Source organism: Pinus tabuliformis, chromosome 2_1 (assembly GCF_031772625.1).
Source record: "Pinus tabuliformis cultivar Carrire ecotype Pingquan chromosome 2_1, CPIR1, whole genome shotgun sequence".
Taxonomy (NCBI): Eukaryota; Viridiplantae; Streptophyta; class Pinopsida; order Pinales; family Pinaceae; genus Pinus; species Pinus tabuliformis.
This window is the reverse complement of record NC_142299.1, coordinates 361,992,918-362,137,096: the sequence shown is the minus strand read 5'-3', so window position 1 is coordinate 362,137,096 and position 144,179 is coordinate 361,992,918. Positions and strand designations below refer to the sequence as shown.

Here is a 144,179-nt window from a genome sequence, read left to right as displayed (position 1 = left end):
TATCAGGACCATCGATGAAGAAGCCATCCCCATGCTCATCAATGGGCACCGATTGAAAATCTACAGGAAGCCACTTTCCAAGCAGGAGTTCATTGAAACTTTGGATAAATCAATGCTGGTAGTGGAGCAGGGCCTTGTCTCTACTCCACCCACACCTTGATCATAAAAAAAAAAAAGAGAAGAAAAAATAAAAAAGAAAAAACAGAAAAGAATAAAAAGATCCTTGGGTGAAAACCTCTTAGAGGCGCCCGGGGCAAATAGTGAGAGTGAAAACCTCCTGGAGGTGCCCCAGCTGTCTCACCAAATAAAAAAAATATAGACCTAATTTCTGTTGAATAATTGAAGGTTGCAGGGAAGACATTGCATGATAGGGGGGCACGCAAAACAAGTACAATGGTCAGCACCAGGCTACAACCATCCCTCACACACACTTCCTCCATGACCACTCCCCTTTCCTAGGATTTGATCACATTCAGGCTACGATTTCACCTTCTACAGGAAGTTCTATATCTTCTACAGGAAGATCCTGTAGAACCTCCAGGCAGGCAAAAATTGATCGTGGAAGGGAATCCGAAGGTTGGAATCTACCTGCTAGGCCTACAACTACCCCTGTTTATGTCCATCGCTATATATCACCCTGTTTCATCTCCTTACACCTCCATTGCACCCATTCTGTTATTTATTCCTGCACAGTCAAAAAAAAAAAACCTTGTTTTCCTCATACTGCCAGCAAGAACTTTGAGTGACAAATCTAGCAGCATTGTTTCACTCTCCCTACCTGTCAATCTCCATCTGGACTCCTCATCAGCTGAATCCCTCGTCAGCAGTATAGCCCTACTCGTTTAGTTTGCATCCCAGGAGGAGAATCAGCTACAGGACATCCTGTAGGAATCCTGTAGCAGCTGATCCCTCTGGAAGACATACTCTGGAGACAAGGACAGCCGAAAAATAGCAAAGGAGACATGCAAAGAGCTCATCTTGAATGCGAAAACATCATCAACATCCGAAACCAAGCAAGACCTAAGCACGCAGCGGCAACAACTAATGGCATGGACTTCGAAACGCATGCATGCAGCGTCAACGAATGAAGGAATGGGTTCCAAAACCCGTGCAGGAAACAACAGCAAACGAAGGAATGGTTCCAAGACCCGAAGTCTGCACAACGCGATCGTGACCATGCAAGTAAGTGCCTAAACTCATTCTTCAATTGCGTAAACTATATTTTAAAAGCTGCATGCCTATGGAAATGGTTCGAATAGAATGGGATCGATGGACAGTGAACTAGCCACCCTTGGCTAGTTACATAGCCTCGTGGGATCCGAACAAGCTTAGTGACATTCAAAATTTCCGACGAGACGTGCAGCCAACACGTGTGGAGTGTCCATTCAGGGAGAAATCGTCTGGATTGGCAGTGGTGGTGGCGGTTAACGGCAGAGGGAAGATGATGGCGGTCGGAAACATGCAACGAAATTATGGCCGTGATGTTGGATCAACGGTTCAGTCCGGCCACCTCATCCCCTCACCACGAATTACGCCATAGTTAAGATATTCTCATATGAAAGTCACACCACCCTCTGTTCATTTGCACTTGCAACGTCCTCGACTGTAGTATGCGTCCTCCACTTCCAAAAACTGTTAACCAGTCGTCCACCACCAGTTTTTCTACCTGTTTTCGAGAATCTCCCGCGTATCGGGCTCGCTCAGAGGCACAAAGATATTCTACAGGAACTAGGGAAGTCTTCTACAAGAAGGGTTCTACAGGAAAGCCTACACAACTTTCCGGAGCAGAGAAGCCTGGAATTTCTCTTCATCGAATTTGGAGCTCCAATCGAGGTAGGCTCGAAAAAACTCTTCTATGCATGGTATGATTTGAAAAGGTGGTGAATTGAACGGTATCAGACTGGGGAACCAGAGAAAAATCTGCCTGGGGATTGGAAGTAAAACATTTGCCTGTGTGTTGCACTGGGTTTCTCAGTTGTTTCTGCATCCAAATTCTCCTCCACGTTCCTATTTTTTTTTAAATTCTCTTGTAGGAAGATATGCAACTGTGGGGGCCAGCCTGTGTATGAAAATTTTCAATTTGTATATCTGTATATGTGCTGGGAAGAAAAATTGAGCTCTGTACTCTGTCTGTAGAAACGAAACTCTCCCTTTCATAAACAGGCAGCTGAGTTCTGGGCAACAGCAGTCTTGAAAACTAGGGAATAGCTGCTAATTAATATTGATACCTGAGAAATCCCTTCTTGAGTTCAGGGGGAAAACCATAAACAACATTCCTTTTTTTTATCAAAGAAAAAAGAAAAAAACACTCTCACCATGCCAGGGGGATTCATAAGGAAAGAACCCTCGGACCCCAGCAAACTACACGAGCATCCTAAGGTGGTGGACCTTTTCACCCGAGCCAATTGGATGTCATTTTTTGACAAAATTCGGGGTCATGACGAGGAGATAACAGAGGAATTTTTGATGTCCCTGAGACCTCAATCAAAGACACAGGCCACAATAAGTTTTAGGGGTTTGACCCTAGAACTTACCCCTGAGCTCATCAGTCGTGTTACTGGTCTGCCATTAGGGCTCCCTTGGAGCAAAGAAGAGAGGTCATTGGGCCAAGTCACCAAGAAAACTTTCTTCCTACCTGAGGAACATCCTATAGAAGACAAAAACGGGGTTAGGAGAACCATCTTGCCTCCTCTCTGGAGTGAGGTCAGTTTCCAAATTATGAAGTACATTACATGTGAGGGGAGGTTTAGCATTGTCTATGGATACCATTTCATGTTGCTGTGTGAACTAAGGCATGGGATTGATTCACCTCCAGCCCAGAAGCTGAGCATTCCCTATTTTCTTCTTCAGTCACTAATTGAATGTGGTACAAAATTGAATGGAGGGATCCCAAATCAGCTGGCCCATCATGAGCTCATCAAGCTATTAGTGGAAGATGCCCTGCACACCTACACTGTCCCCATATCTTGGGAAATCTTCCGAAACATGTCCCCGGATGACGATATTAGAATCCTGGCCGAAGACATCACCTCATCCTGCAGTGAGGGAGAACACACTGAAGAAGGTAAGAAAACCAATGGTGAAGGAACACAGGACCTTCAAGCACAACAAAGACAAAAAGAAAAAAGGGGGAGAGGGCCAAATTGCTGAGCCTAAAACAGAGGAAGAAACAACAACACAAACACCAAGGGAAAAGAGAATGCAGAGGAGAGCAGAGAAGGTAGAAAAACCCCAAATGAAGGCTGTCACAGCCAAAGCAGACACACATAAACAAAAGGGAAAGACAGATCCTGAAATGGCCGCAATATAGACAGAAACAGTTGACACAGGGACTTCTATAGGAAGCATGGAAAAAGAACAGCAAAGGGGGAAATCACCTGAAATATTGGCAAGGGAGGTAGCAACTGTGCTTGCCACCTTAAGAACACCTCCAAAACAAAAAGGGAAGAGAAAGAGGCAAACCTCCATGTACTTTAAAGCAAGAAGGATCACACAGATCAAAGTGGGCAGACCCCAGCCACAGTCAAAGGAGCCAATTGTCATAGAGGACACAACACCTAAACCAAAAGAAGGGTCTCCTTCAAAGATATATGTCACCTATGAATGAGGAAGCCCAAAAACCTCCACCTGGAGAGAGAGAATGAAGACAATGGACTCAAAGACAGCTCTACAGGAAGCTGAGAAATCCCTATAGGAAACTCGGGCTAAGCTAAAAGAGACCGAGAAATTGGAGGAAAAGCGGCCAAATAATCACAGAAAAAGAAAAGACAGAGGAAATATTGGAACCAAGCCCTCAACCCAGCTTGGACTCATACTATAACATGTTAGAAGCTGGGAAAATAATTCCCCAGAAATTTGTGGTGCCACTCTTCTTTGCACTGGAAGAAGAAAGAATTAGGACTCACACTTGGATGAGGATTGCCAAGTCCAAGGGTGTGGCAGACATAGGCCACCTGGAAGAACAACTCAAGGAGTTAAGGAGAGAACTGGCCATGGTGAAGCATGTGGAAAGTAGTCAGAGGGCCAAACTACAGGAAGAGAATGAGTTGCTGAAGCAGTAGCTACAGCTACAGGGAATTCATAAGGAAGACAGACCCTCCATTTTAGGAGAACAGTTGCAACAGGAAAAGCCTCTAGCAGACAAAGAAACCTCTGATGAACAGCAAAGAGTGGACGGGCTACAGGCCGAGGTTGAGGCGCTAACAAAACAGCTACAGGAGAAGGAGTCACAGGCAGCAGAGGAAATACAGTCTCTAAAGCAACAGGTACAAGAAAAGGAAGCCCAACTGGCCTGCATGGCCAGCTGGGTAGTAGAGGCCTTGTAGTGTAGGCAACCTGCCAAGTCATATGCCCTATATCTTAGAGATCAATGGTTGCAGTTCCAAATTAACACCTTGGCCCAAAGGAGCACTATTCCATTTCAAAACTACCATCAATTCATGACCTTGTGTGACAGCATCTCAGCAGAAGATAAGGCTAAGTTATCCGAATTTTATTTACACAACTTGGCCCTTCCAAACATGACTCTTTGGGACCCCAATGCTACATTGGGAGATGTGCAACTTATGGCCATGGCCTCTTGGTTAAATCATGAGGAAAAGTGGGCAGCAGAGATTTGGGATATTATGAACAGGGAGCTAAGTGAACCACTCCTGATTAGGGCATAACCAAAGGATACCTCAGCTTTAATATATGCCCATCAGCACCTGGCCAACAACCCTCAAGTTTTACCAAATTACATTGAATGACAAGCTCAAGCCATTTCTCACTTTAAGGACATGGAACGACTGTTGGGGGATAAATGCATTCATGCTTGCACAAGGAGGTGGAACACACTGCCCAACAGTTTGAAAATAAAAGAATACCACTCCCCAACCAGGATGAGGGAGGCCTTGGCAAGGGTACCCCTCTATAAACAGTCAATGCAAAATCTGCAGGCCAACTGGATCGGCCTAAAGTTTAGTCCTCCCTTGCTTTTAGGATTGCTGGAAGGAGTCAAAGAAGAAGAAGAACACAGGCAGTGGGAGGAAGTGGAAAGAAAAGCAGGATTTCATGACCGAGAAGAAGACATCACCTCGGAGGCCTAGGACGTGAGGGAGGCAGTCAAAGCTATCAAGGATGATGAGCTAGATTAGTTGCTCAGAGGATGAGCAACCCATTTAGTAGGGGGGTGATGATGAGCCCCAAAAATGGGTAACTTATTGGGCTCATTTTGCCTATTGTTCTCCATTAATCCACCATTCTTCATAGTTTATGTATGTTTTTGAAGTATGTTTATGTTAATTGAATGAATGAGAATAATCACTTGACCATGAAGGCTAATACGTGTTTGTTGCTGATTTTTGGACAACTTTTAGACCAAGGTCAGGCATATATGGGCCATTTGACAACCAAATACGAGGGGACAAGGCTGAGGATTCATAGGAAGGGTGTCTCCTACACTAAATGGCCCCTTCTTCGAGTTCTCCACCATCAGCTCGGAGTTCAGCAGCCCACCAAAGTTGATTTCCAAAGGTAGCCGAGCAGCTTTTATGAAGTGTCTGAGTACTTGCAGTTTTGAGCAGCCAAGCCCCTTGAATTAAGGAGGACTGCTGGAGGTCCTCGTAATGCATAAGTAGGAAGAATTCCAGCCTGCGTAGTTTAGTTGTTGAACATTTGTATTTTGCACTATAGTGTTGCTCTGTTTCTCAGCCCATTTTGGAGCTTTTGCTGTAACACATTTTGGACATGGTTGTTTTTTGAGTAATGGAAACCAGTTTCATGTTGCATTAGTTCTAAGCTTCTTTTTAGGAGCCTGTAGCTCTTGGGGTTAGGCCCAACCCAAGCGCCAGGGCCTCTTCTGTGTATTGTTATATGTTTTCTACTATCTTCGTAAAATAGTTTCTGCTAGTAGATTAGAATCTTGCTTGGTTATCTAGGTCATTTTTTATGATTGAAAAAGCTTTCCGTGGTTCAGAGTGATTTGATAGGTTGAAAACAGAAAATATCTTCTAAAAAGGCCATCAAGCAACCTTGGATCTCACCTCTCTCTCCTCGGGACCATGAGCTGAGACCCAAGTGTCCTTGCTGCCACAAAAACACTATTTTTTGCTTCTTCATGCAATTGCTAGTGTTAGTTTCTCAGTTGCAAAAGTTGATACCAGATGTGATTACATGCTTAGATCCATTCTTGCTTGCTTTTCATAAGTTATTTTACATAATTTTCTATCAATGATTTTCTGTTCATCATGGGTGCTGGTTCGTAGGTCAAATTAGGTTAGAATAGCTAGATACTTGGTTTGCATGGTCTTTGTTTGGTCAATTTCAAGAAGTAATGTGCAGAACACCTGTGATACCTCCCTGTCTACCCTTCTGCCACCAATGCAACCTGTGCCACCCCCTAACTCAGATTCTTGCCATTCATCTGCCACATTTTCTCACTTTGACCTAATTTCCATATTTTTTTGCAACATTTCTCTATCCATCCTTGAACAAATCCAGCCATCCTCATCACTTCTCGGCTTCATTTACCAGGTTCTAAACCTCTTCACACCGTCATCCAACCTCCATCTCCACTTCTCCACCTTTCTTCCACCTTCAACCCTCCAAAATCTCCTTTTGGAACATCCTGTAGAACATCCTGTAGAACCCCTGCAGACTTCCTGTAGAAGATCACGAGAGCGGTTTGTCGAGATCCGATCATGGTGAAACTCTCTGGAAGGGTGTTAGGGACCCCTTAGGCCCTCTTCTCACCTTCCCAACCTCTTGCAAGCGCCCTCACCATTTCCTTCCATCAATCAACCTCTTCACAGTCAAAACAGTCAATGGCATCCATTTCCACTGCTTTCATCTCTTTTCTTGCATCGTTAGGGTTAGTATATAAAACTAGGGTTTGCTAGGGTTTGCATTCCTTTTCCACTTTCAGCTTCTTTCTGCAAGTAGACTAGCTTCCTGTGAGTTAGCTTCCGTCCATCACCATTAAAAACTTCTTCTAAGAGCTCATAGAAGTTGGCTTAAGCTCCTAGCGGACTTGTGCCAGCTGATCCAGTGACAGCCTGCGGTAAGAGCTAGTACTTGTGCATATAGCACTGTCGCTTCCAAGTTTGTTATGAACTACCGGGTTGATAAAAGTAAAGAAGGGAGTCCTAGGAGTTGCAGCATTATTGCTACAATACTAGAGCCCAGCAACCGCTGGACAGCATGGACATCTACCAAAGCCAACTTCTCAATAGGAGAATAGCAAAGTTTAGGACCTATCAAGCCTCGGCTCAAATAATAAATCACATGCTCCATGAGAGCATCGTCTTCTTGAATGAGAACCATATGTATGGTTGATTCTGCAGTAGCGAGATATAAAAGGAAATCCCTACCATAATCTGGTGGACTCAAAAGCGGGGCAAAGACTAATGCCTTTTTCAAAGCATTGAACGACCGTTGAGCAAAGTCGTCCCATATATATGGAACTCCTTTCCATAACAAATGCATAAACCCTTTAGTGATCTTGGCATAATTCGCTATAAATCTTCTTAAGAAATTAGCCTTCCCTTGAAGACTTTGAAGTTGCCAAATTGAGGACCAGGGAGGCAACTGAATTATTGCCTCTACCTTGAAGGGATCAACTCGAATCCCTTCATTTGACACAATAAACCCTAATAACCGACTAGATGTAACCGTGAAAATGCACTTATTGGGATTCAACCAGATTTTGTAAAATCGACATCGCTCAAAAACTAATCAAAGGTGACTAGGATGATCAGTTCTCTTTTGAGAACGAGCAGCTAGATCGTCCAAATATGCTTCAATGATATGTTTAATGTCATGGAAATTGTATGACATGGCCCGCTGGAAGGTAGCTCCAGCATTTTTGAGACCAAAAGGCATCTTTGTATATGCAAAGGTACCCTAGGGACATATAAAAGTTATCTTATGCTAATCTTCAGGATAGATAGAGATCTGATTATAACCGGAAAAATTGTTCATGAAGGAGAAAATCTCATTACCTGCACACTCATCAATAATCTGATCAATAAATGGCATGGCGTAATTATCTTTGGGACAAGCTTTGTTTAGGTCCCTAAAGTCAATGCATACTCAGATTGTTCCTTGATTTTTATCCACAGGGACTGGATCAGAAACCCAATCCGTAAGAGGAACTTGATATATAAGACCCACCTTAAGCAGCTTCTCTACTTCTGCTTTAATGGCTGCTGCTTTCCTAGGATTAACCGGCTGAAGCTTCTGACAAATCGGCTTCACATTTTCATATGTTTTGATCTCATGTTGAACTATGGACGGATCAATGCCACACATTTCTTCATAAGACCAAGCGAATACATCTCGAAACTCCTTAAAAAGGTCGGGGTAAATTTGAATTTCTTCAGGGGAACATTTGGCTCCGATGAAGAGATTCTCAATCATGTTAGGGTTCCTAGAGATGTTTATGGATATCATTTTTGAAATCACCGACATATTACCTTCGGCACGAAAGTGTGTTGGAGCCAAAGGGTTTGATATCGTACAAACATCATTAATAAAGAGCTCGAAGATTCTACTTCCTGCAATGGAGGAAGAAAGTATGAATGATGGTGTAAGTCTTCCCAAGGTCAATCTACACCCATCATTACTTCTAGGATTGCTTCCTTGGATGGTAAAACCATGTCTAACCAGACCATAGCAGAGGTAGAATCAAGGGTCCAAGCCGGGGCCACATCACCATCTAGCTCCTCTTCAGAGAAAGGAGTAGAATGGTTGTCTGCAGAGTTGAAAATACATTGATATCTAAGCTCTACTGCAGACATAGGAAATGCCATTCCACCAACTTGTCCTTCAGTTAATGTGGTTGTAGGTGAAGGCAAGGTCCAAGGGCCTAAAAAATAATGAGTTCAGAAGAAATCTTCCCATGAAGACTCCTTGGATGATGAAACGACATTAATTCTAGCGATAGGAGAGGGAAAATCAAATGTACCCATCAATGAAGAATACATCCCAACTCGTAGATTCTTAGTAGGTGGACGAGGGTTATCCACTAAAGGAATAGTAGAATCTGAAGTTGCTTGAGGATCAACTAGAGAATAATCCAATTGATCAACCTTGATGATTTTCCCCTCATGAGGAAAGCAAATGACATGAAACAGAGTCGAAACAACGGCATCCATTTCGTATACCCAGTTCCTTCCTAAGAGGAGATTGTAATCTAGGTTAGCATCAATGACTTCTACTTCGATATTGACGACTTCCCCCCAACACATATGGGAAAGGCCAGGATAATTCCATGCGGCTTATGAGAATGCCCATCAAATGCAGTCAGGAGGGTAGGTGAAGGAACTGCCGAAGGCGATCCAATGGCCTTCCAGCATGACATCGACATGACGCACGTGGAAGCTCCTTCATCAATAAAAATATGAAAATGTTAATTTTTCGGTATGTAGACTTTATTTGAAAAGCCATGTGATGAGGTAGTTGCTTTTTGACATTAAGCATGTCGAAAGTGAGCACTAAAGAGTTGTTTGGATCAACTGCCTCTATCGCCGAAATCAAAGCACTTCGTTGAGATGGACATGATTGGAGAACCTCTAAAGCAGACATAGCGCATGAACTCTGAGCCAGATCCTCAACAATGGAGTAATTATGGGTGGCCTTAGCATTAGGATTGATAGTCGCGCATTTAGTGGAACCTTTCGGTATCCATGGTATAGTCTCAACAGGGGGTCGCTCAGTATGAAGGTCGGTATTTCCAGGAGCAGTTTTGTCCTTGGATGTTTTAGTTTCACCATAATCATGTGACCGAGTGGCCACATGAACATTAGAACCCATCATGAAAACAATTGATAATTTCTCCCCTTCCTGGTTGCCCCCTACAGAGGTACCAGGATTTGAACTCGCACCAGCAAGCATTTTTTGCCCTTGGAGAAAAGGGTTGGTTAACACAACTTGAGAGTTAGAAATCCCTTGCTGCCCTAACAAGCACTGAGAGTCTTGAATCTTTGGGCAGAGATGAGTTAAATGGTCTCCACTGCATAGCTTTCATGGAAACTTGACTTTCTTTTTAGACTCATTTCCACCACCACCAGCATTATTGCCAGGGTTATTTGTGTCAGTCTTCCCATCCTGACTCTTTTTCTTACCTCGTCCTTTATTTTTCCCATTGGAATTTTGATTTCCTTTGGGGTTGGAAGATTGGACGGCATTAACAGAAGAGGGTTGAGAAGACGAAGGGTTAGACAATGTGACCTGATTATTAGGAGCAGTTTGTAAAGACAACTGTTGCAATTAGCTCAACAGGTTCACTGCATTTGTGTCTACGGATCCAATGATACCATCCGCATGGGGACCTGGCTTCGACTTAGCTATATCAATCTTAGTCCCAGGAGCATCTGGAAATTTTTTTTGTAGAATCCCAGACTGAGAATAAGTTAGTTTTAACTGTTGGGCTCTAAAAATAGCTTGCTCCTCAGAATATACTCCGGACAGAGAGATATCCTTAGAGATTTCAGGTTGTAAGGAATTAAAAAACCATTCGAGACGGTATTCTGAAGGAATTTTAGCTTTAATGAGCCTCTTTCTCCGTCTCCATTCCTGAATATGATCAGAAATGTGAGTTGTCGTATCTTGATGAAAATTGGCCAAAAGTTCAGTTCTGGCATCATAACGGACAGGCAACTGGAAATGATTTAGGAAAATATTAGCCAAGTCGGCAAAGGATGTAAAGCTGCCCCCTGGCAACTCTATATACCACTTGGCCCCATTACCAGTTAAGGTGCGTTGAAAAAGTCTCAACCTAATCGAGTCATCAATAAGGGAGTTTGATGAGCACCACAAATGGAATGTGGTTACATGGTCGCCTGGGTCTTCACCGCCATTCCCCTCAAACTTTGGAATGTCCGAAGGGAGTTTGGTTGGGACCAGAGGCTGGGCCAGATTGTATTTGATTGGATCATTCATTAATTTCATGAGATCTGGCAAACTCAAAGTTTCCAAGAAAGGAAGCCTAGGAGGACCCTAGGGATTCCACCTAGACTAGGCGGGGTTCCCAAAGTTCTAAAAAGATTGGCCTGGATTTTGAAAGGCACTCGGCTGCTCGAAGTAACCAGCAAAACCAGCTGAACCAAAAGGTGAACCTTGTGATCCAGTAAAACTCAAAGTTTGACCAACTCCGGCTGAAAAACATCCATAACCAGTGAAGCTCCCTCCCAAAGAATTATAAGGAGTTGATAACCCCTAATAAGGATTCTAAGTAGAAGCTAAGGAAGGAATACTTCAAAATGAACTAACTGTGGAGTATGACCTATTCCGTTGTTGGTCGGAAAACGTATTCCTAGTTCTTATGCTACTAACCGCAGAGTTAGTCCAACCTTGAAAGGGATTGCTGCCTTGTCATGTAGAAGAAAAAGGCATAGATCCTATCATTGGGTTGGAATGTGGTATATGACCACCTCCAAAAGGAAAACCTTGAAATGAAGTCAAACCACCCATCATGGATGTGGAGGCACTAAATAGAACTGACGGAATACGCTGTGAATGGGTGCCAAACGGGAAGAATCCAGAACTAAATGCATTGGCTTGGGAATTTCCACTCGTAGAAGGAATGGAGGTATATCCAACTAAGGATGTGCTAGAAAAAGACCCAAATAAGGATGCAGAGGGTATGGAAATAGTTTCTCCCCCTTGTACTAATGTTGGAGTCTGCATGGTTGTAGCACTTGTGGTAGAAGCCATGCTTCCAGTGGTGGTCAGCGAAGGTAAGTGCGTAATGTGACATGGACTTGACGATCTATGCGTCGGAGTCCCAACGTATTGTAATACGTCTGGATGGTTAGAAGGCGGAGGAGAATTCGGAGCCGCTAACGACTCTGGGAGTTCTTCTACCTCTATGTTATCTTCCGATTGAAAGAGAACTCGAGAAAGAACTAGAGTGTTCCTCTCTAGTTCTGCGGAAGTACTCGGCCTATCCTGAACACTAATGCCCCCGAGGGGAGGATCAATCCCCAATTCGTTAGCTGCCACGGGATGAAACCCACCAACAGTATTACCTCTGCACCTTCTAGGAGAAGGCTCTAAACTTGGTGGTGAAAGACCACGAAGTCTTCAAGACTGTCTAGGTGATCGGTTAGCCACTTCGAATTTTTTATTAAGATCTAATTAAATACTCAAGAAAAAAATGAAAGCTAGGCCAACTAAGAGCACAGAGCACACACTAAAAAGTCCCTAAAATATGTCAGCCAGTCAAACAACTTTCAAGTATTTCAGCTCCGAGTGATGAGGACCGGACACCAAAATACAAGAAAGTGAAGTAAGGGGCCTTCCAAAGATAGTCTGGGATAATGACAACCCAGTCCTACCAGCGAAGGTAACAGAGGAAGTTATGATGACCTCCTAACAACAGCCTGCGCCGGTGCAAGCCCCCAAGCTTCACAAGGGTGCCCTCCAGTAGTATTGTTGAGAGTGATACAACGTCAACCTTAGGTGCCATGAGATTACCCTCCACAGCCACCTATGTAGATCCCTAGGAGAAGCAACTAAGGTTACCAACTTGTAGGTTTTAACCCCGTACAGAAATTACCTGCATACGAATTCTAAAACATATAAAAATAAACAATGCGAGAGCATAACACATAAAACACATATACACAGAGATTTTCCCACTGGATCCCAAAACAGGGACTACTAGCTTGATTTTTCATTATGTTCCTTTCAATGTTATAATACATATTTATACATGCCAAAGCATCTAATACCATGGACCGAAAACCATCACGTCCAATACCATGGACCGAAATCCATCGCGTCCAATACCATGGACCGAAAAACCACCGCGTCCAAAAACCATGTGCGAAAATCATGCACAAAACCATAGGTGGGTTTGCCCAACCTAACATAGGGTCCAAAACCAAAGTTTTCTGGGGCGCTACCCCGGACCCCATAAAGTGGGGTTATGGGTGCCCTTCAAACCCCCTGTTAACTATGTGGAAAGAATATAACACAACCCAACATTCTCCCACTTGTTTTTTTCTTTCCACAAGGGGGCCACAAGAGAGCTTAGTCATTTTCCTAGCCTTGAAATGCCCATTGTCTCTCTACACCAAGAGAACTTCTCAGAGCTCACAGATTTTGTCAATGCATCTGCAGTATTATTCAAAGTGTTCACCTTTACCAGCAACACCTTTTTGTCTTCTATCATATCCGTCACAAAGTGATACTGAACATCAATGTGCTTTGTCTTTGAATGATATGCAGGGTTCTTTGCCAAGAAAATTGCACTTTGGCTGTCACAGTATATCCTTATAGCTTCCTGTACTAACCCCATACTTGAACACAATCTCTGCAACCAAACTGCTTCCTTGCTTGCATGAGTGACTACCATGTATTCTACCTCTGTAATTGATAGTGCCACTACAGACTGTTTCTTACTCGTCCAACTGACTGCACCTCCAAATAGGTTAAACACATACCCACTTGTAGATCTTCTCTAATCCATATCTCCAGCCCAATCTGCATCAACAAAGCCATGAATATCCAATACTCTATCCAATCCTGGTCTTCCTTAGTAGCACAAACCATAATCACTAGTGCCACGCAAATACCTGAAAACCCGCTTCACTGTTGTCCAATGCTCCTTTCCTGGTTTTGACATAAACCTGCTCAATACAACTCGTGTCAGAAGCCAAGCGGAAGAATCTTGAGATAAGATGCGACAAGTAGGAGAGGGGGTATCTCTCTTCCTTATCTTCAAAAACCATCGTGCATAACTCCCAGATCCAGAGCTTTCCTGGTCTTCCTAATGATATTGGATTTGCACTCACTATTCAGACTCCTCTGTTTGATAGTTTAAATGGCCTTGGAGAGTTTTCTCTCCACACGCCTAATCCAAGGCCCAAAAATATCCTAAAACTTGTTGGTGTGTCTAAATCGACAATTATAAAAAAGTTCTAGTGTATTTTAATTAGTGCTTATTTTTAAATGGGTTGTTCTTAAGTCAAGAGATAAGCGGAAATGAAACTTGTGGTGTTTTTGACACAAAAGAAATCAATAAAAACCAAACTATATGCAAATGCACTCATTTTGTTCTTCGATGAAATTTCTACTAGGTTCTGAGGGACTTCTAATAAAGCAATAAATTTTTCTTTTCTTTTCTTTTACTCAAGCTTCACACTCACAAAAATTAACAAAACTATGGATGTCCTAAAAGATGCACAAATTTATCCTAATGCGATGAGTATATGCTGATGCAAAACTTAAGACTACTCTAAATAAAATAAATGAAAGTAACTTGTTTATCAATTCTAATTAGCCACTTAAGATGTTTAGATAGAATATAAGTTACTAATGCTCATTTTCGTCCAAACACTAAAAGCAAATTTCAAGACAAACAAAAACTCACTTTCATTCGCAAAAAGGAAACTAAATCAAAACAAGGCCAAAGAAAGCAAAAACCAAGTTTCAAGAAGTTTTCTTCAAAAGCAAAAAAAAACCAACCTTTCAAAAGTGCTCTAAATAAGACTGAAACTTTATGATCGAAGAATAGGCAACAAAACACTTTGCAAGTTAACAACACAAAACGGTTGAAAACTCAACAAAAAGTGTGTTTCAAGATTCTCTTAACAATCAAAAAGCAGCAAAAGAGCTTGGTGACAATGATCGCAAGATCAAGAAAGACAATTCTCAAAATCGTCTCACAACAACTTTCAAAAAACAAGAAAAGTAAATGGCCACAAAGATGCATTTTTGACACGCAAACAAAAAGATCACCAAAACAAGGTTTGCCACAAATATTGAGACCAATCTTTCTACCTTGGAAGACCAGAACAGCCAAGATTCCCAGAAAGAAATCTTATGTGATTTAACAAAAATGATGATGCTTGCAATAAAACAAAACAAGAGCAACACTTTCCACAACCAGATAGAGTTTGAAATCATGAAATTGCTATAAAAATAAAGACTGACACAGAAAAGTAACTATTCAGGAAAGACTCAAACCAGCAGACAGATCTCCAGAAACAAAAATATTTGAAAAATTTTGAAAATTTTAGGGTATACGTGACTGTGTCAATACACAGTTGCGTGTATACGCTATTTAGTCCACAGAAACCTGCATATACGTGGGTTCATATGGTGAAACTTGCGTACATACACGACTGTAACTTGACCAATATGCATATATAAAAGATCACAAGAAAAAATTAAAAAAAAAATTTGAAGAAACTGATCAAACTTATAGTTCAAGTTCCTACAAGAACAGACTACTCAGTCACAAAAAGTAAATAAACAACTAAGCCCTAATTGGCTTGAATAAACCCAAACTAGGAACAACAATATTGTTGTCCCTAGTGGAGTCGCCAATTTTGTTTAGGGACAAAGGTCCCCTAGGTTCTTGGGTCAATACCCTAACAGAGCGGGGGTTATCTATAAAGAAAAACAAGCATTCCATACAACCATGATACTAATATAAACAAACTACACGAAGAGAGGTGCACCTAGGGGTCCTTCATTTAGGTAGATCCAGCCAGGGTCCAAACCCTCTCGGAGTTCCTTTCGATCCTTCAACCTGCAAGGTAATCAATTCAAGGAAGCATAACAGTACATGGACCAAGTATCATAATAAAATCAACTTCATAGCATATTAAAAGGTAGTTAGTTATACAATTGAGACAACCATTCATATATAAATCATAACATTGATCTCATAAGCATGAAGAAGATTAATATCAGGAACAAGACAAGTGTTTCTTTTATTATAGATAACTAAAATACAGTAAGGAATGATTTCACTTGAGTCTTCCTTTCGCAGGCTCCAAGCAGAACTATCCTCTAGATTCGTCCAATCTCAAGCCTTCAACAAACTCCTTCCATGGCTCATTCAAGGATATCTCAACTAATGGAGAGACATCATAACTCAAGAAGACAAGGGTTTCCTGTAATGGGGGAAGTGCTGGAAGCACAAGGATCTTTAGACTTGATCAAGGATAATCTCAGCAAAGTGATTTTTCTCTCTATCCTCTCCCCCTCTAGGCCTTCCCATTGAAGCCTTTTTATACTTCTCCTAAAGTAGTTTTTTAGTTGGGAGTTCATTGGGAATAGTTGGGCCACAGGCACTAATAGGTAATCAACAGGTAAAACCCGTGATCTCCACCCAAAATTAAGGATATTTAATTTTTTTAAGTGTTTTATGACATATACGCAGGTTGGGTATACACAGAGTCGCGTACACACACGTTTAGCTAAGGGAAATGTCGCGTATAGGGTGTAAAACACTATTTCTAAGTATTTGGACCAGGTCTGGGAGGAGGGGTTGCCCTAGGCCATGACTGCAGCATCACAAACATCAAAAGTGAGATTTGGAGCTATAACACAACCCAAAGTCTCCCTTTGTCTGAAACTGATTTGACCAACCCCTTATAATTGTAACCATAGGCTTGTCTCCTACGATTCCTATTCTAACGTTCTCCTAACGCACTCTGTCCTTGAGACACCTGGAATTCATTGACACTCTTTGGCACACACTCTTATTTGTTCTGTTAGCGTAAGGAGTTATTCCTAGATTGCAAACGGAGTAAGCCTTACACATCATGATTTCATTTCGAAATTTAAAAGGGTTTTTTGAGTGGTGGAATGGCTTCTGAAGGAGTTTTGAAATGATTGTGTTCCTCTTTAACTTTCATGCATTTGGCAAGCTGTGGAAAGCATAAATTGCGTGGTTAAGTGAGTAATATAGGGGAGTAGAGGAAAGAGAACAGGTAGCTGATAAATATCCTAAGAAATTGAGTATCTTAAGACAATCACTTCAACTACATAAACAACCTTGTAACAAAATATGTTTCTTGGCAAGGAAAATAACAGTTAGAAGTAAGAAATCATATAAAGTATTTCAAAAATCCTTTATGAAACCTTCACTAACAATTTCTACTTGAAATGATATTATGATTTACAGAAAACTGGATAGTAGATAAGTCATCATTAGATCCTCTTAATGATTTCTCACTCATACTATACTAGCTGCTGTAATTTATCATTTAAAAGATTAAAACAGGCTTGACAAGGAAAACAACAACTAGAAAGTAAAAACATGTATAAAGTATCCCACAAACCCTTTGTGAAACCTTCACTAACAAGTTCTACTTGAACATATATTATAATTTACAGAAAACTGGATAGTAGATAAGTCATCATCAGATCCTCTTAATGATTCTCACTCATACTATACTAGCTACTGCAAATTTATAATTCAGAAAATTGAAACAAGGAAATAGACAAACCACACATTAGATATAACTTGAATCACAAAATCCTCCAGCATGAAGTGTAGAAAAAGCTATTTTATTAAGCTGAGTCTTTAGGTGAACCAACATCCCCTGAAATGATATTTACAAAAGATATATATAGAGAGAGAGGCACCAACTCCAACTCTCCTAAATTGGTGGTTCCACTATTTACTTGATACATAGGTGTCTTTTAGATATTAAAAACATCTCCCATCGAAATGCACACTTTGCTGCTGGAAAAACTGACTAGCTGCACCTTTTGCTGCTGATTTTTCTATTTATGGACTTGACTATTAAATGAACACATGTCTTCATTAACTACAACCTTCAACAACCTCATAACTATCTCATATCCATCATCTTCCTTATTCATACTATTATGGGTTGTTGTCTTTCTAAAACTGGCCCGGAGGTTTCTGCTAACAGCTGTATATTTCTATTAAAACAAGTGCTACCGGAAATTCCAGTAATACCTGTAATAGTGAAAAAACTAGAAATGCTTATGGAATTTCTGGTAGGATAACGTTTTCACTTCAAATTTTTGGTAGAAAATACTTCGAAACGCCTGTATATGTTTGGATATTCTGATTTATAATCTTCACATTCAAAACTTTGACTTAATATGCAAAAATGTATTTTTTAAGGAAAATTACTCTTTCATTTCATGTGAGATGCAACCTCTGCAAGTTTATCCAAGTTTGTTTTATTTTTGGCAGCAGATTTTGACCTTGTGATTCTAGCTGTTTCTTCTTTGATGATGGTCTCTTTATTTTCTGCTTCTTTTTGGACCTTTCTTATTTTGGAAGGCTCTGATGGCTGGTCCATGGGAGCTTTACCTCTTTGCTTCCTCAAAGATCTTCTGATTTCTGCAATTGAAGGATCCTCAGTCTGCAACTCTACATGTTATTCTTCTATGACTATTACTTTAGTCAATAAACTAGGATTATTTAGGGTTTTTGATTTCAGTCTATATTTGTTTCTTTCTCTAGTATGTATCTTCCTAGCTCCAACAACTAGTTTTATTTCTTCTTTCTTGTTTTTACTAGTCACTTTATACCCTACGTCTTTCAGCAATTCCTCATCAGAATCAATAGGTTGGTTTTCTTGTTGTTGTTTATGTGCTTCCAGAATTTCAGGAAGCACCTGTGCTTTAGATTTCTCTTCAGCTGCAAGTTTTCCTCTCTGAGTTCTTGTGTAAACCTTAGGAAAAGGTCTAACAGGAGGAACCATTTTTATGCTTTTTGTTTTCTGGGCATATTTTTATTTTCAGATTCAATAGCTAAAGGCTTCTCTTTGCTTCTTTTGGTACCTCTACTTACACTTTCCTTCTTTGCCTTTCTTTTGGAACTTCCTTCAGCTGATGTAGTTGATGTCCTTTTTGTCTGAACCTGTGTTGAAGAAGATTTAGCAGTTTCTTGGGGTTTTGGTGCAGGTTGGCCTGCCCTATAAAACAAGAAATGTTCCCAAGTTTGGTTTCTCTTTTTCAGTTCTTCTTCAACCAGAACCTTGATAATTTCTTGATGATATAGGCTGTATTCTGATGCTTCCTGGTGTGCTTGAATTCTGGCTACCATTTTGGTGAGGCTCTTCAATATGAAATAGGGAATATTAAGAGTCCTCATACCTGCAAAATGAAAAATAAACCTCATATGGTAAAGAAATACTACTGTGTACATTCTCTCACAAGTGAGAAAAATCTTAACCAGTTTGACTGTTTCTTCCCATTCCTTCTTAAGATAATTATTAGGAATTCCTTTGGCCCAGTTAGGATCTTTGTATTCGTCTATAATAAAAATATTGAGATCTCCACCTGTAACGAGTTGTCCTTAAACCTATTTTCTCCTTCCTGGGGAAGGTTAAAAGCTTCTACAAATGACTGTTCTGAAACCTGCAATTTGAACCAAAGATGGTAGCTTCCTGTCCATTGAAAGTTTAAGAAAACTCTTGGGATACATCTTGATGTGAGCCTCCTAACCTAATGCAAAGTGGATACTAGCCTACCTAAATAAATAATCTTCTAACATTTGTATTAGCATCAACTAGTTCAGCTCCTTGAGGTTTGATTCTCTTAAGCTTTCCACCTTTCCTAGACTTTGATGCCATGGATATCTGCTTGCTTGTTATGAAGAATAGGTGTCAAAGTATGGAAGCTTACCCAACAGATGTTGCAATTAGCTTGAATTAGGCTGCCTAAAAAACTGGGATGTGTTCTTAACCACCTCAATCACTGTCTCCTTTGCTGCACTTCAGAAATTCAAAATGGTGAAATTTCCTCCATTTTCGAATATTTGAGATAAAGTTTTGGTTCAATCTCCTATGCATATGATCCTTCATGATTAAATGAGATTTCATGTCATAATAGATAGCATGTAATAGTAATGATGAAGTCGAGTTTCTTTGGAGAGTCCAGCTAATCTGCTACAGGTGGTTGTACGAGATTTTTTTCAAATCTGGCAATTTTTCTGCTTTAATTCGGACTGGCCAGAAATTCCAGTAGCGCATTACGTAGAATAGAAAGAACGGTCGTCGAAATTTAAACATATAGCTAATACTGATGCTGCAGACACGTTTTAACTTTGGAAACACAGCTTTATTTAAGATCAGTAGAGTAAGAAACGGTTGGCTATGGCTATGACTGACACCTAGCTAATTCGATCAACCAAATCAATTAACCACTACCACTTGACTAGACTTAAATTTTGTGGCCTATCTAATCACAGAATCTCATGATTTGGATTAATTATTTCGCCATTATGACATGGGGACAATCGAAAATGGTTGTGTTTGCGACGTTATTTTTTTAAAATGGGAGACGCTACCAAAAATTCCAATAGCATCGAAAAAAATAGGAAAAAACAGGAACGAAAAGACTTTCCGAAAAATAGGGGACACTGTCTGAACAAGAAAATCAGGTGCTACTAGAAATTCCGGTAGCATTTTAATGAAATTTACAAAATTAATCCTAAAAAAACAAAATTTTAAAATCTACTCATGACTTAGCCTAGAATTGTGCTAACATGTTCATTTCCATGTATTTTTACCTAGTTCTCCCTTGTGATGCCCTAATACTCCCTAACATTCCTCAACATGCATTAGCAATGTCCGACATGTGTTAGCATTACTTTTCATTCCTAGGCATGCCATGACACTTCTTAGCTATAATGCCCTCACAACTACCCTTACTTTTTTTTGGACTTGGGAACACAACCAAGTCTTGCCTCGATTACAACATATAGACCACATATAATCCATCAAAATGCTCATATAAATATAAGGGGAAATAACCTTTCATTAATGATGCAAAATACAAACCTGGGATGGGACTTCCACGTTCCAGCTAGCCGTAGAATGGCTAAGCCAGATCTCTCTTCAGCATTCACCCTTGTGCCATATTCCAAGAATGAATGTGGGATCTCATAGAACACATCAATGAAAAACCATCTAAGGCTTCTAGAGCCCATCCACCTCAACCCATAAAAAATTGATTCCACCTCACAGTCGGACAACACAAAACCATTATCACATCGGTCTCTATGCCAGCCATCGAGGGCACTAGAGCATTTGTCCAACCAAGGCTATAGGACTAGTAACTCAACCCACCAAGGGCTCTAGAGCATTTTCCAACTAAGGCTACGTGACTAGTAACTCAACCCAATCTGAGAAGGGGGCTTAAGACTTAATTTCATAATATCTAGGGGACATAGAGAGAAGGTAGCGAGAGAAATTGATAGGGGAAACCCCAATAGTGCTGATAAGGGGATTAGGAGTCCAAATATCACAAACCATAAGCCTTTAACCCATAACCACTAAATTCCCTATCCCTTTAACCCCTAATTCATAATCCCTTAACCCCTACACTCACAACTCATAACCCATAAACCCCTTGACTCATTAAATCTTAATACACTAACCCCTTGCCTAGTATATGGAAGTCTCGAACCTAGTTGGATTTGCCTATGTTTAATAAAAGCTAAGTTCTCTTTCTTTTGTACTTGTTAATATGTGGCTTTAATGGTTATTATCTGATTGTTATTTTCATGGTATAATGTTGGTTATAAGCATGGTTATATGACTGGTTATTATCATGGTTATTTCATGTATTTACTTGTAACTGAAAGGATAATGGATGGAAGAACTAATTGATGTCAGGGTAGTTAAGGGAAGAGGGTCATGATCCTTCTTGTTAAGTCTCATATGAGTTATCAATCATTTATGCTCAGTCTTGTATTCATTTCTTGTAGATTGCATTGATGCCAAGTATTTGAAAAAATGTTAGTCCCATTTGGGGATGGTCAGGCCTAGTCCTGGAGTCAGTTTTTGAGTTGTAAGACTTATTGTTATGTAAATCATGAATTCTGAAAGTGTCATTGAGTTCTGGGCAATGACTTGGGTTCTGGGCCTCAAAAGTGGTTCAAATCCCAGGGACGCTGGTACAACACTGAGTAGGAAAGTCCCTAGATGTTAGCACACCATGTTGTGGGAGGGTCCAGAGCCTTTTGGACGCTGGCATACCCATATCATGTGTTATGAAACCAGCTCACAAAAGGATAGAAAAGATAGATCAACGCCTTAGAATTCAGCCTCTTTGAGGGGGCAACCTCCTTTACATTACACAAATGAATGATTCCTTCATGATTCAAATGACAAAACCTCCTTTCTATATATAGGAGTCTAAGGAGTCACAATATAACCCAGTTGACCTAACAATAATAATATAAAGGCACAAAAATAACAATAGAGGGATTATATGGGGCACAATAATAACAATATGGGGACAATAGGGGCACACCAATATTAATAAGGGATACAACTACAATAGTAATGGGGTAATCACTAGTATTGTAGGGACCTAACATGCCCCTCTCCTTCAAAAAAGTGTTGTCCTCAACGCTTGAGTAGTTATGGATGCTTCTATATAAAATTCTCATCCTCCCATGTGGAATCTTCAGCGGATAAGTTCTTCCACTTGATGAGATACTCCGAAATTGATCGATTTCGTAGCTTTCGAGTTCTTGTTTCTGTGACTGCTTCTGGTTCCAATATAATTTTTCCTTCCTTGTCAAGTTCTGGAAATATTGTTTGAACTAGGAGCTTGTTGCCTATAACCTTCTTTAAACATGAAACATGGAAAACTGGGTACACTCAAGAAGCTGCAGGAAGCTCCAATTTGTATGCCATAGTACCAATCTTTTGCAACACCTTGTACGGACCATAATACTTTGGTGATAATTTATTATCCTTCTTAGCTTGCTTGAGGGACATTTGTTTATATGGTTGTAGACGTAGGAATACCCAATCACCTACATCAAAACTTCTTTCACTGCGATGTTGATCTGCCTGTTGTTTCATTCTATTCTGCGCCAACATGAGGTTATCCTTTAAGAGTTGGAGGACTTGTTGTTGATGCTCGATGTGATGTTCCACTGCTTGAACCTTAGAATTTTCTCTTAAATATGATGTGATGGATGGTGGCTGATATCCATAAAGTGCCATAAATGGGGTCATTTTTGTTGTTGTATGGATGGAAGTGTTATACCACCATTTAGCCAGAGGCAACAATTTCACCCATTGTGTTTGTTTATCATATACAAAGCAACGAAGATATCCTTCCAAACATTTTTTTACTATCTCAGTTTTCCCATGAGATTGAGGATGATAAGATGAGCTATGAGCTAACTGAGTACAGAGACAAGAAAATAATTCTGTCCAAAAATTTCCAGTGAAAATGGGGTCTCTGTCACTTACAATAATCTTTGGATTTCCATGTAGCTTCTGAATTGTTTCCATAAATGCAGTAGAAACTGTACTGGCTTTAAATGGATGTGATAATGCACAAAAGTGTGCATACTTGGTAAGTCTGTCAACTACCACCATGATGACACTCTTTCCCTCAGACTTGGGTAAACCTGTGATAAAATCCATTGAAACCTCCTCCCAACGTTGGCTTTGAATGTGTTAGTGTCGGTCTTGAAAGCCCTCCATCACTGATCAAAGCTCTTTGCATTTGCATTAGTAGGTGTCTCATCAGTGTCAAAGCTTGCATCCCATTAGGCATGCCATAACCCTGATGGAGGAGCTGGTCTATTCATACCCCTCTTGGCTTTGCTGTATCAGGTCATATCAGTCATTGAGTTTTTCAAGCTTGTCTTGATGTGTCTTAATGTCAAAATTCTAGGTCTAGGGTTTTGGTCATTTGTCTCTGCAAGGTCATGTCTCTGAAAATCCTTGAGTCCCCAGCAAGCCAGAGGGAGGATGGTAAACATGTTCCTTTGATTTTTTCATCATATACAGTTCATTTCTAACCTTGGATTTAAAAACTCTGTTTTTAAAGCCAAGGTCATGATAAATTTTGTACAAAGAATAAATTTCCAAAAAGTCTTCAAAAAGGCAGCAACAACCCTGGTCCCCTTGCCACAGTCCTTCAGATGATCTACCTGCAAAAAGAATCAAGTCAAAGCACTCAAAAAGTCAACTTCAGGATAAAGGAAACCAAAAAATCAGTGTTTTAAAAAAGTGTCAAAATAGACTTTATAAAGTGGGTTTATGGATGAAATTTTTTCAAATGAAGATTATAAAAGGTCATATTCCCTCCTTTCACTCTCATTGTGCATTTCAAAGCTTGCAAGAGAGGTTGTGAGAGAGTGATAGGCGAAAGAGGCAAAAACACAGTGATTTCGGGCAGTTAGCAGGTGCGCGACCCGTTCAAGCCGGTGCGCGACCTGTTGGGCGGTGCGCGACCCGTCCAGGGCACTCCAGCAGTTCAAAATTTCAACGGGCGCGACCCGTTGGGCGGTGCGCGACCCGTTGGGGAGCCTGCGCGACCCGTTCATCTGTTTGCAATCAAACTTCAAACAAACTTCTTCATCTCCCTTTAAATCTTCTCAATCGGTCGAGGTAGGCTCTTATGCATGGTTTTCAAGATTGTGTGGTGAATGTAAGGTTATATGCTATGATTTTAACCTCACATTATGCGAATGAAAGTACATAAATGGCTGCTTGTTAATGTTTGTAAAATGCTAGGGTTTTGTGACTGTTTCAAGTGATTTTGTCCCATTTGGTTCCTTCCCTCTTTTTCCCTTTCATTCACAGTCATGCTTTCATCTCTGTCCCATATTATTTGTACATAAAATGTAAACTTTTTCCCCCATCCCTAATCTATAAAACCCTACCCCTCTCCCAAGCACACAAAACCCTAATCCCCTCTACCATATACATGCAAAAATAAAAGCAAAAAGAAAAGATACATTTGCAAATAAAAAAAGAGTCATGTGAAAATAAATGTTGCTGTATATCTAAAGTCATGTACATAACCCCTACATGCCCTTGACATCCCCTTGTACATGAAAACCTTCCCTCTATGTTAAAACAATGTACATGTACTCCTTATCAAAAAATTTGCCTTATGATACACATGAACTCCTATAAGTAAATTTGGTGTATGGTTTCCCTATGTCCCTATTGATACATGTATGCTCCTTCCATGTTTACTATCACACATGTTTTTTGTCCCATATACAAACATCTTTGCAAATGATTTCCTAAATTCAAATACATGTTCCTATAAGCATGATCATTTGTAAAATTTCCCTTGAAATTCCCTGTTTTTTTCATGTATTCCCATTCCTTGTTAAGAAGTTCCCTCCCCTAACATTTCCCTCATGTTTGGTTCCCCTTGAAACAGCATAGATTTCAGCACTTTTGCAGGCAGAGACAGCAGTTCATTTTGTCCATTTTGCTCCAAAACCATGTCAGAAACCGAAACTTATGAGCAAAGTGATGATCGTTCATCATCTACAGAGGTTGAGGAACAGAGGAGGCCTCGTAGAGGAGGTAAGGGAGGACATCATAAGCAGGAAGAGCCTACTTCTTTGGCAGAATTACAGGCTTGTCCTTTGGCAGTGAATTGCTTCCGGTACATGTCTTGCTATCAGTTTTGTGAGAGGATCTCTCAGATTCAGCATCATAGAGAGTTGGCCCGCTTGTTTGTCTTACACCTCCATGATGGACATGTCACTCTTGCAGGGGTGAACTTCATATTGACACCTGAGGTGATCTCAGAGGCTACAGGGATACCAAATGTGGGTGAGGTGTGGCCTAAGCGCAGATTACTTGATTTTGTTCACTTTGAGCCCTATGTCCGGCCATCATTTGAGAGACTGTTGACGGGTGTTTTCCCATTTAGATTTCTCCGGAGTGAGTATGCTCCCCTCATGAGACTTATCATGCATTACTTTACCTGTGAGGGCAGATTTTCACAGGTGTATTCATATCACATTCGCCTGTTGATGCATTTCACCCGGGTGAGGATGATGAACCTCCCGGTCTTCTTGTTTCATAACATTCAGAGGATGGTGCCCATGTTGCAGAGGAAGACCCCGGCTCAGCAGTACAGGAGACTTTGCCATTATGGTTTGATTCAGCTCATAGTCTCACATCAGTTGACTCAGCAGGGCATCCCATGGGAGGAGTTCATCTCCCGTGAGTTTTTCACAGTGCCACCTATGCCACATCAGGAGGCCATTCATGAGGAGGGAGGACCATCTCAACAGCCTGATGCTCCCATCACCCGACATGTCAGCTTCACTCCTTTGGTCACCTATCAGAAAGGCCCAAGGGCCTTATTTGCAGCAGCTAGGCGAGTACTATCTCCACAGCAGGTGGAAGGGGTCTCGCCTTCATCTTCAGATCAGCGAGTGTTATCTCCACAGTAGGTGGAAGGGGCCTCGCTTTCTTCACCAGCACAGGTATTGCAGAGGGGCAAAGAGCCCATGATTCATGAGGATCCGGTGATTGATCTCGAGGCCAGCTCTCCTAGCCAAGAGGCAAAGGAGATCATTCAGCATCTCAGGGCCGAGAATGATGTTTTGCAGCGGAGACTCAAGGGTGCCCAATGGACCATCACTTATCTAGAGCAGCGGAACACACAGCTAGAGGAGGAGAAGGCACTTGATGAGCTTTGGAGGATTCGTAGTGACCGAGTCCTAAACCGTAGGAGGCCCAGTGATCCATTGCCTGCTGACCGGGAGTCATTGCTCATTCAAGAGAATGCCCACTTGGAGAGGCTGTTGGCTAAGGCCAACCAAGAGAAAAAGCTGCTAAGGAACATGAAGAATCACTATTGGGCGAGGATGCATGTTTGCAAGGCAAAAATGAAAATGTTCCAAAGAAGGTTGTCCGAGGCTCTTAGGCGGAAGAAGAAGACCAACCCCCTCCGTATCTTGGCCGAGGCATCCCTCAAGGATCATGGCACTCATTAGCATCATCTATAGCACAAATCCCAAAAATTTTGAAGAATTTTGGGTAATTTTGGTATTTTTGGGAAATTTACAGGTTTTGGCTTCTCAACGAGTCTCACCCCCGGTGAGACCCTTTGTCATCGTAGCTCCGTTTTGCAAAAACTCAACATTTTTGGATTTTTCATGCAAAGTTACACATTCCTATGGATGGACTTGAGTTTTCATGGAGTTTTGGGCCTCCAAAAGGTCAAAATACAACCAAATTTTGACTTTCTGCCCCTTTTTTGAGCTGCAGAAGTAGTCTTGGGAGAATTGATTTTTGACTGGGCAAATGACCTCCAAATCCAAAAATTCCAATTGGGTTGGAAATTAGACTCAGAGACCTTTCCAACGAGCTATCCTACACCTCATTCTGACACCAGGATGGCCTCCAAACAGGGCTCCAAAGTGCGCGACCCGTTGAGGAAGATGTGCGCGACCCGTTGAGGGAACTTTGCCAGATTTGACCAGTTCAGCTCAGAAATTGCAGTTTCGCTCCAGTTTGACTTTCAGAGGTCGATGGTGGTCCTCTTGACTGTAATTATGACACTTTTTGGATACTTTTACTCTTGTTTACCTCTTCTAGAAGTTTCTCTCATGTAAAGGGTAAAAATTGACTGTATGAACTGGTTTCCAAGTTTATAGAGGCAAGTTGTTTTGACTGCCTATTTTGTAGTGCTTAGTTTAGAAGTTGTTCAAACAGCTCCTAGGATAGTGAGCTCGACCCATGGAGGCAGGGAAAGAGGTTAGATCATCTATATTATGTACTTTCTTGCTCATTTTCATGGTTGGACTCTTGAGGGAGGAGCTATCATTGTATATTTCACTTGTATCCCTACAATTTTTGGCTAAGGAAGACCAGGGTTTTGCAGTCCTCTTTGGGATTCTTGTGGACTCATGTGTTGATGGTGTGTTTCTCAATGTTCTTGTAAGCTTTGTTATGTGATTCATTTCCTTTCTTTACTGCTGCACATTAAACAAATGAAGTGTTAAAGTATGAATTCATGCTAGCCATGCTCTGCTTTTAAATTTGTTTAATTTCAATGTTTTCTTCTGTCTAAAGAGAATTCAAAGTGATTGTTTGCTCTCTTTAGCTCCTCATCTTTCATTCCTAATCATCCACTTCAGCTAAAGACATCAACGATGTCTCCTACCTCGCCCCAAGGATCCCCCTGCAAAAACTGTGTCCAATCCCCGCACCCAAAATTGCCCTCTCCTCAATTTGCCACCAAAAACCCCAAAAACCCCCAAATCAACCTTCAAATCATTTTACTAGCCTAATATCAGTGTTACCATGTTGGTCATCTCATCCCATTGAAGATCTACTGAGATTGACCGGAGAGAGCCTTCTCCTGCCCCGTAGGGCTAGCTACGAGGCTGAATGGTTTGATGTAGCTTTGAGATTTGCCTTTTCAGCCTGAGGTGAAATTTCAAGCGCTAACATACTGGCGACCATACTGGGGAGAACAAACTTGTTTGTGGATTGATGTGTTTGTTTCATAAGTCTTAGATGGAGCCTGAAGTTATGCCAGGTAGCCTTCGAAAACGCTCTTGTTTTACATCAGCGTTAGTAGATAAACGCTGCTTCAGTCAATCTCCGTGAGCTTGTGAATACATCACTTCATTTGCATTTTACCCCAGTACATGTATCAAGTTCAGATCTGATTGTTGATAGTGGACAACGATCAGACACTGACAAGGCTGAAATCATTCACTGGCGACTCCTTCACTGAAAATTCCAGAGATCAATGCTTCATGGTGACTTCACTGCAGAGAGATCAGTAGCTTTGAGCTTTTCAAGATGGATCAGATCGCAAGAAGATATGCTCCCTTGAGCCGGGATCACATCCCTGGTATTCCAAATAAAATTCCAAAGGTAGATTGGTCAAGGAATCTGCCTATATTTAATGATGATGGTAAGAAGGATGCTGCTTTACATCTGGTTAGATTTCATATGCATATTCGCAAGTTAAAGATCAATTTTCCTGAAGATTGCTTGATGAAGATATTCTTGGCCACTCTGGAAGGTAAAGCTCAATCATGGTATGAAAGTTTGTTGCCTGCTTGTATCTACTGTTTAAAGGATTTTCATGCTATGTTCATTGAAAGATATAAGGACTCTTATCCATCATTAAATTTAGTTCAAGACTGCTGCAAGCATGCCTATAGTTTTATTGAAAGCCTTGAGAAGTTTTATGAAGATGATAATTTCATGGATGAAGAGATCATGGAAGCCTTGTATGAAAAGCCGTTTCAGCAGCACATAGAAATCTTAGAAGATACTTGTCAAGATCAGCAGGTTGAAGATGGCCATATGGCTGTAATTGATGAAAGAGAAGAGCTTGTTTTAGATCTTCCCACAGAAGAAGACAGCGTGCAAGGTAGCCAAGATTCAATTTTAGAATGTAATGCAGTCAACTCAGCTATTTCAGATCAAAATTCAGATCATGGTGACCAAGAATACCTTGTGTTGAATCCTATAAAGAAGAACTCGACTGTTGAGATCAGCTGGCATGAAGAAAACAAAGTTACAAATCTAAGTGCTCTCACCTCACCGGAACTAGATCTTCATGAGGAGGTCATTCAGTCAGCTCATGAACAGCAAGGTGAGATCTTTGTGCAAGTAAGTGATGAATCTCCTTTCAATAACTCAGTAATAAATGATAATCCGGCTGTCATATCATATGAAGATGACCTACCATATTGTCAGACTACAGAAGATCATAGCATACAGGATTACCTTTCAGATTCTTCATATGTCTCATGTGTTGAAATATTATTTCAAGAGGAGATTTGCTCACCTACTTGTTCAGAATTTTTTGAAGCCCATGAGCATACTTTTATTGAAGCACATGATGAAGGTAGATCAGAATTTGAAGCAAAGGAAACCTTGTTCTTTCAGCAGGAGGTGGCAATGGCAAATCCTCATGTTTTTCAAGATCCTCTAGCAAGTTTGTTGCAGCCAGCAGTGATAGTGTTTATTGCAGTGTTCAGTGATGAAGGAGATCATGGTCAGCTATGTTTTTGGATGCTCAGTTATAGGTTTGAACTGTTGACCAGAAGATCTGATAAGAAGAAACAATCAAGAAGGCATCTGCTTGATTGGTTGCATTGGCATTTTGATATAGTTTGATGTATATTGTCTTGTAAGAAACACAGGTGGTTGTCATCATGATTTCAAATCTTGATGGACTGCTGCCCTTCCATAAGCTTTGTAAGTTCTTGTTTTAGTTAAGTCAGTCATGAGTCATTTGTGTTTGGTCTATTGAGTGAGTTTTTTCAAGTTATTTCAGTTTGCCATCGAGTCGGTTTGAGTCAAGCTTCAGTTAAGTTTCAGTCAGTTTTCAGTCAAGTTTTCATTCAATAAATGTGTCAAATTTTTGTGTCAAAGGTGTAAATAATGACTCCATCGCCCAATGGTTGAAAACACTGGTCTGCTCTCCCAGAGGTCTACGGTTCTTGGCACCTCCAAGGAGCTACCATCCCCATTGGAGCCAATGTTAGTGTCGGTCTTGAAAGCCCTCCATCAGTGATCAAAGCTCTTTGCATTTGCATTAGTAGGTGTCTCATCAGTGTCAAAGCTTGCATCCCGTTAGGCATGCCATAACCCTGATGGAGGAGCTGGTCTATTCATACCCCTCTTGGCTTTGTTGTATCAGGTCATATGAGTCATTGAGTTTTTCAAGCTTGTCTTGATGTGTCTTAATGTCAAAATTCTAGGTCTAGGGTTTTGGTCATTTGTCTCTGCAAGGTCATGTCTCTGAAAATCCTTAAGTCCCCAGCAAGCCAGAGGGAGGATGGTAAACATGTTCCTTTGATTTTTTCATCATATACAGTTCATTTCTAACCTTGGATTTAAAAACTCTGTTTTTAAAGCCAAGGTCATGATAAATTTTGTACAAAGAATAAATTTCCAAAAAGTCTTCAAAAAGGCAGCAACAACCCTGGTCCCCTTGCCACAGTCCTTCAGATGATCTACCTGCAAAAAGAATCAAGTCAAAGCACTCAAAAAGTCAACTTCAGGATAAAGGAAACCAAAAAATCAGTGTTTTAAAAAAGTGTCAAAATAGACTTTGTAAAGTGGGTTTATGGATGAAATTTTTTCAAATGAAGATTATAAAAGGTCATATTCCCTCCTTTCACTCTCATTGTGCATTTCAAAGCTTGCAAGAGAGGTTGTGAGAGAGTGATAGGCGAAAGAGGCAAAAACACAGTGATTTCGGGCAGTTAGCAGGTGCGCGACCCGTTCAAGCCGGTGCGCGACCTGTTGGGCGGTGCGTGACCCGTCCAGGGTACTCCAGCAGTTCAAAATTTCAACGGGCGCGACCCGTTGGGGAGCCTGCGCGACCCGTTCATCTATTTGCAATCAAACTTCAAACAAACTTCTTCATCTCCCTTTAAATCTTCTCAATTGGTCGAGGTAGGCTCTTATGCATGGTTTTCAAGATTGTGTGGTGAATGTAAGGTTATATGCTATGATTTTAACCTCACATTATGCGAATGAAAGGACATAAATGGCTGCTTGTTAATGTTTGTAAAATGCTAGGGTTTTGTGACTGTTTCAAGTGATTTTGTCCCATTTGGTTCCTTCCCTCTTTTTCCCTTTCATTCACAGTCATGCTTTCATCTCTGTCCCATATTATTTGTACATAAAATGTAAACTTTTTCCCCCATCCCTAATCTATAAAACCCTACCCCTCTCCCAAGCACACAAAACCCTAATCCCCTCTACCATATACATGCAAAAATAAAAGCAAAAAGAAAAGATACATTTGCAAATAAAAAAAGAGTCATGTGAAAATAAATGTTGTTGTATATCTAAAGTCATGTACATAACCCCTACATGCCCTTGACATCCCCTTGTACATGAAAACCTTCCCTCTATGTTAAAACAATGTACATGTACTCCTTATCAAAAAATTTGCCTTATGATACACATGAACTCCTATAAGTAAATTTGGTGTATGGTTTCCCTATGTCCCTATTGATACATGTATGCTCCTTCCATGTTTACTATCACACATGTTTTTTGTCCCATATACAAACATCTTTGCAAATGATTTCCTAAATTCAAATACATGTTCCTATAAGCATGATCATTTGTAAAATTTCCCTTGAAATTCCCTGTTTTTTTCATGTATTCCCATTCCTTGTTAAGAAGTTCCCTCCCCTAACATTTCCCTCATGTTTGGTTCCCCTTGAAACAGCATAGATTTCAGCACTTTTGCAGGCAGAGACAACAGTTCATTTTGTCCACTTTGCTCCAAAACCATGTCAGAAACCGAAACTTATGAGCAAAGTGATGACCGTTCATCATCTACAGAGGTTGAGGAACAGAGGAGGCCTCGTAGAGGAGGTAAGGGAGGACATCATAAGCAGGAAGAGCCTACTTCTTTGGCAGAATTACAGGCTTGTCCTTTGGCAGTGAATTGCTTCCGGTACATGTCTTGCTATCAGTTTTGTGAGAGGATCTCTCAGATTCAGCATCATAGAGAGTTGGCCCGCTTGTTTGTCTTACACCTCCATGATGGACATGTCACTCTTGCAGGGATGAACTTCATATTGACACCTGAGGTGATCTCAGAGGCTACAGGGATACCAAATGTGGGTGAGGTGTGGCCTAAGCGCAGATTACTTGATTTTGTTCACTTTGAGCCCTATGTCCGGCCATCATTTGTGAGACTGTTGACGGGTGTTTTCCCATTCAGATTTCTCCGGAGCGAGTATGCTCCCCTCATGAGACTTATCATGCATTACTTTACCTGTGAGGGCATATTTTCACAGGTGTATTCATATCACATTCGCCTGTTGATGCATTTCACCCGGGTGAGGATGATGAACCTCCCGGTCTTCTTGTTTCATAACATTCAGAGGATGGTGCCCATGTTGCAGAGGAAGACCTCGGCTCAGCAGTACAGGAGCCTTTGCCATTATGGTTTAATTCAGCTCATAGTCTCACATCAGTTGACTCAGCAGGGCATCCCATGGGAGGAGTTCATCTCCTGTGAGTTTTTCACAGTGCCACCTCAGCCACATCAGGAGGCCATTCATGAGGAGGGAGGACCATCTCAGCAGCCTGATGCTCCCATGACCCGACATGTCAGCTTCACTCCTTTGGTCACCTATCAGAAAGGCCCAAGGGCCTTATTTGCAGCAGCTAGGCGAGTACTATCTCCACAGCAGGTGGAAGGGGTCTCGCCTTCATCTTCAGATCAGCGAGTGTTATCTCCACAGCAGGTGGAAGGGGCCTCGCTTTCTTCACCAGCACAGGTATTGCAGAGGGGCAAAGAGCCCATGATTCATGAGGATCCGGTGATTGATCTCGAGGCCAGCTCTCCTAGCCAAGAGGCAAAGGAGATCATTCAGCATCTCAGGGCCGAGAATGATGTTTTGCAGCGGAGACTCGAGGATGCCCAATGGACCATCACTTATCTAGAGCAGCGGAACACACAGCTAGAGGAGGAGAAGGCACTTGATGAGCTTTGGAGGATTCGTAGTGACCGAGTCCTAAACCGTAGGAGGCCCGGTGATCCATTGCCTGCTGACCGGGAGTCATTGCTCATTCAGGAGAATGCCCACTTGGAGAGGCTATTGGCTAAGGCCAACCAAGAGAAAAAGCTGCTAAGGAACATGAAGAATCACTATTGGGCGAGGATGCATGTTTGCAAGGCAAAAATGAAAATGTTCCAAAGAAGGTTGTCCGAGGCTCTTAGGCGGAAGAAGAAGACCAACCCCCTCCGTATCTTGGCCGAGGCATCCCTCAAGGATCATGGCACTCATTAGCATCATCTATAGCACAAATCCCAAAAATTTTGAAGAATTTTGGGTAATTTTGGTATTTTTGGGAAATTTACAGGTTTTGGCTTCTCAACGGGTCTCACCCCCGGTGAGACCCTTTGTCATCGTAGCTCTGTTTTGCAAAAACTCAACATTTTTGGATTTTTCATGCAAAGTTACACATTCCTATGGATGGACTTGAGTTTTCATGGAGTTTTGGGCCTCCAAAAGGTCAAAATACAGCCAAATTTTGACTTTCTGCCCCTTTTTTGAGCTGCAGAAGTAGTCTTGGAAGAATTAATTTTTGTCTAGGCAAATGACCTCCAAATCCAAAAATTCTAGTTGGGTTGGAAATTAGACTCATAGACCTTTCCAACGAGCTATCCTACACCTCATTCTGACACCGGGAAGGCCTCCAAACAGGGCTCCAAAGTGCGCGACCCGTTGAGGAAGATGTGCGCGAGCCGTTGAGGGAACTTTGCCAGATTTGACCAGTTCAGCTCAGAAATTGCAGTTTCGCTCCAGTTTGACTTTCTGAGGTCGATGGTGGTCCTCTTGACTGTAATTATGACACTTTTTGGATACTTTTACTCTTGTTTACCTCTTCTAGAAGTTTCTCTCATGTAAAGGGTAAAAATTGACTGTATGAACTGGTTTCCAAGTTTATAGAGGCAAGTTGTTTTGACTGCCTATTTTGTAGTGCTTAGTTTAGAAGTTGTTCAAATAGCTCCTAGGATAGTGAGCTCGACCCATGGAGGCAGGGAAAGAGGTTAGATCATCTATATTATGTACTTTCTTGCTCATTTTCATGGTTGGACTCTTGAGGGAGGAGCTATCATTGTATATTTCACTTGTATCCCTACAATTTTTGGCTAAGGAAGACCAGGGTTTTGCAGTCATCTTTGGGATTCTTGTGGACTCATGTGTTGATGGTGTGTTTCTCAATGTTCTTGTAAGCTTTGTTATGTGATTCATTTCCTTTCTTTACTGCTGCACATTAAACAAATGAAGTGTTAAAGTATGAATTCATGCTAGCCATGCTCTGCTTTTAAATTTGTTTAATTTCAATGTTTTCTTCTGTCTAAAGAGAATTCAAAGTGATTGTTTGCTCTCTTTATCTCCTCATCTTTCATTCCTAATCATCCACTTCAGCTAAAGACATCAACGATGTCTCCTACCTCGCCCCAAGGAACCCCCTGCAAAAACTGTGTCCAATCCCCGCACCCAAAATTGCCCTCTCCTCAATTTGCCACCAAAAACCCCAAAAACCCCCAAATCAACCTTCAAATCAGTTTACTAGCCTAATATCAGTGTTACCATGTTGGTCATCTCATCCCATTGAAGATCTACTGAGATTGACCGGAGAGAGCCTTCTCCTGCCCCGTAGGGCTAGCTACGAGGCTGAATGGTTTGATGTAGCTTTGAGATTTGCCTTTTCAGCCTGAGGTGAAATTTCAAGCGCTAACATACTGGCGACCATACTGGGGAGAACAAACTTGTTTGTGGATTGATGTGTTTGTTTCATAAGTCTTAGATGGAGCCTGAAGTTATGCCAGGTAGCCTTCGAAAATGCTCTTGTTTTACATCAGCGTTAGTAGATAAACGCTGCTTCAGTCAATCTCCGTGAGCTTGTGAATACATCACTTCATTTGCATTTTACCCCAGTACATGTATCAAGTTCAGATCTGATTGTTGATAGTGGACAACGATCAGACACTGACAAGGCTGAAATCATTCACTGGCGACTCCTTCACTGAAAATTCCAGAGATCAATGCTTCATGGTTACTTCACTGCAGAGAGATCAGTAGCTTTGAGCTTTTCAAGATGGATCAGATCGCAAGAAGATATGCTCCCTTGAGCCGGGATCACATCCCTGGTTTTCCAAATAAAATTCCAAAGGTAGATTGGTCAAGGAATCTGCCTATATTTAATGATGATGGTAAGAAGGATGCTGCTTTACATCTAGTTAGATTTCATATGCATATTCGCAAGTTAAAGATCAATTTTCCTGAAGATTGCTTGATGAAGATATTCTTGGCCACTCTGGAAGGTAAAGCTCAATCATGGTATGAAAGTTTGTTGCCTGCTTGTATCTACTATTTAAAGGATTTTCATGCTATGTTCATTGAAAGATATAAGGACTCTTATCCATCATTAAATTTAGTTCAAGACTGCTGCAAGCATGCCTATAGTTTTATTGAAAGCCTTGAGAAGTTTTATGAAGATGATAATTTCATGGATGAAGAGATCATGGAAGCCCTGTATGAAAAGTCGTTTCAGCAACACATAGAAATCTTAGAAGATACTTGTCAAGATCAGCAGGTTGAAGATGGCCATATGGCTGTAATTGATGAAAGAGAAGAGCTTGTTTCAGATCTGCCCACAGAAGAAGACAGCATGCAAGGTAGCCAAGATTCAATTTTAGAATGTAATGCAGTCAACTCAGTTATTTCAGATCAAAATTCAGATCATGGTGACCAAGAATACCTTGTGTTGAATCCTATAAAGAAGAACTCGACTGTTGAGATCAGCTGGCATGAAGAAAACGAAGTTACAAATCTAAGTGCTCTCACCTCACCGGAACTAGATCTTCATGAGGAGGTCATTCAGTCAGCTCATGAACAGCAAGGTGAGATCTTTGTGCAAGTAAGTGATGAATCTCCTTTCAATAACTCAGTAATAAATGATAATCCGGCTGTCATATCATATGAAGATGACCTACCATATTGTCAGACTACAGAAGATCATAGCATACAGAATTACCTTTCAGATTCTTCATATGTCTCATGTGTTGAAATATTATTTCAAGAGGAGATTTGCTCACCTACTTGTTCAGAATTTTTTGAAGCCCATGAGCATACTTTTATTGAAGCACATGATGAAGGTAGATCAGAATTTGAAGCAAAGGAAACCTTGTTCTTTCAGCAGGAGGTGGCAATGACAAATCCTCATGTTTTTCAAGATCCTCTAGCAAGTTTGTTGCAGCCAGCAGTGATAGTGTTTATTGCAGTGTTCAGTGATGAAGGAGATCATGGTCAGCTATGTTTTTGGATGCTCAGTTATAGGTTTGAACTGTTGACCAGAAGATCTGATAAGAAGAAACAATCAAGAAGGCATCTGCTTGATTGGTTGCATTGGCATTTTGATATAGTTTGATGTATATTGTCTTGTAAGAAACACAGGTGGTTGTCATCATGATTTCAAATCTTGATGGACTGCTGCCCTTCCATAAGCTTTGTAAGTTCTTCTTTTAGTTAAGTCAGTCATGAGTCATTTGTGTTTGGTCTATTGAGTGAGTTTTTTCAAGTTATTTCAGTTTGCCATCGAGTCGGTTTGAGTCAAGCTTCAGTTAAGTTTCAGTCAGTTTTCAGTCAAGTTTTCATTCAATAAATGTGTCAAATTTTTGTGTCAAATGTGTAAATAATGACTCCATCGCCCAATGGTTGAAAACACTGGTCTGCTCTCCCAGAGGTCTACGGTTCTTGGCACCTCCAAGGAGCTACCATCCCCATTGGAGCCAATGTTAGTGTCGGTCTTGAAAGCCCTCCATCAGTGATCAAAGCTCTTTGCATTTGCATTAGTAGGTGTCTCATCAGTGTCAAAGCTTGCATCCCGTTAGGCATGCCATAACCCTGATGGAGGAGCTGGTCTATTCATACCCCTCTTGGCTTTGTTGTATCAGGTCATATCAGTCATTGAGTTTTTCAAGCTTGTCTTGATGTGTCTTAATGTCAAAATTCTAGGTCTAGGGTTTTGGTCATTTGTCTCTGCAAGGTCATGTCTCTGAAAATCCTTGAGTCCCCAGCAAGCCAGAGGGAGGATGGTAAACATGTTCCTTTGATTTTTTCATCATATACAGTTCATTTCTAACCTTGGATTTAAAAACTCTGTTTTTAAAGCCAAGGTCATGATAAATTTTGTACAAAGAATAAATTTCCAAAAAGTCTTCAAAAAGGCAGCAACAACCCTGGTCCCCTTGCCACAGTCCTTCAGATGATCTACCTGCAAAAAGAATCAAGTCAAAGCACTCAAAAAGTCAACTTCAGGATAAAGGAAACCAAAAAATCAGTGTTTTAAAAAAGTGTCAAAATAGACTTTGTAAAGTGGGTTTATGGATGAAATTTTTTCAAATGAAGATTATAAAAGGTCATATTCCCTCCTTTCACTCTCATTGTGCATTTCAAAGCTTGCAAGAGAGGTTGTGAGAGAGTGATAGGCGAAAGAGGCAAAAACACAGTGATTTCGGGCAGTTAGCAGGTGCGCGACCCGTTCAAGCCGATGCGCGACCTGTTGGGTGGTGCGCGACCCGTCCAGGGTACTCCAGCAGTTCAAAATTTCAATGGGCGCGACCCGTTGGGGAGCCTGCGCGACCCGTTCATTGTTGGCATTATGATTCAAGTGTTGTCCTTGATGGCAACTCACTCAGAGGATGGTACAGGTGCTCAGAGGTTGGTACAGGTGATGGCAACTTAATCAGAAGACAGATCTCAGTACAGCATGCCAAGGAAGCTCATACACGCCGTTTCGTTAAGCCCAAGTCGCGTGTACACGCTAGTTCGATTCAGAAAAAGCGCGTGTATGTGGAAAGGTTCCTTTGGTTCATGGTGGTTAGTCCTTGGAAGTTGTGCCTATGATTTCGGACCATTATGTCTCGACGGGCGTGTCGATCCCTAGTTTTAAAGTTGATGGTATTGTGTTACTATGGTTTTGGCTCTTGGTATTGAGAAAGGCCTAAGGCTATATAAGGAAAAGAAGATCATTAGGCAAAATCATCTTTCGACAAGGCTTGAATATCTAAGAGAGAAAGAGATCTGATATGCAGGTTCTAAATTGCTTGATCTAAGCCAAGGAGAGATCACATCGGTTGATGGAAGACTAGATCTAAGGATAGATCGGGATCTAATGGTTTGAAATGCACTATCATGATATGGTTGATTATGTGTATTTCTAGATCTGCATATTGTCGCAATGTTACGTTCTGGGTCTAACTAATGTCTGGTACAGCTGCAAATTGAGAAAGTTTATTTTTAGATCTGTACGCAGGTTGGCTTCAGTAAAAGAGCGTGTATACGCGGGTTCTGCTCATTAAAGTAGCGTATATCTTTTGAAGCTTAATTTTGGGTTTACAGTGGGGTCTGACTGTTATTGCAGAGTTCTGTAGTCTGCTCTGTGTTCTGGTAACTGGTGATTGACAGGGTTCAGTGGTTCAGTGATTCAAAGTTTGGTTGTTTTATGCTTCAATGATCTGTTGTGGAAATTGAATGAATTGTGGTCTTCAGATTGTAATGTTGTGCTTCAGGAATATCCAAGTCTGAAAATGTATGAAAAGTGATACCTGAAAGAAGGAAGATTGTAGGTCAGCACCTACGTACTAGTATCTTGGCTAGTACAAGAGCAAAGGGGGTTGGAGCTCCCTTCCAAGGAAGTTTGGAGAACGAGAGAAGGTTGAAGCCTTCTGCAGGTTGTAGCCTGCGTACTGGTATAAGGCTGCACCAGTACAAAAGATTGTAAACTGAAGTTTCATATTAAAGAAAGATAGAGACAACTTGCAGCAGGTGGTTTTCACCCACATTGGGTTTCCACCTTATATCTTGGTGTTCATGTGTGTGGCTTTTTATCTGTTCTGTTATACTGCACATGTTTACTGTTAATGTGATGAATAATGTCCTGATGCACTTAATTGAAGAATAAGCTAACTAAATTGTGAGTTTTCTTCTTATACGCTGTTTTACTTCGTCACAGTAGCGTGTACACGCTGGTTCACTTAACTGAAGTAGCGTATATGTTTTTGGACATTTAAAAAGTTTGATTAATCTGATAATACTGATTCACCCCCCCTCTCAGTATTATTTCCAACAATTGGTATCAGAGCAGGTCCTTCAGAGAAGCTTGATCGCTTGAAGGAAGATCATTCATCATGAGAAACTACGAGAAAGAAGCATCAATCAGGCCACCGGTTTTTGATGGAACAAATTTCAATTATTGGAAGGTAAGAGTTACTGCATATCTTCAATCTCTTGGTACAGAAGTTTGGGACATTGTAGAAACAGGCTATGCTTTTCCTTCAGCTACTCCTACAGATCCAGCTGAGAAAAAGGCATATGAAACAAATGCAAAAGCAGTCAGTACTCTATTAGGAAGTATATCTCAAACAGAATTCATGAAGGTCATGCACTTCAAATCAGCAAAAGAAATATGGGACAAAATGATCACTAGCTATGAAGGAGATGAACAGGTAAAGCAAGCTAAACTTCAAACACTCAGGATTCAATATGAGACTCTCAAGATGTATAATGATGAAAGTGTGGCTAATTATTTTCTTCGGGTAGATGAGATTGTTAATTGTATGAAAAATTTGGGTGAAGAAATAAGAGAAACTATAGTAGTTCAAAAGGTTCTAAGATCATTATCCCCCAAGTTTGAATCTAAAGTATCTGCAATAGAAGAAAAAGAAAATCTCCGTGTTCTCACTATGTCTCAGCTACATGGAATTCTAACCGCTTATGAAATGAGAAAGGGAGGTCCATCTGACAGAAGGGAAGCTGCTTTTAAGGCATCAGGAAAAGAAGATTACTATGAAGCAAGCCATGTTCCAGAAGAAGAGGAAGAAGAATCAAATTTTGTCAGAAATCTTCAAAGGGGTTCTGGAAGGTTCAGAGGTAAGCTACCTTTCAAATGCTTTGCTTGTGGGAAAGTAGGTCATTATGCTGCAAAATGTCCTTATAAGGATAAAGGAAAAGAACCTGCTAGATGGAACAAGAAACAAAGTGCAAATAAGAAAAGCTACTACACCCATGAAGATAGTGATGGCTTATCAAACAGTGATGAAGATGAACAAGGTAATAAATATAAGCTGTTAATGGCATTTGAAGATGATGATTATGAGGATGCTGTAGATGTGGATAATCTCTATAATGAAATCACTAGACTCAAGAGAGGCATAGAAGAAAAGAATGTGATCATTGATACTTTGCAATTTCAGATTGATGAAAAGGAAAAACATCTTGAAAAACTAGAAGGTGAAATTGTTGGTCTCAGAAAAGAAATTGAGAAAACAAAAGCTATTAATCTTAAATTTGTCAAAGGATCTGAAACTTTGGATGAGATTATCAGTGTGCAGCGGTCTCCTCTAAACAAGACAGGTTTGGGCTATAATGGAGAAACCTCTCAAGCATCCACCTCAAAAAGTTATCTTGATGCAGCAAGAAGAAATGAGCGGAAGAACAATGAAGATAATCAGGTAAAGCAGGGACGAATTACAAACAGAAACTATCAGGGACAATCCTCCTTAAGGATGAACAAAAGCTACAACCAACCACAGGTAAAATCTTCTCAGTTTGGCTCAAGAATAGATGAAAATAGAAATTACAATCAGTTGGCTGGTAGATTCAATAACCGCAGAAGCTTCTTCAATGGACAATGCTTTTCTTGCCACAACTTTGGTCACAGAGCAGCTCAATGTGTTGCATATAAAACAATCATGACTAGGGAAGCTCAAAAACAAAGAAGTATGACAGGGATTACAAAAAGGACCTATAACAACTTTTCGGTGCTTGAAAATGAAGTTGAATGTTCTATTTGCAATAATTTTGGTCATAAAGACTCTGAATGCAGGAGCAGGTTTCAGGAGAAAAAGGAACAAGCCACAAGCACCAAAACATGGAGAATAAAGGAACCTCAAACAGAAAGATGTGGGATAGCATTTTATGCAGAAGGACAGGAAAATCTATGGTACATTGACAGTGGATGTTCGAAACATATGACAGGTGATAAAGAAAAACTTGAATCTTATTCTACTTTAGAAAAGGGAAAGAAAGTTTCTTTTGGAAATGATACTCCTGCAACTATAAAAGGAAAAGGTATTGCTCCTTTGAAAGAAAAGGTCAAGGCTGGAAATGTTTTGTATGTTGATGGATTGAAGCATAATCTTCTAAGTGTCAGCCAGATGTGTGATCAAAAAACAGAGGTTATTTTCAGATCGAATGGATGTCTTGTTCGTGATCTTGATACAGGTAAAACAGTTCTCAAAGGCAAAAGAACTCCAAATAATCTGTACATATTTGAAGAAGGACAACAACAATGCTATCTTAGCAAGGATGAAGAGCACTGGTTATGGCATCGAAGGTTGGGACATCTAAGCTTCTCACAAATAAGGAAAGCATGCAAATATCAGGCAGTTCGCGATCTTCCAGATATCAAAATTCCAGACAACACCATATGCAAATCTTGTCAGTTTGGAAAGCAAACCAGAACTAACTTTCCAGAGAAGGAAGGATCAGCTAGCTTGCCTCTTGAGCTAGTCCATACAGATGTATGTGGTCCATTTAGGAAAAGGACACCTCGAGGAGAAGAATATCTGATATTATTCATTGATGATTTCTCAAGGTTTGTTTGGTTAGGGCTTATGAAGCACAAAGATGAAGCATTCGAAAAATTCAAATCCTTCAAAGCATTGGCTGAAAATGAATCAGGACACAAAATCAAGTGCCTCAGATCTGACAGAGGTGGGGAGTTCACATCAAATGAATTTTTCGATTTCTGCGATGAACATGGGATAAGAAGAGAATTCTCTACAGCTAGAACTCCTCAGCAAAATGGGGTTGTGGAAAGAATGAACAGAACTATCCAACAAATGGCTCGTGCTATGCTCGATGAATCAGGTACTCCTGCAACCTTCTGGGGTGAAGCTGCACATGCTGCTGTTATCATTCTTAACAAAACAAATGTCCGAGTAAACAGCACTCAAACACCTCATGAGCTTTGGAGTGGTAAAACTCCTTCCGTGAAGCATTTCAAAATCTTTGGGAGCAAATGTTATATTAAGAATACTGATGAGCAACTTGGCAAACTTGAACCTAGAGCAGATGAGGGCATTCTTCTTGGTTATTCTCCACATAGCAAAGCATACAAGTGCTACAATAAAAGACTTGGCAGAATTGTTGACAGTATTGATATAGTGGTTGATGAGAAGGGATATATTCCTAGGCAAGTTCATCATGAAGAAGATGAAGGTTACTCTCAAAGGCGAAATGATGAAGAAGAAGAACCTCAAGAAGAAGAAGAATCTCAAGAAGAACCAGAGGAGCAGACAAGAATAGAAGAGAAGACTCCATCCAGATATGTCCAAAAGAATCATCCAGAAACTCAGATTGTGGGGCAGAAAGAAGCAGGAGTACAAACAAGAAGGACACTTGCAGAAGCTTCAAGCTACTTGGCTCTACTCTCCTCCATTGAACCACAAAATGTGAAAGAAGCATGCAAAGATGAATGTTGGGTCAAAGCAATGGATGAAGAACTTGAGCAAATCGAAAGGAACAACACTTGGGAATTAGTTCCTAGACCAAAAGATAAGAATGTAATAGGAACAAAATGGGTCTTCAAGAATAAGTTAAATGAAAATGGAGAAGTAATTAGAAACAAGGCCAGACTTGTTTGTAAAGGGTATGCACAGCAAGAAGGAATAGATTTTGAAGAGACCTTTGCTCCTGTGGCAAGACTAGAGGCCATCCGAATGTTCCTTGCTCTCTCAAGCTTTCAAAACTTCAAGGTATTTCAAATGGACGTGAAATCAGCCTTCCTGAATGGAGACTTAGAAGAAGAAGTATATATTGAGCAGCCAGATGGGTTCATTCTTGGGAATGATCCAAACCTTGTATGCAGATTGAAAAAGGCTCTCTATGGGCTCAAACAAGCTCCAAGGGCTTGGTACTATCGGTTGGACAAATATCTTCACCAACAAGGCTTTTCAAAAGGATCAGCAGATAGCAATCTCTATATAAAAGTTGAAAATAACAAATTGCTAATTCTTGTTGTTTATGTAGATGATATTATTTTTGGCAGCAATGAAGAGACTATGAGTCAAAACTTTGCCTTGGTTATGCAGAAAGAATTCGAAATGTCACTTCTTGGAGAATTGACATATTTTCTTGGATTGCAAATCCAACAAAATGAAGGAGGTATCTTCTTGTCTCAAACCAAATACCTCAAGCAGATCTTGAAGAAGTATGGCATGGAAGAGTCAAAGCCAGTATGTACACCCATGGTTACAGGATGCAGCCTCAGTGCAAATGATGAATCAGCAGCAGTCCACCAACCCACTTATAGATCCATGATTGGGAGTTTGCTTTATTTGACAGGTACTCGACCAGATATTACACATGCAGTAGGAATGGTTGGAGATTTCAAGCCAACCCAAAGGAAACTCATCTTCAGGCAGTCAAAAGAATCTTCAAATATCTTCAAGGGACCCAAAACTATGGCTTATGGTATCCTAGAAATACAGATCTCACTCTTCATGCTTACACAGATGCAGATTGGGCTGGAAGTGTGGATGATAGGAAAAGCACAAGTGGAGGTGCTTTCTTCATGGGTTCCAGATTAGTATCTTGGTTCAGCAAGAAACAAAGTTCGATTGCCTTATCTACAGCTGAAGCAGAATATGTGGCTGCAGCATCTTGTTGCACACAACTTCTTTGGATGATGCAGACCTTGCAGGACTTTCAAATCACTTGCACTCCACCTGTCTCTATCTTATGTGATAATACAAGTGCAATCAGCATTTCAAAGAATCCAGTCATGCACTCAAAGACCAAGCACATACCAATCAAGTACCATTTTCTTCGGGAACAAGTGCTTGAGCAGAAGGTCAAGTTGGAGTATGTTCCTTCTAAGGAGCAAGTTGCTGATATTCTCACAAAACCACTGCCCAGGGAAACTTTTGAATATCTCAGACAAAAGCTGGGAGTAGTTGATGCTTCATCCTGTTGTTGAAGTTTGTTTGTTCTACAGAAAAGTTGGTATACGCAGGTTACGGAAGGGATATGAGCGTATACACGCGGATTCATGCTGGGTAAGTCGCGTGTATGCTGGACGCTTGTTGCAGAAAGAATATCCGCGTACATACGCTGTTTTATACAGGATAAAACGCGTATATGAAGTTCTGAACAGCAAGGGAAAACTCTGAAGTTCTGAACAGCAATAGGAATGTCAGAATTATTCAGGCACAGTTTCAGGGAGTGCAACAGGCACAGGTTCAGGGGGAGCAGCTCAAAAGTCTCATAAAGCATTGTTGGCATTCAGATGTTTTGGTTGTTGGTTTCAGGAGAAGGAGCTCAGAAAGAAATTCTAGTTGCTGATCTAACAAGATGTTTATCAGATGCTGCTGGTGTCTTTCCTAAGTCTTGGTCTAGATCTGTTGTCTCTATGTCATGTATCTCTTTGTCTCTTTTATGGTGTCAAGGTCATGTAACAGCCTTTGTTGGTTTCCCCACTATGCCTGGGATGAATGCTGTAATATAATTGGTTGTTTCTGATATGTTATGGTTGTATGTATTGAGTCCTTTGGTGATAGAAAGGTCCCTTATGGTGTATAAGTCTTGGTTCTTGTTGAAGAACATCTTTTGCAGATCTGGCCTACTGTCAGGGGGAGCACGAGTCAGCACAGCCAAGCAGAGGTATCAGCATGTCCTCAGGGGGAGCATAGCCCTTTGCCCTTGATGTCAAAGGGGGAGAGTGACTTGGTGTGGTGGTTGCCATCAAGTCCAAAGGGGGAGATTGTTGGCATTATGATTCAAGTGTTGTCCTTGATGGCAACTCACTCAGAGGATGGTACAGGTGCTCAGAGGTTGGTACAGGTGATGGCAACTTAATCAGAAGACAGATCTCAGTACAGCATGCCAAGGAAGCTCATACACGCCGTTTTGTTAAGCCCAAGTCGCGTGTACACGCTAGTTCGATTCAGAAAAAGCGCGTGTATGTGGAAAGGTTCCTTTGGTTCATGGTGGTTAGTCCTTGGAAGTTGTGCCTATGATTTCGGACCATTATGTCTCGACGGGCGTGTCGATCCCTAGTTTTAAAGTTGATGGTATTGTGTTACTATGGTTTTGGCTCTTGGTATTGAGAAAGGCCTAAGGCTATATAAGGAGAAGAAGATCATTAGGCAAAATCATCTTTCGACAAGGCTTGAATATCTAAGAGAGAAAGAGATCTGATATGCAGGTTCTGAATTGCTTGATCTAAGCCAAGGAGAGATCACATCGGTTGATGGAAGACTAGATCTAAGGATAGATCGGGATCTAATGGTTTGAAATGCACTATCATGATATGGTTGATTATGCGTATTTCTAGATCTGCATATTGTCGCAATGTTACGTTCTGGGTCTAACTAATGTCTGGTACAGCTGCAAATTGAGAAAGTTTATTTTTAGATCTGTACGCAGGTTGGCTTCAGTAAAAGAGCGTGTATACGCGGGTTCTGCTCATTAAAGTAGCGTATATCTTTTGAAGCTTGATTTTGGGTTTACAGTGGGGTCTGACTGTTATTGCAGAGTTCTGTAGTCTGCTCTGTGTTCTGGTAACTGGTGATTGACAGGGTTCAGTGGTTCAGTGATTCAAAGTTTGGTTGTTTTATGCTTCAATGATCTGTTGTGGAAATTGAATGAATTGTGGTCTTCAGATTGTAATGTTGTGCTTCAGGAATATCCAAGTCTGAAAATGTATGAAAAGTGATACCTGAAAGAAGGAAGATTGTAGGTCAGCACCTACGTACTAGTATCTTGGCTAGTACAAGAGCAAAGGGGGTTGGAGCTCCCTTCCAAGGAAGTTTGGAGAACGAGAGAAGGTTGAAGCCTTCTGCAGGTTGTAGCCTGCGTACTGGTATAAGGCTGCACCAGTACAAAAGATTGTAAACTGAAGTTTCATATTAAAGAAAGATAGAGACAACTTGCAGCAGGTGGTTTTCACCCACATTGGGTTTCCACCTTATATCTTGGTGTTCATGTGTGTGGCTTTTTATCTGTTCTGTTATACTGCACATGTTTACTGTTAATGTGATGAATAATGTCCTGATGCACTTAATTGAAGAATAAGCTAACTAAATTGTGAGTTTTCTTCTTATACGCTGTTTTACTTCGTCACAGTAGCGTGTACACGCTGGTTCACTTAACTGAAGTAGCGTATATGTTTTTGGACATTTAAAAAGTTTGATTAATCTGATAATACTGATTCACCCCCCCTCTCAGTATTATTTCCAACATTCATCTGTTTGCAATCAAACTTCAAACAAACTTCTTCATCTCCCTTTAAATCTTCTCAATCGGTCGAGGTAGGCTCTTATGCATGGTTTTCAAGATTGTGTGGTGAATGTAAGGTTATATGCTATGATTTTAACCTCACATTATGCGAATGAAAGGACATAAATGGCTGCTTGTTAATGTTTGTAAAATGCTAGGGTTTTGTGACTATTTCAAGTGATTTTGTCCCATTTGGTTCCTTCCCTCTTTTTCCCTTTCATTCACAGTCATGCTTTCATCTCTGTCCCATATTATTTGTACATAAAATGTAAACTTTTTCCCCCATCCCTAATCTATAAAACCCTACCCCTCTCCCAAGCACACAAAACCCTAATCCCTCTACCATATACATGCAAAAATAAAAGCAAAAAGAAAAGATACATTTGCAAATAAAAAAGAGTCATGTGAAAATAAATGTTGCTGTATATCTAAAGTCATGTACATAACCCCTACATGCCCTTGACATCCCCTTGTACATGAAAACCTTCCCTCTATGTTAAAACAATGTACATGTACTCCTTATCAAAAAATTTGCCTTATGATACACATGAACTCCTATAAGTAAATTTGGTGTATGGTTTCCCTATGTCCCTATTGATACATGTATGCTCCTTCCATGTTTACTATCACACATGTTTTTTGTCCCATATACAAACATCTTTGCAAATGATTTCCTAAATTCAAATACATGTTCCTATAAGCATGATCATTTGTAAAATTTCCCTTGAAATTCCCTGTTTTTTTCATGTATTCCCATTCCTTGTTAAGAAGTTCCCTCCCCTAACATTTCCCTCATGTTTGGTTCCCCTTGAAACATCATAGATTTCAGCACTTTTGCAGGCAGAGACAACAATTCATTTTGTCCACTTTGCTCCAAAACCATGTCAGAAACCGAAACTTATGAGCAAAGTGATGACCGTTCATCATCTACAGAGGTTGAGGAACAGAGGAGGCCTCGTAGAGGAGGTAAGGGAGGACATCATAAGCAGGAAGAGCCTACTTCTTTGGCAGAATTACAGGCTTGTCCTTTGGCAGTGAATTGCTTCCGGTACATGTCTTGCTATCAGTTTTGTGAGAGGATCTCTCAGATTCAGCATCATAGAGAGTTGGCCCGCTTGTTTGTCTTACACCTCCATGATGGACATGTCACTCTTGCAGGGATGAACTTCATATTGACACCTGAGGTGATCTCAGAGGCTACAGGGATACCAAATGTGGGTGAGGTGTGGCCTAAGCGCAGATTACTTGATTTTGTTCACTTTGAGCCCTATGTCCGGCCATCATTTGTGAGACTGTTGACGGGTGTTTTCCCATTCAGATTTCTCCGGAGCGAGTATGCTCCCCTCATGAGACTTATCATGCATTACTTTACCTGTGAGGGCATATTTTCACAGGTGTATTCATATCACATTCGCCTGTTGATGCATTTCACCCGGGTGAGGATGATGAACCTCCCGGTCTTCTTGTTTCATAACATTCAGAGGATGGTGCCCATGTTGCAGAGGAAGACCCCGGCTCAGCAGTACAGGAGCCTTTGCCATTATGGTTTGATTCAGCTCATAGTCTCACATCAATTGACTCAGCAGGGCATCCCATGGGAGGAGTTCATCTCCCGTGAGTTTTTCACAGTGCCACCTCAGCCACATCAGGAGGCCATTCATGAGGAGGGAGGACCATCTCAGCAGCCTGATGCTCCCATCACCCGACATGTCAGCTTCACTCCTTTGGTCACCTATCAGAAAGGCCCAAGGGCCTTATTTGCAGCAGCTAGGCGAGTACTATCTCCACAGCAGGTGGAAGGGGTCTCGCCTTCATCTTCAGATCAGCGAGTGTTATCTCCACAGCAGGTGGAAGGGGCCTCGCTTTCTTCACCAGCACAGGTATTGCAGAGGGGCAAAGAGCCCATGATTCATGAGGATCCGGTGATTGATCTCGAGGCCAGCTCTCCTAGCCAAGAGGCAAAGGAGATCATTCAGCATCTCAGGGCCGAGAATGATGTTTTGCAGCGGAGACTCAAGGGTGCCCAATGGACCATCACTTATCTAGAGCAGCGGAACACACAGCTAGAGGAGGAGAAGGCACTTGATGAGCTTTGGAGGATTCGTAGTGACCGAGTCCTAAACCGTAGGAGGCCCGGTGATCCATTGCCTGCTGACCGGGAGTCATTGCTCATTCAGGAGAATGCCCACTTGGAGAGGCTGTTGGCTAAGGCCAACCAAGAGAAAAAGCTGCTAAGGAACATGAAGAATCACTATTGGGCGAGGATGCATGTTTGCAAGGCAAAAATGAAAATGTTCCAAAGAAGGTTGTCCGAGGCTCTTAGGCGGAAGAAGAAGACCAACCCCCTCTGTATCTTGGCCGAGGCATCCCTCAAGGATCATGGCACTCATTAGCATCATCTACAGCACAAATCCCAAAAATTTTGAAGAATTTTGGGTAATTTTGGTATTTTTGGGAAATTTACAGGTTTTGGCTTCTCAACGGGTCTCACCCCGGTGAGACCCTTTGTCATCGTAGCTCCGTTTTGCAAAAACTCAACATTTTTGGATTTTTCATGCAAAGTTACACATGCCTATGGATGGACTTGAGTTTTCATGGAGTTTTGGGCCTCCAAAAGGTCAAAATACAGCCAAATTTTGACTTTCTGCCCCTTTTTTGAGCTGCAGAAGTAGTCTTGGCAGAATTGATTTTTGACTGGGAAAATGACCTTCAAATCCAAAAATTCTGGTTGGGTTGGAAAGTAGACTCAGAGACCTTTCCAACGAGCTATCCTACACCTCATTCTGACACCGGGAAGGCCTCCAAAAAGGGCTCCAAAGTGCGCGACCCGTTGAGGGAACTTTGCCAGATTTGACCAGTTCAGCTCAGAAATTGCAGTTTAGCTCCAGTTTGACTTTCTGAGGTCGATGGTGGTCCTCTTGACTGTAATTACGACACTTTTTGGATACTTTTACTCTTGTTTACCTCTTCTAGAATTTTCTCTCATGTAAAGGGTAAAAATTGACTGTATGAACTGGTTTCCAAGTTTATAGAGGCAAGTTGTTTTGATTGCCTATTTTGTAGTGCTTAGTTTAGAAGTTGTTCAAACAGCTCCTAGGATAGTGAGCTCGACCCATGGGGGCAGGGAAAGAGGTTAGATGATCTATATTATGTACTTTCTTGCTTATTTTCATGGTTGGACTCTTGAGGGAGGAGCTATCATTGTATATTTCACTTGTATCCCTGCAATTTTTGGCTAAGGAAGACCAGGGTTTTGCAGTCATCTTTGGGATTCCTGGACTCATGTTTTGATGGTGTGTTTCTCAATGTTCTTGTAAGCTTTGTTATGTGATTCATTTCCTTTCTTTACTGCTGCACATTAAACAAATGAAGTGTTAAAGTATGAATTCATGCTAGCCATGCTCTGCTTTTAAATTTGTTTAATTTCAATGTTTTCTTCTGTCTAAAGAGAATTCAAAGTGATTGTTTGCTCTCTTTAGCTCCTCATCTTTCATTCCTAATCATCTACTTCAGCTAAAGACATCAAAGCTGTCTCCTACCTCGCCCCAAGGAACCCCCTGCAAAAACTGTGTCCAATCCCCGCACCCAAAATTGCCCTCTCCTCAATTTGCCACCAAAAACCCCAAAAACCCCCAAATCAACCTTCAAATCAGTTTACTAGCCTAATATCAGTGTTACCATGTTGGTCATCTCATCCCATTGAAGATCTACTGAGATTGACCGGAGAGAGCCTTCTCCTGCCCCGTAGGGCTAGCTACGAGGCTGAATGGTTTGATGTAGCTTTGAGATTTGCCTTTTCAGCCTGAGGTGAAATTTCAAGTGCTAATAGAATGGATAAAGGTTGTAATAGACCTGGGGTCTTAATTGTTTCAACTTTATTTTGTTGGCAAACCAAACATTCTGCCACAAACTTTTGAATATCCGATTTAAGGCCATCCCAAAAAAATTCCTTCTTAACCCTATGGTAAGTTTTTAAAAATCCTGAGTTCCCTCCTAAGGGAGAAGTGTGCAATTCCATAAGAATCTTTTGTTTGAGTTGGGAATTCTTACAGAGGTATAAGTGATCTTTGTACCATAACGAATCATTTTGCCAGCTAAATGTATCAGATGTACTGGAATCTTGTTGTAACTTTCGAATAAGTGCCCACACTTCTTCATCATTCTTCCATTCTTCCCTTGCTTCATTTATCCAATCTAATTGAATAATAGAAATGGTGCACAACAATGCTTCCACATCCTCATCCTTTCTTGAGAGTGCATTTGCCACCACATTTTGCTTTCCTTTTTTGTAGATGATTTCAAAGTCATAACCCAACATCTTTGTGACCCACTTTTGTTGCTCTTCAGAGGATCATCTTTGTTATAAAAAGCATTTAAGGCTATCATGATCTGTTTTTACCTTGAAGTGTCTTTCCATTAGGTAGGGTCGCCATTTCTTAAGTGCATGTAGTATTGCCAACGTTTCCTTCTCATAAATAGCTTTATGTAAAAACTTTCCCTTGATTGGAGGACTTTCAAAATCATTGGGTCTTTCATCTTGCATTAAAACATCACCAATTCCATTTCATGAAGCATCACATTCCACAATAAAGGTTTTTGTGAAGTTCGGTGTAGCTAAGACCGGTGCTTGGCACATTGCCTCTTTAAGATGTTCGAAGGCCTTTGTTGCTTCTGGAGTCCATGAAAATGCATCTTTCTTCAATAATGTTGTTAGAGGTGCTGCTATTCTCCCATAATTCTTAACAAACTTGCGATAATACCCTGTCAAGCCGAGAAATCTTCGCAGATGTTTTATGGATGTGGGGATTTTTCATTCCTTAATGGCTTTAATTTTTCTAGGGTCTACCTTGACTCCTTCATGAGATACAATATGACCCAGATATTCCACCTCTTGTACTCCAAAGAAACATTTGGATCTTTTTGCATATAATTGTTTCTCCTCCAATAGTTGTAGCACCCTGTCAACATGATCCTTCCAAGACTTGTTGTAGATTAGTATATCATCAAAAAATACTAACACAAATTTTCAAAGGAAGGGTTTGAAAATGGAATTCATCAAACCTTGAAATGTAGAAGGTGCATTGGTAAGGCCAAAAGGCATGACCAAAAATTCATAATGACCCTCATGAGTTCTAAATGCTATTTTCAGAATGTCTCCAATCTTCATTCTGATTTGATGATATCCTGAACAAAGATCCAACTTGATGAAGTAAATTGATCCATGCAATTCATCCAGTAATTCATCAATGACAGGAATGGGAAACTTATCTTTAATAGTGAGCTTGTTGAGCTCCCTATAATATGGACACATGCACCATGATCCATCCTTCTTGTGCACCAATACTACTGGAGCAGAGAAAGAATTTTGACTAGGTTGAATTATACCAGCCTCTAGCATTTCTGCAACCATACGTTCAATTTCACTCTTTTGGGCATAGGAATATCTGTACGGCATGATGTTTGGAGGAACACTTCCTGGAATCAGATGAATAGCATGATCATGATCATGAATAGGTGGGAGACCTTTGGAGTCTCAAATACCTTGGAATGATTGTCCAAGACCTTTTGGAGATCTGGAGAAATAGATGATTTCGATGTGGAAACATCTAGTGAACATAATTGTGCAATTAAACCTCTTTGTTCCTTTTTTAGAAGCTTTGTCATACCGTTAGAGCTTATTATCTTTCCCGGTTTCCCTGTAATACCCCTTAATTCAACTTCCTTTCCTTTGGCAGAAAATTTCATGAAAAGTTCTTGAAAATTAAAAGCTATTGTACCAAGGATTGTATCCATTGGACTACTAGTACAACATCAACACCTCCCATTGGAATGGAAAGCATTGGGCTAGTCAATACATATTCTCCCATGGATAGTTTGATATTATGGCACTTTCCAGAGCAATTTATTGTTCCTCCATTTGCAACCATCACTTGACACTTTGGTGCTGGATATAGGAAGCAATCCAATTCTTTTGATACCTTACAATGAATAAAATTGTGGGTACTTCCTGAATCAATCAACATTATTACCTTTTTCTTCTTGATTTGGCCTTCTATATTGATGGTTTGAGGAGTGGTAATTCCTGCCAATGCATTACAAGATATGGTTGGATTCATTTCTTCTTTATCTAGGTTTTGTTCCTGGAGTATATCCTCTTCTTTTGACCTTTCTTGCTCCTTTTCTTCTTCCTCTTCACAATCTATGTAGAATAATTTCTTCTTAGCACATTGATGACCTTCTGTGTATTTGCTATCACAACTGTAACAAAGCCCTTTTGCTCTTTTTTCTTCCAATTGTTGTGGTGTCGACCTTATAGGTTGTGGAAAACTAGGGGCAACAACACTTCCATCTTTATAGTTGTGAGTGGTATGCTTCTTGGTTGCCATAATTTTGCTTTCCATTTTTCTTGCTAACTTGAATGCCTTCTCTAATGAATCAAGTTCCCAAAGGCGAACATCATGTTGGATATTATCCTTTAAAGTCCCTATGAACACATCAATCCTATGCTCTTACGGAATATTTTTTACCCTTATGTTCAATTTTTGGAACTCCTCAATGTGCTCCATTATTGAACCCTTTTGTTTGAGACTTATCAATCGGCTAAAAAAAGTGTTGCTTTTTGTATCCTCATAATGTGTTGTCAATTCTTCCATAAAAATTGCCCAAGTGATGATTTGTTTATAAGAGAAAATCCATTTATACCATACAAACTGATTTGGTTCCAAATATAAAGTTGCAATACGTACCTTTTGTGTGTTTTGCACATTATTGAGATCAAAAAATTGCTCCATCTGTAATATCCATGTTGTGGGATCCTTGCCATCAAACTTCCTCATATTGATTTTTGGAATATGGTGGGTCTTCAATCCAACATTAGAGTCTATGAAATCATGATTAACATTTTTTTTGTTCGCATCATGAGTTTCCTTTACTACCCTTTCACCATTAGTAAGTATTTCTTGTAGAAAATTTCTCAAATCTGTCTTCAAATCAGCCATGTCTGTCTTCAAATCTGTCTTCAAATCTGCCATGACTATCTTCAAATATTTCTTCAAATCTATCTTCAAATCATCCATCTTAGCTTCCACGCCCTTTATCTTAGATTCCATGCCATTTATCTTAGCTTCTGTTAGCTTTTGTGAGAGTGACATTTGTTGTACTTGGTCTTGTAATTTTGATATATCATGTAGTATTTCTTCCTCTTCTTCATGAGTCATGCTAGAGCTTTCAGGTTGCTTACTAGTTGTTTGCATTTTCTTTCCTCAGGGCATCAGTTACTAATAATAATGCTCTACTATGCCCTTTGAATTCCTTCAAAATAATTTTTCAAACCAAGCTTAAGAAAAAATTTTAAAAAAATCTACACACCTTTTTTCACTTTGTAAGAGCTCAATATTGCCTCTGATGTATCTCTGTAATTTCAGATCATCCAGTTTTGAAATTGTGACCTACAGTATCCCTTCGTGTCCTATTTCCAATGCCACCAGTCTAGTCCAAATTGGATTCTCCAAGGAAGAGTTATATCAAATCTCCCACAGTGACCTGATTATAGACTAGTTCAGTAGAGAAACTGTACGACATGCCACGTGTCCCTGTTTCGACCTCTGGCTCTGAAAAATTTATACAAGAAACTACAGTCGATCATCTTTCTGTACCTTCTTATGAAATTTCAATCCGATGCTCAGAGAGAAAGTTATGACAATTTTCCCCAGGTCACGTGTTTGGAATGTAATTCAGGAGTCTGCAAAAGGACCAACTTCCTCAAATCATATCTCCGCAAATATAGCGTGAAAAGCTCTGAAATTTAGACCCAAGGTTCAGTGCAATTTCGTCTCAAATATGTTTTTCTTTTCGCTTCTGAAACGTCGCAGAAAAAAAGTTATAGCGAAAATGCCACGATGACCTATTTGGAGCAGCGAAACCCTAGAATCCAAAGCTCTGATACCAAATGTTATGAAACCAGCTCACAAAAAGATAGAAAAGATAGATCAACCCCTTAGAATTCAGCCTCTTCGAGGGGGAAACCTCCTTTACATTACACAAATGAATGATTCCTTCATGATTCAAAGGACAAAACCTCCTTTCTATATATAGGAGTCTAAGGAGTCACAATATAACATAGCCGACCTAACAATAATAATATAAAGGCACAAAAATAACAATAGAGGGATTCTATGGGGCACAGTAATAACAATATGGGGACAATAGGGGCACAACACTATTAATAAGGGTACAACTAAAATAGTAATGGGGTAATCACTAGTATTGTAAGGACCTAACATCATGGGAGTGTACGAGGGTTAATTGGTTTAAAAATTCAGTGGGACTGAGGGGTTGGTTACCTGAAAGGTTGGGATGGTTCTTGAGAGTCCTGTTGTTGATGTGGAAGATCTGTATGGTGTGTTTCTGTCGATTCCACTTCCTTAAGGTGACTTAGGAGGTCGAATCATATCACAATAACTTCTCCTCACATGTTTACCCCAGTTGGCTCGTTGCTTGGGTAGATGTGGGAGGAGGGTGTTACACTAGAATTGAGTTGCACTACTATCTTAAAAGAGATGGTAAGATAAATTGGAACAATGTCTTAGTTGCTTATGTTATTGAAATTCATTATACTTTCACATTAATAAAAAACAAAACGATACATACATTTGAAAACTTTAACTTTATTTAGTGATTAAAGATACATACATTTGAAAATTTCAACTTTATTCAATGAATAATGATACATACAATTGAAAACTTTAACTTTATTCAGTGAATTTTTGTTTCATCTTATATATCTTTCTCCAAGTTCAAGTTAACATTCTATATTGAAGGGTTTATAGATGAAGTGGTTGGGAGGTAAGTTTCACACTCTCGCTACTTATGTTCAAGTCCCTAATAAAACATTTGGCCCATTTTGTTGAGGCTATAAAAGTAGGTATCCCTTAGAGTGAGATCCTTGTTGGAAAATTCAAAGTGGCAGCTTATTATATCAATTTTTTTGTACCATAATATTTGCTTGTGAACATAGTTAATCCTTTTCAGTTCTTTAGTTAGATCTTTTCATTAAACAAATATCAAGAACAAACAATTACAATAGAGGACACACAAATTAGGCTCTCAATCAGGGAAAAACCACTCCAAAGGGAAAACAACTCTTATCTTCTTATAGAATCTGCTTCAAATGAGACACAACCCTAAGTCTTAGACCAAGTCCTTCTCCAAGTACCAAGTTAGCCCTTTCAACAAGTATTTCTTTGATCCCACACCAACCAACTTCAAACTGCAACTTCAACCCTTAAGACTACTTTAGAAACCCTAACGTAACCTCCTTTGGAGATGTTCCTTGAGCAAGATAGCTCCAACCAAGGTCAATGAGGCAAATTTAGGGTAATTATTCCTTCTTGCAATAGGATATTTCACTTCGTCTTACTGCAACTCGAATCGGCAATTTCAACCTCTTTTGTAGCTGCAAAAACCCTAGACTTTCACACTTGTGGGAGAGAGATATCCCAAAAACAAGTTTTTCATCCTTCCTTCCTCTTTTAGACCTTCACTCTTCTTGTCTTCTAGCCATATATCTAACTTTTTCTTGAGATCTAACTTCTTGAGTGAGTGAGTGCTAAATGAGGTCGAACTGCTTCTTTATATAGCCTTTCCAAGGGGTGGAATATCCTCCTTTAGGCGTGCTTTAGGCTGACTTGAAGCTACTAGGGCCGACTTGTACTTTTGGAGTTTCCAGGACTTTCTAGACTCAAAATAAATTATTTTTCCAAGTACATTTTGCCGAGAAGGGTCTTATAAACATGATGTTGACTCCTTTGACTCGTGACAATAAATCCTAAGACCTAACAAGCCCTAGAAGCATGAAGGACATGCTTTTACCTAGAATACCATCAATAATGAGCATGGAACCCATGTTTTAAAAATAATAACTTTTTCTTTTCTTCTTTTGTTCATTACATAGGATACATATTGAAATGAGTACAAAAATTACGAATACTGAAACTAGTTACATTTTTAGCACTCCCTCTTAACTAGGGAGGTACTCATAATTTTACAACCAATACAACATCATTGTCAAACTGGAGAGTTGTCATAAGAGGAGTCAGATTAATATGTGAAACTGTAAGCATCATGATTATGACCAGCATTGTCATTGAGGCCTAACTTGACAAGCTCTATTTCATTCAAGAGCATTATGTTGGGAGGCTTTATGTGTGATACCGCACTAACTCTACAAGGCACATACCCCATCGAGATGTTCACAAAGTATGACCTTTTAGGACTATTCTTACCTTGGATTATTGGCCTTGAATCCTAAAAGAATATTAGTCCTCTTCGCCCACTCTTATCTTGGATACCGGTTAGATCCTCAAAGAGTGTTGGTCCCTTTCCTTTCTTGGGTTTCTATCCCCAAGGAAATCACAGATGCTTATTCAATCCTCCACCATTCTCTCTCCAACGCCTTCACTTAGACTTACTGTTGCACTGAAAATTGTCACTTTGACATTTTTCTATCTCTGTGAGTTCATTACCACTCATACTTTCCTCCTCTGCAAGTCTAAAACATCAGTTCCTCATATCAAGCCTTGAAAATAAGAGAAAATCTCTCAAAAGTTTTTAAAACTCTGGTTCCGCACTTTCTCTTTGTCTTACCTGCGGTCCTGCACCTAATGGTCATGTCTCCAACGCACCTGACAACACTATCTCTGTGTTAAAGGTGCGAACCCCTGTAAAAGTTAAAAAGGCGTAAGTATATTCTGAAAAGCTCACTTTCAGTTATTTCTAGAAGCTTCTGGAAGGAATCTTGAGGAGGCAAGTTCGCTCTTTTAAGGTTCATGTATCCCATACCTTAAGGAGCTAACCCTTGATGTGAGGAGCTTATTCCTTTGAAGGAGGATTCTATCCCTTCATAGGTGGAACTATAGCCTCCTCCTTTGCACTATAAAAAGAAGCATTGAGTTTGTTAATAGGACAATTGATAGTTTTAAGCTTAGGATGGATAATAGTTTTAATATCAATCCATTTATCTTTGGGGTCTGCTTGATCATCGCAAAACTCTAATTGGAGACTAGCGACAGAGTGGCCACCTGGCCTAGTCCCAAAAAGAGATAATTGTTCGCCCCTCTTAGACAAACTAGTGAAAAAGTATATGTCCTCAAGCTCGATTTCGAGCCAGTGGCCACCAATCACAAAGCACTGGTCCTATGTGTTCCATCTGTCTACCAACCATGTCAAGAGGTCTACTTGGGCCCTCATGCCCGGTATGGCTCAGAACTTATATAGTCTGCATGCTCTCAATTCTTGCAATGTGGGCATATGATTTATTGCGGCTTATCTACATCCTCGTGCTCGCGTTCTTGCCAAATAAGCATTTTGAATGTCCTACAATGCATAAAAAGACATATTAGAATAAGCTTGTTCGAAAAATTTTGGGCAAAAATGAAGAAATTTAAGTTTTAAAATTCATTGCACTGAAAATTGTCACTTTGACATTCTGCTATCTATGTGAGTTCATTACCACTCATAATTTCCTCCTCTGTAAGTCTAAAACATCAGTTCCTCATATCAAGCCTTGAAAATAAGAGAAAAGCTCTCAAAAGTTTTTAAAACTCTGGTTCTGCACTTTCTCTTTGTCTTACCTGTGGTCCCGCACCTAATGGTCATGTCTCCAGCGCACCTGACCACACTGTCTCTGTGTTAAAGGTGTGAACCCCTGTAAAAGTTAAAAAGGCACAAGTATATTCTAAAAAACTCACTTTCAGTTATTTCTAGAAGCGTTTGGAAGGAATCTTGAGGTGGAAAGTTCGCTCTTTTAAGGTTCATGTATCCCATACCTTAAAGAGCTAACCCCTTGATGTGAGGAGCTTATTCCTTTGAAGGAGGATGCTATCCCTTCATAGGTGGAACTGTAACCTCCTCCTCTGCACTATAAAAAGAAGCATTGAGCTAGTTAACAGGAGGTTAGAAGCTTAGTATTTTTTGAGGTAAAACGTTGTTGGAACTTAGTCTTCTTTAGTTGATTTTTTATGAGGAGAGATTACATACCTCTATGAATCTCATTTAGAAGAGTGCAAGACTTGTCAAAGTAAAGGAAATTCATGTTTCGGACCCCAGGAAGAACTTTTTCAACATCAAGGCTGAAAGGGTTGTAAGGTTATTCTACTATTCAAAGTTAATACAAATATATTTGTTTTTCTCAATAAGCTATTAATTCATTGTTTATTTTATGGATTCCTTGATCACCATAATAGGCATGATTTATAATATTTTCTATGCAGGTGCTATTTAATGTTTGCTTGTTTATGATCATAGGTCTTCAAAGATAACTCTTTCGAATGACCGGAGAATGACTACTACAAAGAAGCATTGGATCTAAGGTAGGGTCTTAACACCTTTGTAGTATTTACTTATAAATCACATATGTCTAGAGAAAGACAGGTTTGTTTGTCTGTTTGTTGCTAGACTATCTTCTGATACTAGGGAGATCGATCTTGTCTGCAAGATCGATTTATCCGGCCAACAAATTGGCGACTCCAAAGGGGACGGAATTTGATTTTTGGTTTTCCTTTGTTTTGACTTGAGAAAATTGTTTTTTTCTGGTTTTTGATTGAAGTATACTGGCTTGGGTAGTTTTCAAAAATCTTGAAGTATTTTTGTTTTTTTGAAGTTTTCTGGGGACCGCACTTTGTCTTCATAGACAGTGCGGGTATCTCCGCATTTTCCTTGAGTAAACAGTGCTGGACCGCACTTGTTGCTTTTGGAGCCTGCGGACCCTGTTAATTTTTTTTTAAAAACTCAAGATATCTTCTTCCAGTTAAGTTTAGGTTTGATTTAGCATTCTTAGTGTCAACCCAGATCTGTATTTTTCCTGTCAAAAATCTCTTGTGAGTGAGTTCCGATGGTATTTTTGTTTTGAAAGATTTTTTGGAAGTTTTGCATGCTTGAAGTGGTTTTCACTTTGTCTCTGTAGTGACTTAAAGATCAAAAGCGTGAGAAACCTTAGATCACCTTGGTGTCTTTTTGTCTTCTTGATGAGTCTGACTTGGTTGTGAAATCGATCCTTTGTGAGAAACACATTTAGTTTTCTTGTTGCAAATCTTTGAACAAACTTTGTTATAAGTTCTGAATTTCATTTTTACAAAAGAAAACATATCTGGATGTTTTTTGATTGATTTTTTATTCTGTACAAATGAATCATTAGTTTACTGAACAACTAAGTAAAATGTCCTCAAAAAAGAATTGAAGCTTTTATTCAATTAGATTTTTAAAGTTTTTAGATCTCAAAATTAGTGTTTTGTAGTTTTGAGTGTTTTTTCTAAAACTTGTAGATCTCTTTTGAAGCAAATTGTTTTTTGTAGTTTCGAGTTTTGAAAAGTGAAAGGGTTTTATTGTGAGCATTAATTATTTGTCTCGTTTTGAGTTATTATTTAAAAAAAAAAAAAAAACAAAACAAAAACAAAAAGATTTTCTTTCCATTTCCATGTTGAAAGAAAGAATTGTTTCTTAAAGAATTGCATTCTCGAACTCTTTCTTTTAGCTAGAATTTCATTGAAAGAAAAACGAATTGCTTATCATTTTAGGCGCATGCTCTTATCACCAATATAGCTTAGGCTAGTATCTTAGAGTAGGAAGTAGTTAAATCTCCAAGATAGTTAAAACAAACAAGTAGATACATCTTGCGGTAGGAAATAAATCCAATTGTAATTGATACATTCTGGGAAGCTTCTCTTAAAGGAGTCAATCACGAGATCATGTCTGAACCTTTGAGACAATCAATTCTATTTCATTGGGAAAGATAGAAGATCTGCGCGTATTATAAACGATAAACCTCGGATTAACCATTGTCGAGGAGCCTGGGGTCACTTGTTGGTAAACCTCGGATTGACCATGTCGAGGAGCCTTCAAGGGGATTGAGCTTTGTTACTCTGCCCTTGCACGTGGAATCGGATCATAGACTGTTCCCCCAGTTGTATTTTTTGTTGTTGGTAACCTTAGTGTCCATAAACTTAAGATTATTTCCTAAGGTGACGGTGAAGGAAAGATCTCACTGTACCTGGAGCAGACGTCGACTAGACTCACTTGGACTCTCTGGGGGGTTCTCTTCACTCGAGATGGTTTTGTGAAGAAACTTGTGCCAGTCTGTTTCATTAAGCAAGTTTTCAGGGTAACTGTTCCAACCGCCCTTTCTGTATTAAACTTCGACTAAGTTGGATTTCATCACCAACTAGTGTTTTTAGTACGAGAAGTTACTGTTTGTGCGTGGTTTGAACTCTTAGGATTTTTACGCGTGTGATTCAACTATTTGTTTCTTTAGAGACTTCAGGTGTTTTTATTGAAATTTTCTTTGTTTATGTGTGATTAATTAATATTTAATCGTGGCCGAATTACCGAGACAATCTCGTAGACTTCAGGGGAAACCTCCTGAGTATACACCAAGCCAACTTGAAGGGCTATGAGCTCTCGTATCACCTAGTGATAGTAGAGTTGGATCACCAGAAGCCAGAGAGTCATCTCTAATTGTTCATCCTGATTATCAAATACAAACAACAGAGTATATTCAAGAGCCAATTTCATTTTTCGAAGTTACTGGTAGTATTTCTCCTTCCAGTGAATTAGCTGAAGAACCTAAAATTTCTAAGCCTAACACTGAACCTGCTGTTTTGGAACCATCTTCAGGATTTGTTACTCCCACTTCTAGTGATCCTGGTTCATCGAGGGTAAGAAATATCATTACTCAAAATCTTCCTTCTAGCCTCATTAAGAACTTGTCAGTCCAGACGAAGACGTAACTCTTCCCGAAAGCCAACAAACTTTAAATCTTAGGGAGCGTGAATCAATATTCTACAGTCCTTTTAGGAGTGACGCTTGGTATTTATCATTGATTTTTTTTTTAGAAAACCCAGGTGTTAGTTTTTCACCACCTCGAATTCCTTTTCATCCTACACCAAGAGGTTATTATCCTTCATCGATCATGTCAAGACAGTCATCTATGTTTTCCCAATCACCGGAAACATTTTTATACGGTAGTCCTTCTGTTCCTTCAAGGTACCGGTCACTCTCTGGTACTTTGTCAGGAGCAACTCCTCGATCAACTGAACGAGAATCATCATCTGGTAGTAATGAAACTCAAACGTTGAACACTGAGGAAATCCTTATGATGTTTGGTAGTATTCCAAATCCTCAACCTCAAGGTAGTCAGTTACTGCCTAGGGGACAACCTCAAGATAGCCAGTTACCACCTGGGGGACAACCCCAAGGTAGTCAGTTACCACCTGGGGGGCAACCCCAAGGTAGTAAATTATCGCTTGGGGCGTAACCCCAAGGTAGTTACCACCTGGAGGGCTACCTCAAGGTTTTCAACCTTCAGGACAATACATACCCCAAGGTCAACCCCAGACTCAGTATATTCCTCAAGATGCTTATCAACCCCAGATTCAGTACGTGCCTCAGGGTTATCAACTTCAAGGTTAGTACCCAACTTAAGGTTTCCAACTGCCTTCTGGTCAATCGTTTTTACAAGGAGCTGAAAATGTACCACTTAATTATCAGGCCTACATTTAACCAGGTTATGGTCCTCCATATGCACAACCTTTTATGGGTCCATACCCCGGAATGAACATGGTGTGGAATCCGTCTCAAACACAACAGACTATGCAACCTAATGTGCAGTTACCTAATCAACCTGGATAGCCTTTGGTTTCTGGTCCAACCCAGCAGCCTGTCCAATCTACTGTTCAAATCTCTGCACCTGGTTTAGTTCAGCAGCCTGGGCCTGCACCTGGTTTAGTTCAGCAGCCTCGGCCTAGCACACCTCATACTCCGCCTCAAACTACTGCGACTACTGCAACTTCTGTTCAACCTAGCACACCTATTTTTGGAGTATCTGTAGCTCCGGTTTCTACTATCCTTGCATTAGTGCAAATTCCTCAAGTCTTTGTGCCACAATCAAGACCTACAGTTCAGACTTCGGTTCAGATGCCTACAGGACAAGCTGGTCCAAGTACGATTGCCACAAGTCAACCGCAATTCACCTATAAACCATACCAAGGACAGTATCAATTCGGTCCTACTATACAAAACCTAGTTTATCAGTATCAACCGTATCCTGGCTATACTTATCAACATCCTCAACAACCCTAGTTTGGTCTAATTAATCCTGGTTTTCCAGGGGGTTATAACATTCCTAATGCAAATCCGATTCCAGGTTATCCTAGATATCCTCCTCCTGGAACTGGTCTCATTACTCAAGGTTTTCATGATCCTAACCATCAGTTACCATTTATTGCAAATTTGGATTTACCTGATTTGTCGCGCCTTACGAATGATCCGATTTTCTATCTTCCATATTGGCCGCCAATGCCTAGTAAGTTGCACAGTGATATCTCGAAATTCGAGGGTAATTCTGGTGAGGATCTGTCAAATCACGTTATGACTTATCACCTCTGGTGTGCATCTAATTCAATCATTGATGATTCAATTCGATTGCGTCTTTTTCAACGAACTCTTATTGGTCTTGCCGCAAAATGGTACATTGAGTTACCATGAGGCTCTTTTAATAATTTCAATCAGTTAGCCACTGCTTTCTTAACTCATTTTCAGTTGCCTGTCAGATATGACAATGGCACAGAACTGTTAACTTCACTGAAACAATCCACGTCCACATATATTTATGATCATATTCATGAATGCCGACATAGAAGGCATTTAGTGAAAGTTTTCATTCCGGATCAAATTTTAGAAGAATGGTTCATTAAATCATTGTTACTCAAAATCACTGAATATGTAGCTAAAGGAGGAGTTGTCACTGAAGAGCAAGTCATTGCTCAGGCTCAGTACCTTGACCTCGTCTATACGCAGTCAGGTACTTTACATGAAAAAATCCTCGATCTTCCAAAACACGGTCAAATAACTGCAGCTACTTCAGGGTCTCATGCCGCTGATGGTATGATTGGTTCAGTTAGTACTAAAAGTAAGAAGAAATATTCAAAGAATTATTCTCCTATAATAACTTTATCTGATTCCACGAAAGGAGATTCTTCCGTTGAATTTTCTGCCGACATCCATGTCGTAGAATCATCTACGGCCAAATCAAAATCCGGTAGTAAAAATAAGGGGAAGAAGAAAAACAAACAAAATGCAAAAGATAAAATGAATAAAAATGAATCTACTGACGAAAAATGGAAACCTCGCTCTCCTTGTTTCATTTGTAACGAGGTTCATTTTACCAAAGAATGCCCACATCAAGCAGAGGTTTCGAAATTTGTTAAAGGTTCTCAAATGCCTACTGTCTTGAAGGATCCTTTTCCTACTCAATATAGTAAGATGATTGGTTCTTCCTCGAATGCCTCAGAAGAACCCATTATGATGATGTCTCATGTCAGGATTACGATGAAATTGCAAGATTATGGTAGTAAAAATCTTGTTAGTGGTAAAGAAGTAGAATCTTCTAATTCAAACACATCAACTACACCTCCTCCTGGTTCTAGTCCACTACAGATCGAGAAACCAAACCCTGACTTAGTAATCAAACTGCCTGCTAAAGGCATACTTCATAAATTATCTTTCAATCCACATGCGAGAGCTGCTCAAAATTACAACATTGTTGAAGACTTAGCTATATCCCCTTCAGCAATGTTGGCTTTGGAAGTGCTGCAATCATGCCCAGCACAGCGTAAATTACTATTGTCTGCTATAGGAGCTGTCGATATTCAGGATTTGAACCTAATAATCTTCGATTTAGAGAATAGTACACCCTGCCTACCTCATCAAATGGCTTTCTAGATTCCAGTTTTAGTCAAAAACAGACCTTGCTTTCAGACTGTGATTGATGAAGGGGCTTCTACGTGTATTATGTCAATCTAGTGTTGGAAATTGCTTGGTTCTCCCACACTCAATCAGTCTCCGACAATTCTAAAGGCTTTTCATGACCGAGGGTTCCATCCTTTTGGTATTTTGTAGGATTTACCTATAGGGGTTGAAGGAAAAACCCTAAATCTAGATGTGGAAGTGGTTGATGCCCCTCTAGATTACAACCTTCTCCTGGGTAGCAGTTGGTCTTATGCTATGACTGCTATTGTTTCATCGGTCTTTCGACTTATCAAGTTTCCTCATAACGGAATGATTGTTACGATAGACCAGCTGCCTTATTTCTCATCCGACCCAGCCTCTACAAATAGTATTCAACACATCGGTAAAATGACTATCCCTTACAAGGATGTTGGCGTAGGTTTGATTAAAGATTCTAGTTCACTAGGAACTTTTTCCTTCCCTCCTCCTAACATATCGCCTTCTATTGCAAATATTCATATGATTTCATCGAATATTGTTACTTTTGATGATCCTTGGGTCATACCTTCCGATTCTGAGGTGGATTCATTTGATGGCACGATGCCTTTGAGTCCCCTTGAAATTGCATATCAGGTTGTACTTTTTTTTATTCTTGTTCAACCGAAACTGATCCAATGAATGTGGTCCATGGGGAATCACTTTCGATATCAACCTCAGCTACAACAACACTTTCTGATCCTGTTCATACTGATGAGCAGATTCGTGAACTTTTGTCTGTTGATGATTTACCATGGGAAGATCTTCATCACCAATCTTTGTTTTTACCTGAGCTTGATCATTTTGAAAATGATTTTTCTTCTATTTTTACTACTGACTATGTCAAAGAACCACAGAATCCATTGCAACATTTTGATTCTGAGTTAAATTTGGGAAATATCTCTTGAACGGTTCCTATTGACATTTCAGTTAAGCCAGGAATTATTGAAAACATTCATATAGGTGCTTCCTGTACGGACGATGAAATCCAAACTTATAAAGCCCTATTTCAAGAATTCTGTGACGTGTTTTCCTGGTCATATGAAGAAATGCCAGGAATCGATCCATCAATTATTGTCCATGAAATTAAAACATACCTGGATGCTAAACCTGTCCGGCAACGCTTACGTCAGATACATCCGAGAAAAGCTGTTGCTATCAAAGCCGAAGTTGAGAAATTACTTTGCGCAAGTTTCATTTATCCAATTCCTTTAACCGATTGGGTATCAAATATTGTTCCTGTCAACAAAAAACAAGGAACGATAAGAATATGTATCGACTATAGGGATATTAATTGAGCTTGTCCTAAAGACAATTATCCAACCCCCTATATCAATCAAATTATTGATGATTGTGCCGACAGTGAAATGTTCTCCTTTATGGATGGTTTTTTCGGTTACAATCAAATCAACATACTCCCTGCTGATCAACCTAAAACAACTTTCATTTGTCCATGGGGGACATTTGCTTATTGCAAATTACCCTTTGGATTGAAGAACGCTGGAGAAACTTTTCAAAGGGCTATGTCTTACGCATTTCATGACATCAAGCACATTGTGTAGCCTTATCTCGATGATTTACCTGCCCATTCATCACGTAGAGCTGATCATCTCACTCATTTACGAGTTATCTTTATGAGATGTAGGCATTATCGAATTAGGCTGAATCCACACAAATGTATATTCTGTGTAGAAACGGGTCGCTTACTGGGATTTGTTATTTCAAAGACTGGCATTCATGTTGATCCCTCGAAGGTTGAAGCTATCGTCAATCTACCTCCTCCTTCGACTCTTCGCCAACTCTAAAGTTTGCAAGGAAAATAAAACATTTTACGTTGTTTCATTCCTAACTATGCCGAGATAACGAAAGGTTTTACCAGGTTGTTAAAACAAAATATTCCATTCTTTTGGGATGAGATCACTGGTAAATCTTTTGATGCACTTAAACACGCGTTAACCCATGCGTCGTTACTGCATCCTCCCAATTACAACTTTTTGTATCTCACCGCTTCTCATTCCACCATTGGCATGGTTTTAGTTCAGGAAGATGAATTCAACAATGAACATGTGATTTACTATCTTAGTCAAAATCTACATCTGACTGAGCTTAAATATTCGCATGTGGAGAAATTGGCCTTGGCAGCTGTCCAAGCTGTCCAAAGATTTCGTCACTACATCTTATTACGCAAAACCACAGTAATTTCTGACTGTAACCCTATGATGTATATCTTGACTAAACAATTACTAGGGGGCAAGTATTCCAAATGGATAGTTATCCTGCAGGAATTTGACTTGGAATTTGAAAAATCCAAGGCAAAGAAATCTTTGGTTTTTGCCGAACTGATGTGTGATTTCCCGCGTACTGATACTAAAACTGTGGTGAAGCAGCCCATTGTGGATGAATCCTTGTTTCTTATCAGTACTCTTGATCCTTGGTATGGATATATTATTGTTTATCTCCAAACCCAATCTTTTCAGCCTGAAATCTCACGATCTCAGCGACGGAAAATACGTTTCCAATCCCAACAATACAATATTATTGGTGATACACTTTATCGTTGTGGAGCAGATTCTGTTTTCCGATGTTGTCTAACTCATGAAGAAGCTGAAAAGGTTCTGAATGACTAAAATTCTAGAGCATGTGGCAGTCATATGTCTGGGTATGCCACAGCGCAAAAGCTATTGCGTGCTGGTTATTTCTGGCCATCCTTATTCAAAGATTGTATTTATGCAATCCGGAAATGCCATAATTGTCAAATCTTTGATCGTAAAATGCGTGCTCCACCTGCTCCTCTTCACCCTATAATTGCAGTTGGTCCTTTCGCAAAGTGGGGTATTGACTTTATTACATGTAACCCTCACTCGGTCGGGGGGCATGCATATATTATCCTAGCGGTATATTATTTTACTAAGTGGGCCGAGGTGATGCCTACATTTTCGGCAAATGGCAAGACTGCCGCAACTTTCGTATTCAATCATATAATTGCTATATTCGGTGTTCCTCAAGCTATTATTACTGATCATGGAAGTCACTTTCAAAATATCATGATGAATGAACTGACAAATCAACTTGGCCTGTGCCAAGATAGTTTTACTCTGTATTACCCACAGGCTAATGGTCTAGTTGAAGCTATCAATAAAGTTTTAGTTACTATGATCCAATGAATCATTGGTATTCATAAGTCAAATTGGCATACCATGCTATTTTCAGCACTTTGGGCATATCGGACCTCAGTAAAAACATCGACTGGTTTCACTCCTTTTCAACTGGTCTACGGTTTGGAAGTAGTGTTACCTATTGAATGAAAAATTTCGTCATTACAATTAGCCATAGAATTGAGCTTAGGACGGCTGATAGTTTTAATATCAATCCGTTTATCCTTGGGGTCTACTTGATCATCGCAAAACTCCAATTGGAGACTAGCGACAGAGTGGCCACCTGGCCTAGTCCCGAAAAGAGATAATTGTTCACCCCTCTTGGAAAAACCAGTCAAAAAGTATATGTCTTCCAACTCGATTTCGAGCGGTGGCCACCAATCACAAAGCACTGGTCCTGTGTGTTCCATCTATCTACTAGCAATGTCAAGAGGTCTACTTGAGCCCTCATGCCTGGTATGGCCCAGAACTTATACAGTCTGCATGCTCTCAATGCCTGCAATGTGGGCATATGATTTATTGCAGCATTATCTACATCCTCGTGCTCGCGTTCTCGCCAAATAAGCATTTTGAATGTCCTACAATGCATAAAAAGACATATTAGAACAAGCTTGTTCGAAAAAATTTGGGCAAAAATGGAGAAATTTAAGTTTTAAAATTCATTGCACGGGGTTTGCACCCGCTGCTTACAAATAGTGCGTAGGTCCGCATGGGTTGTGAGCAATAGGTGCAGACCCATGAATTTTTTCTTTATAGAAAAAAGTCAGGGTCTGCAGGGCCCGCATGTTGCACCTGCGGACCCCCACGAGCAATTTTTAAACCTATTTTTCCTTTTAGAAATCAAATTTAAAGCCTAAAAACAAAATGTAAACGGATGAAATGCAAGTTAAGGAGGATATGGATTACTTGGAGCTAACGGTTTCATTTCTGATAGACGGATTTTATAGAATCTTCACAGGAACTTTTTTACCCAAAAGCTCTCACTTCTCACTCTGAACTCAAATGGTAAAAATGAAGTTAGAAAATCCCTTTTTATAAGTTTTTCCGAATAAATGAATTTATAATTTATTTATTTTTCACTTTAAAAGGGTAAATTTTTAAAAACATTTTTATTTATCTTCAACATGTATGTGTAATGTTTCCAGTTTTTGTGCAAAATATTGGATTTTTCGAGAAAATTGATCATTTTTCAACAAAGAGCATACTTTTATCACTTTTTCGAACTCTTTCAAAAATTTACAAAAAAGCGAAACATTGGAGTCCTCTTTAAGCCCTTTTTAGACTCTCGAAAATTGAAAAGATTGCCGAGTACTTGATTGTTCGAACTCGTTAAAATAAATGAATAATTGTCCCTTCAGTATAAGTTTACCCCTTTTACGGGCTGAAATGGACTATTTACGAAAAAGGTATACGTTGACTAATTACGGTCAATAGAGTCCTCTTTAAACTCTTTTCAGACTCGATAAACATGAAAAGATTGTCGAGCGCTTGTCCTTTCCAGCTTGTTAAAGTATTGGAAATGTCATCCCTCCTGTATTATTTTATCCTTTTTCGGACCTGAGGGATTATTTTACGAAAAAGTACCCCCATGGAGTTTTCTTAAGTTTTTCTTCTGACTCCCTAAAATTGAAAAACACCGAGTTTTTCCTATACTGGACTCGTTAAAATTTAATAGTAAAGGACTTGTTCAATTTTAAATAGGAACGAACCACTCCTTCTTAGGGTTCGAATTTTAAACTAAGTTGGACTCATCCGAAGGATGAGCTTATAAACAAGCAAATGTTATCCTCCTCAAGCTTGTCAAAAATAAAGAGGTACTTGCCAGAAATGGTGGGGGAAAAGAGAGAAAAATGAACCTGTTTGTTACACTTTGTTTTTTAGAAAAGTCGTTAACCACTCTTGAACACGACACTTTTTGTTCACCTGGGTTGGGAAAATCCTTTGCCTAACAGTTAATCAAACCACATTGAAAGTCTTCAGCCGGTTTCTGGGTATTAGCTTTGGGTCAATTGTCACCAAGCCATCTGCAGTGTCGTTATGTGTTCAAGAGAACAATTCAAACAAACCATTCATCTGCAAGATATCTGTCATCCATTTTGACCATCCTTGAGTCAGTCCTTACCAATATATTTCTTCAAAAATTGATCTATGATTTCGTGTTGTGGGCTTGCCTACGACGGATTACTTTCTATCGACTTTAGCTCATTATCTAGGAAGTTGATCTAGAAATCGTTAGTACCTTGAAATCTGCATGCCCTAATGGCAGGTTTCTCGCCTTCGATGATAGGTTGCATCATTGACCTTTGATCGAATGATTCTATGACATTTTCGACTTCAGCTCATTTATTCACATTCCATGGATTGCACTGAGTACTTTGAGAGCCATTGACATTACTGGTGGTTTCTCTCACACTTGTTAATAGTCCACATCATTGACTGGTAATCAAGTGGTTTCTACCATGTTCAATTTCGACACATTCATTCACATGGATAGAATTGTACTAGTTTGGGAAGCAGAAATCAAGACCTTGGATCTAGTTTCTACCATCCAGGATGCGGAATTTTATTATTCATTATACAGTGGACTATTCATAGACAAATGGCTGCATCCATACTGTGTCTACACATGTCTATACTCTTGATGTATTACAAAATCATTCCTGTATCAGAACAGTTTAGTCAGTTTTCTAGTCAGTTTTGATCTGAGTATGGGAATGCCTACCTCAGCGATGATATGTCTACACACACACACACACACACACACACACATATATATATATATAGATATATATATATTGCATTGAATGTTTTTACAGGTTCTGACTGGGGTGTCCACAAGATGATCCTTGAAATGATAAAGTACTTCACTCTTCATACATGATAGACTCTATCTTCATCTATTACAGACTTCGCACTTTAGGGGGCAATTTGTTGCACTGAAAATTGTCACTTTGACATTCTGCTATCTGTGTGAGTTCATTACCACTCATATGTTCCTCCTCTGCAAGTCTAAAACAGTTCCTCATATCAAGCCTTGAAAATAAGAGAAAAGCTCTCAAAAGTTTTTAAGACTCTGGTTCCGCACTTTCTCTTTGTCTTACCTGCAGTCCCACACCTAATGGTCATGTCTCCAGTGCACCTGACCGCACTATCTTTGTGTTAAAGGTGCAGACCCCTGTAAAAGTTAAAATGGCGCAAGTATATTCTGAAAAACTCACTTTCAGTTATTTCTAGAAGCTTCTGGAAGGAATCTTACGGTAGCAAGTTTGCTCTTTTAAGGTTCATGTATCCCATACCTTAAGGAGCTAACCCTTTGATGTGAGGAGCTTATTCCTTTGGAGGAAGATGCTATCCCTTCATAGGTGGAACTGTAACCTCCTCCTCTGCACTATAAAAAGAAGCATTGAGCTGGTTAACAGGAGGTTAGAAGCTTAGTATTTTTTGAGGTAAAATGTTGTTGGAACTTAGTCTTCTTTAGTTGAGTTTTTATGAGGAGAGATTACATACCTCTATGAACCTCATTTGGAAGAGTGCAATACTTGTCAAAGTAAATGAAATTCCTGCTTCGGACCCCAGGAAGAACTTGTTCAACATCAAGGCTGAAAAGGTTGTAAGGTTCTTCTACTATTCAAAGTTAATACAAATATATTTGTTTTTCTCAATAAGCTATTAATTCATTGTTTATTTTATGGATTCCTTGATCACCATAATAGGCATGATTTATAATATTTGCTATGCAGGTGTTATTTAATGTTTACTTGTTTGTGATCATAGGTCTTCAAAGATAACTCTTTCGAATGACCGGAGAATGACTACTACGAACAAGCATTGGATCTAAGGTAGGGTCTTAACACCTTTGTAGTATTTACTTATAAATCGCATATGTCTAGAGAAAGATAGGTTTGTTTGTTTGTTTGTCGCTAGACTATCTTCTGATACTAGGGAGATCGGTCTTGTTCGCAAGATCGATTTATCTGGCCAACACTTATGGTTGTTAGCCTTGGTCAATTGTTTGAAATATGAAGTAGAGAATGCACATGTGATGTCCAACATTACTCCTTCTCAACCTGGAGAGGACATACCTATTCTTCTTTTAACTTGAGAATAGATCTTTGCTCCTATACAAAGAGACTCCTTCACTCCCTCTCAAACCTAGAGGAGATACTTGACTTCCATTCTAATTGGGAAGTAATATCCATAAGCTCTCTAGCTTGTCTTCATAAGAGTATCAACTGCCAATTCTCCATAGTTTCCTAGCTCCCTCTTTTCTCCACATCTCATTGTATCGACCTTTCTTCCTTTCAAGGTATCATGGAGCCATATTCACTCTTTAATATTGTGACAAGATCCATGTCATCGTTCTTGGTCATCACTTTCATCTTGAAATCATGAAGGCTTTACATTGAGGCTTTCCTAAATTCACGTTGATCATATCTTCCTCATTAAAGTGATCTCGTTTTACCTTCACGTTATCTTCTTACACTACTACCTTTCAATCCCAAGATGGACACATCTTGACTTCACAGTTACCAAGTACTAGATATTGAGCTTCCCTCAACATTATTCATACATTTCTATATAGTTGAACTTGCCTCAAATGCCATCATGTATTCCTGCAACATTCTTCCAGGTAGCAAAATAATATGTTAGCCAGATAACCAACAATAATTAAAATTAGACTTACCTCATTCAGATGACCTTCTTGTCCAATCAACATTCTCATGGTCCATCTCCATATGAATATTCCTATTGGAAAATGGATAGTGGCAACTATTAATCTTATTTTCCTTTAACCTTGATATTTGCTTGTGAATCTTAGTTATCTTTTTTAGTTATCTGGTTATATATTTTCATCAAACAATATCACGAACAATAACAACAGCAATAGAGGACATGGATATTAAGCTCTTATCTAAGGCAAAACCCCCCCAAGGGGAAAACCTGAAAACTCTTCTCTTCTTAGAATCTGCGTCAAATGAGATACAAAGACCAAACCCTAGACCAAGTGCTTCTCCTAGTACGAAGTCGTCCCTTCCTCAAGTCCTTCCTTTGATTTGCACCAACTAGCTTCAATACTTGAACTTCAACCTGTTAGCTTCAATACTGCACTTTGGCATGCAACTTCGATCCTGTAATTTTCGCCTTGCAACTTCCTAAGAAACCCTAATCCAATATCTTCTTGATACCTTCCTAGAGAAAGACAACTCTTCCTAAGGTCAATGAGGTCTAGACATAGTATTCTCTCTTCCAACTACAAGTTATTGCACTTCGTCCTCCTACAAATTAGACCTACAACTTCAACCTCTTCCTGCAACCCATAAACCCTAAAATTTTGCATGTGTGAGAGAGATAAAGCCCAAAAACAAGATATTTTCATCCTTCCTTTCCTCCCAGACCTCCTCTCTCCTTTTTTGCTCCTCCTAGTTATAGATTGAACTTCTTATTGAGATATGAAACTTTTGGAGTGAGTGAGTCCCAAATGAGGTTGAACTGCTTCTTTATATAACCTTCTCAAGGGGTTGAATTCCCTCCTTTAGACTGACTTGTAACTAATAGGGCCGACTTGTACTTTTGGAGTTTCTAAGACTTTCTAGGCTCTAAATAATTCTTTTTACAATTACATTTTTCTCAGAAGGGTCTTATAAACATGATGTTGACTCGTTTGACTCATGACAATAAATCCTAAGACCTAACAAACCCTAGAAGCACGAAGAACATGCTTTTACCTAGAATACCATCAATAATGAGCATGAAAGCCATGCTTTAATTATAATGACTTCTTCTTCCTTTTTATTTTTCTTTTTTGTTACATATGATACATATTGAAATGAGTACAACAATTATGAAGATCAAAACTAGTTACATTTCTCAACACTTCATGCATAAGAGTGCCCAAGGATCAAACTTGGTTACCAAGTTACAAATTTTTCTTCTGGATATTACACTAGATGTTAATCATTATTTGACATATTCTAGAGAAAGTCTCAATCTCTTATACATCCTTAAGTAAGTCAAATTCTTCCTTTTAAACATCATACAATCATACTTGAGCATGTTACAAGATTCTACATCAATCTTATCCAAGAGTCACTTCTATTGGGAATTATTATGCTTCTTATTTCATCATCTAGCTATTTGTCTCATAATCAGCCTACATCCTGACCCATTGCATTCCTTCTTCCTTTTACTAGTATTATTTCCACATTACATGGAATGTATACTAACTTTGTCATAGTGCTTATCCTAAGAACCTTCCATAATGATGGTTCTTTCAGGATCATAATGACCCACCTTATCAAGATGACTAATTCTAACACAATGTTAGATAATGCCCAGATGAACAATATGAAAAATGGCCTATCTATCTATTCTTGGAGACTAGATGACTTCTATAAATCAAGTTGATCAAGTAGACTCTACATATGCTATTATCACATGCTTCTCTCAATGATGTTATGCAAAATCAAGACTCTTATAAAGTTAACAACAATGCACACCATTCTAAAGGAAGACCAATTTTACCAAGAACTTAAAAAACAAGATGTCTTCTTTAATAGTAGAGATCTTTCACTTCTTCTTTCTTCAACTTCTTCTTAGGTTCACCTGTTTCCTCAACTATGTGAGGCTCACTTCTTTCATTTCTCTTGTTTTTTTGTAGGCTAGGACAATCCCTCTTATAATGTCCATATTCATTGCACTTGAAGCATTGAACATTAGATATATCTTTCTTCTTGGACTTCCGAAACTTCCCCTTCTTCATCTTCTTGATTTGAGTTGGATAAGCTTGAGATTGTTCATCTGATCCAATCCCATCTTTCACCTTGATCCTGGATTCTTCCAAAATGCATTGTGCCCACAACCCATCAAATGGATTTGAATCTTTCTTCGAGTAGATGCTAGTTGCAAAATTGCTCCATTCGATGGAAATGCATTTAGTACACAGATGGTCATTTATGAGTCATAAATAGTTTCTCCTAGACCTTGCAAGTGATATCTTTATTGAGATATCTTCATCAGAAAGGATGACATGTCCTCATCCTTTGATTTCTTCATTTTGTATAGTTTATTCCGTAAAGACATATTTTGTCTGGATGTACTTACATAGTACAAGTTCACTAGCTTGTCATACATCCCCTTGGAAGTTTTCAAATTTGTAACAAATGGAGCAAGAAGATCCTTGATTGATTCAACTATGATCCTTTATGCCCTTAATTCTCCTTTCATGTACTTTTCTAGTTCTTGAGTCTTTCCTTTGCTAGGTTCAATGATTTCCCTAGTTACATATTCCATTACCTCATGCTCTATCAGTGCCAGGTTAGTCCTTTTCTTCCATGCTAGGTAATTTGATGCTCCAATGAGCTTATTGCTCTCCTTGCAAAAAGAACCCACATGACCAATAGATTCAGACATAGAGTAATAATATGATACTTGATAACTGAGATTTTCCTCTTCCTTGATGATGTCTTCAACCTTTCTTGATGCCTTCAAGACCTTTGAAGAAACTTCAACAATGTCCTTGAAAGATGCCTCCTAGGATTCTTCCAACCACAACTTTCTTCAAAGATCATACCAAGATTCCTTTTGATGCTTCAAAGATGCCTTTCAATGAGCCTTTGTATACATCTTCTTCTTTCAAGAGACAACCTTCCTTGTAGTCTCCCTTTCAAGCCTTCATTTGATGAGAGCTTAATGTAACCTTGATCTTCTTTAATGTAGAGATCCTCCTTCTAGATTAATAGGTCTTCTACTTCTTTCCACATATGATTCCCCTTGACAAGAAAGCCTTTCTTTGTGTCCATAAGATAATCCTTCCAATTTCCTTCTTGTTCACATTAGCTCTAATCCCATGTTGGAAAATTCAAAGTGGCAACTTATTATATCAATTTTCCTTTACCTTAATATTTGCTTATGAACTTGGTTAATCTTATTCAGTTCTTTAGTTAGATATTTTCATCAATTTTTTTTTTAGAACGAAACAGTAGCAATAGAGGACATAAAAATTAGGCTCTGAGCTAAGGCAAAACCCCTCCAAGGGGAAAACCTTGAAAACTCTTATCTTCTTATAGAATTTGCTTCAAATGAGACACAAAGACCCAAGTCCTAGACCAAGTCCTTTTCCAAGTACCAAGTCAACCCTTCTAACAAGTCTTTCTTTGATCCATCACCTACCAACTTCAAACTGCAACTTCGACCTCCCAGCTTCAATATTGCTTCTTCAACTTGCAACTTCAGCCCTTGAAACTGCTTTAGAAACCCTAAGCCAACCTCCTTTGGAGACCTTTCCTGAGCAAAATAGCTCCAACCAAGGTCAATGAGGCAGCTTTAGGGTAATTCTTCCTTCCTGCAAGAGGACACTGCATTTCGTCCTATCGCAACTCAAATATGAAATTTTAGCTTCTTATGTAGCTGCATAAACCCTAGACTTTCCCACACGTGGGAGAGACATAGCCCAAAAACAAGTTTTTCGTCCTCCTTTCCTCTTTTGGACCTTCGATTTTCTTGTCTTCATGTCTTCTAATTATAGATCAAACTTTTTGTTGATATCAAACTTCCTAAGTTAGTGAGTGGTAAATGAGGTTGAATTGCTTCTTTATATAGCCTTTCGAAGGGGCTGAATTCCCTCTTTTAGACCGACTTTTACTTTTGGAGTTTCCAGGAATTTTTAGACTCAAAATAAATTATTTTTCCAAGTAAATTTTACCCCAAAAGGTCTAATAAACATGATGTTGACTCATGACAATAAATCCTAATACCTAACAAACCCTAGAAGCATGAAGAACATGCTTTTACCTAAAAGACCATCAATAATGAGCATGAAACCCATGCTTTAAGAATACTAACTTTTTATTTTCTTCTTTTGTTTGTTACATAGGATACATATTGAAATGAGTACAACAATTATGAAGACAAAAACTAGTTACATTTTCAACAACCCTACTAGTGTATATTTAGAAATCTCAACTATTATTAAATTACAAGTTTCTTAATTAATAATAATTAGTCAAGTTTTATAATGAAATCCATAAACTTTAGTGACTCTCATTCTAAAAATCTCTTCAAAACTAAGAAGGAAAAAAGAAGAAGATAAATATTAGAAAAAAAGAGATTAGCCTCATAGCAAAATTTACAACCTAGTAATACTTTACATATACACATGGATGCTAAAACCCATGCTTTAAGAATACTAACTTTCTTCTTTTGTTTGTTACATAGGATATATATTGAAATGAGTACAACAATTATGAAGACAAAAACTAGTTACATTTTCAACAACCCTACTAGTGTATATTTAGAAATCTCAACCATTATTAAATTACAAGTTTCTTAATTAATAATAATTAGTCAAGTTTTATAATGAAATCCATCCACTTTAGTGACTCTCATTCTAAAAATCTCTTCAAAACTAAGAAGGAAAAAAGAAGAAGATAAATATTAGAAAAAAGAGATGAGCCTCATAGCAAAATTTACAACCTAGTAATACTTTACACATACACATGGATGCTAATAACATCTAAATACAAGATTAACATTTATCCCTTAACTATAATAATAAACATGCATTAAATAATAATTTAGGAAACATAAAGGAATAACCTTTTGTGGATTTAGTAATACTTTACACATACACATAGATGCTAATAACATCTAAATACAAGCTTAGCATTTATCCCTTAACTATAATGGTAAACCTGCATGGAATAATAATTTAGGGAACATAAAGGGAATAACCTTTTGTGGATTAAGAGGTTTTTGTTTGTTTTTTTTTGGGAGAGATAAAAATAGCGTATTAGGGTAAATTATTATTAATATTTTACTTCTTATTCTGCCAAGGGTGAATTGTTCCAAGGGTTTTCTGCCAGGGTCGAGGGTTTTACAGATTTATGAGAATGGCGGAAAGGGGAGGTCGATTCGGACTCGGAGGTGTCAGGGGAGGTGGATTCGGACGTGGATTTGGTGGAGGTCGAAGTGATGGAGACCACGGGGACCCGTCGTGAAGCATGGCCGTCTGGTAAGAGAAGGGAAAATCCGTTCCCTTTAGCAAATCTAAAGAGAAGGAGCACCAGATCGTGGAGGCCATGCTGGGTCCTCAACTGAACGACAAGGTCATGAAGACCATGCCTGTGCAGAAGCAGATGAGGGTCAGATTACGGCTTGATTCAAAACATTCGTTGTTGTGGGTGACTGAAATGCTCACGCAGGGCTTGGGATCAATTGCAGCAAAGAGGTGGCCGCGCTTGTGACCAAGAAGATTCTACAGTTTGCTGGGATCGAAGATGTGTTCACCTTCGCTCGAAGATCCACCAAGTCTTTAAGAAATTTCATGAAGATATTTATTTATTTTAATTTTAATTTTTTGAGCTTTGGTTTGCTCTTTATTTTATTGCTGATAAGGGTTTGAAACTTTTTTTTAGTATCGGTTTGTTCTTTAGAAAAAAAAATGTATTTTGCTATAAGTTTGATATTTATAAACATGTTTGAATTTGTTCTACACTTGCAATATTTGGAATCTGAAAATAAAAAATACCAGATTTGTTTTGTTCTTGATCGCGATCAAATATCCTTTTGGCCATAAAATCTCGTGGTCTGTCATTTATAGTGTAAATAACATGACCACTTTTTCTGTTATACCAAAATTGCCCGTGTCCTGCACTTGGCATCTCTGCCCGTACCTATGACAAATCGTCTAAGCACAGTCAACAATGAGATATCTTTAAATATCTTTCTTACATACACATACCTTAAAGTTATTCTCCTTTCTGTGAGTAATCAAATGCTGTAGCAAAAGTAGTCTCTCTGACAACAAACTTGATAAGAATCTCATAGAAATTTCAGGATGATCCAAGGTCAATAGTCTCTCCGACAACAAACTTGATAAGAATCTCATAGAAATTTCTTATCATAGAAATTTCAGGATGATCCAAGGTCAATACATAGTGGAATGATGCCCCAGGGGTTTTTCTTCATTTTGTAGTTGGAGGCAAGTTTGATACAAGATTAGCAGGCTACTAATAACAAAAATTGGAAGCAAAGAATGCCATTTAGATAGAAACCCCCAAACACTATATTAATCTTTTTTAATATGGATAATTTTGAATTTTTTAGAAAGTTGATTGCAATGTGTATTTTTCAAGTAATTGTGAAAAACAACTTGTAACACACTTACGTCTTGCTGCATGTACTCAGTGGGACTGAAAGTAGTTTTGACTGACTTTTGAAATGTACCTTCCTTTGCATATCAATATTGTAAAGTTATTTCTCCGGTTGCGAGTTGTGGGACTGAAAGTAGAATATTGTAAAGTTATTTCTGCGGTTGCGAGTTGTGGGACTGAAAGTAGATTTGACTGACTTTTGAAATGTACCCTCCTTCGCATATCAATATTGTAAAGTTATTTCTCTTGTTGTGAGTTAGTTAATTCTGTAACAAAGGACTCTCTTCCTGGATGCAAATATTATAAAAAATTGGTAGAAATTTTAGGATGAACGATCCAATATGATCCAAGTTCCATACATGGGAATGATGTTCAAGGGTTTTGCTTAATTTCTATAATCTGAGGCAAGTTGGCTATCGGATTTTAGAGAGCTTCATGATGCTGTTAACTAAAAAACTGGAAAGAAAGAATGCTATTTGGATTGGTTACCAGATCTTAGAGAGCTTTCTAAAGCTGTTAATTAAAAAAAATGGAAAGAAATTATGCTATTTGAATAGAAAATGCTCAAAAACTGTTTTAACTTTTTGTTCTAACATGGATAATTTTGAAATTTTTTAGGAAGTTGACTGCAATATTTTTTTTCTTTCAAGTAATTGTGATAAAATAGCTTCTACCATACTTATCTCTCACTATTACACCCTGTGCATTTTGCACATGTATAACTTTCTAACTACCTATATTTTTTTCGTAATTGTGATAAAATAACTTCTACCATACTTATCTCTCACTATGACACCCTGTGCATTTTGCACATGTACAACTTTTTAACTACCTTCGGAATATGACAAAGCTTCCTGATGCTGCTAACTAAAAAAACGAAAGAAAAAATGCTATTTGAATAGAAAATGCCCAAACACTGTTTTAACCTTTTGTTTTAACATGGATAATTTTGAATTTTCTTAGGAAGTTGACTGCAATATTTTTTTTTCAAGTAATTGCGATAAAATAGCTTCTAACATACTTATCTCTCACTATTACATTGTGTGCATTTTGCACATGTACAACTTTTTAACTACCTTTGGAATATGACAAAGCTTCCTCATGCTGCTTACTAAAAACACTGGAAAGAAAGGATACTATTTTGATAGAAAATGCCCAAAAACTATTTTAACATTTTGTTTTAACATGGATAATTTTGAAATTTCGTAGGAAGTTACTACAATATTTTTCCCTTTCAAGTAATTGTGATAAATAGCTTCTACCATACTTATCTCTTACAATTACACGGTGTGCATTTTGCACATGTACAACTTTCTAACTACCTTCCGAATATGACAAAGCTTGCTGATGCTCCTAACTAACAAAACTGGAAAGAAAGAATGCTATTTGGATAGAAAATGCCCAAAAATTGTTTTAACCTTTTGCTTTAACATGGATAATTTTGAAATTTCTTAAGAAATTCGCTGCAATATTTTTTTTCGTTCAAGTAATTATGATAAAATAACTTCTACCATACTTATCTCTCATTATTACACTGTGTGTGTGCATTTTGCGCATGTACAACTTTCTAACTATCTTCAGAATATGACGGACAAATCTTTTAGGCACAATTAACAGTGATATATCACAAAATAGCATCATTTGTATGAATTTCCGGGCTGTAGGTACTTAGTGGGATTGAAAACATATTTGATTAACATCTTGAAGAGTAAATTCCTTGGTGAATAAATATTTTAAAGTTACTCCTCTAATTTTGTGACAACTGCAAATAAGAATTTGGTAGACTTTCAGCATGATCAGTGTTCCAGTATGATCAAAATTCCATGCATGGTGGAATGATGCCCCCAATGACTTAATGTTTGTGTTTTTGTCTGTGTTAGTAATCCCAAAATATCTTTAAAGATTTTTTAAGCTTAGCATATCAATTTTTGTAGAGATTTAGAAACCACATGACATTATTTGAATGGAAAATCCCCAAAAAATTTTCATAACTAGTGGATTTAATATTGAAAAATTTGAGTTTTTAGGAAGTTGGTTTTAATGTCTTTTTATTTTATTTTTTTCTAATATTTGTAATGGAACTTATCACACAAATTACAATTTTTTATTCACAATCATACCATGTGCAGAATCTAATATTGAGAAATTTGAGTTTTTAGGAAGTTGGTCCTAATGTATTTTTATTTTATTTTTTTCTAATATTTGTAATGGAACTTATCACACAAATTACAAATTTTCATTCACAATCACACCATTTGCATTATGCACAAGCACACCTTATAAATTTCTTTAGGATATGTCAATTTGAGGATATGTTTGAGAAATTTGAGTTTTTAGGAAGTTGGTTGTACTGCCTTTTTATCTTTTATTTTTTAATATTTGTAGTGGAACTTATCACACAAATTAAAAAATTTCATTCACAATCACACCATTTGCATTCTGCACAGGCACACCTTATAAAGAAACACTATGTGCAGAATTAGCATGGAGGCGGACAGCTTTTCCATTATAGGCATACAGGAGCTTATGGACGGTCTTCATGGATGATATATTTGCTCTTATGATTTTGTAACTCTGCATATATGCTGTTTCTATTTCACTCTTCCTCTATCTTTTTGTATTGATGCGGATGCTACAGGTTTGATGAGGATAGGACTCTGGGCAAACCTGTTCTGTTAGATTTGGATACTACATTGTAGATGTTCCTTGCGCTACAATCTGGTTTAGATGTTTTCTTATGATATATTCATATGAATGAAAATACTGTTTTTTTCTTCTGAAAAAAAAAAAGAAACACCTTATAAATTTCTTTAGGATATGTAGGATATGTCAATTAGAGGATATGTTTTTAAAGGATCTCATGTAAATGTAAAAGTAAAAGTAAAAGTAAAGTAAACTAAATGTAAATGTAAATGTAAACATCTAACATGTAATGTTTAACATTTAATATTTTTAATCTAATGTCCACCCTATTTAAAAATCAATCTAATTATTATTATGTATAAACACAATATAAATTTAAAATATAAAGAGGTTTATGAACACTCAAAAAATATGTATAGTAAATAAATAAAAATTTACATAAACTAGAGGTATGGTAAATAAATATAAATATAAATAAACTAGAAGTATGGTAAATAAATAAAACCTATTTTTATATTTACTCCATAAACCTCTTTATATTTATAAAAACTCAAAAAAGAGATTTTATTTAAGTGAAGCCTATGGGCCAAATACCATTTTAATACCATGGACTAAATACCATGTGTCAAATACTATATTTATAAAAAATGTATGGTAAATAAATAATATGTATATATATTTTTTATATTTACTCCATAATCCACTTTATATACCCCTAAAAAGAAGGTTTTATTTAGGTGAAGCCTATCGGCCAAATTTTTATTAATACCATGCAAAAAGAACATTATTAACCCTAAAATTAATATTAATAAAAATAAAGATGGCACATGGTATTGAGAACCAATGGTATTGACCCATGGTATTCACGTGGAATGTAATTTAAAAGGGGAAATTAAACTAGCATAGATCTATCTTTACTATGAATCTACTAAACCATCTTTACTATGGATCTACTAAGCCCGAAGAGGGATCAAATATCTTGATTTGCAAACTAGCATAGAGTGAAAAAATTTGATCCCTCTCAGTGCTTGGTAGATTGGAGAAAAGATGGATCTATGCTGGTTTTTAATGTTTGTGTTTCTTTCTTCGTTTGGAATCCCAAATTTTTCTTTGAGCACTTTTATGCATATAAGATCAATCTTGGTAGAGATTTTGAGAGGGAATCAAAGTTTGCTTTCCCGAGTACTTTTTAATTTCCTTCACATTTTTGTGTATTTAGAGAGCTTCAAGAAACACACCCAAAGGGGTTGCACCTCAAAAGTGTAGACTTCCCTTGGCTTAGGAGCTGATTTTGAAGGGTGTCTAGTTGCCAAATTTGCATGATACTTGCACCTAGTTGCATACCTTTGAGAGTTGTGCTATATGTGTTTGGCCAAATTACTAGATTTGGCTTGGAGAAATCTCTAGGAAAAAACATTGTGACAACCCTTTGGGCAAATTCCCCCCTCTTAGACTTCTTAGCGAAGTTATAATTATATTTCGGTAGGGAATTTTGTGTACGCTGATATTGTGTTGTCCCTTTGGTTTCTGCCAGGTAACAATGGTTAATAAGGAATGTGTTCTTAAGCAGCACACACACTTCTTATTTTACTATCGACAGGGATCTCCATGGTTTTCAGGGATGGCAACAAAAAAGAAGATGTCAGTGGGATCTCCAAAGTCCGTTTTTAATGAATTTAATACTAGTGATGATTTTGATTCCTTGTCAGAGAAAGAATGTCAAAAGTCAAATTCAAATAAACGGATGCAGCTCAAGAATGAAGGTGAAGCTATTGTTTTTTGTCCAAGTGAAGTCACTAGAGAACCTCACCAGGATAAGATGTTTAAGTCTAGCAATATGTCCTCTCCTACAATAGATATGCATAGTATTCTCGTGTCTCCATGTTTCTCAGCTGAAAAAATTTGTGTTTGGCCAAATTACTAGATTTGGCTTGGAGAAATCTTTAGGAAAAAACATTGTGACAACCCTTTGGGCAAATTCCCCCCTCTTAGACTTCTTAGCGAAGTTATAACTATATTTCGGTAGGGAATTTTGTGTACGCTGATATTGTGTTGTCCCTTTGGTTTCTGCCAGGTAACAATGGTTAATAAGGAATGTGTTCTTAAGCAGCACACACACTTCTTATTTTACTATTGACAGGGATCTCCATGGTTTTCAGGCATGGCAACAAAAAAGAAGATGTCAGTGGGATCTCCAAAGTCCGTTTTGAATGAATTTAATACTAGTGATGATTTTGATTCCTTGTCAGAGAAAGAATGTCAAAAGTCAAATTCAAATAAACGGATGCAGCTCAAGAATGAAGGTGAAGCTATTGTTTTTTGTCCAAGTGAAGTCACTAGAGAACCTCACCAGGATAAGATGTTTAAGTCTAGCAATATGTCCTCTCCTACAATAGATATGCATAGTATTCTCGTGTCTCCATGTTTCTCAGCTGAAAAAATTTGTGTTTTAAAATGAGTTTTCTCTTCAAGTTCACCAATAGTTGGCAAAAGTACTGCAAAAAATTATTTTGTGAGTGAGAAAAGGGCCTCGGTAGAATTAGATTTAGGTATTTGCAAAACATAGACAGATGATAAAACACCAACACACTTAGATAAATTGATGACTGATGGAGATGAAGACATGCCAAAGTCTTCAAGGAAACTTAAACATTGGGGGATAAAAGAAAGCCAAGGAAAAGTGATTCTCTCAATCTGCTAAATTCAAATATGATATGTTCACAAGGTACCCCCAGTTCTATTAATAAAGTATTGATTAATATGCCTAGTAGTCATTGTGCCTATCTTATGTAGTATGTTCAACCTAATCATAATAGTTTCCAAACTCCAGTGAAAGAAAGCACTCCACGTAGAAGAAAGAAAAAGAATTCACCAAGCAAGGAGCATGTTGTGGGTAAATGGGAAAAGAAGGTTATGGGGATTAAGACCCCTACAACAGGGGCAAAAGGTGGTCCTAAAGCCAGAGATGACACAACTGTTGGCTCATTTGAGTATTTTGGTTCATCCACACTAAGGAGCAATTAAACTGTCTACCCTAGATGTTGATCCATACGCCTTTGAACTAAAAATTAAACAAACACCCCAATATACATGCAAGGCAAGTGAAGAAAGACTAAACAAACAAATTAGATTTGTCATCTTTTTATTCTCCAACACAGTGAGAAAAGCACCATCCCCTGGATGCGAACATGCAGAGATCAAAATGAGTCAAGGGTTAGTTTTTAGCTCCACGTTTTCAACTCCATCTTTGAAATTCATCAACTCCATGTTTTATGGATTTTCGAGTTCAAACTTATGAAATCTATTCACTCGATTTTCTGCAAAAGAGGTTGTTAAACACTGCAAAATATAGACGTCTAGACATCGAAGGTAGTGGTGAAGTGTGTTGTTGAAATAAAATTACATTGTTGTTGGTCATTTTTATTTGTGATTTAGTATTGACTCTTCTGCTTCATTAGAATTAAGTCCATTTTGTATTGGCAGATAATTGAAAACATTGTTTTTTTCCAATGTTTTGTGGTCTTAAAGTGAACTAATTACTGACTTATTGTTTGGTGTCCATTGCTGAAAAGAGATACTCTTACTGTGATAAGTTTCATTTTTTTAATTTGTTGGTTGGTGTCATGTTTTGACTGCGGACTTCTGAAATTCCAAATTGCATGTTGGTTTATGTGAAGGGGATATATATATATATATATATATATATATATATATATCTTATGTATTTCATGGTTTCTGGAGATCCGTGTTACATTTGTACATAAGTTTAGATATCATTCAAATATCTAAAATTTGAAAATTTTTATTTGAATTTTTATGTGATAAAAGAAAAACAAAGGTCTAAATTATTAAAAAACACCCAACAACAACAACATTGAGATATTTCTTTCACTCAACCTATAACATATTGCATCTGTCTTCATCAATGCTCTTCTTCCATATTCTATCCACTTATGACATTTCCTTTGCAATATTTGGTGCATTTGCTAGTTATAGGTCATTTATAGGTTATAAATGTCTTCAAAGTTTCAATTGTAATTGAGTATTCAACTGAACATATTGAGTCTCTTATATGTAACTATTTTTCCTTCCACCCACTTTTCATAACTTCCATAACCATTAAGTAGGGACCTGCAACTTCGATACTGCTTTGCTTGTTTAGTAAAAGATCGTTGAGACTTTAATTTATTGAAAGTTGTATAATTTACAATTTATGAAGTTTCAAGGTTTTTAAAAGTCTAATTATTTAAAGGGTTCTAGCTCAACGGAAGAGCACTTGCTTTACAAGCAGGAGGGTGGTGGTTCGATTCCATCGTGCCTTGATATCCATATGGAATGGTGACGATTAGTTTTTGGTGACAGAACCTCTTTTGACTATTAGTAATGAGCTTATGGTGATATTTTTCGACCTTCATTAAAATATGAAATGGTGACAGTCAATGAACATCACCATATATACGCATCAATAATGACGACTATGAAAGATCTGTAATCATAAATCATTGTTGTTGATATGAAATGGTGACGGTTATTGTTCGTCATTATAGTCATTATTCGTGATAGACCTTGAATGTCACTACAACACCTATACTTTTGACAATGTGGCTTTTGGTGATGGTCAACGAACGTTGCCATATATATGCACCAATAACGATGACTATGAAAGATACATCACAATAAATAATTTTTGTTCATATGAAATGGTGACGGTCATTATCAGTCATTATAATCAATATTCGTGACAAACCTTGAATGTCACCATAACACCTATACTTTTGGTAACGTTCAGTTTTTTGGTGACTGAAGCTATGGTCAGTCACCATTACTTATATGAAATGGTGGCGGTCATTATCCGTCATTATAAATAATTATTGGTGACGGACCATGAATGTCACCACAACACCTATACTTTTGGCGACGCCACCTTTGGTGACGTTCAGTTTTTGGTGTCAAATGCTCTTTTGACCGTCACTAATGTGCTTATGGTGACATTTTTTGCCCCTCACCAATATCATTTTTTATTGTAGTGGATCTGTTCCTTCCTGGTTGAATTATACAAGTGGATCGCGAAGTTGGCAGATGACTAAGGGAGGTGGAGGCTTGACGGTCCGATTGTCTGGACCCCAGAGTTAGTGCAGAGATTGGAAGCCTCTGAAGAAAAGATCGCACGCGCTATGATCATTGGCTCGATCGTATAATAGGAGGATTTATGACAGAGTTTGCGATTGATACTTCGGTCAGTTATAGCGAAGTAGAGCGCCGCTTCTTCAAAGGGCCGTGAGGTAAGTATTTAAAATCGTTAAATACTTGGATTAAGATGCTATTGTGTGAAAATTGGGTTATGCAGTTACCTTGATGTTTGGGGCTATGCGAAGTGGAAGGACTTTTAGGGACAGAGGAAGAAAAAGCCCTGAATATAGCCCGCTGATTGAACCTCCTCTGAGTGATGATGAGGGAGGAGCACAGGCTTCTCCGCAGAGCGCTATTCAGTTAATAAAGCAAGGGTTCCCATGAATACCTCATCCACCCACACCACCTCCATCTTCACCTCCACCGCTTACACCCTCACCCACACCACCGCCACCTCCACCACCGTTCAATATGGCGAACTCCGTAAAGCTACCTATGTTCAAGGGCGTGGGAAATGAAGATCTAGACCAGTTTTGGTTCGTCACGAAGGTTATATGGGAAGTTCAGGGTATCATGGATGATCAAATGAAGAAAGTGATGTTGGTTAGTGCTTTGCAGGACCGCGCACTAACTTGGTACATTAAGTACCGCACGGATAATCCGATGTTCACATAGGCATATATCCAGACTGCACTAAATAAGGAATTTAGTAGACCTGAGTCTGAAGCGCAATCAATTGTGGGATTCAAAGAGATCATGATGAAGCCTGATGAGACACATTGAGATTTGGATCAGAGATTGAAGTGTATGATCTGTGAGGCTAACATGAATCTAACTGATAGGTAGCACCACGAGTGGTTTGTGGCCTCGCTCCTGCCTCATCTAAGGGTTGCGCTATCACAACAGAAGATTGGGACCCAGGCGGAAGCTCTAGAAATCACGATGAGATTGCACGAGACACCAATGTAGGATGCTAATCTGGGGGTTCAACAGATTCATGCACAATTGCAGAACCTCTGCCTCGAAATGCAGAGTCTAAAAAAAGACAACAACACAGCCAGAGATGCGCGAAGAAGTGTGGTGCCTAAAGTGAAAAAGTCAGGGGCATGACAAAGATCACTGTCCAGTTTTCGCAAATTATGTTGCAGTAGGGGGACCAATGCCTCTGAGGTTGGAAGCTGCAGCAGGGCCAAGTACAGGGCCTGCGCTATGGTGTGTTATCTGTCAAGTAGCTGGGAAACATGCGACATACAATTTCCATTTGCTGCAGAAATTTGTACAAACACCACAACAACTCTTCTACAACTTCTGTCAGTCAGTGGGACATGATGAGCACAATTGCCGTAGTTACGAATTAATTATGCACAGGACACCTGCATATAGGGTGCAGGCAGAAACGCTGCCCCCGAACCAAGGCGTTGGAGGAGCATGAGGCGAGTATTAGGGGTGTGGATGAGGTCGAGGTGGAGGAGGACCTAGTAGAGGTCGAGGGCAGGTTATTTGTTACAATTGTGGAGGACCAGGACACTATGCGCGAGATTGCTCGAATCCGACATGACTATCATGTCGCTATTGTACTCAGTTTGACCATGCGATGGAGGATTTCCCTATATTGTTAGCTAAGATATGCAAGAAAGGGGCGCAGCCTCAGCAACCGACTCAGAACCTGCAGATGATGAGGGTTGAGCCTCGAAAGGAAGACCCTAAGGTAAATATTGTGCTGCGGAGTGGAGCGACGACTAGTGAGGATAAGGGGAAGCAGCCTGAAGAAGGTGAGTGGGTCCGTAAAGCGCCAGAAAGGGAGACTGGGTTTGGTATAAAATGTGCAAAAGAAACATTTATGGAAGCGAAGAAAAGTTTCGTTGAGGCCTCTACCTCAGGGAGTTAAGAGAAGCCAATTAAAAAAATGGACCCGTCCATGATTACCACGTTCTTTGAGACCTGCATGAAACTGTGACGCGATAGCAAGGATGTGAAGGGACTGTAGGAGATGATCAATAGGAGCACCGGCAAGGAAAACGCTACTGACGGACTACGCGTAGTTAGAAAGCTTGGTAAGCATAAGGCAAGAACTGAACGTGAGATGACACTCACCGCGCAGATAGGAGAATATGAGATGGATCAACTTATTTTAGATTTGGGATTGGATGTGAACGTTTTGCCGAAATAGACATGGGAGAGAATGGGGAGACTTGCACTACAGTGGTCTCCGATCTAGTTGAGGATGGAGAATCAACAAAAAATCATCCCAATGGGGAGGTTGGAGGGGGTAACAGTTGATATTGAAGGCATGAGCGCACTAGCTGATTTTGAAGTGATAGAGATTGTGGATGACAACAATCCCTACCCCGCGCTCCTTGGGATTGATTGGGCCACTAGTATGAATGGGGTAATCAATCCGAAGAAGCGGAAGATGATATTTGAGAAGAAATTGCTCCGCGTAGTGGTGCCACTGGACCTTGCAGAAGGACCGCGCTATACTGAACCGGTCCGCAATTATGAAAGTGATGACAATTTGGACCAGATTTACAAGATAATGGCACGAGATCAGGATTGGGTGAATCCGACAGCAAATGGACGTATTGCATGGGACCGCGAAAGTTCCTACACATCAGATTCAGATGAAGAACTGGAGCACTGGCAGAATTGACTACATGAAGTATCTACACTGCATTGTAATATGATGACCAAGTCGTTGCGCTGTGTATCATCAGAGGTAAGAAATATGCCTTACTATGATGGTTTAACTGATGTTGATCACTTTTTGGATGCATTTGAGAGAGAAGTGCCAGAGAAACATCGCTTCCAGGCCCTGGACTGGGCGCTGCGCGCTACACCTGTGAGATGGTGGGGCACTCACAAGGATAATTTTGATGATTGGCGTGTATACAGAAAAATGATGAGAGTGCGGTTTTGTCACCCACAAGTATGGCTAACAGAAAAATATGATGGAAGAAATGATCTGCGCAACCATTTTTCCAAATGCACTGAAGTGTATGTAGCGAAGCCTCAGCCAGAGTGGTCCATCTGTTTTGTCATACCTTGGATGTTATATCGATGAATTGGTACTTGGAGACAGAACTCTGCCATGGCATTGAAGAATGGGAAATTTTGCGCCAAGAATTTTTTATGATGTTCAATTTTGAGGATGGGTTTGAATGTATCGACGAAGCATTGTAGGAGGTTAAGGCAGCAATCCTCAGGATACATTAGGATCCTCTAGATTTGATTCAACCTGATTGGACCACTCAACTAAGCCATGCGCTAGAGTGCTATAATGTGACTGTTGAAGAAGAAGACAAAGACCCGAGGAAGATTAATATCCTAAAGATTGAAGGTCACCGCAAAGTTGAGGGACCGTAACTAGAGAACCCAGACATAACCAAGCCACTAAAAACTAGACAGGTGAACATTGGCACGGAGGCAAAGCCGAAGTTCGAAAATATTGGGGACTACTGGGACGACGTGACAGTAGATAAGGTCACCGAACTACTCCGCGAATATCAGGATTTGTTCCCCACGAAGTTTTCAGATCTGAAAGGGATAATAGGGGACCTGGGTATCATGAATATCACCCTAAAACCGGACGCGAAACCTATGAAGCAAAGACCTTACCGCCTCAATCCGAAGTATAAAAAAAGGTTCCGCTTAGAGTTATATAAGATGCTCACGGTAGGTATTATTGAACTAATGGAAGAATCTGATTGGGTGAGCCCAATAGTAGTTCAGGAAAAGAAGCAGAAGGAAGAAATAAGGATATGTGTAGATCTCAGGAAGTTGAATGATGCTTATGTGCATGATCCCTTCCCAACTTCGTTCACCGATGAGGTCCTGGATAATGTTGGCGACTGAGAAGCATATTCGTTTACTGATGGGTTCTCTGGGTAACATCAGATCAAGATCGCGCCGGAGGATAGAAGTAAGACAACCTTCGCAACTGAATGGGGATGCTTCCAGTGTATGGTGATGCCTTTCGAGCTGAAGAACGTGTCGGCAATCTTTTCGCGCGTAGTCATTGCGGCGTTCAAAGATTTCATTCACAAATTTATGGAGGTATACTTTGACAATTGGACAGTGTTTGGATTGGTAAAGTGTCATGTGGCAAGTCTGTGCTTGATGTTAGATACATGTCAGAGGTCCCAAATCACACTCAATCTGAAGAAATATTTGTTTTGTGTCCCTTTTGGGATCTTGTTGGGTCGTGGTATGCAGACAAGGCTTGATGGTAGACCCTGCGAAGATCACGGTCATAATCATTTTGGAGGCACCAAGGAGTGTGAAGCAGTTGCGCACAATGTTGGGGCATACGGGATACTATAGGAAATTCATTAAGAGATATGCCCAGATCACCGCGTCGATGGAAAAACTGTTAAAGAAGGATGTTACATTCTGTTAGAATGAAGAATGCCAGAAGAGCTTAGATTTGTTAAAGGAGAAAATGGTCACCGCACTGATCCTAGTCTTCCTGGATTGGAAGAAGGAATTTCATGTGCATGTGGATGCGTCATGTATTGCGCTGGGAGCAATACTAACATAGGTCGGGGAAGGTGTTACACAGTAATTTGTCACTGGCCTCATATCCCCTGATCTCAGATAGAGTCAGTCTCTGAGCGACATCTCCGCTGTGTCATACATCAAATAAATATGTCCATATCTTCCCACTCATTCAAGAAGATTAAACAAGTGCTCTCTAATCCTGAAGATTGACCCTTTTACCCATGTTTCTGCATCATCGCAAGTAAACATCATTCTACTTGCGACGATTCTCTGTGATGAACTATAAGGTCGTGACGTCATCGCAGGGGTACATCTATTTCCTGCGACGGTCGAATTTTAGGGCTCGATGCAAGTCCTCAAGATCTTTATTGCGACGATGTCTCTGTGTACATTGCTTCCTTGCGACGTCGTCACTAAGCCCTAGTGTATAACTTGCGACGATCCAAATATGACGAATTAGTTCAAACAAAATGCTTCTGGGTGATTCTAGAGCTAGTTGTTGGGTCAAGGGAGTTCGCCTTTCCTCCTCTAGGATGGTGGTTCCACCTTTTGAGAAACCTCCCTTGAGGATAAGCTCCCTCTCCCTCATTTTATGGAGGCTCCTCCTCCTATAAAAACACTCCCTATTGCTATGATCAGCTAGTTTTTTAGATTTGAGAAAATTATCTAGCTTTGGTGTGAGTTTGCAGTGTGAATTGCTGATAGTTTAGCAATTGGTTGTGGATTTCCTTAGCTTTGTATTAGAGCTTGTGAGTGAGAGAGAGAGTTATCATCCATTTGGGAGACCCTTTTGAGAGTGAATGCTTGAAGAAACATACCGGCTAGACCCTTCAAGAAGGCTTGCAACGTCAAGGCTTGGTTGTAAGCGTTGCTTTTATTTATTTTAATACAATCAATGGTGATTTCCTATGTCTTGTGTAAAATATACTTGATAGCTTATGGTTCCTTGACTCTGTAAGTAAATAGATCATTGTTGTATTCTGTTACGTGTTCTGTTGTTCTCTTGTGTTGTTTCAGGTAAATTGCTCATTGAGGAGAAGGAAACGATAGCTGAAGCAATGCAATGAAAGCTCCATCGAACACCGGTTTGAGGTAGGCTCTTTCAACAATGACTGTTTAAGGAAATTAGCTGTTGTTTTGTCTTGCTGTGACTAGACCCACTCTAGGGCTAGAGGGGTTGCCTTTATCTGCAGAGGGAACATTTCCTACATCACAAGTTGGTGACTCCGTTGGAGAGTCCTTTGTATGTTGTCTATTTGTTTGCTCTTGATTTGTTTTTGGTTTAGTGTCTCTTGAGTTTGGGGCTGAGCCATCAGTGTTTTGGGTTACCTGGGTCAATCTGGTAGTCCCTCTCACTATCTGAGAAATTAGTTTGGTGTCCTTCAGGTGTTTTTACTTTGTTTTTTCTCTTAATTGAGATAATCGCTATTTATAGCTTAACAGCTGCGACGACATCGCACCTATCCTCTTTAGTAAACCTGCATGTCGCAGATAACCCGTTGTACAGTTGCAATGATTCCTGAAATTGGATAGTGGCAGAAGACAAGTGTACACCTGCGATGACGTCACCCAGTTGCTAGCTTTTTGCTTGCGATGATTTACTTTTCGTCTCAAGTTGCTAGTTATAGCCTTGCGACGATTCCTGTACAAGTTGTTTTTACAACTTTACCTCCTGAATCAACTAGTGCTGCTTGACCCCTGTTGTCTCTTGTCTCTCATTAACTTGTTTTGACTGCTTTAGGTTAAGGCACCTTCTCTTTGGTTTCATTGAGTGAATCTTGTATTTTCAGACCGTGTGACCTCGCTCTTTTCAAGGTTTCATCAAGAAGTCATTTGCTTGGGTCACTCGTCCCTCCAAGATTCATCCACAACCATCTGATTGATTTGTTTGAGGCTGTTTTACTGCTTGTCTTCTTTCTGATTGATCTCTAGTGCTTGGTTATTGAACCAGTTCCTCATATTGATTTGATTTCCACAATATCAAACATAGATCACATTTGTTTGGATCAATCAGGTTTACACTTGCTTCTTTGTCATTAAAATCCCCAAAATAAAAAACATTGCATTTATACAACATACGAAAGTGAAAGTACATTTGCATTACTGAATTTGCATGATTGAGAAATTAGGGAGCAAAGTTTAAATCTTTCATTAGTAGTTGTGAGATAAGTGTATTGATGCATTGTGTTTCTTAGTGTTTGCATTTGCTTGTCTTGGTTTGCATTCGCTTGGAAATGAACTCTTTACCCTCCTTTAGGTAGTTGTTCATTGAAACAAATGGTGTTTTACTCATTGTAGTTGCATCCTAGGAATTGTTGAAATACATTCGGTAGGGCCTGAAAACCGAAACTTAATCCAAGATTAACTCTTAAAATCAATTGAATAAACCTAACAACGCATTGGAACTTAACACACATTATCTAGAGGTCTAGGCTAGAGACGTGCTCCGGCGTCGTTAAACCTAGTCACTATTGTTTTCGCTAAGGTTGGGTGATTCCTCCTTCTGTGATTCAATAGCTGCTAGTACGGACTTGTGCTCCCCGTACCATCAAGTATATATCGGGAGACCCCACTAGGTTATCATCCTATCATCCATAGGAAGCTGAGTCTGCCGCCTTATGAACCGTAACGCACCGAACACAACATTCGGGAAGATTGATTGCCGTAGGAAATGTCCTTGGTCATTTCTCTTTCACTTGATCACTAAGGTTTATATGCAGTTTTGTAGTTTGTCTGGTAAACCTCTTGTCTAGTATTCCAGAGTAGTCACTTTCGTTCCTTTTCGACTCCTTAAAAGAAAAGGATCATCTAAGCACTTATCCTTTCAGGCTCATTAAACCTCGAAAACGATAGAGTCACCTTTTCGTCCTTTTCTCGACTCTTGAAACATGAAAAGGTCAAGTTTTGTTCCCGTGTCATAAAATTTACTATCCACGAAATATTCCTGGTAACGGTTAGAGTTCTTGGTTACATTGCGAGTGTGTTTCAAGGTTTTTTCCGATGGCCACATTCCCCGAGTCTACCGATCAAGGTCTTCCCCCAGATGGGAATCCTGGTTCGTTTCCTCCTTTTGGAAATGTCGGTGCTCCATATATGGCAACATTGTCTTTGCCTGGGTTAACCATCGATTTGCCCGTTTGGTTGTTTTTGACATCAGTGGTCCCAAGCGTCATGACTCTTGTTCCGCCGTCTCCTTCGTTTGAATCACGACACGATGATTCTAGGGTTGAGCCTTCACCTTCTTCCCTTGTTTCTTCATCCTCCTCTCCTACTTCGCCTGGTGAAAGTTCCACATCCAGTAACCAGGAGGCTAAGAAGAAGAAGAGGAAGACGAAGAAGAAGAAGAAGTTGGATAAGCGAGAGGCCGCCCATGCAACTATCACTCCGAGTACATCTCAGGTCAAGACACCTTCTGATCCTCTGCGGAAGGTTAAGTTTCCTTGTAAATTATGCAAGGGTGACCATCTTCTTCGTGATTGTCCTGGTATTCCTAGGATCTTAGAAGCATGGTCTCATGATCTGGCTCGTCCCTCATCATCCTCTGAAGCTCATGTCGATGTTCAATCCTCAATTGGCAGTGGTAAGAAGAAAGGGAAGATTCGATTCCCCTGTAGGCTATGTGAAGGCAACCATCTCCTTCACCTTTGTCTGCTCATGGATAAAGCTTCTGCTGTTTTGGAAAGTCTTACAGCTTCTTCACCTCCACTTCCAGTTGGTTATTAGAGGCTCTCCTCAGACCCTCTCCCTGTTGACAAAGAGATTGACATGGATTCTTCTCTTGTCCATCCTCCTCTTCCCGAGCCTGGCTGCGCTCAGCTTGTTCTTGACCAACCATTGGTCGGAAAGAGTGTCGACTTGGGTTCACCACCAGTTGTTCACTCTGTTCCCAAAGAGCATCATGATTACACTGCTCATGTTCTTCTCATCTCATCAGATTCTCCTGAGTCTGAGAACGACCCTCCTATCCTAGCTGATTAAGAGAGTCCTTCTTCGGTTCCTATAGAGCAGGGGGGCACTCACACAATTCCCCCATCAAGTAGTTCTGTCTTCTCCTTCGACTGGAGTCACTTGAGTGCATTCCTCCTTCCATCCTATGTGCCTTTCCATATTACTGTACACGCCTATAATAAGGCAGTGCTTGGCACTCTCTTGGACGAAGGTGCGTCTATTAGCCTCATGCCTTCCACTACTTGGCAAGCTTTGGGTTCCCCATAACTTGTGCATGTCAGTCAAAATCTGTTGGCTTTTGACGGAGGAACTCATCAACCTTTAGGGATCCTTCAAAAGTTCCCTGTTACTTTGGGAGGCAAAACCATTTATATCGATGTGATGGTCGTCCAAGGTGCTTTAGATTTCAGTCTTCTCCTTGGTCGTGATTATATTTATGCCATGGGGGTTCTTGTTTCTTCGCTTTTCCGTGTGGTTTGTTTTCCGCATGACGGAAGAATGGTGACTATAGATCAATTGTCGTTCTTTAGTCCCCCAGTGCCTCCTATGCCACCATCATCCCCTCTCGGTTCTTGTCTGCAAGCAGTGCCTTCCCCACCACAGGTCAATTATGTGGCTACTCGTTCCGCCTCCGCATCTGTTAATGATCATGCAGATGGTCTCGTACATCATGTACTGGGGGCATTGGAACCCGATCTATCGTTGGTGCCCAATGACATGTATTCCTCCCAGAGTGCATTTCTTCCATCCAGTGAAGATCTCTTGGGAGTCATGTTTTCGTATGGCCCATGAACAGGTGCCCAAGGACAGTTCTTTTCTTGTGTCAACCTCGTTAAAAAATGAAACAAGGCGCCCGAGGATAGTTTGTTCCTGTCTCAACCTCATTAACAAATGAAACCAAGCTTAGTGAGCATAGTTCCCAATCTTGTGTCAAGCTCGTTAAACAATGAATCAAGGCGTTCTGAGGATAGTTCTGATCTTGTGTCAACCTTGTTAAAAAATGAAACAGGGCGCCCAAGGATAGTTCTGATCTTGTGTCGACATCGTTAAAAAATGAAACAAGGTGTTCGAGGATAGTTCTGATCTTGTGTCAACCTCGTTAAAAAATGAAACAATTTTCCCCTTTGTCACATGAGTCTTCGTTTGAGATCTCGTCATATCCCAATCGAGTCTGTGTTTGAGGTCTTGTCATTTCAACCTTCATTACATCCACTTCGTTGAATGCAATGAAGCTTGGGGGGCATGTACCTCGATTGGATTATTCTGTCGGGGGCATGTTAATCTTATTCAAGCATAGTTCTCCATGGTTCAAGCTTGCGTAAAAATGAACCCGTGTGCCATTGTACCTCTTATGGTTTGGTGCATTAGGTGATTTCTTGTTTATTGTGTTCTTTGTCTTTGATGCAGGTGTTATGAATATTCACTGATACATTAGTAAATTATGTATTAAGTGGGCATTTACACAAATATAAATCATGGACAAACATTCATACATAACAAACAAGAACCATATAACATAAATCGATATATATTGTGTGGCGCATCGAGGCGCTCAAAAAAATAATGTATATGTCAAAAAATAATGTACGTGTTTAGGTAAAATTTGAGATACATGTCTCTCAAAACAGCGGGAAATGAAACCTAGGCGACCACTGTGGTGGGTTCTGTTCTCTGTAGCAGACCACTGCCCGAACTACTCGTCTGAGTAGTCTATGGACCCTGGGCGACACACCCGCAGTGTGTCGCTGATACTATTACGGGATCTCCTCGAACCCTCTATAGTCTGGGAGCCCCTCGGTCAAGCCCTCTAAGTTCTGGGCTATCTCCTCCTCTGCATCACCACTTGGAGGTGGTAGAGTCAACTCTCTATTTTTCTCCCTCTATGCTGTAGGAGCAAGACCCACCGGTCTCTCAGGTCCGATGTCTGTAAAAATGAACATAATTATTAAGGCATATACATTTAAAATCCAAAAACAATATAAAATAAAAACTGAAATATAAAAAGTATGGCGGTTAACCAAGCGTGTTACCTCTCTCGTCCCACTGCTCTCCGGGTGGGAGCAGCATGTTTGGATCTCCTCTGAAGTCTGTACCTACATAATGCCAGTCCTCAACAAATACCTGCTGGCGATGCAGCCACTCCATGAAGACAGGACCCCATGATACTGGCTAGCCGCCACCTCCTCGTGGCATCACCAGGGCCCACCTAGTGATCCTGGTCTGTCGCGGTCCTGGCAATGAGACTTCCATATCCTGCAGCTGAAGTATTGGTACCCGCTCCAGCATGAGCGGTACCAGGATGGACCCGTATCTGAACTGCTTGGTCTCCCCTCACTGGCACTTGGTCAACTGTCTCTTCATATTCAGAGACACTGCCTCGGCCCAGTCATACATGGTCGGGTTAAGGCAATCTAAAGCCAACCGCAGTTGGGTTTTAGTCGCCTCGTGCTGTGCCTGAGAGCCTGCTGCTCTCGTGATCGTAAATAATAGAACGCGTAGTGACAAGTCCTCCACTATTGGGATCTGTAGCTTCCCACTAGTGGGTGATTTGCGTGCCCCTGGGCATGCTCGTGCAATCAACATATCAAGAGACTCTCCGAGGACCCGCACACCGCCCATGCAGGGTCTCTCTCCTCGTCGAGATAAGCCAGTGAGGAAATATATGTCGGTCGCGTCAAACTCGACCTCCTAACCCCGAATGATAAACTTACCCTCTGTCGGGTTCCATGAGCGAATCAAGAACTCTAGCAAGTCCAATTGCGCTTGTAAAAGGGGTGTGAGGAAGAATTTCAATAATCTGCAGTTCCGAAGAACCTGCATGCATTGTGGGTCCGTTGCACCTCTTTAGTCATCGGTGTTGTGCATGCGTTCTTGCCATGCAAACACCATTTTGCACCCTACATATGCAAATACTAATTGATTATAACTTATTTGAGCGGCTTTTATAGTCTAAAATGGTGTAAAAAATTAAAATTTTATCTTTGCTGCGCCATAGCATCTGTTTCTAAAACAGTTGCGACGGTTCGCTTTCACAGTTCACTATTTTCTGGATCGTCGCAGGGGTACACGTGTTTCCTGTGACGATGCCGATTTCGGCATGTGTCAAATTACCGATTGTTGCGAACCCGTGAGGGACTTCTGCCACGACCGGGGTGATTTTTTGGAACAAAAAATCCACCCAAACTTGACCAAAATGCATGAAATTAGACTTAAAAACACTCAAAACACAGAGGCAAGTCCGATATACTTACTTGGTGAAAGATTGGCGCGAAATGGATGACCCCAGCTATAGAAATCGACCTCCAATTTGCACAGGTACGCGTTGTTGAAAAAATTACCAAGGTTAAAAACTCAAAGCAATTTAAAAAATGTTTTACCATTTACCTTATATAAACTTTTTTTTGAAATTTTAGGGTTTTTAACTATAGGGTTTGGGTTTTCCTATAGTTTATGGGTTTTCTCTATGGTTTTAGGGTTTTTAACTATGGTTTTTATGGTTTTTTAACTTAGGTTTTTTTAATATTTAACGTGTATCTTTGTCGAATAGGTCTTACGCTTGGGTTTTTGTGCAGGCATAGGTATGACGGATATGAGTTCTGGTCGATGCATGCTTGGTACATATTGTAAAATTTTCCCATGAGTCCTCTTTAAGCTCTTTTTCGATTCGTAAAATATGAAAAGATTGCAGAGTATTTTTCCCTTTTTAACTCGTTAAAGAGAATAAAAATGGCAGTCTGCTTTCAGCTCTTACCCTACCATTTAAAAACGAAAAGATGGTCGGGCTTGTGTCGTTTCGAGCTCATTTTTTGTTATGAAACGTCATGTCTCTGATCAGTTTTCTACTTTTTCAGATCGGCAACACTAGTTACGAAAAATACTCCTTGAACGAAATGGTCAAGTGGTTCTCTCGAGTATTGTTTTCTGCCTTTTCGGGTTTGAGAGACACAAACTTACGAAAAGGGCCCCCCCCAGAGTTTTCTTTCCGTGTCTTTTTCAAACTCTCTAAACATGAAAAAGACTCCGAGTTTTACCTATGCCGGACTCGTTAAACCCTGATGACATTGGACTCATCATCATGATGAGACCCGAGCTTCTCCTCCCTAGGGCTCGTTAAAATTTTACTAGGTTGGATTTGTTTGACGGACGAACTTATATCGCAAACATATGCTATTCCCTTCAAGTTTGTTTTTCAAAAATAATTGGGGTACTCACCAGCAATGGTGGGGGGAAAATTTGGAAATCTTCATTGGTTACTTACGGCAGCTAGTCACTCTTGAACATCGACACTTTTGCTTCTCGCCAAGTTTGGGACATCCTCACATCGTCGTTGGCCTTCCGGGGTTTGGGTTTGTCATTTTGCCTCATTCCATTTGATCCTTGTTGTCTCCATCAAACCTCTGATCCCTTGGTACCAAAATGCTGTCGCCTTCCGGAGTTGTGTCACCGATATGTTCAAGAGTTTAATCCTTCTGCAGTTCGCACCCTTACCTCCTCTAATTCTCAGTTTCATCCATCTTCATCTTGTTCCTTGTCTTGTGTCGTTGATGAGGGAAACATTATGGCCCTCCTGCGACGGATCGCTTCCTGTCGACACCAACTCATTATCCAGGGAGTCGATCTAGAGATTCCTTTTAGTACCTTGGAGCTTGCATGCCTCAATGGCAAGTTCTTCGCGCTCGACGACAAACTTGCATCATTGGTCTTCGATTGGGTGATTCCACGAGTGTTTGACTCTAGATCATTCTTCACACTTCGTGGATTGTACTGGTAGTACCTTGAGAACCATTGACATTACTGGTGGTCTCTCTCGCGCTTGTTAATGGTTTACATCATTGGCCGGTAATCAAGCGATTTTCTAGTATGCTCGACTTCAGCACATCTATTCGCATATTAGAAATTGTACTATGATCGGTTTGGATTCAAGACCCCAGACTAAGATTACATAAGTTCGGGTTGCGTGGATTGGTTCGTGATTACATACATGACTCTTTGATTGGATGGCTGCGACCATACCTGAGTCTTTCTGGATGGTTGCGACCATACCTCTATTTTTATAAATGGTCTTATCGACTGGGTGGCTACGTCCATACCACAGACCAAGTTTCATATGTCTTTTGGATGGCTATGCCCATGCCTAGACTACATGTATTTCACTGTCAGAGATATCAGTTGTACTTGCGCCTGCAGGTTTTCAACGATGGTGTTCCGGTTCGGTTATGATTTCATAAAGCATTTCACCCCTCCCACTCTCTCGGGCTTCATGCTTTAGGGGGCATCTGTTACACAGTAATTTTTCACTGGCCTCATATCCCCTGATCTCAGATAGAGTCAGTCTCTGAGCAACATCTCCGCTGTGTCATACATCAAATAAATATGTCCATATCTTCCCACTCATTCAAGAAGATTAAACAAGTGCTCTCTAATCTTGAAGATTGACCCTTTTACCCATGTTTCTGCATCGTCGCAAGTAAACATCATTCTGCCTACGACAATTCTCTGTGATGAACTATAAGGTCATGACGTCGTCGCAGGGGTACATCTGTTTCCTGCGACGGTCGAATTTTAGGGCTCGACGCAAGTCCTCAAGATCTTTATTGCGACGATGGCTCTGTGTACACTGCTTCCTTGCGACGTCGTCGCTGAGCCCTAGTGTATGACTTGCGACGATCCAGATATGGCGAATTAGTTCAAATAGAATGCTTCTGGGTGATTCTAGAGCTGGTTGTTGGGTCAAGGGAGTTTGCCTTTCCTCCTCTAGGATGGTGGTTCCACCTTTTGAGAAACCTCCCTTGAGGATAAGCTCCCTCTCCCTCATTTTATGGAGGCTCCTCCTCCTATAAAAACACTCCCTATTGCTATGATCAGCTAGTTTTTTAGATTTGAGCAAATTAGCTAGCTTTGGTGTGAGTTTGCAGTGTGAATTACTGATAGTTTAGCAATTGGTTGTGGATTGCCTTAGCTTTGTATTAGAGCTTGTGAGTGAGAGAGAGAGTTATCATCCATTTGGGAGACCCTATTGAGAGTGAATGCTTGAAGAAACATACCGGCTGGACTCTTCGAGAAGGCTTAGTTGTAAGCTTTGCTTTTATTCATTTTAATACAATCAATGGTGATTTCCTATGTCTTGTGTAAAATATACTTGATAGCTTATGGTTCCTTGACTATGTAAGTAAATAGATCATTGTTGTATTCTGTTACGTGTTCTGTTGTTCTTTTGTGTTGTTTCAGGTACATTTCTCATTGAAAAGAAGGAAACAATAGCTGAAGCAGCGCAACGAAAGCTCCATCGAACACCGGTTTGAGGTAGGTTCTTTCAACAATGACTGTTTAAGGAAATTAGCTATTGTTTTGTCTTGCTGTGACTAGACCCACTCTAGGGCTAGAGGGGTTGCCTCTGTTCGCAGAGGGAACATTTCCTACATCACAAAAGGGGACTTGGATCACCCTATAGAGTTCGCAAGTAGGAAGTTGTCCAAACCTGAGAAAAATTATTCCACGACAGAGCGTGAAGGATTAGCTATGGTGTACGCGCTCCAGAAGTTTAGGAATTATCTATTGGGTAGACATTTTAAGATGTATATAGACCATTCTGCATTGAAATACCTGGTCAACAAGCCTATGTTGGGGAGGAAGATATGCAGATGGTTGTTGTTGTTCCAGGAATATGATTTTGATGTCATTTTGAAACCAGGACGATTGAATGTAGGACCAGATCATCTGTCACGCATTGAAACTGGAGAAGAACCTAATAATTTGGAGGAAGGACTGTCGGACGTGCAACTCTTTACAGTGCACTTCGTGGACAACCACTTTGAAGATATTATACACTTCCTGACGAGAGGAATGGCTTCCGAAGGATATACAAGTCAACAGAAGAAGGAACTGGTGGTGTGTGCGACAAACTTTTCTGTCATTGTAGGGACTTGTACAAAATGGGATCAGATGAAATATTGCGACGTTATGTGCGAGAGTTTGAACAAAACAGCGTCCTCGCTTAGGCTAATGGTGGAGCCGCGAGAGGTCATTATGTGGGAAACGCAACAGTGCAAAAGATTCTCCGTGCTGGGTTGTGGTGGTCGACCTTACATAAGGATTCAAAAGCGTACTGTAGGGCATGAGATGCATGCCAAAGGATTGGAAGACCCTCGCGCAAGGATGAGCTGCCGCTGAATTCGCAGATATCATTACAACGCTTCGTGAAGTGGGCAATTAACTTTGTGGGACCAATTCAACCTCCAAGAAAGAAGACGGGTGTGCGGTACATCATCACCGTGATTGAGTACTTAACCATATGGGTGGAGGCGCAGCATGTGAAGGACTGTACAAGTGTGATAGCAGTAAAATTCATCTTTGAGTACGTGCTGACAAGGTTTGGCTGTCCCAAAATTTTAATGATCGATCGCGGTACGCATTTTCTTAATGAGACAATCAGCGCGATGACGGAGGAATTTTATGTTTACCATCAGAAGAGCACGCCATATCATCCGCATGCTAATGGGATGGTGGAAGTGTTTAATAAAATATTGGAGAGCGTGCTAACAAAGGTTTGCAATGCTCAAAGAAATGACTGGGATGTGCGCGTGCCTGCGGTGCTATGGGCTTATAGAACGACTTGCAAGAAGTTGACTGGACAAACGTCGTTTAGACTGGTTTATGGCATAGAACCTGTGATGCCAATGGACAACAATGTACCTAGTCTACGCATAGCGGCCTTCATAGGAATGGCAGATCAAGGAGCCCTGGAGGAGAGGCTCGCGTAGTTAATAGAGCTTGAAGAGGATAGATTTCTAGCTAGATTCCATCAACAAGTTCCAAAGGAGCACGAAAAGGCATGGTACGATTGGCAGATCAAACTCCGCACCTTCAAGGTAAATGATTTAGCTATATTATATGACAGCAAGTTTGATAAATTTATAGGAAAATTTCAGATGCATTGGTTGGGGCCCTATGTCATCAAGGAGATTACCGATGGTGGAGCAATTCAGTTGGTAAAGTTGAATGGAGAGCCATTCCCAAGGAGGGTGAATGGTAGCCGATTGAAGCCATACACCAGCGATCCGGCTAGATGACTACATGATGGAAGAAAAATCTGAACACTCTAAGCAGCTGAAAGGAGGTGTGAGACTATAAACTACACTACCCAGATTGTGGAGCTATGCGATTGGGCAATTGTGCGGAATGAAGGAATGTCATAGTGTCAACAGAAATGCGCGAGGAGCTGCGATATCGAGGAAGGGACCGCGCAAGGAAGCTGGAAAGTGACTGTTATGGTGACTGTTCATGACTTGACAGTGAGAAAACAACTAAATGGAGTGGGGGGGTGGCATTTAATCGAAATTTGAGGGCAAGATATTTGAAAATCTGCCGCCAATCCAGCATTTATGAACGAATTTTGGGGGGAACAGTTGGATTTGAATTCGAAAATGCTTATAAATTATAGGTGGCTGCCCAACGAGAAACCCTTGGCGTTGTGAGAATTAATGTGTTGAGATCTCAGGTGTGTATGAACTCTGAGTACTTTGAAGCTTTGATAGCAAGTTCAGTATTTGAAAGGCTGCCGAAGGAAACACAGGAGTTTTTGTCTAGTATCATGTTGGCGCCTGCAGAAACCGTGAGTGCTGGAGAGGCAATGATAGCTGAGGACGCTGTCCCGGAGATAGAAAGTGTTGAAGTACCTGCAGAGGTACCCAAATCGCTGAGGTCGCCCAAGCCACGGACTACGTCAACCAAAGAGGGTCCGAAAACGAAGAAAGATAAGTAGAAAGTGACACCGCAGGTTGTGAGCGTCACTTAGAAAACACTCAAAGAAGGAAAATCCCACCGCATAGGAGAAGGGCAAGGTAGTTGACCTGGAACCTGAAGAAGACAGTGAAGAAATCAATATGGGTGGGGATGACATTGACATGGGGGCCGAGGACGTTGACGTTGAAGGGTCTGACCCTATCTCTAAACTACCTGAATACATTCCTCCGCACTGAGGCAAGGCAAAGGTCCCCAAGGACATTGATGAGAGCAAGGTCACGCTGCATACACCATTGCTGCCGGACAAGATCACATTTCATGGACCGCGCCTGGCGCGCGTCCCCCTTTTAAAGCTAGAGGATTGGGATTTGGTTGATATGGAGTGCTTTCCCCACTTAGTGACTGATCATTTCATGCATCGTGTCTTCTATAAGGACATTGGTGTGACCACGCTGGAGCCAAGGAAATGGATAAAAAGGGTGGACAAGGCAGGACTGCTAAACATGCTATGGGTGTTGCATTACAACCGCACGCCCATAACCATGATAGTGATCAAACAATTGCTATGCTTGGTGCACGATGGGTGCCTGTGGTTAGAAGAACCAATACTGATCACTGACATGCTAATCCATAGGATCACTCGGCTGTCGCATTCAGGACTAAATATGGCCATGGAATTTGGCAGAAAGACAGGTGAGCACGACCTCACTGAGAAAATGAAGGACAAATTTAAGCTCGTAAAGAAGCTGTGTGGCTACTCCATTTCTAGTATAACTGACCTCGTGGTCAGAGTAGCCATCCAGATCCTGGCAGGGAAATTTATGAGAAAGTGTCGCACACATGAATCGCCGGCACCAATCGTATCATTAGCTGCTCAGTGCGCGAAGGGCGTACAATTCAACTGGGCACGCTACCTCTGCAGCGACTTCCTCACGAATTGCAGAGAGGCGCAGGATCAAAGAAAATTTTTTCACTATGCATGGCTATTGCTATCCATAGTACTGGTTGCATGGGAGTTACTGGAGGATAGTCAGTTTCCTCTGATTGCGCAGGATTTACCAGAAGCAACGAAGTTCACTTCACTTTGGGCCACTAAGGACCCCCAAAGGGTCAAGGATAGAAAGATCTTTTGGATCTTGATGGAGATGAGTATCAACATGGCCATCAACTGCAAACCATGGTTGTCATCGATTATCTTTGACCAGTTGGAAGATTATGTGGAGTTCAAGGCAGACTTCCACTGTGTCTCTATGCGAGCGTAGAAGGACCCTGAGCAAAAGTGGTATGACCTTCCATACCTCACCACAAATGACACGATTGTAGCGGTCCTCGACCATTAGCCAACAGAGTGGCGCACAGCCTTAGACTTGACAGCTGGGTCTAGCAAGTCTGCAGCAAAGCGTAAGAAGGAAGAGGCCAGACTAAAGATGGAACAATTGGTCGAGAAGAGGAAGAAAGAGGCTGAGGACAAAGCCAAAGTGGAGCGCACTGCTAAAAAGCAGACAGAAGGGCAGGAAGAAGAGGAGGAGCGCGACTCCGACAGGAGTCAAAAATATCCTTCCCCGGAGACAGAAGAGGAAGAGCAGCAATCTGACCACGGAGGAGCAAACCCAGAGACTACTCTATTCCAGGTTAAGCACAACAGGGAGCAGGAGAAAGTAGGGCCGTGGAAGAAGTCCAAGGCCAGCAAAATGTCCCTTGACCCAATGACCTTGACAAAGGGTGATTTGAACGACATTAGCGATGTGGTGAGGGATGTGACCGCAAAACTGCTGCAACAATTCGAGCAGCAGCAACAGGCCTTGGATGCCATTCAAACAGGTCTACGCGAGCTGTAGATCTAGGCATCACAGGTACAGAGCAGTGTGGGGTGAAGTAGCGCAGTGTCAACTAGTTTGGTGCCTGGAACGTTGGAGGAATGGTGTGCATGTTGGATCCCCGGGCCATAGTGCTGCTGGATGGATCGCTAACTGCAGAAGCAGAAGCTGACAGGGCCACTATCAGCGCCCTCAAGAGGGTTGGGCTAAATTTAGCCGCGCTTCCAAGTGAAACCCTTCACACCTTGTAAGATGGTGTGATCACAGAACTTTAGGCTTGGGAACAGTGCGCCTTGAATGTTATCAGTGAGCAAAAGGTGAACAACACTCAGTTGGTTGCACAAAATAATTCTACTATTGATCTTCTTAAGGCCACCACGGAAAAGAATGAGCACATGACCAAGGTGGTGGTTGAGGCATGCAAAACTGTTTCGGAGCTGGATATCCCTGAAGATGCGCTAGTGGATGTGATAATTCAGAAGCGCGCTGTCAGAGTGCACAAAGCGAGAACAAAGCTCGCTAAGGTTTAGTTTGAACTGAACCTTAAAACTAAAGAGCTCGAGTTGAGGGCCCAACCTTTGACTCCACCAGAGGTTAAAGAGCAGCTCGCGATCGCTCTCAAAGATGCAGTAGCAGCTGTAGATGCCATCGTGAAGGAGTGCACTGCACTCTTCAAGTAGTGGCTCGAAGTAGTCACCAGCCTACAGGAGGATCCTAATGTGTATAGGCTAGAAACAGAGGCGTAAGGGCTGCAACAAAGAACATCGGGGTATATAGGCTAAGCTCATAGGATGGTAGGATTCATATTGAGAGGCCGTCACAAGGAAGGTTTATCTGAGGGAGTGCCATGTTCAAGGGAACGACTGCTGCCAAAAATCTCTTTCAAAATACAGAACATAATACAATTTCATTGTCCACTTTCACCACCTGATTAGTTTAGTGAGTCTAGATGGGTAAACTCAACGATCTTTTCATGTTTTAAGATTCTGAAAAGTACCGCAAAAAGAGCGACTCTATGTCCTATCTGATTAGTTTAATGAGTTCAGACCGGAAAATTTGTTGATCTTTTCATGTTTTAAGAGTCTGAAAAGGACCATAAAAAGAGCGACTCTATGCCCTATCTGATTAGTTTAATGAGTCTAGACAGTCAAACTCGTCGATCTTTTCATGTTTTAAGAGTCTGAAAAGGATCGTAAAAAGAGCGACTCTATCATTCATCTGTGTAATTTAATGAGTCCAGATGAGATAACTTAGTGGTCTTTTCATATTTATAGAGTCTAAAAAGATCGTAAAGAATGACTCCAAGGTGGTCCCTTTGTCATAGTTTTTAACCAGGTGCGACAAAAGTTGAATAGTATACCTGGAATGGTTCTTTTCTGTGAGTTAATCTACTGAGTCTGGATAAAGAGAAACCTATGCTTAATAGATGTTTGCCGCATTTTGTTACGTGTACGAGGACACAGAGTAAACTCGAATTTCGTCGTGAAATTTTAATGAGTCATGTGACGACAAACTCGATACCTTCATCGAATTTTAACGAGTCAAATGAATAAAACTCAGGGTATCTTTTTCAGTTTAGTGAGTGAGGAAAAAGAGGTAAAAGAATTGCTCATTCCTTCTTCATAGATTTAACAAGCCCAAAGAAGGGAAAAACTTAGGGATTTTTCGATTTAAGAGCAAGAAATAGTCCCAAAAAAGAAAGCGCTCATATCGTCGTCGTAAATGTTTAACAAGCCCAATGATGAAAACTTGGGGTTTTTTCAATTTAACGAGCGAGAAAAGTTCCTAAAAAGAATGCTCGGAGCTTCTTCATAAGTTTTTAACGAGCCTGAAGAAGGAACTCGAGGTTTTTTCAGTTTTATGAGTGAGAAAAAAGTCCCAAAAAAGAATGCTCAATCGATCTTTTTCAGTTTAATGAGCTAGAAAAAGAGGGAAAAAGAGTTGCTCGGACCGTTGTCATATGTGTTTAACGAGCCCGACGTGAAAGACTCAGGGTTGTTTCAGTTTTAGAGTGAGAAAACATCCCATAAAGGAAAGCACTCATATCTTCTTTGTAGTAGTTTAACGAGCCCAAAGAAGGAAACTTGAGGTTTTTCGGATTAACGAGCAAGAAAAATACCATAAAAAGAATGCTTGCTCTTCTTCATGGTAGTTTAACAAGCCCGAAGAGGGAGACTCGAGGTTTTTTCGGATTAACGAGCAAGAAAAATACCAGAAAAAGAATTCTCGAAACTTCTTGATCTTATGCTTGACAATAGAAGGGTCTATGCCATGCATTTCCTCATAAGATCAAGGGAAAACATCGTGGAAGTCCTTAAAAGGGTAGGTGAAGCTTGCAATTTCCTTAGGATTGTGATTGGCTCCAATCTGTATGTTTTCCATGATGCCTGTCTTGACTGAAATATCGATGAGCAATGTCTTTGAAAGATTGCCCATGTTTCCCTCCAAGTCCAAGTTTGGATAGTCGTAAAAGGTCAGGAAACGATTTCAGGTGCATCAAATGATAGGATTTGAAGAGGCATCGTGTCTAAATCATATATCGAAACATGATGGTGAGAGTCCTCCCAAGGTTGCTCTTCTAAACACATGATCTCTCTAATAGCTAAGTTTGTAGGTAGGACTTGATTGAGGGGGTTGAAAGAAGGAGCAGTTATGGGAGGGGCAGTGATATCGTTGGCTGTGACCAAAGTGACCGAGACTCGAATGCAAATTGAATGGCCTGGCAGGCCAATTCAACTAGTGAAAGCGACATTTGTTCTCTGTAAGTGTCAATTTCTGAAGGGGCCAGTAGGATCCAAGGATCGGTCGATTCGTGAGGAATGGATGAAACCATATTGACCGTCTGTGGAACTGCTGGCGACAGAAGAGGGAAACAACCCATTAGGGAAGAGCCCTTCAATAGACCAGTACTGATACTGACGTAAGAGTCAGGTACACCACCCACTAAAGGTACAAAGCTGCTAGGTAATGGGGAATAATCAGGGGTGCAAAAGGATAGTTGGTCCACTATGACTATCTTTCCATCCAATGGAAATAGGATGATGCGAAAGATAGTAGACACAATGGCAGTCATGGCGTAAGTCCAACTGCGACCCAACAATAGATTATAGTTGAGCTTTCTATCTACGACTTCGATGTCCACCGTTACCATTTTCCCATTCAAGGTGATGGGGTAGCTAGCTAGGTAACCTTTTCGGATGAAAGTGTGGTCGTTGAAAGCTTTAAGGGAATTCGACGGTGGGGATAGGGTTGGATAACCCAAAGCGAGTCAACATGAAGCCGAAATTATGCAAGTTGAAGCACCTTCGTCAATGACAATTCTATGTATTCCTTTCCCTTTCGAAAAAAATTGCACCTGAAATGCAAGCTGGTGTGAAAGGGGAGGTTTACATTTTTCCATGTCGAAAATTGCAAGCATGGAATCCTAAGGGTCGATACCACCAATAGCCGAAAGCAGAGCTTTCATTTGTGTTGGATAGGTTTGTAATACTTCGAGCGCCGACATCGCCGACGGTGCTTGTGCCAAGTCTTCTACAATGCTGTAGTTTTGTGCGGAACGTGCAGATGTATTATGCATTGTGCGTCGAAGTGCCCCTTTAGGGGGGTGAAACACAAGGTAAGCAACCAACCTTTGGATATGAAGATCGTTAGGTGGCGGTGGGTTTTGACTTGAGGAGGGTTCTGTTATCACTCAGGTTGTCCCCTTTGACTCCTAAGGGAATACGGCCGAGGTAACCACTAACCAATCTTTGGGCCACAGGTCTTAGCCTACCTGTAACCAGAGAGGGCTCTCTCTTTATGATTTAACTTTGTTTGTATGATGTTTTAAGCTAGCTATGATGCACAAGGTTTTGTTTTGAATTTGCTGGATGATGATTTCAGTCAGAATAGGTATATTTTTGCAGGGTGATCTAGGCCATTGGGCATGGAGTCAGTGATGTTTAATTGCTTGATATGTCTGTGTTGAAACAACAGTGATGCTACAGAGCCAGATAAGTGTCTAGGGAACAATTCTTTAAATCTGTAATTGGATGGGATGGAATCAGGGCGTGAAAGGCAACTAAGGATCTTTCAGTAAGCTGATATGGGGAACAGTGGGAACATTACTTAGGAGCATTGAAGAATTCCTGGGTAACATTCATATTTATAGAACCGATACAAGCATGGAAAATTAAGAATTCATGTCCATGATTAATTCTGAAGAAAACATTTTCAACGACAGAGATTGAGCACAGGGTGTAATCAAGCATTTCCTGTACTATTCTTTTTCTCTGTTGTTAGACTAGTGAAACATGCATATGATTCAGACAAACATAAGAAGATAAAACATAGTTTAAGAAAACTTATTGTTCCATTAGACAGCACAGGAATTCTGTAACAGCACGCAGAGCATCATTGAGACATCAAGCATTCAGGAGATAATGAGCTTTTCCAGCCTTTTGCATTAGATCATCTGAAAATATACAATATATTGTCTTAGAGAGAAAATCACCAACCCCAAATACGTTGCCAGGGGAGGTATATATACAAAATTTTGATCAGAAAATATCTAGCTGATAAATTAATGGCTCGTAAATACTGTGACAACTCTTGGAGAATTGCAGCTGAGAGGATAAATGCTGTAATAACTGCTTAGTGTATTAGCTGTCCAAAATTTTCAGAGAATTTTGACTTTGTAACACATTGAGTCGGCTAGAGCCATATTGCCCAAAATCTGCGCATTTCCTTTGTCTTGGCTTGCTGTCGTGGTATTTCCGCTGAGTCATCCTTTTTGGCCACCTTGCATGCTGTCCTGATTCTGTTTTTGACTTTGGTTGAGCTGAAGCTGACTAGGACTGACCAAGTTGAGATTACTGAGGCAAAATTTGTAGCATCGCCTACCACCAATCTTCCTTGGGTAATTGGTGTCTTCGTATCTTTACCAAGGTTTCATCTGCCTCTGTATACCTGTAAAAATTTGGTGGGACCTCAAATAAGTGATTAATCTCATGCTCAATGTAGAATAGATTTTCAAGCTTGTGATAGAGGCTCTGCCCTGATGGAGGTCCTGTTTCTTCAGAAGTACTGGCGGATGCTGTGATCTGATTTTCAATAAAATTTGTCATCCTCGTAGCATATTGCTCACGGGGGAGCAGTCTTCCCGTGCTGGTTAGTAGGCTGGGCAATCCCTTGTCTTGCAGTGCTCCCATTTTTAGCTTGTATTCATCCACCTCAGCCTGCATTTCATGACATTTTCTCTCTACAGTTTGTACAAAATTTCTGAGGGTCAACACCTTTTTAGCTGTGAGGACAACATCTGTTTTGTTGATGATGTTCAGGGCTGCCAGCTCCTCCTTGGTCTGATTGTTAAGGAAATTTATCATCCTGTTGGCCTGCTCAGGCCTATTCCCTAGTGTTGTTCTGGCTTTCTGGCTCTCAATTTGTGCTCGTCCTATTAATTCCATCTGTTCATGCACTGTTCTGATTGACTTCCATTGTTTGGTAAGGGAGTGGTCAATCCGGGCCCACAAAATCCTTTTTATTTCTGCCAGGGTATTCTCTAGTTTCAGTTCTTTTTCTAAGGCCTTTATTTTGTCTTTGAGGGCCTTAATCTCTCTGGTCTGCTCTGCTACAGTCATCTTGGATTTGTCATACTTAGCTTCCAGCTCTGCCAATTTCTCATTGGCTTGTTTGATCTCTGTCGCCTGAAGCTCCAGCTCTTTGATAACTTTTGTCAATTCATCCATGTCTAAGCTGTACTCAGGAGCTGTTGATGTTGCTGCTGCCGCATCTATTGTTGCTGTAGCCGTTGCAGGGGTCGCTGCTGCCTCTGTAGTTGTGGCAGTGGTTGAGGCAGTCTGAGGAGGTTGGGAGGTTGATTCTCCCTGTTTTTCTAGGAGTGCCCTTTCTAGCTCCTTCTCCAGATCAATCACTCTTTGACTCAGCTGCATTATTAGGTCCAATTGATCTTCAGACTCCTTTTCTTTTTGCAATTCTGCTGTTTGAGGGTGCTCAGTAGGAAGCAATTTCAGTCTTTTCTTCAACGCAGCAATATCATCCTCTTTCTTTTTCATAAGGGCCCTCACACACTTAGGATCCTTAGGATCATGTCCTAAGTCCACAATGATGTCCTCCAGTGTTTTGATCCTGTTGTCCTTGGCCGTGGAGGGCATTCTCTCCAAATCTAGCTGGGTGTTGGTGTTCTTCAGAGATTCTTTCAATTCATGGGCCATTGTGGCCCTGTCTACCAGTGTGGCATAGACCATTTCCCCCGTTTGCTTATGCAGCTCTATCTGATCCATGGGGTGAATGTCTTTTGCCATGACTTCTAGCTTTGTTTTTACAAAATCTGCAGCTGAGTGAGGCTGCGATACCTTGGGTTTGAAATGGTTGAGGATTATTTTTTCCTCTTGGATATCATATACAGACATCAACCTCTCTTGTTTAGTTGGCGTTGCCTTGAGAAATTGTTTGTATACCTCCACTCTTAAGAGCTCATTTTGTGCCTTTATCTCTTTGAAGGAAGCCTTGGTGCTGGAAGGTTTCTTGCTCTGCTGAGTGGAGGAGGACACCTCCATGCCAAGCTGTACTCCTTGCTCTTGTTGAAAAGAGCTTGTGGCTGTCTGCTGGCTGTCTTCTCTTTCTTTCCTTGGGCTCTCAAGGACTTCCTCGCTGATTTCTTCTATGACGGGAGAATCAACCCTTTGTCTTTTGGCTTCGGGTTGCTAAGTGGATCCACTAGCAGGTGTGGACTCCTCTCGGTCCCGTTTCTTGCCCCTTTCCTCATGTGCAGGGGTCTGCAAGGCAGGCACTCTTGGTGCCTCTGTTTGTGGCGGAGGGGTTTGCTCTTGCTGCTGCCTAATTGAGGAGGCAGGCTTTTCTTTTACTACTTCTTTTTTTGCACCCATTATTCCCTTACCTTTTTCTGTAACTGATGCTGATGTAGATGGCCCCTGGGTGACTGGTGCGGTTGCAGCAGTGGAGGTACCTTCTCCAATTGGATGCGGCTGCTTGAAAGTTACCTGCTGCAGAGAATCTAAGTCAAGATTTTTTTCTAAATCCTTGACATTTCTTTCCATTATTTCTTCTTGAGTTAGTTCCTCAATTAATGTGCCTTGCAACCATTCTTGTTGGTTGGCATACTGCTCAATTTGTGGATATTTACAGTGCTTATACCCTAGCAGCTTGTACTTGACTCTTCTAGCACTGATGAAGCCTTCAGGGTCATAAGGGACCCACCAGAAGCTTCTTGATAGCTTATATTTATCTTTGAGAATTTGATCAGCCTCTTGCCAACCCTCTTTCTTATTCATGATAAAAGGGCCCAGGTGGTCTTTGAACTTGAGATGGGCTTTCTTCTTGGCACTATGAAAGTGGGTGAGGTCAGAGTTAATATGCTGTCTATAGTATTCCAAGGCGAACATTCTCATTGGTACATATCTTGGGAGCCTATATGGACAGAGCTCACAGCCATAGATTCTGATAATTGTATGATTTTGGTATAGGTACCAATCACCTATTTTATAGTTCTTGGACAGCTGCAGAGTTTTCTGGATTTCAAATGACAGTCTGGGAGGAGGGGATCTCATCAATAGGCAAGAGACCGGGTAGACAAATTGGTCAATAAATTCACAGTATGAATATGGTGAATCTTGGACTTGGTGGAAAACTGATGACCAGAAGATGACAGACCTCCTTTCTCCCCTAGAATCCAGCTTCTTGATAGGGCATTGAAAGGCCTCGGACTGATAATACATGAACAAGTGGTAGATATATGATGAATATTTGAACACACCCTCCCTATCCACTTTCAAGAGTTGGTCATGTATTTTGTTGGCTATAAACTTGGCAAAGTTATATTTGTAGGCGGGAGGCTGGCCTGGGCTGTAAGCAGCTAATAACACCAGCACTGTCTCATCAATGTGCTCACTGGTTTTGTAGCCCAACACATAGGAGATCATGTCAACCAGGAGTTTGCCTACATCAGTGAAATGGACATACAAGAAAGGAGGTGGCCTTGTAGGCTGGCGGTCAGCTCTCATGAATGTCTTGGTGACCTTCTCAATGTCAGCAGTGGAAAGTTTGGCGCCTGCATCTAGTAAATAGTTCATGGAGAAGGGAAACAGCAGCTGAGTTTGCTTGAAGTTGAGCATTTGGTTGATGGAGTCAGGATTGATGTGGAAGCGTATGCTCCCAGATGGAGACTTGACATTTCTCTGAGTTGGATCATAATTCTCAGCACATAAGCGGATGATTTCTGGAAAAATATTAACAGATGGGAGGAAATAGTAAGGCAGATTGGACTCCCATATCTCATACATGTCATTGTTGCTCAAATAGCTATCCCTCAATTGGCGAAAGGTCTGTAAATGGTTCCTGTCAGCCACAAGGTCCTGGATGAGGTAATCTCTGTCAGCAAGAGGCATGGCCTCAAGCTTCTTGTTTGGTGGATTCATAGGAGCAACACTGAGAGCTGATGGTGTAGCCATTGTATAACTTTCAGGTGTTATCTTTAGAATGCAGCTTCTGAGTGTAACAGTTTGAATATGATAGCTTGTAAGGCTTTTAGAAGCAAGGTGGTAGACTAAATGCAGATGGGGCCAGATTTATCTTTTAGAAGGAGCAACTTGGATGAGTAGACTTGACTCTGATTTCTTCTGGTGAATTCACAGGAATTATGGACAGTGAGGGCAAATTGCAGAGGGGAGCAGGATTATAGTCTGGTGAAAAATAAAGTCTTCAAATCATACACTCGGCAAAAGGGAACAATGTCGGGCAGGCGTGAGAGTTCAACGTGCATTTAAGCCTAAAACAACTGTGTAATAGTGAAAACTTGAATACAGGGTGCCTTAGATCTTTGAAGGCTACCATTAACAGGTGAACATCATTAAATTAGGAGTTCTTTAGGCAATTTTAGTGGCAAATTCGCAGAGAATGGGAAGAACACGACAAACGGGTTGGTTTGGCAAAATACTTGGATAATTAGCGCCGAGAGCTGTCGGGTTGATCGATGGGTGAAGAATGTAGTTGAATTTTGCAGGTGGCGGCGTCCAAATCTTTTGAATTCGAAATATGGAGGCAATTTCGGCGTAAACGAGCAAAACAGCTCCCTCACCTTTCCAACGAAAATGACCAAAAGCGGTCCATTTTCGTGCTTATAACGATAAATTTGGTGCATATGGCATTTCGGCGCTTTTCCATGATGACGTCATCATGACGTCATCAGCGGGCCCCAGGTACGGACGGTGACGTGGATGCTGACTTGGATGCCAGCGTGGCGGGACACGCTGGAGGCATGCGGAGGTGGCAAGACGGCGTGGAGGGCGACGTGGCGTAGAGGCGGGTGCTTCGGACATGACGTCACCGTGACATGGGGCCGACGCGACAGGGGTGGCAGTTTGCGGGAGGGTGGTTTTCGGTTTCCCCGCACCGCCTTTGGGGAAAGGTGGTATTGGGGAGAGGGGCTCCGAACAACCCCAACGGCCGACGCGTGTCCTGCGTACGGGAGCAAAACCACCCGCTCCCCGGACGCTAAACCACTGCACATCCATCGCCCAGATTACCCGCCCACTGTTGGATTGGGGGCGGCGAAAGATCAACGGTTGGCGGGCGCTCCGACACGGCGTGCACGTTTGCGGCGGGACCCGCCTGATAATTAAATAATATTTAAATGCTGCGGGTTCAAAAACTTTGGTTTTGGAGGGCTTTATGGGTTTCAAATGGATAAGGGTTAATGCGACGGGGCTTAACAAAATATTTAAACATTGGGTTTGACCGCGGGGGTGTATTTTCAAAGGTTTTTCAGGTGAATGATGGGTAAGGGTTTAGTTATAGGCTATTAATCTAACCAAGGGTTAGATTAATTCCAAAGTAAGGGTTGACTAGAGTCCTTGATGGACTAATGTCTCCCATGACAATGCTACTTAGCTATAATGCTAAAAGGGGGGGGGGGGATATTTACATATTTTTTGGGTTTTTTGCATAAAATGCTATAATAGTAGGGGGAGGGGGAGCACTTAGGGAGCTATATAGTAAGTTTAGAAATTAATATGGATTTGGGATGTGAAAGAGGAACTGAGAGCTAAGTTTAATGAGTAAACTTAGATTTAGAAGCAGATGAGAGTGAGGAATGATTTTACACAAGAAATGTGGCTTCTTTTCGGAGAAGAAGGTCACAACTTGACATGAATTTCACAAATGAGAAATGTAAGAAGGACTGTTTAGGTAGATACTACAGTCCTCAAGGGGATGTTAGTAAGAAAACTTTTGAATGGAATGAGGGAAGTTAGTGATGGTTTGGTAGTTTTCCATAAAGGCCATTGCTCTTGCCTTTTTCTCATTGGTGAGATCAGATATGATTTTCATATATCATGTGTTTAGATCTTGTTTTCTGCAACCTTCAACTGCCTACCCTACCTAATATGCCTAACATTCTTTCTTCTTTTGGATGGGTGCACTTAGCCTTGCAAACCCTGATAATCCTCTTTTCTTTTTGCTGCCCTCCTATCTAAGTCTACCCTTATGTCTTCCAGGGGCCCAGATTAAGCAGTTGGGCTCCTTCCTTTCTCTATCCAACTAGTCATCTGCCAAGCTTGAACTGTTTGAGCAGGTAGTTTGTCTCTAGTCTAGAACAGGCAATTGAAAACATGGTATGGCCCAGCTTGAACTGTTGGACCATCCATCAAGATAGCAGTGGCATTTCGGCTTAGCCACTTTCATGGTCTTTATTTGGGGTTCATTTCATTTGTTTTTCCTTTTGACCAGTTCATTTTCTTGCCTTTTGATTATTCTTTTAAGGCATACCCTCTTTACATTTTTTAACTGTTTGTTTCTTTCACAAAAATGGAACCTTAGTACCACGGAAGATGAACATTTTTGGCACTTCCACTGTCAATCATGAAAAATGAAAACCTATTGGCATAGGTGGCTAACAGTGGCTCCACTTGGGGATGGCTTTTCCAGATGAAAAGCCAAGAACAGCAGGTCAGATTGCCTTATTTCTCCATTCTTGCTGCAGTCTGAATTTTCCTGTTGTTGGAGACTATTGATCTGGATCTTAGATACTTGTATGAAGTATCCACTGAGCTGATTTGCTGCGAAATTACAGCTCTGTTTTTTACCTGTTTCTCTGAGTTCTCCTCATCACCTTGATAGTTTCCAAGTGTTTTCTCTTGCTTTCCAATGATAGGGTCAAAACATATTCCAAAAAATGGTGCAGTACCCTGATCTTTCTCAAAATGTGCTTCATTTGGTGCTTTATTTATCTGCTGTAAATGAAAACACTGAAAATACAAATATTTATGTACAATATATGACTGTGCAGTGTTTGATCAAAGGGGGTCAAAATAATGCTTGAGCATCCTCCCATTGACTGGGCCTTCCTCAGTGTTTGAGCCATCCAAACTCTTTAGAAAATAAGTGTTATTACCTTGTACAACATAAATGACATAAGGTCCCTTCCATAAGAAATCAAATTTACCATGTTTCCCTTTGTCCTCCCTCCTGGAATCCCATCTCAGCACTTTGTTTCCTAAAAAGAAGTCTTCAGCTTTGGTTCTTTTGTCAAATATTCTTTTGAGCTTTTCTTGCAGTACTTGGGTTCTTCGATAGACTCTCGTTTGCTGTAGGTGAATTGTCTGATTGATCCTTCTTTGAATGTCATTGGGCTCAGCTTGTATTTCTTGCAGCGACTTGATTACAGGAATACCTAAAGATGAAGGAAACCTTGCTTCCACTCCATAAACTAGTTCATATGGACTTGTGCCAATGGATCTCTTGGTGGTCAGTCAGTCTGCCCACAGTGCATTCACCAACTTCTTATGCCAATTCTTTTTATTTTCCTCCAAAACTTTCTTGATGATGTTGATGAGGCTTTTATTGGAAGACTTGGCTAGGCCATTACCTTGAGGATAGTAGGCAGTGGAATGACCTAAGGTCATATGATATTTGTGACAAAATTTGATCATTTTTTTGGACTTGAAAGCAGCAGCATTGTCTGTAATAATTTTGTCTGGACAGCCAAACCTGGACAAGATGTTGGTTTCTAGGAATTGTATAATGATGGAGTCATTGGCTTGCCTACAAGGGATGGCCTCTATCCATTTGGTAAAATAGTCTGTAGCAGTGAGAATCCATCTATGCTGGCCAGAGGATGGAGGGTGAATTTCACCAATAAAGTCTAAACCCCATTGCTGGAATGGTCTCTCAGTTGAAACTGGATTGAGTGGTAAAGGCAGCAGCTTTCTCTTGCCTTCAAAAATTTGGCATTTGTGGCAAGACATTACAAATTTTCTCACATTAGTAAACAAGGAAGGCCATTAAAATCCAGCTCTCAGGATTTTATCAGCTGTGGACTTCCAGTATAAGTGTCCTCCACAGTCACCTGCATGAAATTCGTTGAGGACATTGTCAGTTTCATCCAATGTTAGGCAATTAAGTAAAATTCCTTCGTGATTTCTCCAAAACAAAACATTGTCTATGATACAAAACTTTGATGCTTTCATTTTCAAGAACCTTTTCTTGGTTCTGGACAACCCTGGAGGAGCTTGCAGGTTTAACAATACAAAACATATATCAGCATACCAGGGAGATTGCATAAAGGTTTGGTTGATCTGTGGAGTCGCCATCTCCTGTTCGTTGTCCAGTTCATTAATGTCAAGGGCTTGAAAGTTGGTTTCAGTCATCAGCTCGGCTAGACCTTTTCCTTTTATTAATTTGGTAGGCTTGATTTCGATGTCATATTCTAAGATATTGGCAATCCATTTGCCCCTTTTGCCTTCAATTCCTTCTTGGGTTAGAATGTCCTTGACTACTGCATTAGGGACATAGGCAATTATATGAGAGTACAGGATATAGATTCTAAAGTCCTTGATGGCTTTTACCAATGCATAGGCTTGCTTTTCCATGATCTGATATTTTAAGGGAGCATCTCTAAGGGCCCTACTGAAAAATGCAATTGGTTTTTCACATCCTTGGTCATCTTTCTGTAACAGAACAGCAGCAATTGTATGCTCAGATGCGAAAGAAAAAATGATAAAATCTCTATCAAACCTAGGGCTTGTTAGGACTGGTGTGTTTGTCAATGCTCTTTTAATATCCTCAAAGGCTTGTCTAGCTTCCATAGTCCATTTGACCTTGGAATCATTTTTCAACATATTGTTTAACAGTGTTATGAGCTCAGCCAAATTAGGAATAAACCTTCTCAAGAAGTTGATCTTTCCTAAAAAGCCTTGTAGTTCTTTGATGTTCCTTAGATGGGGAACCTGAAGGATAGCTTGAATTCTGTCCGGATCAATTCTAATACCATCTTTTGAGATTATGTGCCCTAAGAGTTTACCTTCCTCCAGGCCGAACAGTGATTTCTTTGGATTCAAAGATATGCCATATTTTATGCAAATTAAGAAAATCTGCCTTAAATGTTCTAAGTGTTCTTGATCTGATTTTGAAAAGGCGGTAAGATCATCGAGATAGACAACCAGGAAATCATGGATTTCTTTCGCAAAGGCAATATCCATTGCTCTTTGGAATGTGGCCCCTGCATTTTTAAGCCCAAAAGGCATTTTGACATATTTGAAAGTCCCCCAAGGTGTTGTAAATGCAGTTTTGTCTTGATCATCTGGGTGTACTAAAATCTGATTGAATCCAGAGAATCCATCCAATAATGAGATCCTGGAGTCTCCCACTACCCTTTGTAGGATATGATCCATTTTTGGTAAGGGGTAATGGTCTTTGAGAGAGACTTTGTTTAAATTCCTTAGGTCAACACATAGTCTAATCTCTCCCGTCTTCTTCCTAGTGGGCACTAGGTTTGAAATCCACTCTGAGAACCTGATTGGAGCAATGATTCCTGCTTCATACATACATTTAACTTCTTTTTCAATGAGGGGGAGGAGGACCGTATTCACTCTCCTAAGCTTCTGTTTAAAAGGTTTTTGGTCTTCTTTCAAAGGTATTGTGTGTTGGATAACTGTGGTATCATAGGACTTGAGGTCCTCGTAACTCCAAGCGAAAATATCTTGGAATTCTTTGAATAGTTCAATGTATTTCAACTTCTGATCAGCTGGTAATCTCTTGGATAATTTTATCATTTTGGGATTGTCTGTGGTTCCAATGTTACAGTCTTCAATTTCAGCATTTAGAGGTTGCATTTTTGGTTTTCTTGAGATATCATTTGAATCAAACAGATCCTCCAAAGGGGTTAAACCTGTGGGCAGAAAATTATCTTTTAACTCAATTACCTCTGCTTCTGTTTCAGCCAGTTCATCTCCATCTATTTGCCTCAACTTTTGTATACTTTCGTTGTTAAAGGTGGTAGGATTCAAAACCAGATTTGCTGTTTCGGCTGACATATTCTGTGTAATTGTGTATGCCTGTGGTTGATCATCTTTAGTGCTAGTATCAATGTTCATGCCGGAAAATTCTTCCTTTAAATTGAGGAAGTTATTTATCTGTGTATCACTCTCGAAGACTTGCCAATTCTTGATGTTATCCGGGACTGCAGGTCTATGTTTGATTTCAGCAGTAAAAGTGTGATTGGGTTTGAATGGTAGCTTGCAAGTGCTGGCAAAGGCTGCCAGGCTATGAGCATGTAGATTGAGCTCTCTAGAAATTTTAGTTAACTGGGATTCTGAGAAGGTATCGAGTACTTGGATAGCTGCTCCTTTATAAGCTCTTAACCTTAGATCATTAGTGATAAAGTTTCCTTTCATCTGTTGTATGATCAGATCTGAATCTCCTAAGATTGAAATTTTGGTTGCACCTAAATTCTTTGTGAGTTTGAGACCTAACAGAAGAGCTTCATACTCAGCCATATTATTTGTGCATCGAAAATTTAGCCGATATGCATGACCTTCAGCTCTGTCATTCTACATATTGTGGATCCAGACTCCTGCTCCAGCTCCTAACTTGTTTACAGAACCATCAAATTCTAGGTACCATAAGGTTTCATGATCAGGATTTGGATTGAGATCTTTAGAAAATTGGATCATGGGCAGATTGGTTTCTTGCAAGACACTTGATACATCATGTTCCTTTGTTTTATCAGCTATACCTACAGTCCTTTGGTCTTTGGAGGCACATTTTTCTTTCAACTCCTCTGTCTCTGCTGCCATTAATAGTTCAGAATAAGCCTTGCTGCAGATGTCAGTATTATAGAGAATAAATGAATCCATGTCAGAGTGTATTGAATAGATTGGGAAGTTCTGGGGCCTCTCTTGGCTGCTTACCACATATTTCATCAATGTTTCGCGGTACAATCTCTTTGACTGTCCAAAGACCGAAATGGTAGCGTAGGACATGTCCAATTGCAAAGATCCTTGGAGTTTGGCCCCCAGGATCTGGACAAGAGCATACCATACTTAGGAGGTATGTCAGCTACCACTACATCCATCAAAATTGTTTTGGTTGGGTATTGGACCAGGGAGACACATAAGTCTTTAATCAAGCCTAAGCACCTGACTTGGCTTGAATCAAATGAGAATAGATCTTTATAGGGTCTTGTGATGTCCAAGTCAAGTTTTTCCATTACAGATTTGGGCATTAAGTTGTGTGAAGCCCCAGAATCAAACATTGCATTGTGTAGAACCTTATCATAAATGTTTAAACTAACATAGAAGGGTGGAACTCCTCCATTTGTTGTTTTTCCGTTAACCTCAGGACCAAACAGTAACTCAGGTTGATCATCTAGCACATTCACAGCGTCTTTGTCGTATGATATTTGGAGTGACCTATTAATCTGCTGTCTGTACACCTAATGTTTGACCAATTCAGAAAGAGGGACCGATATCTTTAGCTTACTTATTTCTGTTTCCAAGTTAAAGGGCTTTTCCATTTGGATTTTGGCATTAAGTGCAGCAGATTTTTCCCTTTCAGCTAGGTTTTCAGTAGTCCTTTCTTCATGGTTGGTATGATTTTGAGTGAAATTGGTACCATATTTATTTTCTGAGGTGGTATGTGACCTTACCTTTGAAGTATGGGATGGGCCTGGATGGTTTTCAGGGGGCTGTTGTTCTGAGATATCCTCCACAGTGACTTTTGTGGTATGTGGGTTTGAGTTGCCAGCGGATTCTGGAAGAACAGTCTTGTCATTGGTCTTTTTTGCCTGCTTATTGTCCCTTGGTTTAAGAGGTTCAAGTACATCTATAGTTCTACTTAGTTTATACCGTTTATGTACCTCATAGACCGCTGCATCATAACCTTCTCTAAAATCAAATGATTCTCCTGACTTAGTGTGAAATTGATTGTCATTATAAACCTCTTGACCTTGTTGTGTTAAAAAGACCTGATGCTCACTGTCTAAACCCATTAGGTTGACGTGAGGCTCCTCAATTGGTTCACTAGATGTTGAGGCCTCAACATAATTTTCTTGGAAAGGAGGTCTAATGTGCTGGTCAGGATCAGTCCTTCCAACATTGGGATTTTGATTCTTTCTAAAATTTGGATTTCTAGTAGTGCTTGGTTGACCTTCCCATGATGATTTTCTTTCTATGGTTTCTACCCTATCCCCAAGTCTGTCCATACCTTTGATGATTGCATCTAGCTTTTGCTCGAATGCTGAGGGTTCTTCCTTAAAAGTAGTTCTTCTTTCAGCTCTTGCCCGATTTCTTTTGGCAATCAGATTTGCCTCTACACTTACAGCTATGTTTTGCATGTCGGCCAGGGTCGCAGGGGCTCTTTCCCTTAATTGATATGCCATATCAGCATCAAACCCATCCGGAAATTTGATTAAGGCTAAATCAGGTGGAGGCCTAAGATTTTGAGGAATTGCATCATAAACAATGTTAAATCTGGTACAATAATCTAGGACAGTTTCTTGTGGGCCTCTCCTTATGGTGTCATACTCCGATAAAATGTGTAGAGGATCCTTTTTCTTTTCCCATCTGTTCAGGAAGGACTGATAAAGGGCACCCGAATCAGCTATGGAATTTGCAGCAAGTGCCCTGAACCACGTTCTTACTTCACCTGTTAAACTTTGGACAAAATTTTCATTCTTATATCATCATCATCTATTTCATAGTTTTCGAAGTAATCTTGCATTTTCTTGGTATGCTGTAAGGCAGTGTATGTATTGGTTCCATCAAAATAGGTGATCTTACTTTGGTAGTCCTGAGGCATAGCCCCAAGATTAGCAGGTAGATTAAGGGGAGCATAACGGTTAGCCATATTTGCGGGGATAAATGGGACAACAGGTAGAAGGGGAACAGCTGGAACAACAGGGACAACAATAGCAGTTTGTGTATTGGGTGGAGGTGTGAATAGTGTGTTTTGGGAAGTGGAAGAGGAAGAGGGGGAAGATTGGGTTATATGAGGATGAACCGATGGTTTAGCAGGGGTTGGGATATAACTTTGCTGAACTGCCTCAGGGCTGGAATCAGCAATTTCTTCTGGTTCCTTTTGGTTCCTAAGAGTCTTGGGAATCAAATTAGGATTATCGAAAACAGGTGGGGGATTTGGGTCAGGATTTGACCTGGTATGCCTAGTTCTCTTTTTAGGAGCCAGCTTCCAAACTTGTGTTTGGTATTTTTATGAATATTTTCAGAATTGTTAAGGAACTGCTCAAGTTTTTGGAACCACTATTTAAAGCAAACAGCAGTTGAAAAATTCGTTCTTTCCCCAGTGGAGTCGCCAATTATGTTATCACTCAGGTTGTCCCCTTTGACTCCTAAGGGAAAATGGCCGAGGTAACCACTAACCAATCATTGGGCCACAGGTCCTAGCCTATCTGTAACCAGAGAGGGCTCTCTCTTTATGATTTAACTTTGTTTGTATGATGTTTTAGGCTAGCTATGATGCACAAGGTTTTGTTTTGAATTTGCTGGATGATGATTTCAGTCAGAACAGGTATATTTTTGCAGGGTGATCTAGGCCATTGGGCATGGAGTCAGTGATGTTTAATTGCTTGATATGTCTGTGTTGAAACAACAGTGATGCTACAGAGCCAGATAAGTGTCTAGGGAACAATTCTTTAAATCTGTAATTGGATGGGGTGGAATCAGGGCGTGAAAGGCAACTAAGGATCTTTCAGTAAGCTGATATGGGGAACAGTGGGAACATTACTTAGGAGCATTGAAGAATTCCTGGGTAACATTCATATTTATAGAACCGATACAAGCATGAGCAATTAAGAATTCATGTCCATGATTAATTCTGAAGAAAACATTTTCAACGACAGAGATTGAGCACAGGGTGTAATCAAACATTTCTTGTATTATTCCTTTTCTCTGTTGTTAGACTGGTGAAACATGCATATGATTCAGACAAACATAAGAAGATAAAACATAGTTTAAGAAAACTTATTGTTCCATTAGACAGCACAGGAATTCTGTAATAGCACGCAGAGCATCATTGAGACATCAAGCATTCAGGAGATAATGAGCTTTTCCAGCCTTTTGCATTAGATCATCTGAAAATATACAATATATTGTCTTAGAGAGAAAATCACCAACCCCAAATACGTTGCCAGGGGAGGTATATATACAAAATTTTGATCAGAAAATGTCTAGCTGATAAATTAATGGCTCATAAATACTGTGCCAACTCCTGGAGAATTGCAGCTGAGAGGATAAATGTTGTAATAACTGCTTAGTGTATTAGATGTCCAAAATTGTCAGAGAATTTTGACTTTGTAACACATTGAGTCGGCTAGAGCCGTATTGCCCAAAATCTGCGCATTTCCTTTGTCTTGGCTTGCTGTCATGGTATTTCCGCTGAGTCATCCTTTTTGGCCACCTTGCATGCTGTCCTGATTCTGTTTTTGACTTTGGTTGAGCTGAAGCTGACTAGGACTGACCAAGCTGAGATTACTGAGGAACAATTTGTAGCATCGCCTGCCACCAATCTTCCTTGGGTAATTGGTGTCTTCGTATCTTTACCAAGGTTTCATCTGTCTCTGTATACCTGTAAAAATTTGGTGGGACCTCAAATAAGTGATTAATCTCATGCTCAATGTAGAATAGATTTTCAAGCTTGTCATAGAGGCTCTGCCCTGATGGAGGTCCTGTTTCTTCAGAAGTACTGGCGGATGCTGTGATCTGATTTTCAATAAAATTTGTCATCCTCGTAGCATATTGCTCATGGGGGAGTAGTCTTCCTGTGCTGGTCAGTAGGCTGGGCAATCCCTTGTCTTGCAGTGCTCCCATTTTAAGCTTGTATTCATCCACCTCAGCCTGCATTTCATGACATTTTCTCTCTACAGTTTGTACAAAATTTCTGAGGGTCAGCACCTTTTTAGTTGTGAGGACAGCATCTGTTCTGTTGATGATGTTCAGGGCTGCCAGCTCCTCCTTGGTTTGATTGTTAAGGAAATTTATCATCCTATTGGCCTGCTCAGGCCTATTCCCTAGTGCTGTTCTGGCTTTCTGGCTCTCAATTTGTGCTTGGCCTATTAATTCCATCTGTTCATGCACTGTTCTGATTGACTTCCATTGTCTGGTAAGGGAGTGGTAAATCCGGGCCCACAAAATCCTTTTTATTTCTGCCAGGGTATTCTCTAGTTTTAGTTCTTTTTCTAAGGCCTTTAGTTTGTCTTTGAGGGCCTTAATCTCTCTGGTCTGCTCTGCTACAGTCATCTTGGATTTGTCATACTTAGCTTCCAGCTCTGCCAATTTCTTCTTGGCTTGTTTGATCTCTGTCGCCTGAAGCTCCAGCTCTTTGATAACTTATGTCAATTCATCCATGTCTAAGCTGGACTCAGGAGCTGTTGATGTTGCTGCTGCCGCATCTGTTGTTGCTGTAGCCGTTGCAGGGGTCGCTGCTGCCTCTGTAGTTGTGGCAGTGGTTGAGGCAGTCTGAGGAGGTTGGGAGGTTGATTCTCCCTGTTTGTCTAGGAGTGCCCTTTCTAGCTCCTTCTCCAGATCAATCACTCTTTGATTCAGCTGCATTATTAGGTCCAATTGATCTTCAGACTCCTTTTCTTTTTGCAATTCTGCTGTTTGAGGGTGCTCAGTAGGAAGCAATTTCAGTCTTTTCTTCAACGCAGCAATATCATCCTCTTTATTTTTCATAAGGGCCCTCACACCCTTAGGATCCTTAGGATCATGTCCTAAGTCCACAATGATGTCCTCCAGTGTTTTGATCCTGTTGTCCTTGGCCATGGAGGACATTCTCTCCAAATCTAGCTGGGTGTTGGTGTTCTTCAGAGATTCTTTCAATTCATGGGCCATTGTGGCCCTGTCTACCAGTGTGGCATAGACCATTTCCCCCGTTTGCTTATGCAGCTCTATCTGATCCATGGGGTGAATGTCTTTTGCCATGACTTCTAGCTTTGTTTTTACAAAATCTGCAGCTGAGTGAGGCTGCGATACCTTGGGTTTGAAATGGCTGAGGATTATCTTTTCCTCTTGGATATCATATATAGACATCAGCCTCTCTTGTTTAGTTGGCGTTGCCTTGAGAAATTGTTTGTATACCTCCACTCTTAACAGCTCATTTTGTGCCTTTATCTCTTTGAAGGAAGCCTTGGTGCTGGAAGGCTTCTTGCTCTGCTGAGTGGAGGAGGACACCTCCATACCAAGCTGTACTCCTTGCTCTTGTTGAAAAGAGCTTGTGGCTGTCTGCTCGCTGTCTTCTCTTTCTTTCCTTGGGCTCTCAAGGACTTCCTCGCTGATTTCTTCTATGACGGGAGAATCAACCCTTTGTCTTTTGGCTTCGGGTTGCTGAGTGGATCCACTAGCAGGTGTGGACTCCTCTCGGTCCCGTTTCTTGCCCCTTTCCTCATGTGCAGGGGTCTGCAAGGCAGGCACTGTTGGTGCCTCTGTTTGTGGTGGAGGGGTTTGCTCTTGCTGCTGCCCAATTGAGGAGGCAGGCTTTTCTTTTACTACTTCTTTTTCTGCACCCATTATTCCCTTACCTTTTTCTGTAACTGATGCTGATGTAGATGGCCCCTGGGTGACTGGTGCGGTTGCAGCAGTGGAGGTACCTTCTCCAATTGGATGCGGCTGCTTGAAAGTTACCTGCTGCACAGAATCTAAGTCAAGAGTTTTTTCTAAATCCTTGACATTTCTTTCCATTATTTCTTCTTGAGTTAGTTCCTCAATTAATGTGCCTTACAACCATTCTTGTTGGTTGGCATACTGCTCAATTTGTGGATATTTACAGTGCTTATACCCTAGCAGCCTGTACTTGACTCTTCTAGCACTAATGAAGCCTTCAGGGTCATAAGGGACCCACCAGAAGCTTCTTGATAGCTTATATTTATCTTTGAGAATTTGATCAGCCTCTTGCCAACCCTCTTTCTTATTCATGATAAAGGGGCCCAGGTGGTCTTTGAACTTGAGATGGGCTTTCTTCTTGGCACTATGAAAGTGGGTGAGGTCAGAGTTAATAAGCTGCCTATAGTATTCCAAGGCGAACATTCTCATTGGTACATATCTTGGGAGCCTATATGGACAGAGCTCACAGCCATAGATTCTGATAACTGTATGATTTTGGTATAGGTACCAATCACCTATTTTATAGTTCTTGGATAGCTGCAGAGTTTTCTGGATTTCAAATGACAGTCTGGGAGGAGGGGATCTCATCAATAGGCAAGAGACCGGGTAGACAAATTGGTCAATAAATTCACAGTATGAATATGGTGAATCTTGGACTTGGTGGAAAACTGATGACCAGAAGATGACAGACCTCCTTTCTCCCCTAGAATCCAGCTTCTTGATAGGTCATTGAAAGGCCTCGGACTGATAATACATGAACAAGTGGTAGATATATGATGAATATTTGAACACACCCTCCCTATCCACTTTCAAGAGTTGGTCATGTATTTTGTTGGCTATAAACTTGGCAAAGTTATATTTGTAGGCGGGAGGCTGGCCTGGGCTGTAAGCAGCTAATAACACCAGCACTGTCTCATCAATGTGCTCACTGGTTTTGTAGCCCAACACATAGGAGATCATGTCAACCAGGAGTTTGCCTACATCAGTGAAATGGACATACAAGAAAGGAGGTGGCCCTGTAGGCTGGCGGTCAGCTCTCATGAATGTCTTGGTGACCTTCTCAATGTCAGCAGTGGAAAGTTTGGTGCCTGCATCTAGTAAATAGTTCATGGAGAAGGGAAACAGCAGCTGAGTTTGCTTGAAGTTGAGCATTTGGTTGATGGAGTCAGGATTGATGTGGAAGAGTATGCTCCCAGATGGAGACTTGACATTTCTCTGAGTTGGATCATAATTCTCAGCACATAAGTGGATGATTTCTGGAAAAATATTGACAGATGGGAGGAAATAGTAAGGCAGATTGGACTCCCATATCCCATGCATGTCATTGTTGCTCAAATAGCTGTCCCTCAATTGGCGAAAGGTCTGTAAATGGTTCCTGTCAGCCACAAGGTCCTGGATGAGGTAATCTCTGTCAGCAAGAGGCATGGCCTCAAGCTCCTTGTTTGGTGGATTCATAGGAGCAACACTGAGAGCTGATGGTGTACCCATTGTATAACTTTCAGGTGTTATCTTTAGAATGCAGCTTCTGAGTGTAACAATTTGAATATGATAGCTTGTAAGGCTTTTAGAAGCAAGGTGGCAGACTAAATGCAGATGGGGCCAGATTTATCTTTTAGAAGGAGCAACTTGGATGAGTTGACTTGACTCTGATTTCTTCTGGTGAATTCACAGGAATTATGGACAGTGAGGGAAAATTGCAGAGGGGAGCAGGATTATAGTCTGGTGAAAAATAAAGTCTTCAAATCATACACTCGGAAAAAGGGAACAATGTCGGGCAGGCGTGAGAGTTCAACGTGCATTTAAGCCTAAAACAACTGTGTAATAGTGAAAACTTGAATACAGGGTGCCTTAGATCTTTGAAGGCTACCATTAACAGGTGAACATCATTAAATTAGGAGTTCTTTAGGCAATTTTAGTGGCAAATTCGCAGAGAATGGGAAGAACACGACAAACGGGTTGGTTTGGCAAAATACTTGGATAATTAGCGCCGAGAGCTGTCGGGTTGATCGATGGGTGAAGAATGTAGTTGAATTTTGCAGGTGGCGGCGTCCAAATCTTTTGAATTCGAAATATGGAGGCAATTTTGGCGTAAACGAGCAAAACAGCTCCCTCACCTTTCCAACGAAAATGACCAAAAGCGGTCCATTTTCGTGCTTATAACGATAAATTTGGCGCATATGGCATTTTGGCGCTTTTCCACGATGACGTCATCATGACGTCATCAGCGGACCCCAGGTACGGACGGTGACGTGGATGCTGACTTGGATGCCAGCGTGGCGGGACACGCTGGAGGCATGCGGAGGTGGCGAGATGGCGTGGAGGGCGACGTGGCGTAGAGGCGGGTGCTTCGGGCATGATGTCACCGTGACATGGGGTCGACGCGACAGGGGTGGCAGTTTGCGGGAGGGTGGTTTTCGGTTTCCCCGCACCGCCTTTGGGGAAAGGTGGTATTGGGGAGAGGGGCTCCGAACAACCCCAGCGGCCGACGCGTGTCCTGCGTACGGGAGCAAAACCACCCGCTCCCCGGACGCTAAACCACGGCACATCCACCGCCCAGATTACCCGCCCACCGTTGGATTGGGGGTGGCGGAAGATCAACGGTTGGCGGGTGCTCCGACACGGCGTGCACGTTTGCGGCGGGACCCGCCCGATAATTAAATAATATTTAAATGCTGCGGGTTCAAAAACTTTGGTTTTGGAGGGTTTTATGGGTTTCAAATGGATAAGGGTTAATGCGACGGGGCTTAACAAAATATTTAAACATTGGGTTTGACCGCGGGGGTGAATTTTCAAAGGTTTTTCGGGTGAATGATGGGTAAGGGTTTAGTTATAGGCTATTAATCTAACCAGGGGTTAGATTAATTCCAAAGTAAGGGTTGACTAGAGTCCCTGATGGACTAATGTCTCCCATGAGAATGCTACTTAGCTATAATGCTAAAAGGGGGGGGGATATTTACATATTTTTTGGGTTTTTTGCATAAAATGCTATAATAGTAGGGGGAGGGGGAGCACTTAGGGAGCTATATAGTAAGTTTAGAAATTAATATGGATTTGGGATGTGAAAGAGGAACTGAGAGCTAAGTTTAATGAGTAAACTTAGATTTAGAAGCAGATGAGAGTGAGGAATGATTTTACACAAGAAATGTGGCTTCTTTTCGGAGAAGAAGGTCACAACTTGACATGAATTTCACAAATGAGAAATGTAAGAAGGACTGTTTAGGTATATCCTACAGTCCTCAAGGGGATGTTAGTAAGAAAACTTTTGAAGGGAATGAGGGAAGTTAGTGATGGTTTGTTAGTTTTCCATAAAGGCCATTGCTCTTGCCTTTTTCTCATTGGTGAGATCAGATATGATTTTCATATATCATGTGTTTAGATCTTGTTTTCTGCAACCTTCAACTGCCTACCCTGCCTAATATGCCTAACATTCTTTCTTCTTTTGGATGGGTGCACTTAGCTTTGCAAACCCTGATAATCCTCTTTTCTTTTTGCTGCCCTCCTATCTAAGTCTACCCTTATGTCTTCTAGGGGCCCAGATTAAGCAGTTGGGCTCCTTCCTTTCTCTAGCCAACTAGTCATCTGCCAAGCTTGAACTGTTTGAGTAGGTAGTTTCTCTCTAGTCTAGAACAGGCAATTGAAAACATGGTATGGCCCAGCTTGAACTGTTGGACCATCCATCAAGATAGCAGTGGCATTTTGGCTTAGCCACTTTCATGGTCTTTATTTGGGGTTCATTTCATTTATTTTTCCTTTTGACCAGTTCATTTTCTTGCCTTTTGATTATTCTTTTAAGGCATACCCTCTTTACATTTTTTAACTGTTTGTTTCTTTCACAAAAATGGAACCTTAGTACCACGAAAGATGAACATTTTTGGCACTTCCACTGTCAATCATGAAAAATGAAAACCTATTGGTATAGGTGGCTAACAGGTTCCTCTGCATGAGCGACTTGAGCTCCATAAGGTTTGGCTCTGGTTTGTAGATCTACCGTTTCAAAGGTGTAAATGGTAGAGGGTCCTTCACCAGTTGAAGGATGTTGTGAACCGCCATTGCCCCCTTGCGGGGGTTGGGGTTGGTTTGCAATAAGGTGTTGCTGCTGCTGAGCAGGGAAAGGATTATTCAGGACAACAGGGGTCCTGCCAGTGTCCTTTTTAGCAATGAAATCTGTGCATTCCTGAAGACGTGGACAGTGATAGGTCATGTGGTCTTCGGCACAAATTTTGCAAGGGAATCTGGCAGGTTTATCCTTTCCATCATCAGAGGGCACAATAGCCTTCTGCTTTGGGTTTTGCTACTTTGTTGACTACTCTTCAGAAGGAGTGGTCTTTTTCTTATTCTTCTTGTTCTTACCACTGAGTTTTTGTGTAGACTGCACAGAGTTTATCGCGGTGGTAGGAAGAGAAGTCGATTTGGTAGAGGGGTCCACTAACATCTGGGCAATGTGACTGTTAATTTGTTTTACAGCAGCCCCAGAGGTTGCACCGATAATACCATCGGTGTGCGCTCCGGGTTGCTGAGTAGCGAGATCATTGGAATTGCAAGGGGCATTGGGAATTACGTTGTATAGAGTGTCATACTGCGAATATATCACATATAGTTGCTGAGCACGACGAATGGATTGGTCTTCTGTGACTGCACCACCTAAGGCGACATCCTTAGCGATTTGGGGGAGTAGAGACTTGCAGAACCAATCCACTAATAGATAGTCTGGGAGGGGAGCTTTGACTAACCTCCGCCTATGTCTCCATTCATGTATATGATCAGAGATGTGGGTGGCGGTATCCTGACGTAATGAAGTGAGGAGTTTTGTCCTAGTTTCATAGCGGATGGGTAGCTAGAAGTGCTTTAAGAATTCCATCACTAGAGCGCCAAAGGTATTGACTGATGCACATGGTAACTCAATGTACCACTTGGCTGCGTTGCCAGTAAGGGTGCGGGGAAAGAGACGTAACCGGATACTATCATCCACCATGGAGTTAGAAACACACCATAGATGATAGGTGGTGATGTGTGTACCTGGATCCTCCCCTTGTTTCCCTTCGAACTTCGGGATGTCTGTCGGTATTTTATGCGGGATTGGTGGCCAAAGTAAGTTATGATAGATGGGGTCATTTGTAAGTTTGTACAAGTCAGGGATATCAAGCATTTCCAAGAAAGGCAAAGTGTTTGATGCCCCTGAATCGGACCAAGGCGATGACATATGACTTGAGGATCCTTGCGGTCCTCCCATCGTGTTGTTCCCAATATTATACACAGGTTGCGTGGTATAGTAGGTGCCTTGGGGTATGGTATTGTATTGTGGGTTTCCATAGGGATTGTTAGGCTGGGGGATAGAAGTGCCCCAGGATAAGCAGTGCCCCCTTGACTCATTTGAGGTTGTGAGTAGGGTGCCCCCATGGATTGATTGGGACCTCCTTGAGGGTTCCCACTTGCCACATAACTAACCGTAGGTCCTGGAATAACATAACGAGGGTTCATGTCAATCAGTGACTGACCATGCATACCTGAAAATGGAGGGGGAGTTATTATGCTCCCGGCCGGTATATGCATACTGGGAGTGGTACCCCCAGATACCAGAATTTGGGGATTAGAACTATACAATGGATGCCAACCATATTGTTGGTTGAAGGGACCCGCACTAACTGTGCTATATTGAGCATTATAAGGAGATCTATATGTAGCACTTGTCAAAGGTACAGGGGTTGACACAAAAGGGACAGAACCCAAAATGCACTAGGTTCCACTCGTGGAGGGTGTCATGATAGGGTTTGAACCTGGGACAAATGGGATAGCGAGGTTCACCATCATAGGTGTGGTATTGACTGTTAATTAGGGAAGTGGTGGGGGACCAAAAGTGTCCAAAAAATCCCACGACCCATTAGTCGTCGACAGGATGGGTGGAAGTGTTCCAACTGAAGACAAAGGAGGTACAGATGCAACGAGAACCAAGAGTGGGCCCAACGGATTCGTGATTGGAGGATTGTATGGAGGAAGAAATCCTTCAGTAAAGAAATCCTCCGGTAAGCTTGAATCGTGGGATGTCCAAACTGATTTTGTGTGAGATCTCGAAGACTGATTTCTTGAAGATGGGGAATCCGGTTCACTGGAGCTCGGCGGATCCTCCACAGTGAGTGGGGGAAGTCCTAACAACCGTCTAGATTGACGACGAGGGTCAGATGTAGCCACGGTGGCCAATAATTTTTATCAGTAAATTTTATAGTGATGTTTATTAAAGTCTCGGTGATAACACTCTGGCACCTAAAAAATAAAAAATACACTAAGTAAATCAATCAACAAGCAGAGGGAAATGACCCTGTCTGATAAGCACCGATCACTGGAGATGAAACCCAGTATCACAATGAATAACAAAGAGAGCTGGCCAAATGTACAGTTATGGTTACTCTAGAGCTTCATCTGAACCTTAGATTAAAGGGCCAAGTACTCTCGTGAAGACAAGCACCCTCCCAAAAACCGAAGACAGAGTAGGTCCGTCTATGTTAGGTACTAGGGTAGCCCACCCCAGTCACCTTGTGTTAGTCCTTAATAGTATGGCCATGAATGATACCTCAGATCACAGACACTACTAGGGGGGACATAGTCGCAGATAGTACATTGTGTGGGCAGGATACATGAGTCCCTGACTCAGCTCCGATATCCCCGAAGGGATCCCCGATACACAGAATACCCAAAGGAGATGTAAGCAAAGGTAGGCTACCTTCACTTACAGTCCAATGTTGTCTTGTATTTAGCTCTACTTTTACTAGAGTGGTCCCGAATAGTATGAGTGTAGAAGGATTTCTCTCTTTTAATGACACTAGTTTCAGTGTATGATCTTGGGCAGTTAAATCACACTGCCTATCCCAAGATCCTAGCCTAAATTAAAGTGTGTTTACTCTAAAAAGAGTTGCTGATTGATTTTATTAGGTAGATTTTAAATGTACTTCGTTAGAGTCTTCGGTAGGGGTGTTGATGTATGAAATTATACGGGACTTTGACTCAAATCATGCAAAAAAAATGCTTGTAAATGTTCACTTTCGATGAAGAAGCTACTTTTACAAAGGGAGAGTCATTCATATATCATTATTCATTCCATGCATCCTATTCAGTACAACACTAGCATAACTGATAGAACTTCAATGCTCACTAACAACTATTATAACCAAATAATGCAGAACTTAACCAGCTAAGCAGAAAACAGTAAAAAAAATTGTATTTTTTCTTTTAATGAAAATAAAAAATTTAAGAAGTAAAGAAAATTTATTTAAAAAAAAGTTTGTTCAGGACACAGATCAGTCAAACAAGTGCAGATGTAGATCCTTGATCAGTCTATAAGCAAATTTCCCAACCCATGAGTTCACAGGCTAAGTTGTTTATCAAGAAATGGTTGACTAACGCTCTGTACTAGAGGCTACAAAGAGTTAGTTTTAGTAATAATGCTCTTTTTGTGAGGGCACATTGCTTTATAAAGCACTGTTTTCACTGGTAACCTACGTTAGTGAGGAAAAACACTAAAAAAATAGGCTGTGGGGATCAGATCTAGGGTTGATCGTTGAGAGAAGGGTGTTGTATGGTCCTAAGTGGTCGGAAAGGGAATGAAGAAGTACAGGAAGCCCTGGAAGAAAGAGAGATCTAGGAACTCTCAGGGAAAAACTAAGAAATAAGTGTAGTCCCCAGCGGAGTCACCAATTCTGCTATAGGGATTAATGCACAGGTGTTTGGTGATGTAGAAAACCCTCAAGGATCTTCCCGGATCCTCGGCAGATAGTCAGATTAGCTACAACTGTCACAAAGATACATGCATATCTATGTTTAACAAACGAATATCAAAGCGAGAAGGAATTATTACCTTGAGTCTTAGTGTGGTGTTGCTGGAGAGCGCAATGCAGCTAGGCGGAAGACCCCTGAGCTAGCTCCAGATCAAAACCTGCACATAGCAAAGACAAGCATAATATCACAACATAAAACCTTGATAAACAAATGCATGAACATATAAAAGATATCTAGTTGCATATAACTAAGCCACTCATGCTAGAAGATATTAGATCAACATATAAACAAGTTTATACTACCAACATCACGGAGTGGACAACACAATTGCAGTTCTATATTGATGTAGAAAGAGTGATTACAACCATCAGTTGCATCAGCCTTCCCTTACCCCTCCAACTCCTCTCTCTCTCTCCCTTCTTAACCTCTTCTAATGCCTTAGTCTAAGACTCTGCTTGATAGTCAAATAGGCAATCCTTTCAAATGTTTCGACCTCTTTCATAATGGCCCAAGCCTTGCATATATAACATGTAGGTTTAGGGTTGCCAAGTCCTTCATGAGTTCCATTAGGCAAAAGAAGTGATGTTTCATGCTTTAGTGCTCTTTCCCATTTGCATACTCCATTAGGAATTAGTAATTCCCCCAAACAGGTCAAGTTCTGATGTTTCCTTGCTTTTATGAGCTGACATAGGAGAGAATATAGGGATATTTTCTTAGTCAATTCGCTCCTTTGACCCATAGAACTTGATGTAGGTTCACTAACGTTGTTCTCGAGGTAGCAAGTAGAGTTACCCTAGGCATGTACGCACCCTTAATCTTGTTGAGAAGCTTTATAAAGCATGTTGATAGTGTCTGGACAACTTAGCTTGACAACTGGCCCTGTGAACTTGGTCAGTCCTTCAGTCATCATGTCTTTGTTCTCTGAGTTGACGAGGAGGTCATTTTCCTGTATAACACTCAGTCTCTCTTGGCCTGCGATTGCGATAAGCGGGGATCATCCCAGACATGATATATTATGTTATTAAGCCTATAAATCTCCTGCATCTAGACAGTTAGCCAGCACTGAGAAATAAGGTAAAAGGTCCCCCTCTACGGGGTTGCGATTGTGATATCTTTGGTGGGCCCAATCCTGCTGATCAGCGATCGCAAGTTAGAAAGGGAGACACCGAAGGTAAAGCATATCAAGTGTCGGGATGTAGTATTCTGTGCAACAAAGGAAAAAGGTCCCCCAAACAAGAGACCGAAGGCCTTAACACCCGAGGGCTAAGGCCCTAGTTATAGCCCCCAACCATATGATAAGAAAAGCAGAAAGGGGCTAAACCAAATGGGGCCAAGGAGCATGAGAGCCTGTCGTTCTGCAATGCTTTCAAGAGTAAAAGTCCCGCTGCCTCACAACCTCGATAGCATGGTACATGGCTCTTAAGGCCGATGGCTCGGCAGCTACGACATTAAAGTAAGTATGATGCAAAGTGTTGAAGACACTATGGGGGTCGCAGTAAGATTTAATGGCTCATCATGGAACCTCACTCCACTACACAATGAAGGACAGTCGAAACAAGCACTTACAGTCAACCCACTCCATCCTCCATAGAACAAGGCATTCAAGTAGTAAAGGCAGAATCGATGGGGTTAGTTGAGCAGCATAGGAGGCCATACCATGAGAAAATTACAGCCTGAGGTAGGGGCGATCACAGGATGGGCAAAAAGGCTTTTCATTTATTTTTATGTCTGGTTGTTTACTTATTTTTGTCTTGTAGCATGCCTTCGTTCAGTGTGGTAATTAATTCTGTAATATTTTTGGGCCACAGAGCCATCCCGGCCGAGACAACTAGTCAACCTGATAGTTGAGACTCGGCCGAAGATATTTTTGTTGTAATGAATGTCCATGCACCCTTCTCTAGAATAAATAGGAGGAAGCAAGACTTTACAAAGGTTAAGAAATTCTAAAGAAACACTACATGTTATTTTCAGATAGTATCGATTTACAATACGAATTTTCTAGAATATGAAGAGAAATGGTGGTGATTCCCCCTCCAAGTATTGTAGTATGTTCTCCCTTTGTTAAAACCCATTTTTTTCATTTTTCTTCTCTGAACTCATGTAATTACTGCTGTTAGAAATATTTCAAGACTTCCTCACAGATTCGCTGGTATCAATATGTTATGCATGTGCCTGTAAGTTCCTCACATATTCATTTGTATCAACATTGTTAATGCTATTGCCTACATGGATTATTGAAATTATATCTTTAATAGTTGCTCTTCATGAATCATAGCACGCAACCTCTCTTCTTCCAATTATATCTATTTCTGACTCAAATAAGTATAGGAATTCTTAAGGCTGCAAGCTCTATGTGTTAGGCATAGAATTCTTGATCATTTAAGCTCCATATGATGAGTTATTCCTCCTCCTCATCCTCTATCATTTCTCTGCAAAAGTCTATTAAATTGTAAGCCCTTGGACTACTCGGCCTTCGCTGTTTTATACATATTTCTGAGATTTGTATATGGGAAGAAGTACCAAGAAATCCATGTTTTAATCCTTTAGAGGAATGAACCAAACCATTATATATACATATATAATATAAGTGAGGCCTCCCTTAATTGTGGAGCATTTGAGACACTCCAAATTTAGGTGTGCCCAGGCACTGGCCTTGTAAGAAATCCGAGGTTGTCTCTGGGAGCTACAACACTTGTGATTTATGATTTTGGTCTATGATGATTACATGTGATCTATGATTTTGGTTTATGATGATTACATGTGATTTATGACTTTGATCTATGATGGTTTTGTTTTGATCTAACATGATGAGATATGTTTATACATGATGATTTGGTCAAAGATGCTAGATTGACTTATTGTGATAGGAAGTAAACAAGATTTCTATTGTACCTTATTGATGAGCTACTAATTATTTCAATTTATTTTAAATCTAATGGCAGTTATGTGCTTGGTACAGGAAAGCATGAAATTCCCGGTTGGGTGGTCAAAACTGACGGCAAGCATTAGCAACAATAGCAAAAATTATTGGAACAAGTAGTATTCTGGTAAAGTATTCGGGAGTAGGGCTATTATGGGACACTAGTAACCAATAGTGTCCATTGATTTCCATGATCAGGTTATGATCGGTATGATGGTTTGAGGCAAGGATATGCCTTGGTTTCTAGACCTTCCGATGTGAGGAAATCTTGTCGAGGGATGGAATGCCCAGGATGGGGGTGCTAGTGGAACTTGGAAGGTATGTGACTGCATGGAAGGGGGTGACTGGATTTCGCAAGGGACTATACAGCAAAGAAGGGAAGGTCAGGGATGGATTTGTTTTGGTCATTAGCATTGCCAGATGGAATCAGATGCACATTTGGAGTGCACCCTAGAACAATGAGTTGATAACTATTCACTGAGAGGACAAGTGGCACTAGATTGTAGCACTAGACATTAGATGCAGATTTGACCTTGTAGTGGGTACTACTTTTGAGGGTGAAGATGTGAGCCTTTGGATTCCCTTGTTGCGGATGCAGGCATCGTATCCTTTTATTTGTTGGGTGAGAAATTGTGCATATGTGTGTATTATTGTAAATATTGTATCAAGATGGATTTATAAAATGCCATAGGCATGATGATTATTTGTTGGGTGAAGAAAATGTGTATGTGTGTATATGTGGTTATTATTGTAAATACCATAATGAGTTGTGTTATGAAGCTCCAGTGAATGGTATGTTTGTCATGTTTTAGCAGATGGTCATTGTAAATACTACAATGGTTTGTGTTATAAATATCCATAGGAAGTACTTTTTGTTTTCCGCAATATTTCTGGTTATAGGTGGCATTGAACACCGAGGATGGTGTTCCCCCAAGGGGGAGGGTTCCTTAACAACCCTGGTTAAAAATACATGTAAAAAAATATAAGATCACGATTGATGGGACATGTATTCCAAGCTGAATTTTGGGCAGGACATCCTGGTGGGTGTTCATTTCGATTATTATGGCTAAAGGAAATTAGCAAAGGCAATGGCAAAGGATTTGGAAAGGCAAAGTGGCATTAATTGGCATTTATTTATGAAATTAAAGGAAATTAGGGGAAAGGAAGGTGAAAGGTCATAGGTTGCATGTGAGGAGGAAAATGAAGGAAAATAATAGAAAATAAAAAAATACAGCCCTCATTGATAAAAAGGCTTCTAAGGATCAGTTGGCAAGCTTGGTCAGTTCAGTTTTAGTGGAGCTCTTTTCTATTCTCTTTCTCATACTCTTGGATACTTAGAGTTTTATTGGAGAACTCTTGGAGAGTGTGGCATACTTGGGGTTTTGGAACAAGAAGACAAAGGAAGAGAATAAAAGTGCAAGAGTACATTAGGATCAACTGCTACAATAGGTTTTTCTTGTAGGTACCGAGTTGCATGTATGTTTTTATCACTATTTTCAGCATGCATGGAACATGCATGTGGTTTCTTGGTTATGATATGTAATTGGCATGGAGGATTTCCCGGATTGATAGTGGATTTGCCTAGCCTTTCCATTTCTTGGATAAATTCTTTGGAATCCCGGAATAAGCTATGGGTTGAGTTACTAGTCCTGGAAGCCTTGGTTGGAACAAATGCTCTGGAGCCCTAGAAGGATTGGGTAGACACCAATCTGATGATGTTTTTGTGATGTCTGACCATGAGGTGGAATCACTGTTTATGAGTTGAGGTGGTTTGCCTTTGGAAGCCTTGGATGGTTTTGGATTGATGTGTTTTATGAGATCCCACATTCTTGCTTGGAATATGGCATGGGGGTGACTGGCTAAAGATATTTTTGGCTCAGCCATGTCTACAGTCGGGTGGTCTGTGGAAGTCCCGCAATTGGTTGGCCTTTACATCATTAATATGAGGTTATTTCTCCTTGTTATTTTATGAGTATTGTATTGGTTTATATGTGGATTATATGGCTGTTGTTTCCTTGGTATTTTTGTCCCTATTATGTTGGTTATGAATATGTATATGATAGCGGCTATTTATGGCTCTCATCATGTTTTCACTTGTAAATGAATGAACAACATATATATGACCTAATGGATGAAATGGCAGCTAATGTGTTGGGGCATCAATGCTGCTTAGTGATTCCTAGATGAGTATGAGACCCCTAGCTTAGATCTGTTATTTACACTTGTAGATTACATATTCATGATATGTTTGACGAAATGCCTATCATGGCTAGCAGGGGTCCAGTCAAGGGATTGTTCAAGTATTTGCGTTTGCATCATTTTTTCTTTGTTATCTTTCTATTCTGAAGGTGTCATTCAATCTTAGGCAATGACCTGGGCTCTGGGCTTGAAAAACTGGCTTAAATCTTGGGGACACTGGCACAACACTGAGAAAAATAGCCCCTGGATGATTGCATGCCTTGTCATGAGAGAATCCAGAGCCTTCTAGATGCTATCAGGCCCATAGCATGGGAGCATCCGGGGGTCAAGTGATATAAAACCTTAGTAGGACTCAGGGACTGGTTAGCAGAAAGGTTGGGATGGTTCTTAGGAGTCTTATTGTTGATGTTGAAGGTATGTATGGTTTATTTCCATCGGTTCCACTTCCTTAATGCGACTTAGGAGGTCGAATCATATCATAGTAACTTCTTGTCACATGTTTACCCCGGTTGGATGGTTACTTAGGTAGGTGTGGGAGGAGGGTGTTACAAACCTTTCATATCCTCATGACTCTTAAATTTCCAACTTCTAATGACCTTTTGACTTCTAGAACCTTTGGACTTCCAAATAACTTTTGGAATTACATATGACTCTTGGTATTACATGTCTAAAGGCTTATATACATGTCTCTTTTGTCCACACACGTCTCTTGGACTTCCACTTCTTGGTCCTTACAATAATTACATGATTACATCATAACTTCCACATCATCATGTGATTAGAACATGACAAGTCACTATCATTGATGACTTGGACTTGAAGTGATTGATGACATGGGCTTTCTTCAATGGTGACATGGCTTCCACTTGTGTCTTTGTTGTCAGATGCAACTTTCGATCGTTGATGTCTTCACCCTCCAAAGGTTATTTGATCTTATGGAGTCTTGAGGGTACTTCGATCGTTAATAATTCAATGTGTTATTTGTTCTTAAATGCTTCGTTTGGCTTCCTTCTTTGCCCGATATTCTTCATGTATCCTTACCATGTTGTTCCTCAAATACCTGTAACTGCAATCACTCATGGAAAGCAAACATCAGCCTAAAAAATATCCTATTCTAACATGTTTCATGCATATTTTTTGTTTATGTCTTATCGGTTCACTTGGGAAGAGCAAGGAGAGCTTCTAGGAACAAGGGCACACTTATAAAGGATGAAGGGTTGAAGATAGGGAGCTTCAGGTCTTTGGGATGTGCTCAAGAAGAGAGAAAGAAACTCAAGGGAAGGTGAAAGGCGAATGTCTGAAGGATGAAGGATGAGGCTTTGAGCTTCCCAAGTGCGTTGTGTACTCAAGGGAGACATGGAGGGTGAAAAGAAAATTCATGAGGGCTAAAGGAAAAGGCTTAGGAGCTTCAGGGTGTTCTCATGCGCTCAAGAAGGAAATGGAGGGTGCATGGTGTAGTATCAAAGGATGAAGGATGGGGCTTAAGGGCTTCAGGGTGCACTCATGTGCTCAAAAGAGGCGAAGTAGGGTGTAGGGTGTATTACTAAATGCTAAAGGAGTTAAGCTTCAGGACATTGGGGTGCACTCATGTGCTCAAGGAGGCTATAGTCCTTTGAGTCAAAGTATTACACTCAAAGGAAGGCTTGGTTCTTCAAGGGCACAATTCAGAACAAGGGGAAAGATTCTTAGGAGTGCGTTATGCATTCTTGGAGGGTGTGAGGTGTGCTTTTGAACAATGAAGAATTCCCGCTCAAGGCCTAAGAGTGTTCTTTTGTGCTCTTTGCCATATTGGGTTCAGATGAACAATCAAAATTTTTATGTATGGATATTAGAACAAGGGGTGGACTCAATAAGTTTAGACATAAAATCATGCGTGACACATACCAACTCATCAAGAAAACGTAGACAAGCTTGAAAAATTATAAGTAGGAATCAAAACGACAATGTACATACATTACCCAAGTACAATGTGCAAAGTGTGTGCAACTACGACCCAAAATTGTCATTTTACAACAAACAAAGATGTTATTACCATGAAATACACTAGAGATATTCTAATCAATGTGGCGACACATAAAAATGATAAATGACACTTTAAAATATAAAATGACTTGAAACGACACTTGATGACCAAGGAGACACTTGACGACCAAGGCTACACTTGATATAACAGTGAGGTAGGCTCCAAAAGTTGAATGTAGTGAAATTTTTGGAGGGTGTTGTAGTAGTGACAACATGTTCTAAGCGATTGTGTTGTTTTTTTTGTCTCCTCGTGTCTAGTTTTTTCCTAATCGGCTTCTAATGTCCCTTTTGTTTGGGTTCTTCCCTTATTGTTAGCGAAGTCCATTCTCCCATTAATTTTTTTTTTTTGTAAGGTTAGGCATTCTTCATTCCAGATGACAAAACAAAATTACAGCATACTAAAGTTCAGGTGGCGGGTCTGCCCGCAGGAAACCAGACCGCCACCTTTCGGCCTTGAAACCTGACCAAAATTTGAAAATGTTTTGCTCCTTTTTTCTGTCATAACCATGTTTTTGTCTATTACTGACTAAGCTAACAACAGGAGCATGACTTAACAACCAGACACAGTTCTGTTTTATCAACATTTAAAACAAAAGAAAAGACTCAACTCAGCTAATCCTCGTCCGACGAGTTGACCGGGGCAAGCATTGAGGCGCTGGTACCAGGCTTCAGCTGCTTCTGCTCCATGGCCCATTTTAGGTCCAGCAACATTTGTTCCATGTTTTTCAGCAACAGATGGTTTCTTGCTGCCTGGACTTGGACGACCGCGATCTCTTTCAGGAGAGTATTCTTGATATTATCCGCTTCTTTCGCCAGCTGGCTTTTGAGATGCTCCTCAGCCTGCTTGCGTTCCTCATCCTCCTCTTCACGGATGGCCTGATTCACCTCCATAGCCCGGCCAACCACATGTTTCATAATCCAGTAATGCTGAAGCGTTTTATTGAACAGGGAGTTTCTGCCTCTTGTGGTTCCTGGGTCCGGGATCAGATCCTCCCAATCTTCGCGGGGGATTTCTTTGTTATCACTGATATCCCGCAGCTCGCGCTCCCACCCATTGATTTGGGTGTGGATCTCCAGAGGAATCTCGACCATGTACGCGTTTATCGTGTGCATGGTCTTTTTAGAGTCGGGCTTCGAATGGCTACTGGTGCCATCTTCCCGGTTCTTTGCAGATTTAGCCTTCCTTGGTGCCATCTTGCCATGGACCTGGGACCTTGAAATTGTATGAGCTTTTCTACCTATCACAATAGAAAACCACAAGTCAGTGCTATTGAGTTGAAACGCTGTCATAATCCACTCGCTGACCATCCCGGCTTCAGCATGGCTGGTAGTCTGCACCCTTAAAACAACACTCCTAGCGAAGCGGCTTATGACCCGCCGCCCTCTCTCAATAGCCCAAGAAAACTTGTGTCAGACAGCGTGGCAAAGCGCAACAAACCGAGCCATCTGGTGAGGATAGCTTCCGTGTTGAGAGCCATGGAAGAAATCCAGGGAACAGATATGGCTGGGGCTGCGATACCCATCTTGGAGCATGACGAGACCCAACAAAGCCCCCCTCGCCTCCCATATCTCTGAGTAGGAACCAGAACTATCGCCATGCAAGGCCTCCCCCGCTCTGGAGGGAAAGAGGAGATTCGACCGAGTGCCGGGAAGGCCACTATCAGTTCTACTACTGATATTCTGCTCACTGGGGCGGAACATTTCTGGTCGAACAAGGATAACGTAATTGCTAGCTAACATAATGCCTGGAGGATAGGGATGATAGAAAACATACCACCTTTTCTTGCCGGAGTCGGGGAAGGGGCCTGGTTGCAGGGTCGCGCTGTCACCTTTTCGCTTTTTTTCATGGTTCTTACCAAACTGTATGAGCATTCCCTCTGCCTCCTCAGGCATATGGTTGTTATCTACCCGCTGTCCTACCAACCGGGCCTCCACTTGGCCATTTAATTTTCTGACTAACCGCCCAGTATCCCTATCTCGGGATGGGGCGTGACTTGACTGACCTGCTTTATGCGTCATTACTCCAATATTCTCCCGGCTGCTCCTGCTGTAACCTTTCTGTACTCCTTGTGTCACCTGTCGTCCTCCCTCTATCAATTATCTCGACTTCCCAAGCTAACTCCAGATCCTTCCTTGATGATGTTTCGTGTCTCGCTTCTTCTCCGTCCCCGCGACCTGTCCTACCTTGCCCCGTCATCTGCCTGATTCTATCATTCCTATAACTGTTGTCCTTTCCCACGGATGTGCTGTCCGTTCCCATCTGTTGTGATCTTTCCCCACAACTGCTGTGTGCCGCCTGATCCTGGTCGTTCGCCTCGGGCCTACCTTTACCACCCTTATCGACGTCAAGCAATTGTTGGAGGCGGTCTCTCTCCTCCGGGAGCAGTTGAGACAGACCTTCATTGTCGATCTCTTTGCCTCGATTCCGACTGCCCCAGTTCGCGAGCCAGTCCACCGGTTTGTTTCCAGAACGTCTAATGTGAGACGGAATTAGGTAGTCTATTCTGGGCAGGAGCTTCCCGATTTCTCCTACAAGCCATGCCGTTCTCCAGCTCTTGCTAATTTTGTCCACTGGTTGTTGCTGCTGTAGTTTCCTGACCATGTCTACCACCAACTTCGAGTCTCCCTCAATTTGGAGTCTCTTGAAATTAGCCTGTAGAGCAATTTCCAGGCCTCGTTTCAAGGCATGCAGTTCGGCTTCGTTATTTGAGGCTTCCCCGCAGTCCATCGCGAAGGTTCGCAGGGTTTTGCCCCCAGCGTCTCTGAAGACTCCCCCAATGCCAGCCTCTCCCGGGTTATGTTTTATCAAAATTAAGCTATATGAATCCCCGCGGGGGATGGCGATACTAGTTGCTTTCAGCCACTTCCCTGATCTGGTCTTTTCTTTTGACACACCCATTTAACATACTCTGGTTTACCTCAAGTCTTTTCAGGATTGCCTCCTCCATTTGCGACGCCTGCCAGTCTTCGTCCTTCCAGCTTTCCGTTAGGATTGTTTCACGTATGTTCCTGGTGGTTTGTTCCCATATGGCTGCTGGGGATCTGGATTCCACTTTGAAAATTGCCCCATTCCGTGCTTTCCAGATGTTCCAAAGCAGGAACCCGGTCGAAA

General features: G+C 40.6%; 1 protein-coding gene across 1 annotated transcript in view; it reads right to left on the bottom strand.

Annotated features, from left to right (window-relative positions):
* Positions 1 to 143,913: 143,913 nt before the first annotated feature.
* The window catches only part of LOC149200359 (uncharacterized), a 1,140-nt gene continuing 874 nt past the window's right edge, over positions 143,914 to 144,179 (bottom strand). The window contains exon 1 of the mRNA XM_089400923.1: positions 143,914 to 144,179. This exon is cut by the window's right edge and continues 874 nt beyond it. Coding sequence (XP_089257049.1) covers positions 143,914 to 144,179 — 266 coding nt within the window.